Source organism: Pieris rapae, chromosome 8 (assembly GCF_905147795.1).
Source record: "Pieris rapae chromosome 8, ilPieRapa1.1, whole genome shotgun sequence".
In the NCBI taxonomy this organism is placed as follows: Eukaryota; Metazoa; Arthropoda; class Insecta; order Lepidoptera; family Pieridae; genus Pieris; species Pieris rapae.
This window is the reverse complement of record NC_059516.1, coordinates 8352389-8496567: the sequence shown is the minus strand read 5'-3', so window position 1 is coordinate 8496567 and position 144179 is coordinate 8352389. Positions and strand designations below refer to the sequence as shown.

General features: G+C 32.4%; 13 protein-coding genes across 14 annotated transcripts; 5 read left to right on the top strand and 8 right to left on the bottom strand.

Moving 5' to 3' along the window:
• Nucleotides 1–25109: 25109 nt before the first annotated feature.
• LOC110992223 lies at nucleotides 25110–28129 on the bottom strand. Its single transcript, XM_022257948.2, has 6 exons — nucleotides 27974–28129; nucleotides 27739–27801; nucleotides 26969–27046; nucleotides 26241–26346; nucleotides 25723–25763; nucleotides 25110–25164 (listed from the first exon to the last, which is right to left on the bottom strand). Exons 1-5 carry the CDS (start codon nucleotides 28068–28070, stop codon nucleotides 25730–25732), a joined length of 378 nt encoding a protein of 125 aa, XP_022113640.2. The 5' UTR covers nucleotides 28071–28129; the 3' UTR covers nucleotides 25110–25164; nucleotides 25723–25729.
• A 7016-nt stretch (nucleotides 28130–35145) lies between these two features.
• Nucleotides 35146–45784, bottom strand: LOC110992173 (tetraspanin-5). Of its 2 annotated transcripts, XM_022257884.2 has the most exons (9): nucleotides 45507–45784; nucleotides 44573–44693; nucleotides 43538–43611; nucleotides 43325–43399; nucleotides 41182–41280; nucleotides 40626–40805; nucleotides 39617–39730; nucleotides 38434–38550; nucleotides 35146–37971 (listed from the first exon to the last, which is right to left on the bottom strand). In XM_022257884.2, exons 1-9 carry the CDS (start codon nucleotides 45594–45596, stop codon nucleotides 37903–37905), a joined length of 939 nt encoding a protein of 312 aa, XP_022113576.1. In that variant the 5' UTR covers nucleotides 45597–45784; the 3' UTR covers nucleotides 35146–37902. The 2 variants fall into 2 exon arrangements, with proteins under 2 accessions (XP_022113576.1, XP_022113575.1); XM_022257883.2 differs by lacking the exon at nucleotides 39617–39730 and having other exon boundaries at nucleotides 45507–45781.
• Nucleotides 45785–46839: 1055 nt separating this feature from the next.
• Nucleotides 46840–53119, bottom strand: LOC110992137 (serine protease 42). The gene is made up of 11 exons (XM_022257829.2): nucleotides 52976–53119; nucleotides 52271–52476; nucleotides 51585–51787; nucleotides 51335–51401; nucleotides 50927–50971; nucleotides 49215–49386; nucleotides 48732–48940; nucleotides 48369–48562; nucleotides 47662–47719; nucleotides 47350–47394; nucleotides 46840–46959 (listed from the first exon to the last, which is right to left on the bottom strand). Exons 1-11 carry the CDS (start codon nucleotides 53056–53058, stop codon nucleotides 46883–46885), a joined length of 1359 nt encoding a protein of 452 aa, XP_022113521.2. The 5' UTR covers nucleotides 53059–53119; the 3' UTR covers nucleotides 46840–46882.
• Nucleotides 53120–56967: 3848 nt separating this feature from the next.
• Nucleotides 56968–61049, top strand: LOC110992134 ((11Z)-hexadec-11-enoyl-CoA conjugase-like). Its single transcript, XM_022257824.2, has 6 exons — nucleotides 56968–57205; nucleotides 58139–58269; nucleotides 58631–58836; nucleotides 59208–59390; nucleotides 60264–60459; nucleotides 60851–61049. The coding sequence occupies exons 1-6, from the start codon at nucleotides 57019–57021 to the stop codon at nucleotides 61025–61027; spliced, it is 1080 nt and encodes a 359-aa protein (XP_022113516.2). The 5' UTR covers nucleotides 56968–57018; the 3' UTR covers nucleotides 61028–61049.
• A 495-nt stretch (nucleotides 61050–61544) lies between these two features.
• Nucleotides 61545–69196, bottom strand: LOC110992191 (serine protease 53). The gene is made up of 12 exons (XM_022257907.2): nucleotides 69072–69196; nucleotides 68261–68366; nucleotides 66618–66780; nucleotides 66156–66361; nucleotides 65600–65805; nucleotides 65330–65387; nucleotides 64613–64728; nucleotides 64222–64285; nucleotides 63655–63826; nucleotides 63085–63290; nucleotides 62499–62698; nucleotides 61545–61741 (listed from the first exon to the last, which is right to left on the bottom strand). The coding sequence occupies exons 1-12, from the start codon at nucleotides 69120–69122 to the stop codon at nucleotides 61568–61570; spliced, it is 1722 nt and encodes a 573-aa protein (XP_022113599.2). The 5' UTR covers nucleotides 69123–69196; the 3' UTR covers nucleotides 61545–61567.
• A 1089-nt stretch (nucleotides 69197–70285) lies between these two features.
• On the bottom strand, nucleotides 70286–88149 carry LOC110992136 (transmembrane protease serine 9). The gene is made up of 14 exons (XM_022257828.2): nucleotides 87929–88149; nucleotides 84969–85080; nucleotides 83927–84089; nucleotides 79349–79554; nucleotides 78366–78571; nucleotides 77767–77836; nucleotides 77017–77135; nucleotides 74397–74537; nucleotides 73855–73933; nucleotides 73233–73395; nucleotides 72147–72352; nucleotides 71207–71418; nucleotides 70610–70667; nucleotides 70286–70541 (listed from the first exon to the last, which is right to left on the bottom strand). Exons 1-14 carry the CDS (start codon nucleotides 87977–87979, stop codon nucleotides 70420–70422), a joined length of 1908 nt encoding a protein of 635 aa, XP_022113520.2. The 5' UTR covers nucleotides 87980–88149; the 3' UTR covers nucleotides 70286–70419.
• Nucleotides 88150–90877: 2728 nt separating this feature from the next.
• Nucleotides 90878–102698, bottom strand: LOC110992135 (trypsin-1). Its single transcript, XM_022257825.2, has 8 exons — nucleotides 102448–102698; nucleotides 95449–95578; nucleotides 95007–95042; nucleotides 94082–94247; nucleotides 93320–93528; nucleotides 92711–92871; nucleotides 91869–91959; nucleotides 90878–91417 (listed from the first exon to the last, which is right to left on the bottom strand). The coding sequence occupies exons 1-8, from the start codon at nucleotides 102544–102546 to the stop codon at nucleotides 91296–91298; spliced, it is 1014 nt and encodes a 337-aa protein (XP_022113517.2). The 5' UTR covers nucleotides 102547–102698; the 3' UTR covers nucleotides 90878–91295.
• Nucleotides 99254–99568, top strand: LOC123689386. The gene has a single exon (XM_045629142.1). It carries the CDS (start codon nucleotides 99254–99256, stop codon nucleotides 99566–99568), a length of 315 nt encoding a protein of 104 aa, XP_045485098.1.
• A 4785-nt stretch (nucleotides 102699–107483) lies between the features above and the next one.
• On the bottom strand, nucleotides 107484–110224 carry LOC110992112 (heterogeneous nuclear ribonucleoprotein 87F). The gene is made up of 6 exons (XM_022257797.2): nucleotides 110069–110224; nucleotides 109604–109827; nucleotides 109108–109352; nucleotides 108738–108869; nucleotides 108346–108652; nucleotides 107484–108130 (listed from the first exon to the last, which is right to left on the bottom strand). The coding sequence occupies exons 1-5, from the start codon at nucleotides 110096–110098 to the stop codon at nucleotides 108348–108350; spliced, it is 936 nt and encodes a 311-aa protein (XP_022113489.1). The 5' UTR covers nucleotides 110099–110224; the 3' UTR covers nucleotides 107484–108130; nucleotides 108346–108347.
• Nucleotides 110225–111952: 1728 nt separating this feature from the next.
• LOC110992190 (heterogeneous nuclear ribonucleoprotein A1) lies at nucleotides 111953–117356 on the top strand. The gene is made up of 8 exons (XM_045629216.1): nucleotides 111953–112104; nucleotides 112263–112317; nucleotides 112669–112892; nucleotides 113238–113482; nucleotides 114126–114308; nucleotides 114788–114976; nucleotides 115906–115999; nucleotides 116841–117356. The coding sequence occupies exons 2-7, from the start codon at nucleotides 112288–112290 to the stop codon at nucleotides 115986–115988; spliced, it is 954 nt and encodes a 317-aa protein (XP_045485172.1). The 5' UTR covers nucleotides 111953–112104; nucleotides 112263–112287; the 3' UTR covers nucleotides 115989–115999; nucleotides 116841–117356.
• Nucleotides 117357–117660: 304 nt separating this feature from the next.
• LOC110992211 (homeobox protein rough-like) lies at nucleotides 117661–128690 on the bottom strand. Its single transcript, XM_022257931.2, has 4 exons — nucleotides 128362–128690; nucleotides 119363–119483; nucleotides 118647–118760; nucleotides 117661–118200 (listed from the first exon to the last, which is right to left on the bottom strand). The coding sequence occupies exons 1-4, from the start codon at nucleotides 128663–128665 to the stop codon at nucleotides 118089–118091; spliced, it is 651 nt and encodes a 216-aa protein (XP_022113623.2). The 5' UTR covers nucleotides 128666–128690; the 3' UTR covers nucleotides 117661–118088.
• Nucleotides 128691–129833: 1143 nt separating this feature from the next.
• LOC110992189 lies at nucleotides 129834–131879 on the top strand. Its single transcript, XM_022257904.2, has 2 exons — nucleotides 129834–129934; nucleotides 130190–131879. Exons 1-2 carry the CDS (start codon nucleotides 129853–129855, stop codon nucleotides 130702–130704), a joined length of 597 nt encoding a protein of 198 aa, XP_022113596.2. The 5' UTR covers nucleotides 129834–129852; the 3' UTR covers nucleotides 130705–131879.
• An 81-nt stretch (nucleotides 131880–131960) lies between these two features.
• LOC110992152 (mannose-6-phosphate isomerase) lies at nucleotides 131961–137116 on the top strand. Its single transcript, XM_022257852.2, has 6 exons — nucleotides 131961–132681; nucleotides 132773–132914; nucleotides 133604–133777; nucleotides 134582–134749; nucleotides 136357–136559; nucleotides 136803–137116. The coding sequence occupies exons 1-6, from the start codon at nucleotides 132364–132366 to the stop codon at nucleotides 137004–137006; spliced, it is 1209 nt and encodes a 402-aa protein (XP_022113544.2). The 5' UTR covers nucleotides 131961–132363; the 3' UTR covers nucleotides 137007–137116.
• The last annotated feature ends 7063 nt before the right edge of the window (nucleotides 137117–144179 follow it).

Below are 144179 nucleotides of genomic sequence, written 5' to 3'. Positions count from 1 at the left end.
TTATCATCTTTCCTTAAATATACTTTACCATACGAAGTCCAGCAATATTTATATGCCTTTGATCTCACCAACTCTTTTCCACGAAAAAGGAGTCTAGATGCTTTTGGCGTTAGATTTTCAGATATGTAAATTGGAGTATCTTCATTGATATGGAATCCTAGATGTTTAGCGCACAATTTAGACTTGTGTTTTATATTGAAAGCTTTACACATTTTTATGATGTCGTTCTTAAGCAACGTTGAAGTAGTCTCAACCAAGATAGTCGAGTTTTTAATACCTTCCTTCTTAGAGCGTTGCCTGTAAATATCTTTAATCTCGGTTTTGGGAAGAGGGCAGCCAATGTTTGAAGTCAGACACTTAACCATTTCGAGTAAGTCTTCTTTTGTTTCATTCATCTTTTTTGGGACATTTTTAATTTCAAAATTAGCCTTTCTCATGCCCTTATGCATTTCTTCAATTTTTTCCTCCAGGGTTGCTATATTTAACCGATCTTGCTGTGACTGTTGTTCCAATTTTTCAATTTTTTTCTTGTACTCATCATTTTGCGCCATGAGAAATGCAATTGAGTTTTCAATATTGTGGTTTGTATTTTTTATGTCTGCTAAAGTAGGATTGATTTTTTTTAGTTCCGCGCTATGCTCGTTAATCATGGTCGTCATGATATTTTTTATTTCCTCTTTAAAGTTTGTCAGTTCGGAAGATAGATCAATATCCTCTCTTTTTCTTTTTAGGCGAGTTGAGACAAACATGTGCCTCGTTGAAGTTGGCGTTGAGTATTCGGTACCACCAATTGTACTCATATCCGATTCCGAAAAAGATCTATTTATTTCAGTGACAGGCTTATTGTACTGTGTGCATGCACTCTTATCTTGAGACATATTAACAAAGGGATTTTTATCAACCAATGAACCCAAGCTACGTATGTTAATGACTTGTTCTATTTGTCGCAATTATAAGAGGGAGGAGCCTAGCGACCGGTTTTAGCCAGTGAGAGACAGAAAACTGACTGCGCGTGCGCAAGTTGAGACAGCAATATCCAGTTTTACTCACGTAACCGCTTGCACTTTATACTTCCCTAGTATTGCACTTTGAAATATCAGTTTATAGTTTCACAAATAAATAATTTAAAATACTTTCAAGCACACGTCTACACGGTTCAGTTATCCAAGAGGAAGAGGAGGAATGTATCCTTTCCTTTCTTTTTTTGCGACTGAGGCGCCAACTAGCTGCTGTGGTCTCTGGCAGAATGACCAGCGCTGTGGAACATTCTGCTCCTCAGCATAATGCTGAGCCAGGGCCATTTACAGCCACAGCACACATGCATTACACATTTGAAACGAAATGAATAGAAAAAGGATTTTTTAAATTTTTTTTTATATCTCTATTTTTTTTTCTTTGATTATTTTTATTTTGTATGGTTATGAGTGTGTGTTTTCTAACTATTGTTAAACGTTGTCCCATTTCATTTAATTACTTAAACACAATGAAATATTACATAAAGTAAAAAATATTAATAATATTTATGAAAGCAATAAACTTTCCGTCGTCTCACAGCATACATACAAATGCCGATAAGACAACCCATTGTCTTGAAGAGTCTTGGGGATGACAATAGCACAAAGACTCGCTGAAACATAATTCCTGCTTAATTATAAAACACTCCTATTTTGCCGAGGGCTATTGTAAATACGATATTAATGTTCTATAACAATACGTCATTGTATATTTTTTTCTATTTTTAAAACACACTAACAAGATGAATTCCTATGGATTCATTACAAATATGTATAAGTATATTGAAATTATATCTTAAATGTTGTCTTATTAATAGGCGTATTTAAAATTGAACGATCACTAATAATGTCAGCTTATAATAGACCTTATGACATTTATCCTAAAGAATTTGATCAATCAAATCAAACCATGTTTCGTAAGGGCTTTATGTCACAAATCTAATACTTTTTATCTTATAATATTTGCCGTATCGTATTAGCTATTTGAATTCTATAGTTCTGTACTTGAATTTATTTCTATAGTATTATACTTTCCACGTTATTTCCTTATAAAAAATATATGTATTGAAAATTTACAAATTCATTCTATAAATGTATTTTCATAATGGTCGAAATAAACTAAAATTTTTTAAATAAAAACATGAGTGAATAGGCTTTATGGAACTATTTGAGTTCTTGTTAGTTAAGTTGTTCTAGCATCCTTAGTTAATGTTAATATTGTAAAATTGTATGGAATCTTGTTAAATATTTATGATTATGATAATTAGCTATATGTTCAAATATAAAGCTCAATCTTATAAAAGGAAATTAAAAATATATATCAAAAGACGATTTTCTTTGACATTCAAAATAACAGATGAACAGGAAGTTACTTTAAGCGTTCCAAAAATAAACGTATCGAAAACAAAATGGAAACAAAAATCACAGAGAACATTCGTTACGATTGAAGGCCCTCCAGAGAGTACGAAAATAAAGGTAGAGAACAGTAACGCTATTAATGTAATATAGGGGTCGAATTTAAGTCGTATATTTAATATTGTTTGATTAGATTTATAAAACCACAAGAGATACTCACAGTAATAATTGAGCAGAAAGTATATATAAGGTATTCAGTAATAAAAATTCATAAGAGTTTCTGTGAAGGGAGTAACAATGTGTGCGGGTTTTTCCAGTCCAAATATGAACAGTGATGGTTGGTACACAATGTTATGTTGTAAAATATGGAACATCATTGTGTCTGTTTGATTGATAAGTAGTAAGTAAGAAGTAAGATAATCAGGCTTAAGTATCTACACAAAATAATAATTTTGGCACTGGCTAACAAACCCAGGAATAGTTTATACTTCATGGTATACCCCGCGTTCATATACGGTACGATACTACTTGTGATCTGCGATCGGATAAAATAAACTACTAGCTGAACATGAAATAATTTGAAAATGGTGTATTAAAGTCAAAATCCTTTCCAATAAATGTCCGTCCGACTGTAATTTTGACCGATATCTGTTCAACATACCTTGTGCATTTCCGGTGATGCCTCGTCAGATTACACATATACTGAAACCTCGAATACGCAATAAATTGTATCCAGATTAATAATTTTCTAGGTCACGGTTAACCTTTTTAACACTGATAAATAAGTCTGCAATCTGATATAATATACTACAAGCTACATACAAAATAATTTGGAAACGAATCTTAGACCTCTGTTAAAATTTGTCAAAATTTTACCGGCAGGAAAATGGTATATTAAATTCGTCAAAATCCCCTGCAATAAATGTCCGATCGAATCTGAAATAGTTGGACTAACATCTGTTCAACATACCTTGTGCATGTCCGGTGATGCCTCGTCAAATTGCACATGCTGAAATCCATGTTGGCAAACTAAGAAGATATTTCTACGAGAGCTTTAGTTATCTAAAGAAGGATTTAACAGAATCGGTTATTTATATGTTTAAAACATCGTTACATTAAAATAAAATCAAATAACTGAATGTATATGAATATTACTATCACTATTACGAACGTGGCAATTATTATATGTGGTACACACGTAAACAAACACTATATTGTTTAACAGTTCTATTAAAGTCTTCCCTTTGGCTATTCATGAATTAAATAATTTCAATAAATTCAATTCAGAATCTGGATCTTGACAAAATACTGAAAAAAAAGAAATTCATATAATAATAAAAGCTTTATTTATGACAAAGGGGTTGTGACAGAAATTATAAGTATAAGTAAATATATAATACGTAATAAAAAGTATGTGAATGGGTGTGTATGCGAATGTATTGAGAGTGTAGCTGAGTTGTTATGATCGTGCAGTGTGCCTATGTTAGTTTTTGAGGCCTTAGAGTCATACCAAGATACGTAGTCTATGCCTCTTTAGATTCGAAATCCAATTTGGCTAGTGTAATTTCTATGTGATTTACGAGCTTGTATCTGAATAGTTAGACTCTCAGAATCCATAGATTTGGAAAGTTTATTATAGAGGATGGAACCATAAATGCAAAGGAACGTTGGCCAAACTAATAAAATATTATATTTGTTTAAGTTAGTATTTGCATGACATGACCCGCACAGCTTAATCTAGCAAATCTTCAGTACTTCAAACTCAGAATGAAGTACTCGGTACAATGGTCAGACGCTGTGGGACGAACTTGAACAATTCAAGAACTTGGAAGACAAGTTCCGAATTGTTTTGGCAAAGATTCCGCAGTGATTGCTGGCCTACGCTAGGTCGCTTAAATTGCTTTTCAATTGAAGTTATTATATTTAGGTGAATACAATATAAAAATATTAACTTTGTATAAATGGTTTTCGGATGTATGCGCTTCGTCGCATTTTTCGTTTGTTAAGGTTCGTACATAATGGTACTACGTTCATTAGTATAAATGTTCCACTAACCTACATAGATTCCATTAAAGTTATAATCCTATTAGTGAATTTCGGTTGCAATAGCGATTGATGGTTCTACAGCGGTAGAACCATTAATTCAAAAGGAAAAAATATTTATAAAGACAAAAAACATGGATCTTTTACAACGTACTCCATCGTATAAGTGTGTAAGTATCTATTTAATATATTAACTATTTTGATGTAGATGCCATCAGTAAATAGAACCTTAACATAGCCTTGAGGGTTAAACAACGATCGACGACCAGTCAGCCAATCCCACCACTGATTGTATATGTAGATGTCACTAAAACACAATAATATATATAACATCTAACATTGCCTCAAATTTGTTAAGTTAATAATGCCGTTAAACCTCGTTTAAACAAAAATAAATTTGGCAATTTGAAAATAACTCATTTTGTTAACGCTTTTATGAACACACACGCCAATTTAAATTAATCATATTTAGCGAATAAAAATCGCACCGTCTAACCGAGTCCCGCATAAAACGCGAAACAATGCTTCTAAATGGCGAACGGAACTGGGTGGGAAACATTTATCTTCCGGCAAACAACATTAATAATTACTGTGTTTAAAAGACTTACTCGCAGCGGGCTTTTTAATTCTACGCTTTATGCCTTTTACATTACAGTAATTAGAGTTTTAAAAGAATGGACATTTAACTTGGAAAAGTACAAGTCTGTTATTATTACAAATGATTTGCCCCGGTTGCCGGTCTTTAAGATGGGAATGGTCAAAGAGAAAAAAAATGGCGAATTTATTTATATAAGTTCGAAGTTGTGTAAACAATTTAATAAATTTACGTTAGTTAAATAAGTTTTATTTATACGTGTACGGGCACATGTAGGTATGCCAAAGACAATATGGTCAAAGATGCGCGTTATCAGATAGATCTGTGGCCGGGATGCTAGGCTGCAGTGTCAAATTTGGAACAGTGGATATTTATTTGCCCAAGTTTAGGTATTTATGGGCGAGTTAGGCACAGATGTGTTCAAAATTGCCGCACTACTTTGTGAACCCAGCTGCACTCTGAAGTATTTCCGAACCAATTCGACGTAGGGTCCTTCAAGAAAAGAGCATACTAATTCTTAAAAGGCCGGCAACGTACTCGCGAGCCCTCTGACAATGAGAGTGTCCATGGGCGGCGGTATCACTTAATATCAGGTGAGCCGCCTGCCCGTTTGCCCCCTGTTCTATAAAAAAAATCTAAAAGTTTTTATTTTGTAGGCAATTATATGCTGCCTGACACGCATTGTCGTGTGTCAAAAACATGCCGCGCTTTACGACCATATGTTAATTGTTTGAGAAAGGAACCTATTGGTGCACAGTCGGGTTTTGAACCCACAAGCTGGATGTTTAATTATTTTTATAAATAAAAAAAATGTATTACTGTAACTTATTGTTACTAATGAACCGATTTTAAAATTATTTTACCATTAGAATGCTTCATTATGCAGAGATAATGGCACACAGGATATTTAAAAAATATTTAAATATTTTTTCTAAACCGTACTTGTTCCATTATTATTTTACCTAAGTAATAAAGTTTACTTAAAAATAATATCAATAAGCCGTAAGAAGTTGACGCGAAAGTATGATGTTATATGAAATAATTATGTAATTTAAATAATTTCAAAAATATTTAATTATATATTATTATATTTTGCACAAAATCCAAAGAGTACAAATTGGCAAAGTCTATGAACTCAAGTCGGAATACACATCAATTTGGTACATATAACATTATTACCATTTCAAATTTCCGTCCCCGCTTTGATGACATCTACGTCCAGAAACCCCAATTTAATGCCTCAAGTAACCAGGACAAAGTAAATGGAAAAAATTTACGGTCCAAAAATAAATGTTTAGCAAGATATCACTCAATTTTAACATTTATACTCAAATGTAAAACTATATGTTATACATATTTCAGTTACATAATTAGTAGAGATATATTATTTGTTTTGTCATGCTAAATCTCGAGAAAATCGGACCGAATTGAATAAATTTTTATATTGAAATATTTTTCAATGAAAACTGATACATACGTCATATTGATGCGGCCACAGATTAGCAAACATTTATAGTTCACAATTTTCGCGCCTTGTATTAAAAATGGTTATTAAGTAAATACATTAACGTCAGTTATTAAATTATGATATTATTTAAATAATTATATTTTATATATGATAAACCTGACTTGACAAATTCGCTGAATTGAGATGGATGTTGACAAAGCAGAGTCCGAATGAAATATTATATGAATATATGTTTATATCCAATTGAACATTGCCTGAAGGCATGTTTTTCTATCTTGATGGCGTTATCCTAACTAAATAGAATTTTTTGTAATGTTTTTTTACATATATATATTTGAAAAATACCTATGTTAAAGAAACAAAACTGCAGAGGAGAATAATACAATTCATGAACAAAATAAGGAAAGTTTTAATTAAAATAAAAACTAGTGATAGTCATATTTATTGTAAAATGAAGAACCAGGCGGGTATTATTTTGTTTTTGTTACTATTTACATACCTAATTTATTAATTGAATATTAATAAACATTGCAATTGTAAAAATCTACAATGAATGATAATGGCATTTTTGAAGTCGGTAGAAGGAAATATTCGTCTTGTTTCGTATTTCCGTCGAGTTTTTAAAAAATTCCTAAACATCCGAAATATAAACATAATGAAGTTTTACTATATTAAACCCAGTATATCTGCTTTATTATACTTTATGAACTAGTTTTAATAACAATATTGAATTTCATATGTTCTAAACAATTATTTAAACAGGTTCGATACAATAAAATTGAACAAAAAGTAACTTTAAATAGAGTCTCTTATTCTGTCATTGTTTGAACGCAACAGTCACATTCTGGTTCAGTCGAGAGGTCATACGAATTTTCATACCAATTCAAATGAACGAAATTTGATTACCGCTAAGGCTACGTGGGAACTTAAACCGCCTCATTTATTCAATGTCATGGTTTGAATAAGCTATTCATCAGTTGTAGGTTGTCAATAGGCTAGCAATAAGAGCTCATAATAGACCCCCTGTATTTTAGACGATTTGGGTTTAAGTTATACCGGTTTCCTTGCGACGTTAACCTTTAAGGCGAGTGTTAAGCAAGTTAATTTCTTTCCATTGATGCACAGCCTGGCGCTAACATAAAATGCATGTAAGTCGCATGCTAAAGCCAATAATGCTCAGGGAAAATACGAGATTTAGTAAATATAAAAAAAGTATTCAAGATTTAAGTGAGCAGTGTTGGCCTAGTGGCTTCAGCGTGCGACTCTCATACCGGAGGTCGTAGGTTCGATCCCCGGCTGTGCACCAATGGAGTTTCTTTTTATGTGCGCATTTAACATTTGCTCGAATGGTGAAGGAAAACACCGTGAGGAAACCGACATGTCTTACACACAAAAAGTTGACTGCGTGTGTCAGGCACTGGAGGCTGATCACCTACAGGCAAAGACCTAAAGAGGTTGTAGCGCCACTGATTTATTTTTATTCAAGATTAAAAGTTTATATTGATTTTATTTAGAATTGATACGATATTACATGCATGCATACAGGAATTTGCTGTTTGAAAACTGAAACATAACTGTAATAAAAGCTAAACTGAAATTGAAACTTCGGCGTGTATTTCAAAACTTTTCAGTAAAGGGAAAGTATTAAATTAAATTCCGTAGTCGGTTAGCGTCATCCGCGGGGATTTCACGGCCGCATCGTTGCTTACTTCCATACTATTCGTAAAATGCTGTTTTTATTTGATTATTGAATAAAAGTATTCTATTTTAGTACGGTTTTTTTAGATAAATATTAACAAATATATATTGTCTCTGTTTATGCAAGTTCTAGTTAAAATAGAATTTCTGTACCAGACACTTACATATAACATTTATTACGTACGAAACGCACACACAGAAGCACACAAAATAGAAATAATAAAAAAAGGAACTAGAAAATAACAAAAAATTCTTAAAAACAGTACATTAATTTGTTTTCAATTTTCAATTATAAAATTGTTGGTGTTGTGTAGAATTTATTGAGTCAACTAAAATAATTTAAATGTAAAATCGAAGGACCTGCTGCCCATAATATAATGAATCCTAGTGTACGACACGTTTTTGTGTTATGTGTAATAAAGTGCAAATTTCCTATTAGCAGATATTTTCTACAAACCGACATATAGTTATTATAACAAGTTTCTGGATGCACAGACTTCACAGGCATTGAACGCGAAAGCCATAGAGAGTAAAACGAAATAGCTTCACAAACCGTGGATAAAATTCCAAATTCAAAACATTCGTACATTGAAATCTGTCATAGCCATTTTCCAGCCCAATCTCACAATACGAGATCGAGATCAAAAGGCAAGCTACCTCTTACAGCATCCAGCTAAAGATGTAAATATACGAATGAATTCGCAGCCTTTTACTCCAAGTAGGTTCTTTGCAAGCACTTAAAGCTTTTCACAGAAATGTAACACTTTTAGAATTCACGTTGTTAGCGGAGATTTTAGAAGGATCTTATGCCGTCGCGGATTAACAGTCGCTGAGTTAACTTTGCGCTTTGAAATAAAGAATGTAGTTTTGCCAATCGCTAGAAAGGACGTTTCCGTTGGGATCTCGAATTTAAATTATAAAAGGCTCGTTATTATCTACGACGTGTAGATAATAACGAGAGTTACTATAATAAATAATATTTAATTATACAAAAAAATTGGTAATGTGAATATAATTACGTAATTTAATTACGGGCTATCTTATGAGTATCGCTAGTTTATAAACATTATAAGCATTCTAAAGCACGTAATTAAAGATTGTGCCATAGAGCTTCTTTTCGTTTCTTTAATTCTTGCTATTTCAGATCATTTGTGGAACACAAAATGGAATCTGGAAAAATAAAACGCATTCATATTAATCTCTGAATTCTCTTGTGCATTAAGCTAGTATTATATAAGGACGCAAAATTTCTCCATATTTCCCGTCCAACAATATTATGGCCATTTGAGAGTTTACTCGCAACGACTCTCTTGTCTTTTACAAGATATGATTTATTACCACATTAAGCGAACCGCGCACTAAAATGCATGAACACTTGAATCAAATTATGCTTTTACTTGTTTATTAAAAAAGATATTGCGTAATACAATTTCGCATATTAAAATAAGATTTTATTAATCTGAATTAAGGAAAACTACAACGACCTTTTTGTAACATTGGCCTCTGACCGTTTTAGTGACATATTTTCTGGTGCCTCTTACTTATTGGAGGTTTGCCGTCAGTTTCGTGCACCTATTCTTACTGCCTAAAATAATATTACGTACTGTGTAATTACAGTATTTTTGGGCTATAACTAACGCTAGATAATTTATAATCTTAGTTATTGCATTCTAAAATTTGTCAATTCATATTCTTGTTCCTAACGTAATTTTCTTTTTACGATTCGCATAAATTATTATAATATAATTGATAAAGTATATAGAACCAGTTGCGGCCCGGCTTATCGCTATCAGGTTGTTGGTAGAAAGAAGGGTGACAATGAAGGGTTACATATATTTTTTAAATCTAATAAAAATGGTTCAAATATAATTTATAGGACGGGTGAAGAAGCGGGGAGATATTACTTAGAATTTTTAATAGCTTACGGCCTGTTCCCAGACCTATCAAATATACACAAAGAAATTTATAACAGCGGGCAGAGCGCTTCGAAAGAGTTTGGTTACAAAGACAAAACGACAGTTTTATATTCATAGATATATCATCTGTACCATTACGGTGTTATTTACACATTTATCAAATATAAGTATTGCCACAACCTTTAGACAGTATTGAATAGTAGGTGAGTCTTCTGTGACTGACACTCGGGGTTGACATCTTGGGTCCAAAACATGCCAGTTTCCTCAGGATGTTTTCCTTTGCCGTTCGAGTGTGGAAATTTCATTGGGGCAGTCGGGATTTGAACCTGCGATCTCGGAATGAGAGTAACACACTGATTATTATTTCAACTACGAATTTTGTAAAAAGTTATGTACCTCTTTTATAAAATATACCTAAATTATATACTAACAAAGTCGTGTTTGAGAACTTAATGTTTATGTAGATAAACATAAATGGGTGACCTTTGTAAATCATTCTACATTCAAATGTACTCATTACTAAACTGCAGAGTGAAAAGTTAAGCCACAAATCAAGCAAGTTGTCAACAAAACTATTCAAACTCCAGCAGTTTATGCATGATCGGGTACATTATACGTTGCTGTAATTAAGACTGAACGTTTGAAGCCCTAGTATTTTTTTCATGTGCCGGCTTTACTTTGTCACTGTAAAATATAAAAATCCAATTAGTGGTAAAATGCTGAAAATGTTTTAGGAGAATTAATAGTAAGTAATCTTAAATCAAACAGACCGCGGAAGATCAAAGGACAAAGATAAGAAATATGATGCTGGAATATTGTTCTTTAATTAAAGATAAAATAAAATAGGACAAGATAAAATAGGAGATAAATGCCGGCCACATACATCTTATTAGAACTCAAAGACATTAATAATAGATTACGATTACTTACTTACTACGTCATATTATTATGTTTTATTCATATTACAGATATAATATCAGAATATTATAGAACAGAAAGTTGCGTACCAGATACGTCATATCCGCTTCCAACTTCTACAATAAATTATAATAGGTAAAATCTAAGGAATACGGTGTGTTAGTAGAAGGTTAGTAGAAGAGCGTAGGTACCAATTCTTAAAAGGCCGGCAACGCACTCGCGAGCCCTCTGGCATTTAGAGTGTCCATGGGCGGCGGTATCATTTAACATCAGGTGAGCCTCCTGGCCGTTTGCCCCCTGTTCCATAGAAAAAAAAATGTTCACAGCAATGTTTAAATGTAACAAACATTGTTTTATAAAATACGAAAAAATGATACTCTTATTATCTTTCGAAGCAGGAGAAGCGAAGGTCTCTGGGAATCATATTAACTTACTCATATTTAGTTAGAACTAATAATTGGGGATTCCGAAAACTACGTTCGGAACAGTAATTTTCAATGAATTCAGGATAATAGCCAAAAGTCATTAAAAACGAGCATTCGGTATTAAATTTTACAAAACGTATACGTAATACGTGTAATGAATAGTAATTGTATGATACATTTGGTTTTTTTTTTAAGCATATACCGATTATCCGTTAACATTGTAACGACCTTTAGTACAGAGACAGAATATGAAAATGTTCTTTTCAGACCCATTTTGTCCTAATTTTACACAGAAATGGTTAACAATAACACGCATTAATCACACTAATGCATTTAATATCCCAGTTCTTAGATGAAACGGCATATTGTTAAGTTATATTAATGGTAATGACGTCACAAAGTAAAATTAATGGCTACCTCGAAAGCCACACCATCTACCGTTAAAGCGACATATCACAACTGACATATTTAAACTTACGTACTGATAGATTTATAGGCAATTATTAAACTTTCTGTTAAAATTTCGGATTTAATTACAGAACAATTTTTATTAAAGGTCACATCTATAATAGGGTTGAATTAAAAACGTGTTTAAATCTAGTATCTGAATTAAAAGGCTATTATTATTATTAAATCTACTGTTAGTGTCTAAGCAAACATGGAGGAAATTAGCATAGCGGTCATCAGATACACATGTCTTCGCCAAGGATCGATCCTACTTTTACATTCACAGATGTCTCCACCATTCGTCCTTGATGTATGGTCCGTATGGGCTTTCATATGTATGAAGAGTGTTTACTCGTACTATACGTATGTGATTATACATAATTTGTATCAGTAGATCTTGTGTAAAACTATATTAATGATTAATTGATTTAAATCAATGCGTGTAATTTTAATCAAATAAAACTACGCGCAAAATGTTTTGTATTCACAACTGAATTGCATTAGTACTTTCCAGTATGTGGACATTTAACGGTTATTGGAAGGAATATTTTCGCATTTCAGACTTAAACCTATTTATTTATTTATTCGCACTTCGTTACAAAGAAACACAAATAACACAATACATCTAAATTACAGGCGGCCTCTTCCAGGCAACCCTACTAAGAATAGAAAATTATTAACCATTTTAATGTAGCTATTAACCCTATTTATTCGTATATTTTAACATTGTTCTATTTATATGTGAAAGACCCGACATATAACTTATAAGAAAACTTCCTAATGTGTACACGTAGTAAGAATGATTCATATGACGACCAATTCAAAATGCCGCTAATCTAAAACACTTTAGTAGAATAATGTCGCATTCCCATCATGCCAGTTAATGCCCCCAAAATTTATGTTAAAAGCCCAACTTCCTTATCGCTCAGAATTTGAGGTCGTTTGTTTTAGAATCGGCAAAATTCCGATCAGGGAACAAAAGGCATCAGTAATCGCTTATAAAAACTTCGGCTTTCCAATTACATTAAATGGAAATTATTCGCTAATCTTATCTTGCTTTTACAGTTTCCAGGCTGTGTATAAGTATTGAATATCTGGAAAAACAGCAAAAACAATTGACAGACTTGTGTTTATCTCGGGCTTGCGATATAATATTGTATGATTTTATTTTATGCACACAAGTCTGTACAAACTTATTAGTTTTGAGTGGAGTATTCTCCATTCTCATTTGGCACCAAGACAAACGAAGTAAATTTACATAAAAATAATAATTAGTGATTTTTATAAACTTCTACAACTTTTTTTCTTGTTTCCTTGAGTCCTCTCCATATTGATTTATTTATAATTAACCTTTTATGTGTGTATCTTGCCATATGGCCCCGCTCAATGCCACCTATAAATTTTTTAGTGACATCAAAAACATTATTTAAAAAAAAAAGTCTCGCAACGCATTTCTTCTACCGTAAGAAGTGGGATCCTTGTAACACCAAGTCGGTCAATTTATTCAGTCCCTACTTAAGTGACCTTCGGTCTTATGTTATCACGTAATTAGCTAACCCAACAACATCTTAAGGTAAATATAGCAAAATTTTATATGTTTTATTAAATCCATTAACTTAGCCATCGCACGGAAACATTATGTATCTCAAAGGTAATACATGTGATATCTTAGATCATATAACATTGTTCCCATAAATTCTGATTAATTCACACCTAACGAAGCTTCAAAGGACGTCTAATAGGTATTATCATAAAATTAGGACCATTGAATGTCTATAATTATGAGAATAAGGATCTAAATTACAGACTGTAAATTGCCACCATCCTCACGTCGCCACAAATTGATATACGCTACGTGATCCACTCAATTTGATGATGCCTATTTCAGTTCGATGCTTAAGGCTGTATTGATATTACTAGTTCCGGCGATGAGCGGCATACCAATGTGAGGCCTTAATTGAATTTGAGGCTGCTTTTTTTAAACCTTGCGATGTTTTATACCCACGCCTCTACTACCAATGGATTTTCATATAAAATGAATTGTTGCTTGTATGTTTAATTGAATACAGTTGAACTGTGGCTACTGGACTTCAACTATGAGGATACAGAACCATAGTAAAATAGTTGAGCATAAAGTTGTCACTAAATTTTATTTTATGTTTAGGTAATAATAATTTATAGTATAATAGTGTATAGTTTATTTGATTACCAATTACGTTATAATACATATACACACATCCACACATACACTCACTCACACACATACACATCATTATAATAATTATTGTTTATTTTTTCTAAATCAATATATACTTTTCAAGACTCTTTATAGAAGAAAGACAATTATTTATTTATAATAATAAATAACTGTAACTATGTTTGAATTTTTTGTGAGAAAAATAAATAAAGATTTTGTGAAATAGACAATACGTAGACGAGTTTTAGAATGTTAAGGATACATTTTTGTATGGAAATCCTAGAAGTGTTTTGTTATTTGAAACTGTTTCTGTCTAACATACTTAACTAGGTAACTACTTAAAGCAAAATTTTATGTTCCTCTCTGGCGGTGGCTTTGATTTTCGTTCCCTAGATAATTTAATTCTTGAAACTACTACTCATAAAACTGCGTTCTATCACTACTTTACATTGCCTATAACATAATGTTATAGGCAATGTAAAGTAGTGATATATACATATTAATGTAGCCTGCTTTTGAGATATGTATGTTTTTCTACAAGGTATAATAATAATATAATAATAATAGCCTTTATTAAGAAACATTTTTCATTATATATTTTATATACATTTAAACAAATTTCCATTTTAATCCAATTCTGGTGCATGTGTGCCCTTTTTGGCAAAGGCTTCCTCCAAATCCCGGCATTCCTCTCTGCACTGTCTACAAGGTAATAAAGTGTGAACTATGTGACATTAAAAGGAATCACGATAATTGAATGTAAGCTAATATACATATTTGATGAAACTATGGTTCATATGACCTCAATATTTGCACTTGCGTTTAATTAGTATAGTAAATTTTCAAATCAACATTGAATCCCATATTAACTTATTGCGTATGGAGCTCACGTTTGATTCAATAAACCCAAAATTAATACAGTGTACGTGACCTTTGCCCAGCGATGGCACTTTCTTGTTCTAATGAAGACGTGAAACTGAAACTAGGGATCTTGGCAGATAAGTTTGTTGATAAACTTGATGTGAAATTTATAAATAGCTACGAAACTTATATCATTAGTTAAGCTATTCTGAAGAACAGTGTAATAGAAGAGCCATATAATCAAGGAAGCGAACACTGTAAAATACACTCAGAACAGACAAAAGTTTCCGTACAAAGTACACATGTTACCAGTGTAAATTCTTTGTAAATTAATTATAACGTTGAAATCACCAGACCAATACAGCTCTCAAACAAATAAAGACGCTATTACACATCTAGAATATGAAGTTATAGACTAACCATTCACATAAACACTTACTATATCGGGTGGAAGTAAATTGATAAAGATGTATAATGTCAAAAAGACAACGTATGTAGGTCAATGGATCGTGCTTATTATAAATGTACCGTGTTCCACTGTTTTACTCGCCTTAATTTGGTCCTAGTGTCTTCGAAAAATTAAATCGAAATTATATAGAAAGCGATGTAAACAACACGATTTAATTTAGAACATACTAAACATTTGAATTCGACCAAATCTATGCTAAATTTGCAAGCCATTGCGACAGGCAGAATTTGCGAACAAAATAAATAAATTTAAAAAACCAACCGTTTCACCGAGATATACATACATGCAAGACAGGCAAGTCAAGGACATGCCCATGAATAAATAACTAAACATAGGTAACTCTTAACACAAAATCACATTAATTGAAACCTTAAAGTTTTATTGAAGTTGAAAAATTATGTAAAGTAGCTATAAATATACACTAATATATATAATATAACCACTTCAACCAAATCGTCAGGCAAACTCACCAAACACAAGCTGAGTTTCAGCTAACACCTACGAAACTAACATATAGTTAAGTAATTCTCTGTTTTCTATCATATTTCACAGTGCGATTTATAACTCTTGTTAAAGATCAAATAAAACAAATATTAATTAAAACCAATCATTAACAGTTTTGTATATATAAATATATAAGTATTTTTACGGCCCTTCAAAAAATATCAATTCTTGAAAGGTCTGCAACGCACTTGCGAGCCTAAAGAGTCCATGGCCGGCGGTATCACTTAATATCGTAGCCTCCTACCAGCTTGCCTCCTATTACATTAAAAAAATATATTTGATACATTGGTCAATAAATGTGTTCCAATTGTATTTTTACCATAGCAACTGTCTTAACAGAGACGATCCGATATGCCGCGAAAATTGCATCATTTTATAGATAAGTTACTGAACCTAAATGATTCTGACCCAGTTTGAAGAGTTTAGATCTGATTTCAGTTAGGAGTTTATAAGTTATTTCCGATATATTAATTTCAGGTTATATGACGCTACAACGGTATATATTATATGCTCTTAAGGTAATGTATAGATACCGGCAACAATCTTGAACAAATGTCCTTGCCTTCGGCGGGAGACAGACGTTTCGATCGCGTGATTGGTAAATCAGTTGACTTTTGTGTCCCGCGCTGCGATACGATGCGCAAACTTTTCTCCACTCTCTCTCGCTTTAGTTTAAAAGTTTGCCGATATGTACTTCTATGAGGTTCTTAACCTTCTATCGTAATTCGCATAATGTAATAATAATAATTAAGCCTCATTTATTCCCTTATATATTTATATTTGAAACATAAAAACACTAAAAATTTTATACAAAAATAATTAAATTTTTTCTGCAAGGATCCCTCCATCATGACCATTTTCCTCCCAATCTTTTTCGTCTATATTATTCAACTCAACAGCCTACAGACAACAGCCAAGAGGGCTCTTTCAATGTCAATATAATGTACGTAAAATAAAGAAATATGTTCGAAATCTAGTTGATATAATTCCGTTTAATTTAAATATCTTACTTATTTAAGATAACATTTTTTACATAACTCAATTAGATAATCGAATCTTGCAAACCTACTCACGTACCGGAGATATTAATATTCCGGAAAATTCAAATACGAGAAAATTAATTGTGTAGAGGAATTTGAATTCATAATACATTTTTGCGATATTAAAATTGTGATCTCGATGAGATATATATAGCAACCAATATTGAAAAAATATCCAGGATTTTTGATTGCTTTCTAGAAATTTAATAACAGTTATAAACATAAGTATCTGGCATAAAATAATTTTTATCTACAGCATCTATCTGTTGGCTTAGTGATTTCAGCGCGCCTATAATATCTAAAGTCGTGTGTTCTAATCACGACTGTGCACCAATGAAGTTTTCTGTCTATGTCTACATGTAATACTCGTTTGTACGAAGGCATCGTGAGCAAACCCGTAGAGGCATCTAAGCCGTGTATCAGGTTCAAAAGGCTACAAGAAAACTACTATTTTCTTATTTGAGGAAAGCAAATGGTCAAAACATATGTAGGAATATGAGACCAAGACTGACCTACTCAGAGTCAAAGTAAAAAAATCATTTATTCATATAGGTAACACAATGTACAATAATAAACAACAAAAAATTAAATGCATCTAATTTTACATTACTAAACTGTAAACGTAAATTTCTGGCAGTAGCCATTTCTGAAATCAAGGGCGTAGAACGGAAGAGAAGAACTGCCATTAAACTCTCCGACACTCTTTTTAATAGCCAAGTTTTTAGTTTGTTTTACACGTTTGTAAGGAGCTGCAATCATTACACCATTTTCCATTTGACATCTTAGGTAATAAATAATTATAAAATAAATTAAAATACAAAGATTTGTCTCAGATTGTCAAAAATCCTCTATCAGCAGGAGGCATAACGAAATAGGAGCACGCACTGACAGTCTAGTGGGAACCACACTCAAATACATAGTCGAAATAACTAACATCACCGCATACACGACAGTCACTACAAGTAGCACCCGTTCACGAGTATGACGCATGGCCAGCCATCGGCCCTCTCGCCATATTTTCGGGAGAGAGACAACCCGACGCATGGATGCCGCCACAAGCAATGACAAGCGAGCATGATTTGAATTTTAAATTAAAATAAATAATCAAAAAATTACCAATCTATTAAAACAGGCCATATAACTTTAAATTCATAATTAAAACAAAACGCTCTAACCAAAGAATAAAAAATGAACATGTAACCTAGGAAGACAATTTTGCCTTAATTAATTTATATATTCGTCCATTAACTTCTGATAACTTATCAAAGGGCAAATTAATTTAACATAGAAAGTGTAATTCAATAAAAATAAATTGGCCTCTTTTGTATTCTCTTAGGATGCTTAATAAACGCTCATTGTCCGCACAAAAGTTTTCACATTTCATTAGGTGACGGAAATGGAGCATCCGAAAGGGTAGGCGATTGTCCGTTGAACACATTTCGCCTTATCGAATATTTCCTTAAAGAAATCAAGACGAACCACTATAACGGCACGGATTCAAAATTACTAAATAAATATTCAATAGAACTATTATTGTTTTTGGTTTGGAGTTAAGAAGTTTCACAAATAGGCGAAGGCACCCAAACGTCTTCCTGAAGAAGAAATTCCAAGACAGAGCACTTTTTTCATTTTAGCACACCATTTTACGTAACCAGCTGCCATTCCTGGTATTCCCGATGCGTTAGGTAAGGTTAGGGTATTTCGAGGGAAGACGGCTGGCAACGCACTGCAAGCGAGCGGTGATAACTATATTTTAAGTGACCCAGCAGTGATAGGATCAGGCGCTCCTGTCTCATAAAAAAATAGGAAATGTTTCAATCAATTATGATATTGGAGATAAATATCATATTATAAAAACAATCAAAATGCCATTTCTTCGTGTATGTGAATATAAGTAAAAAAATAATGCTCCTAAATGTATGTTTACTGCCAGTTCACAAATTAAGGCTGAAGAACAAAAGAGAGGAACTGGTAATAAACTCTTCGCCACTCTTTAAGGTTTCAATCTTAAGTTTGTAACCGGCATTACATCATCTTCCTCATCACATGTTAAAGCACTTAATTATTACAATTATTGGTTTCATTTTGAACATTAATTGCGTCAGTGTATTTGATTAAAAAAAATCTTTTTGTGTCTGAATAAGGATTACTAAAGAATACAGTTTTAGTGTGAGGTCGTGTTTGGCAAACCAAAAATATTTGTAATGAATAAAGAAAAAGACACCACCACACACAACTTTACAGTCACATATTTTTTTTTAATACTTAAAGAATATATCTCCATTACCTTAAATCCTTGCATAGCAAGTTGCGGGTACATGATATCTCATAAAAATCTTAGAAGAATTTTTTCTGAAAATTTGAATTTATTTTAAAAGAGTTCTAACCGCATATGAGTATTTCATAGAAAACTTATATTGAAACCGATTATTTCCATGAATTAAAGTCGCTCTATTACACGTAATATACGATTTTATAATACATTTTACAAAGTTCCTTTCTTTGATTAGAAGAAAATACGGTTTCTTTGTAATCAAAGGATAAGGAGAAAACTATATATAATCGAGTTTAAATACATGACTCCATAATAAATTAGAATCTTTTTTATTATAGGTAAAATAGATTATAAAAAAATATAGTCCATAGCCCTAGTTCCCAAAAATGGATAATCTATATATCAGTAAAAATATACCTGCCAGTTAGACGATACCAAAGCCTATCCATATACCAACTACTAATAATAATTTTATATATATAAGGCGCACCTGATGATAAATGAACCCGCAATATCAGATAAGGGACGGGAGTGGCCAGCGTAGAACAACTGATGCGCTTGGCGAAGAATAAGAAGTATGACGAGCTGACCACCAACCTCCAGTAGGGGAGAGGCACTACAAGAAGTAGAAGAAGATATTTAGTGATACCTTTCCTATAGACAATCACACTGCCAGAGTATTTGTATGTTTCTTATTTGAGCGACTCTAAGATGAATTCGTTCGGAACTACATCGGTAGTTACAAATAGCGTTACAGCGTCGAGGTGAAACTCAACTCAAAATATATTTTTTTAGAGATATGATACTTCAACCTAACTAAATAAAACTGTAAAAATATTCATGTAGAACATTATAAATTAAAAACAGTAGCTTAGCAACGCACGTACACGGTTTCTTTAATAACAAACTTCAGACATTCGAAGTGCTAATTCTTGATAGTATGTTAATGAGTATGCCGGAAATTTGTTCAATTGTTTGGCGAGTATATTTCATAGCAAAACTATTATGTAGTATTGTACAGAAATCTACATATCTTACAGCAGTGAGTATGCTTGATGAAGCCTGTGAACTGCCCAGGAGACTTCTGTGCTCCTGGAAGGAGCTAGGCTGGCTTAGTTAACAAGAACTTAACGCACAATGGACCAAGTGAGAGTCTACTAACGTTTAACCTTTAATTACGTAGCATTAGAAACTTCGTCTTATAACTACAAAAAATACCAAAATTCATTAACAAAAGTAGTATACCTCTAATACAAAGATCCATTTTTTTTATTAAAACAACATATTAGTAAAACCATATTCCAACTCAAATCTTTTACAAAACCTTTGAAATCTCACTGGCATTGAATGAAATCGATTTGAGAAAGCGCAGAGAATCCCAGAGGGCAAAATTAGGGGTAACAGAAAGATTTCGAATATCGCTCTACTGATTACAATTTGGAGGCGAACAAATGATAGGAAAGCACTCCCCGTTGGTTATTTACGATTCTTGAAGTATTTTATTCGACTTATGTATTTGTTTGAAGCTATCTACGTGCCAAGTAAGAGGTAATGTATAGTTAAATAGATGTGCGTGCTAATGGATAATCTTTGACAAAAGGTAAAATAAATATGATATTTTATTAATAACTGACTACAGATCTTTGATGATGCTTGATCCAGAATGAAAATGACATTTTATACTTTGAATGGAAAATAACAATTTATAAATTTAAGAACCCGGCAAAACTCTACGCAAGATAGACGAGAAGACGCACCAAGCCTATAAACACGTGAACAAATGTTAACAAAATTCGATTCGTTTTATGATTACAAATAGTAATTTTTATACGTGAGACTTGACACTTTGTAAATTAATGATTATTTATATAAAGTTTTTTGACTCCATATTTTACATAGAATACTAGCAATAATACTTTATTTTTTATACCAGCTTATTGAAATATCTTGTCATAGATAATTTCTAATAATAATAAAAGTAATTTAACAGTAGCTCAAGTCCCGTCTTTGTAGACGAGGAATATATTTGTAAGTATGGTTATACATCAACGATTATTTAACGGAAACCGTATGAAGAGTTGCAGGAGTAAATACTTATACCGTATATATAATTCCTACAAGAAATATTTGATTTCCCTTTCCATTTTTGAAATAATTATGTAACCAAACCTTAAGAATGTAGAGCACTCCATATGAGATAATCTCATCCGGCAACGCACTCGCGAACCCTCTCTCAGGCATTGAGAGTGTCCATGGGCACTTAACATCAGGTGAGCCTCCTGCCCATTTGCCCCCTGTTCTATAAAAAAAAGATGTTAATGATAAACTTAACTATTATAAAATATAATCCAGAATATCAGATTTTTCAGTAATAAATAAGCTCTGTAGTTGTTCTTACATTCAGAAATTAAAACATAACATGTATAGGTCCTATATGTGTCATTCAATTTTAAGAACCAGTAAATATCTGAAGTTCCGGTTATTATAGTCCGTCAGCTTCGCAAATCGTTTGTTACTTACTACTTACTGCATCCCTCCAACAACCGCCATCAAACTAACGAAAACTTAATTTTCTTATCGCACACAAACGTACTTACTACTTACGTACGTACTACGTAACTACGAAGAACCGTGTTATAATTTACAAAATCCTTGAGCGTGTTTAAGCAGGTACATTCGGAAACAAAAGTCACTATACACGTTAAACTCGCCACTCTCTTATACATTCAGACTCAAGACAATGTTATAAACTTTACAGAGCTCGTTGTGCACTTTTGTAAAGTTAAACGGAATAAATGCGAACACTATTTGATTTGAGTCGAATTGAAAATTTTCTCCCCGTCTATACCGACACAGCACATTTTATACTTGGAAGAACTTGAGTGAATTTGCAATAGTAACGAACTAATGTATTCAGATGATAATTCTCTTAACCAATCATCCATCGTATGTCTTTAAGCTGGAGTCACTACCGAAAACAAATCGACAAATGATGGCTAAATGTAGGACGGGTTTTTTTCAGCAATTTAAGGTTGTAGGAAGCTAAATGAAGAGCATTTATTGATAATTTCTTAAGATTTGTTTATAAAAACTCTTACGTCTTAAAATATTAAGACCACCATTTTTATCGGTTTACTAGTACTCACTTTATTTCCGTGTAATTTGTGCGTTCGGAATTTACGCTTTTTCTTTGGAACTATCAATCATTGGAGGCTTGCGGTGGCGACAAAATAGGTTACGCTTTCCTCGTAAAAAGATTTAGCCTCCATTTTATTGGCAACAGACAGGAAGAAGTTACCAGCATTAAATGTTAATTTATAATAGCCGTATGAGTCTGCCGTATAAGTATAAGTCTATATAAAATTTACGTAGACAAAGTCTCGAAAATAGTATGTATTACGTATGAAGTATTGTATACAAACCGCTAGTATTCACTATGTACAAATAACAAAATTTATTGATTGCTAACACTTGAGGAAGCATTTGGAGAGCAAAGGTGAAACATACCAATCCTTTGAAGACACGGACAGAATTTTTATGTCCCTACATCCCGCTGCAAACATGACGTTGCGAAATCTGATTTTGGTATGTAAGGTCGTATAATCATTTTCGATATATTTACGTTGAAAAATATATTAATATGGCAAGACTTCTGCCTTCTTAAGTATTATTAAGCATTTATTAACAATTGACTCTACTAATGATTTGGATGCGCAATGGCTTAAAAGCGTCGCACAGTCGGCAACCGCTGTCCTTGTCTGACAAATGACGTACGCGCTAACTCTCTTTCAGTCTACCTCAAATATTTATGATCTTTAACCGCCAGCAACCCTCATTTGCGGCCAGATATAATTAGGCACCCTTATATGAAAATTAATAGAAAAAAATTAGCTTCAATTTCACATATAATTAATAGATATCCGTTATAAACGTATAAATATATCGGAATCATACCTGTTTACACTTGGCTGCAAAGAGGTGCGGCCATGTGCGCAACGGCAACCGTGATTTTTTAGAATCTTCATATTAATTACCGTGATGTAGACGTTATTTTATTTAAAAATTAAATGAACGTAATCTTTTACCAAAAATCAATTCAAAATAATTTAATTAAAAATATTGGCGGCCAAATTTTGATAGGCAACCTAGTAAATATATATTCTCCTAATTATAAATAAACATAAAAATTTGGTTTTAAACAAAAACTCGATGAACGCACCAATCCTGCAGTGGGATCTCGGACTATAAGTAATCCATATAACAATCGGATCATATTTCTTTATATGAATATTATTTGTATTAGTATAAGTTCTTCAAATTTTAATAACAAAATAAATCTAACTTGATTTAATTTTCAGGCGACGACACTCTTAATACTACGAGGTTTGAAAAATCTTTTACGTCGTAATAAATATATCACGAATTAGGCTATGGCGTTGAAACGGATAACATAGAAAGGTCAAACCTGCATTTTAAACACATCTCGACTTACAAAATGATCTTTTGTCGGGCAACCAATCATTTCAAGATTTTTCCCCCGATACGGTTCGCTTCAGCCATTATTCAGAAGAAAGTAGGACATCGCTAACAGAATCTTTTCGCTCAATATCTTTATGAATGCCGGTTTTTATCAGACGTCAATTTGAGGAGGTATAATTATTTCCTTTGAGAAAGGCTGCTTCAATATTTAACTGGGGCCGGAGTTTTCCCAAAACTTTATTAGTCGTGTAATCTCTAGCCGTCCGTTTAATTTATTTTTACTAGCTTCTGTCTGCAGTCTAACCCGAAATGCTTCTTTAAATGATATGGCTGTGTTTTTATTTTTCTGGTTAGTTCAATTGTTTAACTAACACAGTTTAAACATTATGGACCTAAAAAATTACCGAACGAATAATTATTTGCCAAATATAAACGAAAAATGTTTTATGGCAGCACACGAATTATGAGACAACAGAGTCACGAGTATGATCACGTGTTGACAAATATTATAGTAATATAAGTTAGGTACTTGCATAATACATATACGACCCAGTTTCACCGTGGGATTTTCATTACTTTCAAAATTAGGATAACTTCTTGCAAGGTAAAAAAATTAACTATGATGGGGCAGTCGAAACCAAAGATTTTATTTATCTTGTTCGACTGTTTTTGAAGTTATACTTCTTTTGGAGTGATGGAGAAAAATGATGAGAGTGAGTTTTTACGATGCGCGCGCCTAAAGTCGACATCGTAAAGTTAGGTCTAGGTGGCATGGAAATCGATAACTATGTTCAAGTTGTATATTCTAGTATATTTATATTTAGAACTAGTGTTTCGTAACAGTACAATTAAACAGTGTGAATAAATAAATATTATTTTGGTGTTTTTAAATCAATTTCATATAAGACGGTGATAGTATTTACTAATAATTTATTTATTTAAATAAAATCTTTTTTATTAATTTTAATATTTATCGTTAATCACTACTGCATTTTAGTTATTTTTTTCCTTTCGCCAAAGAAGTAAAACTTTTAACGCGTGTACATAAGTACACACACTCTTTTTTTTAGTAAAGTGATCAATAAACTACCTATAAGATGGCAAAAGTGCATAGATACAAACTTTGATTAATTAAAATTACATTTTTAAATTTTATGAAAATAAACTATTTGTTCCTCCCATAAAAAACGCCAATGTCATATGTAACGGACTAATATGTTTGTTAAAATTGTTTATACTTTTAGTTTGATGTCAAATAAAACTTCAAATCAACATTTTTCATAATTTATTATTATACATTAATTTAATCTTGCATACATTGCGTACATTATAATTTAATTTAATCTAACTAATAATGTTTCATATTTAGGTATCAACTAAAACGATTTAAGATATATATGACTTTTTTATTCAAATATGTTTCTGTATCATACTGAGGTAATCTTGAACTCTCCATGAATCTGTAAAGGAACACATGAAATTGCTTAATAAAATAAGATATGTAACGAAATCTAAAAGTTTGATCATTGAGATGAAATAAATGATGATATGATAGCACCAGCACATCAAAGTATTATTATCACCATTATTATATAAACTGAGTCTCGTGCAAGTGTTAACGTTCTTTTTATTCCAAACTGACCAGAAATTCCTTAAATTTTTTTGTGTTAATTACAATATTGTCCTTCGTGGACGATACGATAATAAAGTCTCTTACAAACACTAAAAACTCATAATGCAACACTGAAGAAATTTGGAACGCCAAAACGTTTTCTTAATTTGAAAACATTTTATTTAATACATAAATTCGTTTTTTTAATGTATAGAATTTTCAAAAATTGTATGTCAGCATTATAATATAACTACGGCCTGTGATAATCATATTCTCTATAGAGTAAACTATGTTCAAATTTTCTTTATCAGCTTCGAAATATATGCTTTCATTTTAATACGCCGTTTCCTAGAAGCAATGGTCATGTATGGAGTGTACTATAGTAATATTAAAATGAACTCTTTACCTTGCCTTTATTTTCCATAGAGACAATAATGGCTGTCTTCCCTGAAATATAAAATGTATTTATAATAGAATCTATATTCTAAAACCACTTCACTAGTTATAAATAAAAGAAAGAAAATCTCAAAACCAAACACGAAATAATAAATAGCATTAATAAAAATATTCTATTCACTATTTCTTAATTTAATCACAATTATTTTATCCAACGTACAACCTAATATTACTTTCTAATTGCAATCCTTAAAGCCGATAACATATTACTAAAGATTTTCAAATAGATATAATCGTAATAAAATGTAAGTTTGTAAGGAATATAATATAGTATTTGGAAAATTTGGAACCACATCCACACTATAGCTCGACGAATCTTACATAGTAATTTATTGATTTTATTAGATATTTATATATTTGGAATAAAACTATGAGGTTAGAATGTTTTATGAAACTGTGTGTGCGTGTCAATTAAGCAAAACGCATATTTTGTCTTTTGTTTTACGATCTCTCTAGCTAGTAACTTACGTGGGCTTTACATCTTGTTTGCTTTGCATTAGAAGCGAGAGGCCAGTTTTTGATGTTCTCTTGTCAGGAGTACCTGCGGGCCAGGCTTCTCTATTCAGCATATGATCTGTATAAAATAATTGATTAATCAAAGATTTTCTGTTCAACTGTTCCTGATATAGTAGTTTAGGAATTTGATGATTACATTCATAATTGACTCAATAGATGTCGCTGCAGGTATTTCAATAATCTAGTCAGTCTACAATTTAATCGTTTTCTAACGAAATGGGTGATTAACTTTACCGATACTACGATTTTTATTTTATTATTATATATTACTTGAGATGTCATGTGGAACATGGTGTAATAGTTGCAGCTCCAAACAAACATTGTGTTAAACAAAAAAACTTGGCGATTTAAATAATTTATTGCAACTTTTTCTCATCCGTTCCACGCCCTTGATTTAAAAATTGGCAGTAAACGAAAAAATTAGAAGTATTTAATGTAAGTATTTTTCTGTTTTGACGTTCATTAATGTGTTGTTGTGTGTGTAACATTGAGTTACTTATATGTAAATGATTTTGAATTCTTGAGTCTAAGACATCCCATTTTCGTCACGATGATTGCCTTTGTTTGTGTTTCCATTAGTGCATAGGATAGAAAGTAGATCACTTAAGTCTCAAGACTTTGGGCGTTGAAAATAAATAAGTAGATAATTATTTGTAATGTTATGTAACAATGTTACTTACTTTTAAAAAGATTTGCCGTTCCCTTTCCGTATTCTGGTATGGCTATCTCTGGATATGATAGAGGAATGCCAAAGTAGTCTGAATAAATGATTAATTTTATTAAATAATTAAAAAACAAGACAATAACGTATGTGTTCCCTGAAAATTAGAGTTGCTATAATTGCTAATATATGCACCAACTCCAAAGGGACAGAGTCACGTCTTTACGTATTGTACACTGATCTTTTTAAAGTAATTAGTTAATTTTATCGGTGGTAATCGATCTTAGGAGTTATCATATTGTTCATCATTGTTCTTCAGTCATATGCTCTTTTTTATTTATTTAAAGGTACTTAAGTGAAAGACTGTTCTTCATTTCTACTTAAAAAGAAAAATTGTCTTTGTAGTAACCTAATAACGTCGTAAATCTTATACATAAAATTCTCGTGTCGCGGTGTTTGTGGTTAAATTCCTCCGAATTGACCGATTCTCATAAAATTTTGTGTGCATATTGGGCATATCTGAGAATCGGACAACATCTATTTTTCATCCCCCTTAATGTTAAAGGTAAGTCCACCACTAAATATTTATTTTTAATTTTTAGATAAATTTTTATTTTTTTATCAACTGGATTAACAGCATTAAAACAACATACAACCCTAAATTTTCAACCTTTACAATCAACCCCTATTTTTTATTATAAATGATATACATGGCAAAACGACGTTTGCCATGTCAGCTAGTATTTAATATACAAAAAACTATCATTCTAGTCTATTTTGAAAACTTACACAAAAATGTCCGATCGTCATAAGGAGTTGGTGCTATATCATCTGACCTGCCGCGTAAATAATCTGTAATTTAAATTAATAAATTAAATATTATAATAATAAATTAAGTTTAAAAGGTTAACATTTCCTTTATAAATTGATCAGCAAATTGAATATTATTATATAATGGTTTTTATCCATAACATTTTAATTATTCTAAACGTTTGCTAAATTTATGATATATATGAAAACATACCTTTGTAGTAATTAAAACCATCTCTGCCCAAATCCGAAGCTTTCGCAGTGAGGAGTACAGCAAGGAATGCCATAATGGATACAAATGTGTGCCGCATTGTATGAAGACTGATGAGACTGGAACGCGTTTAACTGAAAGAAAAGACGTTCTGCCTTTTTTATAATAGCGGTGTCTTATAAGCTCTGTGGTATTGTCCAATGGTAAGTTTAGGTTCGATTTCCTATACGATGTTCAGATACTAATCACTGAGATAGTCCATCTAAAGTTAAAACCTGACAAAGTCTGTAATATAAATCAGACTCCATTTAAATGTTGTATTCAAAAATAAAATAACTATGCGCTACAACTTTTTTAGGTGTAGGCCTTAGATTTTTGTATCTATTTCATGATCATTTGCCAACTAGGTCGGCGATCAAGAAGACCAACAAAAGAGATCGGGGCAGTCCTGTCAAAAATTACTTACCCAAAATTTAGGACCACACACAAATAACAGAAAACTAATACTAAACAGTCACATGTTTTACATTAACTTAAAGTTGTTAATTAATAATATATCTTCATTATTACTTTTATATTTTTAATTTATGGTGTATGTCCAAAAGAATTAGTTTTCCTAGATGTACCTAGAACGCAAAAAGTTTGCGGAATAGTGGGTGATATAACTGATATATCACGGTTGTACCAAGAGCATTTAAAAAAAAAATAACGTGTTATGCTAAAATGTAGGTTTATATTTGGAAAACTGTATATACAATAAAATATATTATGTTTTAATAAGTGAAGCTACATTTTGCTGACAAAAATAAATTTCATATTAAATATTGTAAAATATATTTTCTCTGTAAAATATTGCAGGTAACCTGTCTGCGGGTGGTCGCATGCAAACGACATGGATAGCTGTGACCTGTATTGTAAAGGAATTGGAATAGTAAAATGTTGAATCTATTTTTCCCTCTTCACGTAATATTAATATCGAGATGTATTTCAGAATATGGATATTTCAATTTTCATAAAGATTTAATTCCCGGAAAAACATTTGTTTTAAGTACTCTTGCATGTCATACAGCTTGAATTTTAACAGGAAAGGGATTTCAGTCTCATTGGAACTTCACATAATTACAGCATCTTAATATAATATATAAATCTCCTGTCACGATGTTTGTCCGCGATGCACTCCTAAACTACAAACATAAATAATATACTACATATATAATATATATATATATATAATAAACACCACGTGCAGTTTGATCTAACTTAAAAGTTAGGATAGCTTACATCTCAATTTATACATGAAATATTATTTTATTGCAAATATTTGTTTATTATTTGATACATTTCTAACAGACGGCGCTGTGTTAAACGTACCAACCTTTCTACTCTATTCTAGTTTACTTCTATGTAATATAACAAAAACATTAGCTACAGCAACGCTTCGCCGAGTCTGCTAGTATATTATATGTAATAAAATAAATGACCTACATTTTACTACACAAATATATTTACATAACTAAATTTTATTCAAACGAAAATGCCGAGGTTAAGCAAAAGCATTATAATCACACAAATTCAGCTTTTGAAGAATTAGAACAAAGCGCTGGTTGAAGAACTCCCAACGAGAATCTTCAGAATTCTGGCGACACTTGACGCTTTCTACAAAATGAGCGTCACTTCCACAATGCACTGTTACTAGTGAAAAACATTTTCCCAAAACGTACTTTGAGAGCATTGAAATCTCTGTTTTAGGTTAAGTGGTAGGAAAAGAACTTCGTAATTATGGTGTTTGTTGCATACATTAACATTTTATTTCAATACTTTACAATTGTATTTTCTTCTTGACGTGAGTCTATAACTTTTAATGTCAAAGAAATATATATATCTATTGTGGAGGAATCTCTTTAGTTTAAGAGCCTAACTTCTTCTTCTTCTTCTTCTTATTCGGTACGCTCTTGACAGAGCGGTCGTGATTGCTATGTGGTAATAGAAGGCGCAGATGTTATGCGCTTCACGACGTTCCACCATCGTTGCCTATTGGAGGTCCTGCTGGACTAATTCAGTGATTCTCCTACGGCAGACTTAATCTGATCAGTCCAACATGCAGATGACCGTGTAATAGCCTAACTAGAGGTTGTTATATACATACTGTGTGCGATAGACTGCTCACACTCCAGTAAAAAGATGACCAATAACAGGTCAGGTGGAATAACTTAATGGTTCAAAATGATACGCTAGTGAAGCCACCGAACTAGAGTTTTATTTTAAAAGAACGTTCTTGTAACTACTTCTAGAGAATCCCGATACCTCTTATATTTCCCTTAAAGATAAACAACTCCGAATAATGACACCTTGGGCTACGAAGAATGAGACGGTAAGCCATCATGTTTTAATGAAGCATTGTTGCAATGACACCGGCGACCTCCGGCATGCTATCTCGCAGACGTCGCATGTTTAGTATATAAACAGAATCTCAACAAGGATTCATACACATGACCTAGCACTAAGCTCTAGCTATAATTTAATCTAGTCATTTTGTATATTATGATTATGTTTAAAGAACTTTATTTCTCATTACAAAAATTTATTTTATGTACATAAGACACTTAATGTGTATATTAGAGCGAGATACAAGGCTTTAATAAAGTTTTTTTTTATATTTCACTAGTTGAGATATTTTGACTCGACAAGTTTTATGTACAAGTTGACCTATCTGGTACTTGCAAGGTATGTAAGTCATAGTACTCTTCTGTGCTATTTCCACCTCAAAATAAAACAGTTTTTTTTAAATTAATCTAAACTAATTCATTCGACTATTGATTTGTACAAGATGCTTGCCGGATTATAGAATGATTTTAATAAAAATACGCTATTCAGGTGCTTAAGACATGTAAGTTACATCAAAACCAGCGCCTCTGCAGAGGTTAATAAAGATATTAATGTTTATTAAATATATCTGTTAACGACTAAAAAATTGTTCATAGATTTTACTAATTATGTCATAGTCAAAGTTAAAATAACATTATGGATATAGGTAAATAAGTTCACTTACGTCAGAAAAGAAGTAAAATTAATTTCAAATTTACATTTATTACCAGTTCGAAAGTCAAGGGCATAGAGCGGGCAAGAAGAACTGGCAAGAAACTTTCTGCCACTCTTTTTAAGCGTGTGGTTGTTACCGTTGGTGACGTCTTTTATATAGATGATATCGTATGAATTGCGACATTAGTAGTACAAAATTATATCAAAGATATTATTATCTAATTTATGTAAAATAAAAAAATAAATCAGTGGCGCAACAATCTTGTAGATCTGGACTTCAGTATATGTTTTAAGATAATTTGTGAAATATAGACAAGTAGGTCAGGCTCCTGTGCTTGACGCACGCTGTAGACTTTTTGAGTCTAAAGCAAGCCCGTTTCCTTACGACGTTTTCATTCGAGCGAAAGAAAGTCCTTTGTTGCACAGCCGGGGATCGAACCTACGACCTTATCTGCCTTAGAAATACTTACGCAATATGTACGTAATAGGATTTTACTTAAGCCCTCTTAAGACGATTAGATTTAGCAATGGATCTAATTGTCGTAGGCTATGGGTATCGATTTAAGCTTATGGTAATGTAGGTATTGTCCCATTAATAAGTATTATTTCGGTAGTTGTCTCGAAACCTTTTGTTCTACTGAGTTTGACACATAATTCTTCGAAAGAAATAAGTGCCAACATATTTTATTATCGCTTAACGGAACTGGCGTTAAAAGATACACATTTTAATGATATTAACACAAATTAATTACCTACTGTCTTAATTATTATAATAATAATTTCAAATATAATAATTTATATAATTAAAATAATAATAATTCCATGAAAGTATTTCCGAACCAATTCTCACACTAGTATAGATATAAATACTATCTTTGATTTTATATAAATTAACTATTCCTCATGCAAATTGCCCATCTGTTCATTGTCCATCAGTGTCGTCTGTTGCCAATTATAAAACAGCTAGCAATATTGAATTCTGCAGTATCTTCTTTATTGGCTTAATTATTAGAAGGACTGTTGAGAGTTACAGAGCAAGTCGCCATGAGGGGGAAGGTGGGGGCAGTTGCCCCCGCCCCCCTAAAGATCAAATGTAGCAAGCCTCAAAGTGACCAAAGTGCGAGCAATTGACTTCCTTACCTATTAATAAATACCACATCGTATGAGAAAACGTTAGTAAATTCACAAGGTTTACTTTATGTTGTAGAAAGTTATAAAATATAGAGAGTAACATTAAGATTTTGACATCCTTTAGAAAATCGCCGCCAATTTCATTACGCAAGGTAAACAGTAAATTATATAGTATGTATGTACATACATGAATTTATGTAGGAAGGAGATAGGTATGTTGTCAGGGCCTGATTAACCTTTAGGCTAATTAGGCTGCAGCCTAGGGCACGTCGATCTAGGGGGGCGCGCTGAAATCGCATATTCGCTAGATCCTATGCATCATCCCCTGCATATATATATTTTTATAGTTCAAATTTTTTATCCTCCATAATATTGCCCCATTGCCCTCCCCAGTCACTGAAGCTGGCGACACTCTTGTTACAGTGTACGTTAAGAGGTTTTACAGACGGGATTTAGAATTAGAGTTGAAACTTTCCCAGAAAAAACTTCCATATAATTATCATTATTACTAGAATTTCAGATACAGTCAAGTGTATATGCCCGTTTTTTATATTTTATATTTATAGCTCACCGATTAAGTCAGACTTACACTATATTAATTAACATATTAATTAAGAAAAATCATATTGGCGCTAAAATCTAGGTCTAGGCCTGAGATTTATGTATCTGTTTAGTCATTATGTTGTTGTTCTGATAGTACTTGATTTACCCCATCGGCTTTTTGGGTTTAGATTAAGGCATCCCGGTTTCCTCACGATGTTTTCAACCGTACGAGGGAATACTGAATGCGCACATAGATAGATAATCCATTAATGCTAAGCGATAAGTGTCGCTCGCCAAGATAGCTCGAAGTAAAATAATTATCTTAATGATATATTTTTCTTTCTCAATGTTGGGAATAGGTCAAAAATCTTAGTATATATGGTCATTTTCTTCTAAGAGTTACAATTGACCAAAACATTTTTAACAATATGGAGACAGAACTCCAGCATAATAGAAAAGTAGATCTTGTTGTAAATCACAATCAGCGTCGTGTGGACGTTTTGCTAACAGAAAGTAACGTAGCTACTTAGGTACCCTTTCTGTCGACATTATCACACTTTACGTGTTACCTACGTGACCCGTCGAACTGTTAAGACTCTAACTTACGATCGTATGACTCAGAAACATTTCCAACAACTTTCTTAGATTTTACTCGTTAGAGAACAAAGTCTTAGCCATTATGCTGCGTTTGATTCATATTTATTAATATGGTATTAGAGTTAGAGAAAATAAATAGACTTATAGGTAATAGATTTAATGCGAAACAGTCTCCTTGGAAAGAAAAAATAAATACTGGCAGGCCATATATTAATAATAATAAAAAAATGAACATTCTTTTGTATTTTAAAAAAAGAACTAATTTGTTTGGGTAGTGTCGAAACGTGGTTTAAAAATGAAAGAAACAGGTAGGGTATAATAATTAAAACAACATATTGAAATATAACTGTAATTATTAAAAATATTACTATTAATATATAATGTAACAATTATTATTAATTCTTAAAATACATCAGAATACTTGCATTAACAAAAATCAGATCCATCGTTACAATTTATAAACAATTCCATAATACGATCTACCTATATTTACTACGCAAGGAACAAATTTAAGGCAAAAGGAATAATTGGCATTATAATGCTTAAATGCAAGTTTCAGTAATAATAAACATCGACCTCAATAGCCTAGTTCTGTACTTTATGATGGGTTCACACTTACAAACCAGCGACAAAATTGTTATATAAATCAATAGTGGGTTGTTCTCTTATTTATATAGAACGGCTAGCCGTTTCGCTCATCTGATATTAAACTTCTAATGAATCACAATTCCAGAAGACGCGTCCTTTCAAGGAGTGATAAATATATGGAAAAAAATATTATGAACCTACACATAATTATTTTTGTAAAGGTTAATTCGCATCAGTGATGCAACGAATATATATTTCCCGAAGCTTTTATTGTCACCTGAGACATTATTGTTGACCAGTGGGAACGTTTGAACTTAAGAATATTGTGCTTTTGAACAAAAAATATCATTACTTAATTTGAATTGTTATATATTAGTAAAAAATAATAGTGTCTTAATTATTGCCATGTTGAATTAATCGTATTGACCGAATGGTAGGTTTGATATTGGTATCCGTTAAAGCAGTATTCGTTGCATCACAAGTTGTTAGCAATTTCCTATTGTAGTTTTAATTTATTGTTGCATTTACTATCCGTAATAATGACGCTGTACAAGGCCGATGTATCGCGTACATTTTAATGTAAGTACACAAAGGGCAGTGCCGTGTACTTCAATGATAGAGATCCGATTAAAATACCTAGATTATAGTTGTACTCTGTGGCTTGAAAGCTTTTGTGCTAATGAAAAAATCATATTGCGATTCGTGAATCGAAAATTTCACTTTCCTTATTTTATTGAACGCAAACGCTTCAACTACACAATAACCAGTCTGGCCAAAACAAATCAGATTTTATTTTAATTCTATAGAATAAGCCGCTAGATAGACATGGAATCGCTTCATAGGATTAGCCTGGTGGATTTAAAATTGTAATTTTATTTCTATTTATACTAAACCAAATACCGATAAAAAAACCCATATTAACTCTGATTTTTAAATCCGTAGAATTTTGTATTTTCATATGAGTTGCTATTTAAAAAGTTCTCCACCAAAGAAAGGACCTTTGTAGACAATAAACAATAAAATGCTACGTATTTTTCATGTCTTACCTACAAAAAGGTAAAAAAGTTTGTAATTTCTGACATGTCAAAAAATTATATCTGTCAGAATTTTACGGATTAAATCAGAGTACATATTATTTAAAAACTCAACTAAGACGCTTTAACTCTAAGCCCAAAAAACAACGCTAGCAACTTAATTGAATAACGATCTTTAATTAATTGTCTAGAGATTCAATTTACTCTTACTTTTTTAAATTCTGCTTTAAAGGGTCTTATTGAGAGTCTTTTATCGGTTAGGTTAAAAAATTTATGAAGATTAGACGAGTAGGGCAGGCCAGGCTGAACATGTGGCAATGACTCACGTTTACAATCTATTTCCAGTCTTAGTATAATCTCAATAAATTTTGTGCATTACCAATATTGTGATGTTCTTAGGAAGCTAAAGGGCGAAACAATAACAATATACATTTATAATACAATTTACCAATACGTAAATACATTGCTTAAAAAGAAAATTGTAAAGAAATAATTTATATAAAACTGTCGTAACAAAATTTCGTAGATTTTTAATAAAAATATAAGATCAAAGCAATACAAATTGTGCCAAGTCCCGGTATAACCTTAAAACTAATAATTAATACGTAAATTTTACAACACGTAGTCCATTCGAGATAGCAAGTCATTGTCAGTTTGATTTTTGTCAGGTTGATTTGACATAATTGACAATCGCTATCGCGCACGAAAATAAAATTGATGTGTCATCACAGATATTGGCAGATGACAGTTTCATATGTCAACTAACAATACTGACAAAAAATCTTTTGCCTTTCCCATTAGGGATAAATTTAAAAAAAATAATAATAATGACAATTTAACATCTCTTGTACGTCAACCTAAAACTACTTGCGATTGTCAATTCTCAATGCAGTGGCGTAGCGTAGTGGATTCGGGCAAAATATTCACAATAAACAATAAAAATATTTCAAAAATTTCATAATTGTATCGCAACTCCAAATTCGGACACATTGAAATGCACGCAATGTTTTATTGTTTTTTTGTGACAAACCCCCTTCTTTGAATGATATATTGTTGTGATTACTGGCAATACCGTCTATAGTTACTTGCGGAGATTCTCAGTATTTTATTTTGTGCTTGAATCGTTTAGTATCATGTTCAGAATTACTTGGACATTGATAAATTTCTTTAATATACATATATAATGTATTTACGTATTAATAAATTAAAGTTCATAAATAAAAGGACGGCAAATTTGATTTCCGCTCCGGACGGCCCAAACGCACGCTACGCCGCTGACTGAATCAATGCAATATACAATCGACAATGACTTCGTATGAGACCAGAAAATCAATAAAAATGAGTATTACTAATCTTAATTCTATGTAAATAATACTATATTAAAGGCTATTTATATTGTCAACCATTATTCTCCTGTCGCTCGGCGCGCGACCAACATTATACCGCCCATACTTATATACTCGAGTGTAAATATTTTCAGATTTTTTGAGTTATTATCATCATTATGATCGCAGTATTTGACTTTATTCTATGAGACTCAAAGTACATAAATGCCAGTCCTATAATTATAATATATAAATCTCCGCTAAATTCATCTCACAGCTCCTGTTAAGGCTAACTTGGACATTATTTGAACACATTGTTATACAATGAACTCATAATATACATTTTATTTTGACATTAATTTTGAAATTTTCCTTCATCGTAGTTAGTAACCAGAAGAGATTCAATTAGACTAATATTTTTTTAATTAATACGGGAATAACGTTGCACCTGTGCCAGTAATCTATAAATCTCAATAGCAATTCCATTAATGTTCATTTTACGTTCGTCTTGACAGAATTAAATAGCACCTCCGCTTACAATAATTATTGGAAACAGATGACACATACAAATAACGAGATTAAGATAAAATTGATATTGCGCCATCTATGCTACTAAAGTTTTTAGTTTACTGATACGAAATATAGATGGCGCTATTTCAATTATGTTTTCTATAGGCAAGTTCTTTCGCACAGAAGTGGTATTTAGTACATTTTTGGGTACAAATACAATCTGTTTCCGTACATTTAAAATGTATATTATGAGTCCTGTATATAAACTACACTTGAGAGCACAAACGAATTTTAAACAGGTAGCATATGTCCCTGATAAAAACATTTGCGCAAAGGAGGTACAATCGACTTACTCTGTACTCGTGTCTTACGTATACGCATACATGAATTTAAATTATGTAAATATGATATTGAACACTATTTTCTTATTTAGTGATTAAGTCAACAGTAATTATTGGCACATATGACACACACATTATCTATGCTTGAAAATGCATTATTGAGGATTCCTCCAAAAATTTAAATGTTTATATTATTTTTGTATATTTTATTTTTAAGAGCTTTCCTTACTTTCGTTGACAAGTGGGAGTGGGAGGGGCTTGCAATAAATCTGCTAACATAATGCTTAAACAGCCTCTTAGTATGGAAGCCACTTCATATGTATAGTTTTTTTAGATTTGTTAGGGCCCTTTTGTAACCAAAAGTAATGTCAGAAGTAAGTCGATTCAACCTTTACCACATTAATTCTAACATTGTTCATTGAGTTCTTAAATAGAAAAGGGTGAAGAATTCCAAGTCAAGCACACAGCAGCAAGACGAGATTAAAGACCAATTTTGAAGATTTTAAGGCTTTAACAATTAACAAGCTAAAAGGAAATACATAACTCTTAAAAGCTGTTCAACTATAACATTTTTAATCAGCATGCTCATCGATCAGCCATGCATATGTAAAATCCAATATGACTTTAACTGTGACCATGCGTAACTAACCGTGTTTTAATAAGTTAAGATATTTTCTTTTAAACGACAAAAATAATACGGAAAGATTGTTGAAGTTAGCGCCATCTATGGACGTGTCCAGGCATTAAGAGTGAGTGTAGAGCGGCAGATAGAGGTCGCGGGTGTTACGTCTGTGACGTCACACGGCGGCAGGAGAGGCTGATTGTCAGTGCCATTTTGACTTTTGCGCGAATATGTCAGCTCGGAGATTCTGTGCGAAACATATGCCAAGAATCTGAAAACATTATTAAAATTAAAATCTACATTAGAATAAATTATTTTAAATAACGATTCACTGTTATTTTTAAGGTACTTGCCTTTGAAATACCAACTAAAATAATGTTTCGTCGGGATTCGAATATAGGACATCGAGTTAATGGCTTATAGCTCAGAACTCTTCATTTGCGTATACCAATTAAGTAAAATGGCTACATTGATTAAAATAAAAATGCAAATTACATCTACTGTACATATATAATATCACTGGTAATTCTGACGGATTTTAGATTTTTGTAGACATCCATCAAATCCAATCTATAAACATATTATGGTCGTAAAAATTACCTGTGTTTTTTTAAAAATAAAAATATTAACATGCCATGCCCACGTTAAGTATGAGTTCTTGTCAGAACGTGACAAACGAGTCATACTTAGCGCAATCTCGCCCCTGAATCATAAAGCATGCTTCAATACTTACCTGTGCAAAAGCAGTGCAAACAGCGGAAGTAGCAACTACCAACAAATTGTGATCAAACCATTCTTCAGCTGCCTCTAAACATCCCTTTTCATATATTATCTTAGCTATATCATAATTCTATAACAAAGGAAAAAAACAAAAATCATAAACATACAATCATCCTTGCTATGTCATAAAAGAGTGATAAGGACAAAACAATATTATTTCGTGAAAAAATGAATAACAAATGTTTTTCAGGCAACAAAAGGAATCAAGCGATTTTATTAAATTAAACCTAAGAACATCACGCAAAATCAACGCAATACACGTTCTAATAACTAAAAACAAATGAATAAAAAACTGATCAGACGCAAACTTTATGGAACTATTTGAGTTCTTGTGGCATCCTTATTACATATTATTAGTGTTAATATTGTCATATTGTATTAGGTGGAATCTCCATCTCCCCTCTCTCTGTCTACAATGTTACTAATTGGTCAAATACTGTTTGTAGGAATGATTTGGTTGACCTGAACCTTTTTACGTGACAAAACATAGACAAGTGTCTTGATAAATAAATGCCGGATATTTATATATGATATATTTATATCCAGTCCTATATATTTTTTAATGGCTTTAGGTACTTCGCCCGTGTCGTGTAGATGGAGAAGGCACGAAGGAGATTGATCGGTAATCCAGTCCTATACTCTGATTTTTAATTCCGTAAAATTCTGACAGCTATCATTTTATGACATGTCAGAGATTACAAACATTTTTGGCCGGGCACATTTTAATATGAGTCCGAACATCTGACTCTATACATACATTTTATTAAGTGCGATATAACGCTATCGATTATATTTTTAGATTAGTGTTTAAATTGTTCCTTTACCATAATTCAATCGTTAACTAATAATTTCGTATCTATGGATAAAAACAATATCCAACTTTAGTACAACCCCTCATTCCCACTAGATACTCTATTTAATTCTTTACTTATATTTTAGTAACTACATTCTGTATATGTAGATTAAAATTCTGTTTAATTCACTCATCCCTTTTTTCCTGTACAAACTTTTATACCTTGTAGCTACAAGGTATAAATTAGTTAGTATAGATAATAAATTACACCGTATTGTTTTACGCGCGAAAGGAATCATAAAGTTTGCGTCTCCACACATTACACAAAATGTTTAGTGAGAACCTGCAACGCTAATGGTCCTAATACTGTAGCTGCAACGGGCGCAAAATGTCGTTGGAGCCAATCTTCACCCGCTACCAAACAACCTCGCTCGTGTATTACGTGTTCGCTTACTTGCTATGTAAAATATATTATTTATATTTAGGGTATGTTTCACAATGTACGGTTACTTTCCAAATAAGCTTTTTATTACTTATTGGTAGGATAAACAATATTGCTGCGTTTCACAACTGTTAGATAGCGCTATTCGTCATGAAACGCGAAGTTTCTTATTCGGAACTTTTATCTTCCGAATAATTTATGTGTTGCATAGCTTTTTGGTACTTTATCCATAAATTGTGAATCACAAAGTTTCCCAATTTATTTCACTGTGCGACTCTCATTCCTGAGGCCGTCGGTTGAAACCCAAAGACCAATGGACTTTCTATGTGCATTTAACATTCGCTCGAACCATGAAGGAAAACATCTTGAGGAAACCGACATTAGTACCAAAAAGTCAGGCATAGAAAATTCAAATGATCACGAAACAGATACAGAAGTCTGATGCTGAGATCTATAAAAACGCCACTTGTTTTTTATACATCACTGTTAACATTAAAAAAAATTGCTTATTAATCAGCAGCTATGACGTCACAATCTATTCTTATTTGAATATTTTTTGAGTAGGGAACCACCAATTCATTATAATTGTATTGTAAAAACAGTACTGCAGCAAATATTCATTGACTTCTTCCGTATCTTTAATAATGACAACATATGACAATGGACATATAAAGAAAAATATCAGATACACCTGGCTACTTATCACATTCAAATTCTTATTCATTTATCAATTTCTCAAATTAACATGTTAGTTTCCAAAGGCACTAGCAATAAAATCTCCACCATGGCAATATGGGAAAACTCCTAGTATCGATTACTCTTTCGTCTCTTTCTGTTAAATTGCGTTCACAATGTGTGGAAAAGAGACAAATATTTAGTTAAAACGCTTAAAATATTTTGTAAATCTTACATAAGTCGGCTTCCTGACGTCATAGCCGCACTGTTTGTTGCGTATAATATCTTGCGGTTTCGTGCGGCAACAGCTGAAAGGAACGCCGCAAGCCTCGCGCGAACCGACAACGCCGCTCGAACAATTGAAGTAGGCGTTCCTGTCCCAGTCACGAGGACCTTCTACCCCACAGCATTGTAACTGGAATATTTTATACTTTATGAATGATGTATATTATTTTTACTAAATTCAGAATTTGCCGCGATGCTCGGTTGAAAGTGAGCCTGTAGTGACTTAGACTAGACATTTCTTTCGCAGCGAAATCATTTTTTTTAATACGGAATTGAAAAGCACACAAAGGTTACGACAGATGACAAAGGCTGAGTTCGATTCCAGACGAAACATTATTCTGACAAAAAGTAAATCACCAACTAACTTGCCTTATAGAATACTCAACAAACGTATACGTGTTACGTATTTACAATACTCATGAATAATCATATGAATCATGGCAGCGGGTCTACGTTAATAAAATCCTAAAAAGCTAGTATAAAACTAGAAATGTTAAAATACAAACCCATTCTTCTTGAATCCAGTCAATTAAGTTTTGTTGGTCAGGATCCTCTCTGTAGTGAGTGATAAATGTTTGAAATCCAGTTGTGGCTTGGGTTTTAATCTACAATAAAAATATTAAATCATAAACAATATGGAGTTGGCAAAATTTTATTATGGTAGGGGAGCCCACGATGCTGAATGGGGATTTACTCGAGCGTCGTGGAGACCTATTGGGTTGCAAAGCTTAGATGATAAGAAGAAAAAAATGTTATATAATATATACCTTTTCATCGGTGGGGAAAGCGGCTATAGATGTTTAAATATGTAAAAAAAAACTGTTGCATGGACATACTCGAGCGCGTCAGATATTGATAGCATCAATGTCCTACGTATTTTTAATAATGTACGTATGTTAATCTGATCATTTGCATGATGGGGGTGGTTGACGTAAGGGTTAAAAATGAAAAAAAAAATTAATCGAGCGCGACAGGTTTTCTAAGGGGGTGTTAAGTGCACCAAAAAAAAAGCTCTCATTCAATCTGAAGATTTCGATCTGACGCAAACTCGCAGCCATTATTATAATGTGCAAAAAAAATTCGCCATTTTGAAATACTCGAGCGCGTCAGATTAAGATATATATGATTCAGATATCTAGAGGGATTTGCCTGATCTGACAAAAAAAATATTAGAAAAACGGTTCACCCTAAAGGCCATCCCTGCAATTCCATTCCTGGGCGCTTAAAATTGTACTTATGAGCTCGCTGAGTTCAAAGAAATAATATTTCTATGCGTTAGAGCTCTCCCAGCTCGAAAGTCTGATAGAAGTTTCTTAGAACACTATTTTTGAAATTTTCAAACCCCAATAACTTTTGAATGGATCAAGCAATTTTCCCGCGGTTGACGGCGATCGACGCATTTTTTAAGCTCTAAATATTTAATAACATCAAAAACGATAATCCGATATGAAATGTCGAAGTTATGTGATAGAAACACTTTTTTCGGTTTTCTTTCGTTCACGATATCTCTCGAACGAATCAACCGATTTTGACCAGTTTGGTGGCGATCGACGTCGTTTTTCAAGCTTAAAGGTGGATTAGTTTTTAGAAGTTGATGGATAAAGCCGTTTAAACGTTATTGCAAAAAAACACTTTCAAAAAAACAAATTGTTAATTTTTTAGATTTTTCAAAATTTCTCAAAATCTATCGGTCCGAATCGGTTCAAATTCACATGAAATCTAATTTTGAGGGAAACGCGGTGAAGGAAATGTAGGCATCACGCAGCTGCACGCGTTTATCGCACGAACTTTATCGACGAAATTTTGTTATTTCGGCTTGCGGAAATCGTCAGATTATATATTTTTCAATATTCTTGAATTATTTCAATCAAAATAAAAAAAAAATTAACTATGCTCGAGAATGTCAAGATGACGTTTTTTACAACTTTCTGCCCTCCCCTCTCTTTACGTCACTCTCAAATTGTCAGATTAGTGGAATATACACTTTTTAGGATGTGATTAACTCACACTACCTTAATCTGCCGCGCTTTAGTAAATCCCGAAATCCCCTCTTGGGCTCCCCTACTATTATTGATTCACATCAATTACTATAATTATTGCAGGTATTTTATTAACTAGTAAAGAAAGGTTGCCTTGGACTATTTCGAAATGGTAAATCCTAAATTGATAATACAGATATAACTTTGGTAGTATGCAATGAATATAAAAATAAGTACATTTGTAATTTAACCAAAGAGAAAAAATTATGTGTAGTAAATATTTTTTTTTATAATATCAGTCCTGAAATACTATATAATATAGTCACAAAACAGATAAATTTATGTAAACAAAGTATTTAAATCAACAGTATTATGTCATGCAGTTTCTTCCAGGAAATCCAGACATAAACAAATTATACATTTATAGCTTATTCCCAAAATTTAAAGTATTCTTACTATTAAAAATGTTTAGCTAAACGAAAACATCTTGAAGGAACCAGCATGCCTTAAACATTTTTTTATTTAAAACCAAAAAGTCAACAGTATGTGGCACATCACTTACCTGTCTATTAAGAAACCACAAAATAGATACTAAGGCCACATTTTTTTTAATTAATGTTAAAATTACAACGGTTGAGTGGTTTAGAATTATCTTAGTAGAAGAACTAACCCAATCTTTGAAGACGAAGAATAATATGCCAGCTGTCATTTCAGCAAGCAGCAATAAGGCAAGGAAAACGGCATACTGTAAATAAATACAAATAACCATTTATTTTAGCTTTTCGTGGTACCAGGATAATTATTTTTTTTTTAAACAAATATTTGTTAAAAACACATTATCTAACATTTAAATGAAAACAAAGTAATAGACAATCTAACTTACACAAGCTAGCAAACATGTGTTCTCACGCAACGCTCCAATGCAACCAGTAAACCCAATAATGAATGTAATTGTTCCTGAAAATTATAATTACTAGCTGTTATGGTCAGAAGAAGTAAAGTAACAATTTAAAAACCAGTAATAATAATAATAATACTTAATAATTATATGGCCTCAAGTTTGGTGAACATACAACTTTTTTTTTTAATTTCTCAGTCAAATATAAAATAAACACAAAAAAACTCTATAAAAGTATATAATATGTCTCGTAACAGTATTCCCTTCTAGTGTTAATTATATGAGAACCACATTCTCAAGGAACCCTCTTCATTATTCATTCATTGAAGACCACAAAAGAATGGATGTGATAATTTATAAGAATTATAATGTATTTCAATCTATATGTAAATTTGTATGTAAAAAACATTGTTTAAAGAATTTTAGGCCAGTAGTTCATACTACTTGTATTGTAATAGTGTCACAATTTACTTTGTTTTAATTGACATAGATACTTTCAATGGCTCATTTGTATTGTATGTTCAGAACTGACCTTACCTCAATAACAATTAGCAACAGATAGTTACGAAATTGAAGTATAAGTAGAATACTAATTTCATTCTAATTTAGAACAAATATAGGTCAGTTTGTGAATTATTTCACATAAATGACATTTTTAAGTTTATGTTAGAAAAATGTAATAACATTAAAACTTTTTTAACCTATTACATTGAAATAAACTTTTATCAAACAATACTAACTTTATATAAAAGCAATCAGTATGTAGGACCTTGATTATTTAACACATAATTAAAATAAATAGTATAATTTAAAGAGAATAATAAAATAAAGTTAATATAAGTTTGGATATACCATAGTGTTGGTTGTACATAAGTTAAAATTAAAATAAATGTTTATGTAAATAAAATATCTATCAAAAACTAAATCATTTTATCAGAGTTATGCTCTCCAAACACTTGGATTGGTTGTTGGAACACACGTTCTGAGACATTAAAACAGTTAAATCAAATTCTAACTTACCACAACATATAAATATAAAAGCAGGATCTAATGCAATATTTGTGAGCCTTGAAAGATTACTAAAAGTGTCCTTTTCACTCCATGCCCAAATACCCACCGCTAGTACAATAAGTCCAAGAAACTAAAAGAGAGAGTTTCAAATTAATTACTACCATAAAAAATACCTGAAACCAGACTGAAAGTAAATTTTTTTTAGAATTTAGTCAATATGTTGTGGCCTATGGGTTTTTAAGTTAAGTCAAAAAAGTTCAATAGAAATCAATTGTATAACAATATATCTTATAAATCTTCTTATGGTGTCTAGAACTAGAAGGTTTTTGAAATTCAAAGTAAGCACTGGTTTTAGTTAAACAAATAATATGACTTATAAAACAACTAAGAAAGCTAAATCAAATATGTAATGCAAAATAACAAAAAGTTAAATGAGATAATGGAAAAAGAAAATACTTATCCCATTTTTCAAGCAAGCAAGACATTTAAGTACATTGATATTCAACTATATTTTAATGTGATACCATTGTCTATGTTCCCAGTAATTCTCTAATTATATAAATTTTGTGTAACCCATGTCAAACAATTGTCTAGCAAGTGTTCACATGGCCACATGCTGTCTATTATTTCTCAAAATCAAACTTGTAATTAAAACCCCTTTGTAATTCATCTTCTTGGTGTCATTTAGAAATATGAAGTAGTAGTGTGTAGGACTTTGATTCTTTATTTGGCCTTAAGAGTGAGGTTTATATTTTATATTTTGTCTTTTTTAATTCTCAAGAGCTTTTAAAGCAGGATATCACTATCACATCTAGTCCAATTCAAGACTAGTGAATGGAGCCTTGAGTCACACAAAGAAACAAGCAATGTAAGATTACATTAGTCGTCGTAAATCGTAACTGCAACAGAATCTATATTATTACTTTTTTATTTCATTACTTACCCAAAAAAGGACATTCACTCCAAAAATAACATATTTAAGGCAACAGCTAACTTCGGTAGTGTCACGTCGATATTTTCTAATACTAGGCATTTTAAAGCATTACTTTCTCGTTAATAACTAGAAATAAACTTGAATAACGTTAAATCGTTAAGATAATACTTATGGTCTACATTTGTCTTATAATTTTACTTTGTTAAATGTAGGTCAAAAAATTAAATAAAAATAACGCGAACTTAGCGAAGTCAAAGAACGACCATTTCTAATTCAATACAATAACCAAAATCCAAACATATTTCTAAGGACAGTTCTAGTTGTCAGAAGTCACATATTACTTTCTAACCTGTAGTAAGTGTAACTCAGATGACAGCTGACACTTGACAGTGATTGTAGTTAGCGGGTAACGAAAACCACAGTGATATATCTAAGAACTAAAAGTAGAAATTATAGACATATTCGGCCCGCTATTTATTATTGACCATGATATGTCTCCTTCCTAATTTTAATAAACGTTTGTCGTACACCTTGATGGGTTATGCCATGCAATGCCTTGATGATTGATCATTTCATTATTTTATTTGTGATTGTGGTTTGGAAGATGGTACTACTGATTACTTTTTTATTTTTATTTATGGCAATAGTTTTAACTCTATGCCAGTTTCAATTAAAAGGTAGGGTAAAACTACATGCGAGACAAAATAAACAAAGACATACAAAGGAAACAAAGGGATAAGCTAGTAAAAACAAAATATATATACATAAACCTATTAAATCTTTACATTGATTATGAAAAAATATAATATAATAAAGGATTGAGCAAAAGGCAGAAGATTGATATAGTTATTGTAAGGAATTCAGAAAGGAGGTGCGGTTATATTAGGAATAAGAAAAGAAAATATGGTTGAGCTCTCCAATATCTTCTCCACACTCACAAATATTACTATCAACAATATGAAGCCTTGCTTGCTTGATCAGGTGTAAATGTCCTAAATCCATTCGGAAAATAAGACTGATTACTTATTACTACGTACTACCCTACACCGAAAAATATAATTAATAATTTAAATTTATTATTGGCGCTATTCGTATACGATAATTATTATATATTAATCTGTTAATAGTGAATGTGAAATACAAATATATATTTACACGGCAGATATCAAATTTTTTTGGTGCTTCAATTAATGCTACATTTAAAAGTTGTTTTAAATATGTCAGCTGCCAACTCGTGTGAAAGCTACGTTGAAATTGAAACTTGAAAATTTGTATACAAACAAGCAATCGTATTTATTTTAATAATCACAAGTGGTATAATTCAATTAATTAAAAAGAAACAATATAAATAATTCAAATACATGTAGCGGAAACACATAATTATTTTATTCGTCGCATGTCTCGCCACTGGAAGAATGTCGTTTGACCCAATCTATGTAGTTACTAACTTTTGTGTAAACGCCTGAAACAGAAAAATAAGAAAATCAATAAAGACCTACATCACGCTTATTAACTTTGTAAATGGTGTCTACAATAATAAAACGGTTATCTTGTCTAAGTATTTCAAGGTGAAACAAAAAGAATAATGGCCGAATATACCAATATTAACTAAGATATAATTCTTAAACATATAGGTAAAATTTACAAATTTTGTTTTTTTTTTAATTTCTCCTGCTAAATGAACAACCAATATCTACCCGTGTCTAAGTTACGTACAATCTTATTTCATCATATGATTATGAAAGTATGACCTTATAATGAAAGAAATACGTCGCAGTATTGAGTTTAGTTTGTAGTTTTTTTGCACACGTGATTTTGGCAATAGACAAATAATAAGAAATCGCTCACTTACCTGGATACCTTGAATCAGCACATCCGATACCCCATGATACTACTCCTAAAAAATAGTTGAAATGGTTATTTTTATTGAAATTAATTTATATTTGGATCTTTCTAATTATTGTTCTCGATTATTATTGGTTTATTGCTCTTGGAATTCTGTAATCAATTACATTTATGATCCCCACTTCAATCACAAAACTGGGTAAAATAAGCGCAAGTTGTTATCCGCCTATGTGCAGATAAAGAATCGTTATGGCTGAAACTGTATCATAATTTATTTAGTAAGTTAGTAGTAGTTACACGTTTCGTCGCAAATAAATACCTGCTTGAACGTAATGTCCATCTGGTTCAAACACCAATAGAGGGCCTCCACTATCACCCTGCAATCAAAATATAATGTGTCAGTAAAATTATTTAAAACCAACGTACATTTTTAGTTTTGGACAACATACGTTTGTAGTGACTATTCACTCATACATTAATATTGTACTGGTGTGTAGTAGTCATAACCGTTTGATTCGTTTGTAATATTTTTCATGTTCATTAGTCTAGATCCAACTATTGTACCTAGCGCTCGTAATAAATTAAATATATTCCTTTTTTTAACAGTAAGACAAAGGTAGGATAACTAACAATGATTTCATCCGTCCTACAAAGATCTTACACGTTCATTTAAAGATTGAGAGACAAACTCTACGTTAATCGGGATGGATCGGCGAAATTTATATCGCACTTAGTATTTGTTTTTAATCTGATCATGAATATACTTCTTAGCATAATAAATAAAACGTGGAAAAAAAAACATAATTTTTTCTACTTTTTTTCTTACAACAATATCACATAAACTAATTAAAAGTGTGTTCATTTCCATGCAAAATGGCGATAAGAAAAAAACGACATAAACAATCATTTAATTTAAATCAACAAGATTACACTGGGTTATAATAATAATTTCCAATTATTGCACATTGCATACTTGATCGTTGGCTCGGATTAAATAATAAACTGCTTAAAAATAACAGAAAATACCTGACAGCCATCTTTTCCCTTCGAGAATGCACACATCATGGTCGGCTTTAGATGCTGTGACAGTTTCGACTTGATGCACTCTTCATCTGTCAATATTCGTAGGCTCGCCTTTAAGAGAACCTTTGAAGAGGTCTTCTCAACGCCAACCCGACCCCAACCAACTATTGTGCCTACCCTATTGGAAAAATCTTGGCCTGGAAAAATTTATGACGGATTAAATCGGAGAAGTAACGCCAAATGATCGTTAAGTTTATGGTAAAAGAAAAGAAGACAATGTGGAAACGACACTACGTTGGATATAGTTCTTTAATTTTCTTCTAGAAGAGTTTTTTATTCAACATGGTTGGATTTAATCGCATTTACCTGGTTTCGGAAGGCATATAGGCACAATGTTATCACTAAAATCCACTGGTGTATTTAAAGTAGCAACAGCGATATCGTTTTCATCGCGAACCGCAGTGGACGTAAAACGCTCGTGTATTTTCACACTAGATATATTCCTTTTCTCCACCTCGGCTAAATAGTCCAAGTTATCCAGACCAATCAATGCCATCATATCTTGAATATTATCCCTAAAATTTCAAAGCGTACTTAAATTAAAACAAAAATTAATGTAAAAGAATTATGCAAGAATTAGTATTCTAGATTGCTCAATGTATTTCGGCGAAGGTTAAGGTTCACGTTCAAATAGAGAAATGCTATCGTATTTCTATTCATTTATATACCTGTACTATTTTAAGACTTATAAATAATGCGACAAAGTTTACTTAAATACTTGGTGTATATAATTAACAAGAAATTTAATGCTGCTTTTTACCGTAGCGTATAATAAGGTGATTTTCTTACCATTTAAAACAGTGTCCTGCACTCAGAATATGTCTGTCAGTTATCATCGCTCCACCGCAATGCATTCTCTCGTTTTTAAGGATCGCAACTGTCCATGGAAATGAATGTGGCTCTGCTCGTCTACCCCCAACAATCCTCATTGATACTATGGTATCCGATGGTCTCCCACAATCTAACAAATACTTTGAATCACACCTGGGCCTTTCGGCACAAAAATTGTAAAAGCCCCGTTATGTAAAAAATGAGAATGATTAGCTCAGCGTCATAAACAATTGAATGGCGTTAATGTGTCACGCATGACATGTACTGGCATGCCTTAAACCCGAATAGCTGACGGCCTGTCAGGCACAGGTTTTATATATTCTCATTTGTTTTTTTAATAGGCAAATAGCACGGTGGACATTTCAAAATTTCAGGCCACTAGTCTTTTTGTTTTATTAGATGTTAAATATATTAATTTAAATTCTCTCGAGTACGGCTGTTCGGTTGCGTCATGATAAGATATGATGTGCATTTAATATATAGATTCTTAGCTCAAGAAGACTATTTGTTGAACAGAAACCTTATTAATCTTAAATCTTAATTTTGTTAAACCTTATTACAGTACTTTAGTTAATTAGAACTAAGTTTGGTATTAACAAAACCTGACCTGTGTTTCCATATTTTAGTTGTAGATCCTATATGTCGCGTGTATGTCATATAAACTCTTTCATATAAATATATATATAAAATAAAATATAAAAATATGTATAACGTTAAAAAAATACTTTTGTCGATGTTACAGTTATTACATTTCTAAACTTACGACAATCCGAACCGATGATTTGCACCACCTAAACACAGGAAAATAAATTCCTGAATATAATTAAAAATCCAACAAATGATATAATTTGCGACTACAGACCTGAGCAATCACGAGGACAAAACACAACATTGTCTTATGTTAATAATGTTTTCTAATTGGTGACACAGCCAGTACTGATTTCTACTCACTAAACGCTTTAAACATAGAACGAGGAATTATGCACGCGATAATGTCCTTGTAGATTTAATACGCTGCGGTTTGTAAAATTTACTGCATATGTCTAAAACCTTTACTATGTAGGCAAGACATTTATAAAATTTGGTAATTATTACACATCTAAATCACTCGAATCAAACAACAACATTTTATGGCTTTTTATTCCAATTATATGCTTAACATAAAATATTCTACAATTTTCTTATCGTACTATTTCACGGTGCGCTACGAACAACGATTACAAAGATTCAAGTTAAATTTGCACAAATAAATATTATTCAAATTATAATGGAAGTTATCGAACTCTAGGTAATTAATGAAAATTAAATGGATTAACGAGAACGAATTACAATGAGCGTAAATCATCTGTTACAACCGAAACTTAACCGAATTGTATTGTTGATTAAAAGATATTGCTTCGACCCAGGAATTTATATATACCTATAATATGTATACATTAGGTGGTTTTTTTTAACTCATTCTAAAATCAATCTTCGATATCTTACGACAAATAACCAAATCTGAATAAGGTATTTAATTTTTTTTAAGTCTTCTTTTGTATAATTCGTCCATTAGGTTCATTGAAGTCTTGGCTTTATCAAATATTCTTACTGTAACTATATACAATAGGTCCCATTTTTAGTTTGTTGTCTTATCCATGACACGTATTTAGAGACGACAGTGTAAACACCTGGATAATCTTTCTTTGCGCAGTCGATTCCCCATGAAACTATACCTAAAATCATTGTTGATTAAGTTATGCAAAATTAAAAAAAAAATCAGTGGCGCTACAATCTATTAGGTTTTGGCCTCATATTTTTGAATCTGTTTCATGAACATTTTTAGATCTAATAGGCAAGTAGGTGATCAGCCTCCAGTGCCTGACACACGTCGTCGTCTTAAAAATGTCGGTTTCGTCACGATGTTTTCCTTCACCGTTCGAGCAAATGTTAAATGCGCACATAGAAAGAAAGTCCATTGGTGCACAGCCCGGGATCGAACCTACGACCTCAGGTATGTGAGTCGCACGCTGAAGCCACTAGGCGTGTTAGCTTTTTGCTCAACAAAATTCAAATAAAGCTTATTAATTATTACTTACCAACTTGGTACCACTTCTTGTTTCGGGTTTTATTGTGTGTTGCAAACAACGGGCCTCCGCTGTCTCCCTACAAAACATGAATCTCTCTTATGCCTAGTATTAAAAAAAATAGCTTTCAACACACATTTTTGTTATATTGTTCAGCTAAATGTAATGTCAGAACTGCCTTAACCCTGGTGGCGTTTCATGTTACAATTTTAATATAAATTTAGTACTTGTAATAGTTCTCGTATTTAGATATGATACTCACTTGGCATGCATCTTTTCCAATATTGTAAGCACAAACCATAGTGTCACTTACAAGATTATCTTTATAAATTGTTGCCTTACTACAAGTCCGCATATCCACTAACTTAACCCTGGTCTCCAATAAGTATCGGGAGGAAGTCAGGGCTCCTTGCCTAGTCTTTCCCCAGCCAGCTACAGTTAAAAACGTGTCTCGAAAATCCATATCTAAAAAAAATCTTTGTAATCGTAATTTGATTTATTTATTATTATTAAAACTTGCACCGTGTGTGTATCGCGTGTGTATATGATTTAGTCTGTTGATACTGTAAAATGCATTAAATAAAAAAGCTATTATTTTAAATATTATTATTATTAGTCTTACTTTTTGTTACTTAATTAACTTACACTTATTAATGTTTGATATTAAGGTGAAATACCATTAACACGGTACCATTATGCTTTGAAGTTGTTCATGAGGGTATATGATCGCTTACGAATTCCAGAATATGCATTATTTCAGTCAATTTATATAAAACCATAATGCTTTAAACTTTCTTCAAGATTTTCACATTTCCTTTTGGTGAATCGTACAAAATCTGTTAAGTTTATCTCCATATAAAAATAATTGTGCATTGATCTTTTCTACCCATCTACATCTTGTGTCTGTTGTTTTTAAGATTGTGTCCGTATTATATATTACCTACTTACTCTCATCGGGTAGACAGATGGGTCGTACTGTGTCGGAAAAGTTCAGTTTTCTATCCAAAGTCAGAACAGCAATATCGTTTATATCCCGAACGGCATTCGAAGTAAAGGCGTGGTGCTTCACCCCATGTTTTAGCCGCACCACAGTAAATGACGACCCTAAACGGTCATGCATACCAACGTTTACTGTCAGGTCTTTGAAGCTCACACTGTAAAATAACCGAGATGAGTGATAAGTGACGGCTAATTATTGAGTGAAATATTTTTCGCTATGTCACAAAGTCAGGCGTGGTTTCATGCACTTACTCAGTTGTAGGTTCAAACACTCACTAACTCTGGCGTACAGTCATTCACTTACTAACTCAGACGTTGATTCATGCTTGCATTAACTCAGATGTAGTTTCCCACACTGTGACATACAGTTATGCACGTACCGACATAACTGTATGTCAGAGTACCGACCGTACCGACTAAATCAGTCATAGGTTCATACACTCACTAACTCAAGCGTAGGTTTATGCGCTCACAAACTGAGGCATAAGTTTCTGCACTCACTTACTTCAGCGTAAGTTCATGCAGTCATTCCTGAGCCGAATGTGAGAAGGTGTTTTAGCAATATATTTAGAAACTTGTGTTTGAAAGGTAAAGACAAACACTATAAGTAAAGTGATTGTTTATTAAAACTAAGACAAGACGTGAAACACGTACCCAAATGTTATACAATGTCCAGCGGTCAGGATGTGCTGGTCTGTTATAATGGCTCCACCGCAATGAAGCTTTGGGCCAAGCATAAGTGACACCAGCCAAGGATACTGATGGGGCTGAACCGTCGTTCCGCCTACTATTCGACGATTTTTACCAGCAATCCCACATTCTATAATTTATAGTCAAGATTTTCAACCTACGAAATCTATAAGAATTTGCTTGTATGCACAGATTTTTTATAGGAACGTGTATAACTCACTTTCTATATACTTATCCGTACAAAATATTATATATCACATGTATATCGGTTTTTAAAAATAAATAGGACAATACAAGTCAAGTTACGTACTGTGTAAAAGCCAATAATGATTGGTTTATGATACCTACAGATTTTAAATCAATTAAAAAAATCATGGCTATTTATGCGTTCATACATATTGATGCCAAGAATTAGTAGGATGTTAACTAATAATAATATGGAAAATGTTTGTTATTACCACAAGAATGGTGATTCGTTTTTTTTGCTGTAATCTGAAAATAAATCGCTTTCGTTAATCAACTAGCTAGATAAAACAATTCACTGTGCCTGTATTTATCACGCTACTTACTATGTTAAGAAGCGAATAAATGTAGAAAATAATATAAAACCTCATTTTATACAAGTACAAAATATAAAATTTACGAAGTGTGGCGTAAACGTCATATTCATAAAATGAACTAGAGATTTTCTAGCAATAAAAAACTTTTTAATTAAAACCTAAATTAAATTTTATTGTATAATCACAGTTTTTTTACATTCTGGAATTATCCATTATTAAGTTACTTGTCTAAAATCTGAACATAAATTTTCTATTGAAATAGATTATTTTATTATTTTTTTCTAAAAAAATTTTGCAAAAATATCTTTGAAAACAATCTTTAGTTCCTTACGCCCAAACCCAGTATCATATCTCAATCCATCTGAGATAAACATCCTAATCCAAATATTGATAAAAATGTGCCAATAAACAATGGATGGATTGTGATAGCCATCTGTCGTTACAGCTAAATAATCAAGGCTGGTCAATCGCTCTAGGCCACTGCTGCTTCACGACAAAGCTAGAGCACACTCTATACAACAGACTGCTATCAATTTAGTGGAACTTTCATTGGAATGTCGAAAAATTTCACGGTAAACCCCGACCTTGCTCCAAAAAAATTTTTTTTTTCGAAATTTGAATTAATTTAAAGTAAAAAATTCTAAATTGATGGGGCAGTCGAAACTGACCTCAAAGATTTTACTAATTCCTGTCCTAGTGTTTATTCGTAAAGGGAGCAATGAAATACCAATAAGATGGCTATAATACATAAATAGTAATGGTTCATACTCAGATTAATTACATATAATTGAATATATTCCATTAAAAAATATAGTTTTGGTCCCACTTCTGCGCTAATTTCACATTGGTAGGGGAGCCCACGATGCTAAATGGGGATTTACTCGAGCGTCGTGGAGACCTATTGGGTTGCAAAGCTTAGATGATAAGAAGAAAAAAATGTTATATGATATATACCTTTTCATCGGTGGGGAGAGCGGCTATAGATAAATATGTAAAAAAAACTGTTGCATGGACATACTCGAGCGCGTCAGATATTGATAGCATCAATGTCCTACGTATTTTTAATAATGTACGTATGTTAATCTGATCATTTGCATGATGGGGGTGGTTGTACGTAAGGGTTAAAAATGAAAAAAAAAATTTAATCGAGCGCGTCAGGTTTTCTAAGGGGGTGTTAAGTGCACCAAAAAAAAAGCTCTCATTCAATAATCTGACGATTTCGATCTGACGCAAACTCGCAGCCATTATTATAATGTGCAAAAAAAAATCGCCATTTTGAAATACTCGAGCGCGTCAGATTAAGATATATATGGTTCAGATTTATATTCTAAACGTAAACCTTTAGGGTGAACCGTTTTTCTAATATTTTTTTTGTCAGATCAGGCAAATCCCTCTAGATAATCGTCAGATTATCTAGAGGGATTTGCCTGATCTGACAAAAAAAATATTAGAAAAACGGTTCACCCTAAAGGCCATCCCTGCAATTCCATTCCTGGGCGCTTAAAATTGTACTTATGAGCTCGCTGAGTTCAAAGAAATAATATTTCTATGCGTTTGAGTTCTCCCAGCTCGAAAGTCTGATAGAAGTTTCATAGAGCACTATTTTTGAAATTTTCAAACCCCAATAACTTTTGAATGGATCAAGCAATTTTCCCGCGGTTGACGGCGATCGACGCATTTTTAAGCTCTAATTATTTAATTTTATCAAAAACGATAATCCGATATGAAATGTCGAAGTTATGTGATAGAAACACTTTTTTCGGTTTTCTTTCGTTCACGATATCTCTCGAACGAATCAACCGATTATAACCAGTTTGGTGGCGATCGACGTCGTTTTTCAAGCTTAAAGATTGATTAGTTTTTTGAAGTCGATGGATAAAGCCGTTTAAAAGTTATTGCAAAAAAACACTTTCAAAAAAACAAATTGTTATTTTTTTAGATTTTTCAAAATTTCTCAAAATCTATCGGTCCCCATCGGTTCAAATTCACATGAAATCTAATTTTGAGGGAAACGCGGAGAAGGAAATGTAGGCATCACGCAGCTGCACGCGTTTATCGCACGAACTTTATCGACGAAATTTTGTTATTTCGGCTTGCGGAAATCGTCAGATTATATATTTTTCAATATTCTTGAATTATTTCAATCAAAATAAAAAAAAAATTAACTATGCTCGAGAATGTCAAGATGACGTTTTTTTACAACTTTCTGCCCTCCCCTCTCTTTACGTCACTCTCAAATTGTCAGATTAGTGGAATATACACTTTTTAGGATGTGATTAACTCACACTACCTTAATCTGACGCGCTCGAGAATGTCTGATGATCAATTTTTTTTACTAATCTGATCCTGTATCCTTCACGGGCGGCCTTATATATGGGCCTCATATTTGGTAGAGGTACTTAACCGGGTACAAGGTATCCCCCTGTATATTAATCTGCCGCGCTTGAGTAAATCCCGAAATCCCCTCTTGGGCTCCCCTACTACATGTAAGGACCTAATACAATGCGTCAACATTTGTATCACATGTTGACACTCATTAGCGTCAATACATAGTGCACAAAGAAATTTGCATACAATATAGTTCAAAAGTTACGCTTTGCTTCATAATATGTATTTTAATTGATTTTCATCTTTCATGTTACTGCTAAATAAGCAAACGTACGACTAATACAATATAGCCAGAACAATACAATCTTATTGGGATAAACCGCGATTGTATCCGAATGGAAGATGATGCTGGAAAAGTAGAAGCTTCGAAGCGGGTCAAACAGTACTGGTATACTATAGATGACAGATGGCCAAAAACAGTAGCCGAATGATCTGGTCCAAACGAACAAGGACAGACCAATAGAATAAAATTGGATGACGATGGCAAAAGTGTACTAAAATAGGTGGAAAATTGTTGAATGACGCCTTGCCGCGGAGAGGGGCCGCATTTAAGAGTGGTAAATTTACATCTATTTTTGTTAAATGTCTGTTTATAACACGTGGATAAAAAAACACTTTTATTATTATATTATTAGTAATATTCTTAAGTCAAATAAGACTGCTGAGTACCTCATTATACCATTAGACTTTTCTCTCTATGTGCGCATTAGCACTCGCTCGTAAGGTAGGGAAATACATTGTTGGCTTATCTTTTAATATAAAACGAGATCCTTTAAGAAAACAGTATACCAATACTTCTCAGATTTATAAATCTGAGGGTTGAAGGGTTGTACTTTTAAAGCGTTTCCAGAGAAGGTAGAACTTCGCTGGACTCTTTTCAGCGAGGTCACCACCTAAGCCATACCATATTTAGACATTTTTAACATTTACAAAATCTACATTTTATCTACAACCTATTGCGATATTCTTTTACTTATAATTGATCCAAAATTTATATTGGGATCGTTAATAGCCTGCTAACCACGGGAGTAACAAAATATTCTAATTACCGCGACCAAAATGGATGAAATTAATAATGTAAAAAATAAACAACTAATCACAAGCAAGGATATAGGGACGGATTTTTCGTATAAACACGAAATTGTCTGGAAGAATGTGGTTATTTTTGCTATTTTTCACTTTTTGGGGATATGGGGATTCAAATTATATTTGACTGGTGCTGTTACATGGAAAACATTTGTATGGGGTAAGTTTATGAATTCTCAAACTAACATAATTATACAAAAAAAATTAAACACAAAAATAAAATGTCACAAAACGATGTGATTATCTATGACGTCGTACTTTACCTAATCAAGTATTATTTTAATACTTTATTCATTAGCACAATGTAATGTTTAATGTTTTCAGCGTCTAAAGTAAAACTAAACTTTGCAAGTATGTAGTACCTATTTACAACTTAAAAATATTTGAATAATAAGTTTTATTTAGTACTTGTTCAAGTCAAGTTTTATTTACCTTTTTATTCCGGAAAAGCGATCTCTATGGGGTAGCGTAACAAAATGTTTCTCATGTTGGTAACTACTAAAAACGTAGCTAAAGTAAAATAATCATCTTAGGCGAAACAAATTTCGCTGGGGCAGCTAGTATATATGTCCCAACTAGCTTAAGAAGCCGTTCAAAACAGCCTATACGCTTAACTAAACATCTCCGTTTAATTAGCGGCCAAATGACAAATGCAAAGGCAAATGACGTTTCATTACTTGCCTAGCCTTGACTGTTAATAGAAATTTAGTTTCACTTTCTGCCACCCTCAAACTCGAAACGAAACTCTGAAAACCGTCAATATGGCGTCGGCAAACCAAAACTCTGATGGTGTTTTCCAATAGAAAACAACATGTACAATGGAAGAGTGTAATGACAATAATAATGTGAATAAAGCTGTGACTGACCTAAAATTTATTATTAAAAGAAATATTAGGTTAAGTAAGCAGTACTGTTTAACCAGTGGCCTGATTTAAGATAAGCTTTATTAAAAATCAACTTTATCTTTTTATTTTTATGACTGAAAAACTAAGCTAATATATTAGAACAATATTGTAACAATAATAACCATATGGTATGATTGTCTGTAGATAACAAAATTATTATTATTTCATTAATATTTTTTTCTTTTCAGTTACAGTTTTAATGTTCTGCCTCGGACAAGGTATAACATCTGGGGCTCACAGGCTCTTTGCCCACAGAAGTTATAAAGCAAAAACACCACTAAAACTATTTCTCATGCTAATGCAAACAGGTTCTGGACAGGTATGCTATGCTTTATTATAATTTAGAATAATCATTTCCTATGCCTAGTTTTTGTTTCCACCACACCACACTATGTAAATAATAATAAAAAATAATAATTGTACATGACATTGTAATAATACTAAAGCGGTATCTATCTTGGTCTTAGATATCTAAATCTTTCGTCAGCCTTGTGGTGCGTTGTACTTTTTTGTGTCATGACTACCATAAATGGATTCTTAATCTGATACTTTAAACATACACTAGGTTTTCCGCTCTTTTGCATTTGGGTAGAACAATTATTTATTGAGCACATAGGAAAATATCTGTTGAGACTTGCACTAAAATCCCGCTGTACATACAAATAATCATTACTTTCCAGAACTCAATATACATTTGGGTGCGTGATCACCGTCTTCACCATAGATATTCTGACACGGACGCAGACCCTCATAACGCCAGTAGGGGTTTCTTCTTCTCTCATGTTGGATGGCTAATGGCAAGAAAACATCCGTACGTTAAGGAATTCGGTAAAAATATCGACATGAGCGATCTAAAAGCTGACCCGATTGTTATGTTCCAGGAAAAGTTAGTATATTTAACATTCCCAGCTTCTTAATAATACACTCATTTTTTTACCATGTATCTTTCTGTCAATTAGAAAAATAGAACCTATTTTTGTTAAACGGTGGAATTAGAACAGTTATAATGCCAGAATACACCGATCGTGTATCAGTTAAAATAATTTACAATTCAAATTAAGATTAAGATTATTTTGAACTGTAATAAGCACTATTAACTAGTAAACAAATACTTTATTTATTTTTTATACGAAAGCGCTTTTAATTAGTATTTATATGAAAATGCTTAAAACTGAGCGTGAAAGGAAAATAAAACGGATTTTTCTCATATTTTACTTTATTTGATAACTGTCGTGGATAATATATCTTCTCTTTCAGGTATTATTATTATTTATATATTTTGATAGCGGTCTTTATACCAGTTATAGTACCGTGGTACATGGGGGAGACACTTAAAAACTCCCTACTGGTTTGCTATTTTGGTCGCTACGTTCTACAGCTGAATGGAACATGGCTTGTGAACAGTGCAGCACATTTGTATGGCACACGGCCGTATGACAAGTACTTATTTCTCGTAATAATACACTGAACATATTATATTCATACGTTTTTGTATGAAACTTAGTTTGTATATCGTTATTGTGTAGGCTGTAATTTACTTTTACATGACAGAGAAAAAAAAAGAAAAAAAATGTGAGCTGTCACGGGACGCCTGGCAGATGTGAAACATCGAAATTATTTTGTAAAAGTAATATGCAGAAAAGAACAGATTGTGATAGGAACTAAACATGTCATAATGATAAAATAAAATATTAAGACTTTTTCCAGATAACGATGACTATTTGTTGAATAAACATTATATTCATTAAATATTTTTAAATGTGAAATTTACTACTGCATTTAGACTGTATATCATATAGCGTGGCGATGCGTCGCCACGGCATGCGTCGCCACGTCAGAAATGGGTTTTACATGCGGCTATAGATGTTTCACATCAAACAGTTTCACTTGAAATAGTAACACAGAAAAGCTGTTAAAAGTAATCTAATAATATACAGCTACATTCAGATTGTTTAACCACGACCGATCGTTTTAAGTTCTATAACAAAAAGAAGACAATTGTGATGATGATGGATATTTTCTGAATTGCTTTATCTCTATACAACACGTGGGTTGTGATTACTATACAGTTAATTAGTTATTTATATTATTAATTCGTAAGTTACAATATTTTCATTCAAAACCATTTTTAAATATTTTCTGTTTTTATATTATACGAAAATAGGCAAAACGCTTTCTGTGGTTTACGACATACTTTTTATTACAATCATAAAAACACCGAGATCGGAATATATTGCGTTCAAAGGAAAAAGTAATCTAAACCAAATATTCCATTCGTGATGGTTTTAAAAATGTATAAACTCTTTCCATCAGAAATATTCAGCCTGTGGAGTCTTGGTTCGTGTCATTTCTCGCATTTGGTGAGGGCTGGCACAACTACCATCATAGCTTCCCTTGGGATTACAAAGCAGCTGAACTGACAAACTTCATCAACCTGTCAGCGAGATTTATTGAGATATGTGCCAAATGGGGCTTAGCTTATGACCTGAAGACGGCCTCACCTGAAATGGTAAGAAAATATTGTTCTTCTCTAGTAGTAGAATTATTATATATGTTAAAGTAGCTGACATCAGCATTGTAGTAGGTATATACAGTACGTAGTAAGTTCAAGAACACATTAAAAGTTTACTGTGTCTACGTGTCAGTTCCTTGACAGAAACGTAGTAAGCGGGAAAACTGAATTTATATAGTCGTAGCATCAATTTTGTTTTTTTCTTAAAAATATTAATTTGTTTGTTTAATATTTAATTTCAGTTTTCTTTTTTATATATATTTATGTACTGAATTAACTTATGTTTTGTTTAACAATCTATTTTGGATATGTATATTGTCTAAGTGTTTTATTTTATAAAATAGATGTGTAGCTATAAGATAATTAATAAACAGAGCCTTTCTTTCAGGTGACAAACCGTATACTAAAGGTTGGTGATGGTACTCACTACTACCTAGGTAACGATGAAGATAAGTTAGGTGTCACTGCAATAGGACCTCTTCATCCTCTAAATCCATCTTACAATGTTACGTATCCACCACCGAATACCACACTGTCTAAAGAAGGACTAATTTTTAATGAATAAACAACGATTGTTATCGAATAAACTTGCTCTGTAATTAACAAAATTCCTGTGTAAATAGTTACAATACGTAATAAATAAATAAATAGTGTGTTAAAATATCGGAGTTTTTAATTCAATTAGTGTTATTTTATTAATCAGTCGCTATTACGACCACAAGGTCAAGTAAATTCACAAATACATATTAATTATATAAATGACGTCTAATAATTATAATATCCCAATACGAAGTTTGGGAAGCGTTGCTATATTTAGCGTTTTATTAAAAGTTTCATGAGACGTAAGTAAGAGACAACCGAAAAAGAAGAGATAAAGTAATATCCGAAACAAGTGATGGCCAGAGGCATACGACCAGATGATGTTTACACCTTCCGCGAACCATTGTTCGTATATTGATTTCATACGATATAATTATATTCCCCTGAATCAATTCAAGAAAAGGGTAGTAGATCGAGTCAACACGTAAGCACTGAAAAATCAGCACAATCTGTCGTAGTGAAAACACGCATAAAAGACAAGATTAAAATATTCATATTTATTGGCTTAAAAGCATTGGCAATCCCGGCGAATATTCTCATTAATCCAAGGAAGATGATCTATTATTCTGGTGTAAAGCGGCGTTTGCTTTTCGTAACACGATGCTGATGATAACACTCCAATCAATCTGTATGGGCTTAAAGTGGTAAAACGCGTCATTACTGGTGCACCGACGTCAGTCTGCAATGAAAAAAAAGTTATAAGCCAAACGCGCCAGATGAAATTTAAATAGGACGTTTAACAGCAATAGAAACTTAACAAGTTGTCTATCCATCAAGCTAAAGCGTATTCTTAAACTTAGGTATATGTAATATAGACCCAAGTTATAAAAACTTGGTTCTAGTGGAAATTAAAGGAACCTGTTTTTTTTGTCCCGATAATTAAATCATTATGTTAAGGTAACAGAAAGTATTGACGATAAACTATTTATTAATACCAAATGAGTGCGAATCGTTGGAACGATGTATGATAGGGAAGAAAATAGAAAAATAACTAAGGTAACAGATGTTACAATAACAATAAATAAACTAAAGTGGAAATAAGCGGGGCATATGGCAAGAAGAACAGAAAAGTAGAGCTTAAAACTACTAAACTGGTCCCCAAGGTATAACAGAAAAGTAGAGCTTAAAACTACTAAACTGGTCCCCAAGGTATAACAGAAAAGAGGGAGACTACTTAGAAGGTGGATAGACCAAATAAAAGAAACAGCAGGTATATGGTAGAGAGTGGCACAGTGCAGAGAGGATGGCGGGATTTGGAGGAGGCCTTTGGCAAAAAGGGCACACAGATACACTAGAAGAAGATAAAAATAGAAATGTGTTTAAATGTAAATGACAAATGTAACTGAATAAAGGCTATTGCTACTATTATTATTAAATGAGTTCCACAACAAAAATAATTCTATAAAATTTAAATTGAATATTTTTATTAAACTTACCTGGCACAAAGTCCCAATAGCACCAACCGGACCCAGACACCCTTTATCTGGAGTTACAAATGAGGCATTGGTAGCAGATAAACATGATCTTTCGGATAATATTGGCAAGGATGCGATGCGAGCAGTACAATACGTAGATAACTTTTTCTCGTCAGTCGCTACTGAGGCTACTTCTGCTAACTGTTGTTTATCACCGATATCTACAACTCATAGAAATTCAAGATAAGGAATTTTTTTTTTATTTCAATACCTTCATATCTTAATCAAAGGATTATAATCCGTCAAAACTAGACAATTCGATCAAATAGAAAAAATAAAGGTTCTAATGCTGAACCATGATGCGTCACAACGATAGTAGACACTACTTTCTAAGTAATCGAGTCAAGCCCGTTTATCTTTATTTAAGAATGCATATATTTTTAAATAAAGATAAATCGTATTAAAAATGGTGCCGAAAAATTGTATGATCTTCGCTCTAGGCTATATTAATAATAAAATCCAGTTCTATCAAAAAAGCTTTTTCTGTGTTAGCCTACAAACTTTTCAGACCACCGATTATGTAAAAAATATTAAAAAGTTTATTCACCATATATGGGCATACAAATTGGAGAAATAACTTCAGTAAATAGAACTTCGTTGCGTAATTTTATCAACGCAATATCGTCGTTTTTTCTACTCCGTGAATATTTAGGATTTATTAATATTGCCTCAACACTTGCATTGATCGCTGATGACGCCTTATCACAGAGTCCATTAGATCCCAAAGTCACGGATACTTTTGATGGTAACATGCTTAAAAATTAATTAAATAATTTGTATAGCAATTAATAAAGAAGTTGATGAGAGGGTGCAAGAATTTGGTATTACGTCAAATATATCGTGTAAATGGCAATACAAAGTTGTTTTGTCTCTCAAATTGAATGTGCTAGTTTGCACCAAACATGCCGCTGAATTTTAGTTAACCAAATTTAGGCTTAAAGAAAGGCTTTTCTCTTTAAAATCATATATGTCACTTCATGAGAAAAAAATAATAATTAAATAATATAAAAAGTAAGATATTTCACGCCAACATTGTCCACCTACCAAAAAATTCGTAGTTGAATTCGTGGGATTGAAGTTAAATTATATATTATAAAAAAACATTCAAATTACTTACTCATAAACATTAGAGGCAGCTGTTATGACATGCCTGTTAGATATAAGAGTGCCGGTTACTGTTTTATTTGTGTGAATATAAACCAACCATGGCATTTGCAAAGGCTGAATCGTTTCTCCGCCAAGCATTCGACTATGTATTCCACTTTTAGGACCTTGTTTCACACCACATCCTGAAATAATGTTTAAAATTTACTATCTTTATTTTTCATAACAACATTAACTTACACGAGCAAATATATAATTAGTACAATAATACATTGCGCTTCATTATATGTATATTTCAATATTAAAAAAGTACAGTAGCAGGCAAAAAACAAAACTAATTAGATAGAATACAGCAATAACAATGGGTAACGTTTACACAGAACAAAAAGAAAAAAAGATAAAAGAATACAAAGAAACAACAACAACGAATAAAGATAGAAGTGATCTAACAATTAACACAGAAATTTAAAATGATACCCTGAAATAGTTTTTATACGTCAGTCCTACTAAAGAAATATGGCTTTTAGCTCTTTGATAGTGTATGTATTATGTAAAACTTAATAATAACAAACCAACTTACGGCACAAGCATAGGCGACGAAATCCCAAATAATATCCTAATAGATTACTTAAACTTTCACAGTTCTGCAAAAAAATAATTTACAAAAAATAATTTGCAATTTGTAAAAAAAAATAACAAAAAATGATATTCTCTTACCGAACGATGCATCAAATAACATAAAGACAACAACACTAAAATACGCATAATGTCTATGTGTCTGTCAAAAATCTACTGACGATTTGGCCAGCGAAGGCCATCTTAAATAAAGGTAACTAAGGCATTTGAACATAAAAAAATTGTTATATGCGGGCTCTTTAATTATGATAACGTCAATGATCATGTAAGATTGGATTTCTATTTAGCTATTGCAAAATGCTATACGGGTGCGGGAAAGGCGAGGAGTCTTAGTCTTTGCAGAAGCAGCCCTGGCGTGCGTGATGCTTAATCCAATACAAGTACTTTGTCACTCTGGTGTACACTCCGGGATAACCACGTCTGCCGCATCCAATACCCCAGGAGACGATGCCTGAAAATCAATAACAGTGAAGCCTCTTTGAAGAAAAGTCTAGATATTGAAGCAATTATTATAATTTGCCATCCACACTCTCCGGGAGGTGACACGTACCACTTGTTCCGCTTTGTGTCGGTTTTTTAGGCGCGAGTCAAAGAACGCAAACGGGCGAGGCGGGAGCGTCAACAAACTCTCGCGCTCACTCACTTTGTTATTACACACTATAAGGACGTGCGCCTCATCATGATGGAGTGGAGTTATAATTCGTGTATGGCTTTTATAGAATTTTATCAATGAACAAAATCGTCATTAATAAAACTTTAAAAATAAAATTTCAAAAAACCGGTCTTTACAGAACACTATGAAAAGAAAGGCTTAAATTAAATTATATTTATACCTGCATGATATGTAATTTTTTATTTGTATTTGTGATATAAACGTAAGGCAGTATAATATTGGTAGTCACATAAAGTAGCTAACACAGCCTCGTTTGTAGTAGATGTAGCGAGAGTGTGGATGGTTACTAATAGTGCAGCCTCGATTGGCCAATATTCGATCTACCTCTTCAACAGAGACTGAGTCGACATTAAAATTTGTTTAATAGGAATTTAGTTACCTAATAATTCGTATCGTTTATCCGTTCTCTCCGCTGACAATGGGCCGCCACTGTCTCCCTACAATATTACAGTAATGAGCATTAAGTAGATTGAAATCCCAACTGGAATCACTATTTTTACACTAGACACCCCATTATACTAGAAAAATAATTGGTTTATTGATTAGTTTATTACTCCAATTATTCAAATGATATGGGAGAAACACACAGCACAGTGGATGAATGTATAGATTTGTAATATTAAATCTAAGAATTTACTGTAACAAGTACCTGGCAAGTATCCCTATTCCCTTCCGCTGGATATCCAGCACACAGCATATTATCAGCAATCATAGCGGTTTCATATTTCGTATCCCTACACTCCTTGTTACTTATAACTGGCAATTCCACTTCTAATAGTTGGCAGGAGTGATTTTTTTGTTCGCCGATCGATCCCCAACCTGCAGCTATTGCTTTGACACCTATGTATTCATTATCTGGAATAGGTAGCCAAAAATATTTAGAGAATTTTCTAAAAAAAATTTTTTTTTTCTAGACAGTTAAAAAATATATATATAATAAATATATAACTTATGTCCTGTGATAAAGCCACCCTATTACCCCTTAAGTATGACATAGATGTTTCAATTAGATACTCCAAAAGATTCCAACAGATGTCGATACTTTTCGACTGGATAGAGTATGTAATCAATAGATGGCAGTGCAGTGGTAAACCGACAAACGTAGAAGGAGAAACGAAGTTCGCGGGGGCAGCTAGTTCTACTATATTAATGTTTTGTTTCTCAGCTGCAAATGTACTGTGTATTTTAATATAGGAAATACCCACCATCATTATGTGGTAAGCACACTGGTTTGACTGTATTTGTAATTTCCACCTTATCATTTAGCTTCAGCAGAGCTAAATCATTCCTAAAGTCTACATAGGTGAAGTTATGGGCCACGACGTTGACAACAAATCTAGTGGTTGGTCTATGTGTTTCATTACATCGGTTATGTTCACCCAGGGTCACCTTTATCATGAACCACATCAAACTAAAATACAAAATTGTATTATAGGAAATTATAATATAAGGACGGCTGTTTGACGTCAATAATATTGCAATGAAATTTTTAATAGGCGTCTGTAAATTTATCATAAATTGAATCGTTTAATATAAAAGAACTTTTAGAACACACAAAATAACAATTCTAATAATGTTAGAAATAAATTTTACTAAATACCGAAAACCTGAATGTGCTCAAAAAAGGCTCAAACACCGAACGAAAGTTTCCGTCCGTCAACCCTTACCCTTTGACGCAATGGGCAGCTGTCATCACATATCTGTCATTAATGAGCATGCCTCCACAATAGAATTTTTTAAAGTAAGTCAATCGCGCAACCCATGGGAACTCGTTTACCGCTGACTCCACTCCTCCAACTATACGCGATGCTTCGTTACGTTCTCCACAACCTATTAAGGAAGAACATTAGGTAGTAAAATGTAGTTAAGTAAGTCCTTTTAGGACAATGCTTAAAATATTAACATAGCTCCCGTTGACAAACTCTGTATAATTTTATGAACTAAAAAAGCAATTTTAGTAAAGTGCGGTAAAGTTCCTGGCCCAAGATACTGATTTAAACAAATTATTTTTTTTTAAAGACATATGATATTTTGACAAGTTGTCAAGTTCCCGGCTAAAATACATTTTGTTTAAATTTCGAATGTTTAATTTTATTCATTTTTAAATTTTACATTACTTTCAGAATATTATGAAATCTGATTACCTAAATCAGATTTCATAATATTCTGAAAGGTGTTACTAGTAAATACATTTCAGTACGTTTTATGTACAGAGCTATTTATTCCATATATATATAATTCAATAACTATTGTTTTCATAGAATTATTATTTTAGAATGATTACCTAAATCAGATTTCATAATATTCTGAAAGGTGTTACTAGTAAATACATTTCAGTACGTTTTATGTACAGAGCTATTTATTCCATATCTTAATATATATATTTCTTGTGTGCGTGTGTATGTGACTGAACTCCTCCTAAACGACTGGACCGATTTAGACGAAATTTTTTGTGTGTTCAAGGGGATCTGGGAATGGTTTAGATTCACAATTTTGTCCGCTGGACAATGTTTTTTTAATTAATTTTCAATTTATTAGTTGTTGTTGATTTTGGAATGTTTTACATTGGATCCGACAGACGGCGCTACCATCGCAGTGTCAAATTTTAAATAATATTCGAATTTTAATTTTAGTCTGTCCCGAAATTTAAAAAAGTTTTGTTATCATTGTGTTATATCGTGTGTGACCATGTGCTGGATCGTTAGATATTGTCATAACATTTGAATAATAATTTTCATCAAAATGGCTTATTAAAAATTGAAATTTTGAAATTAATGACGTGTAGACAGGACAACGTCTGTCGGATCCGCTAGTATATATATAATTCAATAACTATTGTTTTCATAGAAAGTATGTTACTAAAAAATAAATATGTATAAATTTTGTTCTAAAGTACAGGGGGCATACGGCAGGAGCCTCACCTGATGTTAAGTGATACCGCCCATGAACAGACTTAAGGCCAGAGGGCTCGCGAGTGCGCTGCCAGCCTTTTAAGAATAGATACGCACGAATAGATTTTCTTGAGGGGTGGGTAGCTAGTTCTACATAGTGTTGGTTTTCGGCAAAAATTGCCTTAAAAAATGCTCAGTTTGTGGAACGACGGACGTCGTATTTATAATCTACTATGGTACTTTCTACATGATTTTGTTATCGTAGTATCAGGAAGTATAGTGCAACTTTGAATATTGTTTGACTATTGTTATTACTATTGACTATTTGTTATACAAGTTTTGTCGATATATTTACGTATAGTATTTCTAAAATAACTAACTACCGAAAATCTACGCCATATTTAAAACTTAATACTTACGACAGTTACAAATCTTATTAGTCTCAAAGTCATCAAATGTGGATTCAGTACTTTCCTGTTTCGGTTTAGATGAAATGGCTTCATTTTTTGACTCTATTTCTCCTCCCTATACAATTATACTGATTATAAAAAGTCGATTGGAATAAATACCAAAATTATTATTGCAACAAACCTTTTTCTAATAACATCTTTTTAGTAAGGGCTTTTAGAATTTGGTTTTATTAATTACTGTACTGTCATTACACAAAAATATAAACAAACTGAATTGTTAATTCAAGAATTTTTTATGTAATGTAAATTGACGTCATAAATTAAGTCCTTTGATAATAAATCACCCAAAGAGTCGGTAAAGTAGCAATTTGGATAAAATTCATTGCCACCTTAAAATATTTATAACCTATGTAATCAAAATTGGGATATAATTATCGTTATTAACGATAAAATAAAAGTACTATGACAATCTTGTTCTGTGCCTTCCAAAATGGCTGAAAGTTTAAAGAGGCAAGTGCTCGGTGGTCTAATACGCTTGACCCGAGGACCAGACTTGGATAAAATGGGAAAAAATTTCATCGTGTTGTTTTGAAACTTTAATCGATGGTTGGTTATTTATGTAAAATAAAAAAAAACATTGTAAACTAAATATGAAAACAAAAACCAATTTTTATTAATTGAAAATGGAATCTTTAAGTGTTTACATAAATAATTAGATTTTAAATAAGTACCTATATTTTATTTAATTTGTCTTGACTTAGAATGTCATGCACGTATTAAAAAATAATCTAATAAATCTTAGGAATAATATTTTACTTACCAGAACACAAACACACGCAAACAATAAAAACACAACATTGATTGTCCACATTTTACGTTGTGATTCCTTTTAAAATCTATGGAAACACTACATAAAGTCCCTACTCTCGGAGGTTGCAAACTAGAATGAGGACATTGCTCCTGCAACCACATCTAAGAACGAGGTTCTCTATCTAATAATAGATCCATGACAACCTTCCGTTTGTTAAACCGGTGCATCTAATTGAATATTCTGAACTATAATATTACTATCTGGTCCGTCTAACTTCGTTCCGAATAACAGTCGAAACGAGTAAACTTAAGTTAAAATTAATTTCGGATTTAATTAAGGCAATAACATTAATACAACTTTTTTGCAGCACGGAAATATTTTATTGTTTGCCATTGCGAAAGAAGGATGGCAGTTTTACACATGAGGTCTCTTCAGTGCCAATATTGCGATACTGAATGTTTAAGCACTGTTCTAATATAAAACATTTTTTGATAAGGTAACACAAGTCTTCGATCAAAATCCTGGTAATGCATCTCCTCATTCATCTGAACATCGGAATTTCTTGGACTGACACGAATTCGATGTAAAATGATGAGTAGTTTTGTCAGACAGATGCTGTTTGCATCCGTAAAATTAATTAAGGTATTCATTGTTATCCGATATTTTATTAATTATTGTGTTATTTGGAGCGGAGATGAATCCACCAAAAAAGAGATAACAAGCATCAGGCCAGCTTCTTAAGTTAAAAGTGGTGTGTATGGCAAAACTACCACGAATTTGTTTTATATATTTAGATTAAAATATGTATCTAGACTAACAAAAAACGTTTCATTCGTTCGTTTTAAAGTTCAAAAGTCAAATGATGATAAACACGTTTAAATACAAGGTACGTGCTTTTACATGAATGACCTTTTACTATTTTATTTCTTTAGGCACAAGCAGGCTATCTATGACTTGGTCGTCGGAACGGTATTAATCGAAGTATTATATCAAATATTTATTCATTAAATAACTTCATACGACCCTGGTTATTCAGAAAATAATCGCATAGTACGTAAGAAGAGATATATAATCAAAAAAAAACTTGTGTACATTCCCATAAAGAAAAAAAAACTTTCAAAACCTTTATCGCAAAGGTCACACAAAACCCTAAATCAGTATGAAATATAGCACCCACCTTAAGTATATTTCAAACTTCATTAATGCGATAAAATAAAACCAGATAGGATTTAAAATTTATTGGCAACAAAGTTGAATTGAGTTTTATAAGCGAGGTAAATTAAGATTTGCTGGATCATTTTAAAGCAAATATATTTTAAGTGACTTTAGTATGTGTATAAAGATTTCTTTGTTTAAATCAGTTGTCACAGTAACAAGCATCGGCAGTGTTATCTCTTATCCAATCCAGGAACTTGGTAACTCTTGTATAGATGCCAGGAAATCCTTTTCTGGCACACCCGTAACCCCAGGATACAATACCTAAGATTAAAACGTTAACTTCAATATATGCAATCCTAAAATTTCTCAGAATTTTTCATTCAACATACCAATTAAATCATATGTGTGTTCACGGTTTTCAGCTATTAGCGGCCCACCACTGTCACCCTGTAATGTGAATTAGTTTATAAATCAAACAAAAAGACAAAGCCTTTTTTATACAACTAAATTAAAACAAATAAATCTCAAAACATCTTATCGTAATGGCTCCCTTAGAACCTTATTCAAAACTTCGTGCTACACTATTCCTAGAAATATTTTTATCCTCGTATGAGTATTGCACACTCCGCGACCTATATGTCGAAACAAATACTAAATAATAATGGTTTCCTAGTTAACAGAAAGCTATCATAAACTGACTAAATGCTCAAGGTAATTAGCATTTCCGGCACAAGTAAACAAGAAACAAAGCGAAAAGTGATAGACAGAATGTCATTATTTTTGTTACAACCTTGCACTGTTATGCACACACTTGACTGGATATGTCAACGCATCTAAAAAGCGAGCATCGTGAATAAACAATCATACTTTATAGATACAACGACCTTTCTAAACTGGCGAACTTTTTTATGTATTCGTTATACTTATAGTGCATTGTATCACCACGGAACTAATAAGTGGAATCTTAGTCCATAATACAAACTTACAGTGCAGGCGTCCTTATGGGCGGTGGCAGGAAATCCAGCGCAGAGCATCACGTCTCTAATCTTTGATTTATTATAACTGGTGCTCCAACATTCTTGTTCACTGAGCACTGGTAATTGTGCTTCTAGGAGCGAACAGGACCAATTCCCTGTTTCACCCATCGCACCCCATCCAGCTACTGTTGCAATTTCTCCAGCATATGTTTTTGTTTTACCTTGAGAAATGTACGATATTAATACATATAATAATACTCATAATCATATGCATACATATACAATACTACTACTACTATATGTAATAACCACAACCTGAGCCACAGCAACGCTTGGCCGAGTCTACTAGTGTTTTATAAAAAAAAGTTTTAAAAAAGAATAATAATAATAAGTATTTGGTTAAGTGCGGTACGAGCGTCGTAAACCACCTTAATTAAGGACAATTTTAATCTAAAATGTACCCTTGTTCTGGGTGATAAACACCTAATTTAATGTTTCATGTTCAGATAAGATAAGCCAACCGAATGCCATTTCATGTTAGTAAGTACATTTCCTACTATACGATTTTTGGGCCGCAAACAAACTAAAACTCAAAATAACTTTAATCAAATAATTAGGTAATGTCCTACTTATGCCAACAGAAAATAATAAAATTGATTCAAAATTTACATCTTCTAACAGTTCGCAAGTCAAGGGCGTAGAGCGGGCAAGAAACTCATAGCCACTCATTTTAATCACCAAGTTTTAAGTCATACAAAAATGTTTCTAAGGCAGAGCAGCGATAAAAAATTGAATTGAAGCAATACAATTCCAAGGATTAGAATCATTTAAATGATTTATAAAACGCTTTATCGATTAATTTAGAGAGATATGCAATAGAGAATATACATTTATTATACGTAACCACTTAATAGTAACTTTAAGATACAGTATTTTTATAAATACTCACTCTCCATAGGCGGTATGCAGACGGGTCGGATAGCATACGAGTAATCAACAGGTTTGTTCAGACGCAGTAATGTGATGTCATTCGTAAGCTCGGTCAGGGTGAAATTATGAGCGATTATCTTCACAATATAACGCATTTCCGGCATCGCCTTGCTATCACATCGATTGTGCTCGCCGAATTTTACACGGAACATGAACCACATAAACCTGTGAAATATCAGAAGGGGTTAATTGTTTTATGTAATTAACATTGTGTCAGCGATTGCCGGTGCCCTGTGTATATTGAGTGATGATGGAGCAATAGCTTAGGATATCTCTCTCTGAGGAACTCATTCACCATTACCAAGTATATACCTATATTATATTTGTAAGTATATACCTATATTTAATGTAACTGTCCTTCTGTGGCCGTCGAATATTTTTTTTTATGTAGTGGCGGTTCAACTCTCTGGAAATCATGGATGTTGGATTTGAAGAGGAGATGGCATCTCTTTCTTTCAACGTTTTATTTTATAGGCAAGCAGACTAAACTTTTGTGCTTAGTCCCCGTGAAATAAATGTTTTGTTACTTTTTTATGGTTGAGTTTTTGAGTTTATCGCGAACAGACGAATATATTGACGGATGATTTGTTTTTGTATGATAATCCGTAGCACGAAAGTCTTTTCATTTTTCGGGTTAATATGACAGCTAAAAGCTTACAGATAAAGATCATAACTCAGCAATAATAAATAGTATTCCATTAGTTATCCCGAGATTATCTCCTTCAATCTCACAACAGATGTATAAGGCATAAAACTATTACAAGGCAGTATACAAAAATGCAAAAATCTGTCTTTCATCACCTCATTTCATCACACAATCGCCTAACAAAACTTTTATTTACCTAGATGTTTTTACAAGAAGTTAAGTGTCGCTATAAGTTCCGTATTGAATTTTTTAAATGTTTATATTATATGATTGGGTTGTTTGGAAGAAACTGCTTTAAAAGTGAGACCGATCATTTACATCCTTAGTCTTCAATTGTTTAATATTCTTCTATTTTGTTTTATTGTGATGTATGTTTTTATTACATTTTAGGCAACTTACCCTTTGACACAATGTGCGGCAGACACCACATATCTATCATTTATAAGAGAAGCTCCACATCCAAAGGACTGGTGGTATATCAATCTAGCTATCCAGGGGAAGGCGTTCACACTGCTTCCGGTACCACCAACCACTCGAAGCTCTTCGTTTCGTTCACCACAACCTTTTATTGAATATAAAACACAATAAACATTACCTAAAATAGTGCTATAACGAATTCAATTTCGAATGAAAAGTTATAGCATAGGTACATCTGATTTTACTCGCTAACGTTCCTCTAAGTAAAGTTAATTATGATTAGACATTTAGTATATACATATCATTTGACCTGGCGATTTTGTACCCTCTTACAATCGATACATTTTAGGTAAACTCAAAAATTGCCTGTAATTTATTAGGATGCAGATAGGAGATCGATCGACTGTCACGGTCTGATTGAAAACAATCTGAGATTGTGGATTAATTATAGGGTTTGGGGCGTTACTGTGCTACGCTACGCTGTCGACTTTTCGGGCCTAAGTGTGTCTGGTTCCTCGCGAGATTTCATTGCTCAAGTATATATATTATAGTTATATAGTTAAGTGCTTGTTGGGCGAACACCCTTTTATAGGTAGGTACTTACTGCAATCTCTGCAGGGCGGTAGATGCTTCTCAGCTTGCCGGCCATATAAACTTGCATCATGGTTGAATCGGAATGCCTCCTACAAATTTGATAAAATCTCATATGATATTGATATTAAAACAAAATTAGTTTAAGTTTTGTTATTTAATATTATTAGTGTTGTTTGGGACAATTTATTAACTGATACATTGATTATAAGATGATTTTTTTCGGAGTCTTTTCAAAAAAATTTATAAAATCTCATATGATTGTGACATTGATATGTAATGTAATATTATAAGTGTTGTTAGAGACAATTAAATAACTATATTATATATTAATTATGAGATCGTATTATTTTAAAATTAAAACATTTAATTATATACTTACACAATTTTTATTTTATTCAAGATTTAATATTATTGCGCAATTTTCATATGATTATTTTATTAAATAAATTATAATTTGTCTCTTAATAATATTTAAAATTACGTAGTATTTATAAGTGATTCTAAATTATTTGAATTGAATAGAAAGTAATATAAATCAATTGAAAACAATACCTTACTAATACATCTTCCGCTATTAATAAATAGATATAAAACAAAACACAATCTCCACATTTTTAACACCATGCGAATAATGACGTCACGATTTAATTTCAAAATATAATTATGTGCTGTGAGTTCACGGTTTCGGTTACACTAACACGCTTCTCAATCTTCAATGTACTTATGGGTATTTGGCTACCTAAAATGTAGCTTTTTGATACTAAAACACGAAAATTATTACCACTTAAACGCATCGGACGAAATCTTTAGACCTTTTAAAACAGTTGAACATCGCCAGGTATTGTTATAGGATAAGGGGCAAGCGTAAGACGTTTTCGTACAATTAGAGTTCGGTACATACAACGCGTTAGTGTTAATAGTCTGAAGGTATATGACATGAGATACTCGTAGGGCGTCAAATTTATAGTATGGGTTTAGTAAATGCATTGTTCATTCCTATTTTACAGTCTTATCAATTTAACGTAAGTGCAAATGCTTTAAGTGTTTACATATAAATAGATTTAAATAAATTATACAATAATTTACAGCCGCTGCCAAAGAATTTTTGTCTTTTTAGTTCCTCGAACAAGTAAAAAGCTAGGGCGGCCGCAGAGCAGGCAGAAAATAATAAACGGCTCAAATATAAGAGTCCTTTCTCCAACTTCGTTTTGTTCCCTTTGAGTAGAGAATCTTTGCCCGTGTCCTTCAAGGGCACAGGTGCTAATTAAAGATTTAAGTTTACGCCTGGTAGATAGAACTAAACGAATAAGTATCGCAATACAGCGAGAAATTTCTGCACGGTGCACTGCAAAAGGGGTTAATCTTTTTACAGTTGTTTTAATTTATTTTTATTATATTTATACTTATATGCGTTACGTCACAACTTGAAACTGTGGAGTATTGTTATCGGGAGATACAGTCACTGACGGCGCCACCTGATGCCTTAAACCCGTTGTTAATTTGATAAATCATAATTATTATTTTACGGCCTGTTAAGGCATGAACAATATACATACATATTATTATTATGTATTAAGGTTTTGTTGTATACTAAACTTCACAACGTGACAAATAAAAAAAAATTGGGTGGAAAAGGTTAAACAACAATATAATTTAGGCGTTAATAAAATCGAAGAAAAATATTTTGTGTAAAATTTCAATTCGTCAAATACAGTAAATCAGCTGTATAACGAAATAAATAAAAAATAAATGTTATGTCTTATTTACGGAACCCTAAAAGTTCGCGTTGAAGAGATTAGAAGCGGGCTAAGCAACATTTTAGTCACCGAACGAAGGCTTTAGTAAGTTTATTCGACAACGACCGGTGTCATTAACCTCATGTATCAATACTAATATATTGCCGATTTAACGACCGTGACTCAGAATTTTATCCTTTGTTGATATATTGTCTAAGTATTTCTGTATTTAATTCATCATTACCGCTATGTTTAATTAATAATTATATATTTGAAGAAATCTTTCAAAAATCCTTAAGTAATTTTTATTTTAATCTTGGCTTTTACACGCACACTTTAAATACATTTTTATCAAATTAAAACATAATTTTACAATTATATCATGGCTACGGGTCGAAGGACAATGAAGCACAGCAACCATCGGGAAAATTCATTAATATTTATTTATATATTATCTATATCTTACCAAATACTGTAAATTTAAGATTTTTTTAAATCAGTTTAGTACAATAAGGTTATATTAGTTAAAAAAAAACAATGTTGGAGATCACTTCAAATTTATTTATAAAATAATTACAAAATCTTAATATATAGATATGGCAAATCAAAGCTTATCATCTATACATAAGTAATTCCAGTATATACAAATAATAAAATATTTTATAATCTTTATTAGTCTATATATATTTCTTGAAATTATCATGTTATATATCTTTAAGTGTAGCTTTTTTGATAGGGCATAGTAGCCTAATAGTAGGGGATCAGGCAGGAAAAGTTAGGCAACAGGGGAGTGTCAAACTGTCCCTGTTCCTAAAAAGGGACATTATTTGAAGGCTTGGCGACTCCCTCCGGACAACTTCGGAAACCTAAGAATAGCTTTACAACTGGTAATAAATACTAACTGTATAAATTTCAGAAGCGCCTAATTCATATATACCAGCAAAGTCTAGTAACACAAATATCTATATGAATCACTAAAATTTATAATGATTAACGAAAACGCTGATTATAATTGATGATTTATAATTCAAATATTCGTTTTATTAAAATTATTAATAGATGGCGTCAATTATAATTTCGATCTTCTTTTGTTTTACAATATAAAACTATCTGATATTAACGCGCTTGCAATATCCTATTGAAAAGGTGTTGGAGAACACAGTTTAATTATAAAGCCTGTGACCGGAGACAATTTGTCTCTGCCCTTAGCCAAATCTTCATAAATGTGCCCCTCGTGTATTAAATGTGTGAATACAATTAATTATTTAACAGTGACAATAAATAAATACTTATAAAAACTAAATCAGTCTTATTTAATTTTTATAATGTAAGCGATGTTCTGGCTTAGCTTAAACATAATTTGGCAGTGAAGACTGATTTGCTTTTTGAAGAAAAATTACAATACATTTATTATACAATATGTTTGATATTAATTAATCGGAGCAGTAGCATCCATCCTGAGTATTCTCCTTTATCCAGGGCAGATATTTTGTTACGCGAGTGTACACTCCGGGATAACCGATGCGTGCGCAGCCGTTGCCCCAGGAAACGACACCTAAATGAAAACATTTATTTAGACCAATACAAAACGGGTCACATTATGAACTTCTCAAAGTACACCACATCATATATAATACATTTCTACATGTTTCATATGAACATAAATTTTATAAAAATTAACAAAAATATACATATATACAAATATAATATATAAAAATTTGCTTAACAGGATTGGGTACTTGACATAAGCGCGTCTTTTTAAATTGATCAACCCACTACCAAGTACTGAAAATGTAGAGTTTACTTTGTTATATTTGAGAAGAACCACTTCATACGGAATGAGAGGTGCCCGAAGTTCCAGGTTCGTTTTAACAGATGGAATTTAAAAATTCTGCTGTGAGCCTTTGGAATTAATAAGGGACGACATTATGATCGCTCGTTGCCTTTCTTATCATTTAAGATCTGTTAATGTAAAACAAAACTATTGAGTGCACCGTTCGTTTGTTATTGGTGAACATCTGTAGTAACGATCACAAAATTTATAATGTAAAATGTATAAATTGAAGGAAACAACATAAATAAATATATAAATTAGAAAAGTTGTTGTTGTTAACGGTGTTCCCGCGTATCGTAATTATTTCTCTCTATTACAAATGATCGTTTCTCATACTAAAAATGATACTTACCAATGAGTTCATATCGCTTGTCTCTCCTACTGTCTTTGCTAATTGCAATGAGTGGACCTCCACTATCGCCCTGAAATTTAATTGAATATTAAGAAAACTAAATGGTATAATATATTTATTTTAATTTTTGCGACGTGTAATTGTTTTTTGTACTACTTTATCAAGTTCTTACTATGAAACTATAACATTAAAGTTAAGTTTTTTAACGTTCAATAGACCTTAAGCTTTCTGTAAATATAAGTCTTAAATTAAAGATCAGTAACTATCAGTGAATTTTTTCCCTTGTTTTTTTATAGTCTGTGCTTCTGCCAACGGGTGAGATGGATAATATTTTTGTTAGTAACATATATTATAATTTGAGTGTAGCGATATAAAATTAATTAAAGCATCTTAATTATTATTACATAAGTCAGTACAATACGTACCTTCATATTGACTTTCATAAGTGTACCTACTAATTTGTTGTTGTGGCTTATTATTTACAAGGTCACCTAATAAAACCCTATTTGTTTTGTAATGAATAACCAGAGATAAAATATGCGTAAAATAGTAAACCTTTTTCAGATTTTAGAAAGTAAAACTACCGGAGCCATATTTACCTGGCAAGAATCTTTTTGTCCTGTCTTCGGATACCCGGCGCACATCATGTTATCCGTGATCATGGACGAAGAATATTTTGTGTTCTTGCACTCTTGGTTACTGATTACTGGAACTTCTACCTCCTGGAGAGTGCAGGACACCTTGCCCTCTTCAGTAAGAGTTCCCCAACCTGATGCAACGGCTAATACACCGACGAATGTACTCGCTGAAAGTAATTAAAATTATGTGTAGACGTTTCAAATGCATAATATATAAAATCGATATAAAAATTCAAATGTAATAAAAAACATTATTATCACAATTTAATGGCCAGGCAAAATGTAGGGGAACGAATTAAAGCGAAGTCCGATAGAAAATATTATTTCGAATTAAAAGACCAAGTTAAAATGTTTTATTTGGATTAAGTTATATTTATAACTAACTAGCGGACCCGACAGATGTCCTGTATTATATTTCAAGCAATTTGGATATTAATCAACCCGATATTTAGTTGAAGTGTAAAGAAATAGCCTAGATACTGACTGCAGCGCCATCTGCCGGCCTGATATTTGAATCTAAACCATCTAGGGCGCCACCCAAACGCATACAAAATGTTCATTACATACACACGTTCAGTAGAATTATATATAACGATGTAATAATATATTCAATAAAGTTATAAAAGACACTATGAATTCGCTATCGAAAGGATTACTTAATATGGTGGTTAATTTTAACTCTTTTTTTACAGAACAGGGGCCAACTGGGGGAGGCTCATCTGTGTGTTCAGCCGGAAGCGTTGCCAACCTCTTAAGAATTGGTATACTCTTTTTTTTAATTTATCCGGAAATACTTCAGGACAGCTTGTTCCACATAGTGGTGGTTTTCCTAATACTTACTTGCTAAATGCGTTTTACCATACAGAGCGCCAAGTATAGATACTAAATCGTGAAGTTATATTTAAAGTATTGAAAGAATCTGTCTTTGCTCCTACTTTACTTACATGGATCTGTTGGAAGACAAATCGGCTTGATGGCAGCAGACATCGGGATCCTGTCATTGAGGCGAAGTAATGCAATGTCATTGTCAAAATTGGTGAGGCTGAACTTGTTGGCGATTACGCGAATGACAAATCTCGTTTCCGGTCGTGTGGTCGCGTTGCAGCGGTTATGCTCCCCAAACGTCACTTTGATCATGAACCACATAAATCTGAAATAAGATTTTAAGCGATTAGGATATTAAACAATGTACGAACGTACGGAATGCAGCGCCATATGCTAGTAGTAGATAGACCAAGCACGGCTCTACTAATATAAAAAAAATATTACCACGAAGAGGTCACATACCTATAAAGGAATTTCTTAATAAAATTAATAAAATTTAATCATAATATGTATAGTAAGTAATATAATAGTTAATACATCGTAATTAATTTTAGCAGGAAATAAATAGTTTTTTTTATTAATTATGACCATGTCCTTATTGGTCCCCTAAAATTTCTAGGATTATGGATATTTTTTTTTTAATTGGCAACACCGCATTTACGATGTAGCATAGATTAAAGCTAATAAGTAATTTAAATCTAACCGAATTTACAAATATAGATACTTAAATCAGAAATTGTCCAATAATAAATGTTTCTAAAGAAATAATTCGTTAAAAATATGTATGTACAAATTTCTTAATAATTCTGAATGATAGCTCATTTAGTAAATTTGGGACCGCGGTCTCTGTAATATCTTTAAAATAATTTCATGTTATGACAATTTGGGTAAAGTTTGGTAAAAAATTAAGTCATACATAATTAATATGTACAGCAGTCATCGAGATCATTCGACATGGAATACGGTAAAACTTCTGGAAAGTACCGACTGACATGGCATTATCACTAATGTACGTGCCTGAACTTTATCATTTCGGAAGCATCATTATACCAGTAACTCATTATGTCATTACTAACCAAATTAGTGACGACGCAGAGGGAAAGTGACACGAAATATTTTCCGTTAAACATTTACTTGGGCACTATTAAAGTCCTCTTTTACGCTTTCTCTTATTGTATTCAGCGTCTTCATAGTTTTTGCTCATTATTTTGTTTCTGGCAAATGTATCACTTTTTACGTATTTACTTTTACTTAATTTTTATTACTCGTTATTTTTTTGCTTCTTATCTACAGTTTGTGCTATAAGAGAAGCCATTCACTAGTAATTTCAAAATTATATTATTTTCCCATGTCAATTCAGTGGTGTTCGGTCCTTTAGAATGATCACGCCGTGTTACCCGGCATATTATTATTTTGCTCAAGATCTACATGAATTATAGCTAGTATTCGAATCCAAAAGAGCACAGAGGATTTATGTCCCATAAATGTTTTATTAAAACAAGTTTTATACAGAATTATTAGTACCTATTGCAATTAGATTCTTCGAAGAATCTTTGGTCCTGTTTGCGACGACGGTATTTGGCGTATTCGCTACATTAAAGAACTTTATCTATATTTACGATATCGACCAATTCATAAAGTGCAATAGACTCAAGATACTGGGAAATGTGCACCGCATGGCGAACGACAGAACTCCTAGATCCTAACTGAACTCACAACCCCATGGCAAGAGAAACCCCGGTAGACCGAGTGTTGTAGTTGTAGTTGTCAAGGACCTAGAAATAATAGTGGGCAATTGAAAGCGGGAGGCACTGAATAGATTGCGATAGCGAAGTGTATTTGAGGAGGCCCACAAGGGGCTGTATCATTGATGATGATCAGAAATATGATATCTTTAGCAATGAATTTATTAAAATAGTTACGGATCCTATACATTTACGTAGTTAACGATGGCAACTATTTTTATATCAGATACACCAGGTGTGATCCCGTAATGCAGACACATATCTAGATCTATTGCAATTATATATTTTGGACAGATAAGCTGAAAAGATAAAGGACATCCATATGATATCAATTTTTTAATATCATAGTTGTAAGACATGTTTTCCTCCGGTTTTCTCTTAATATCTTCCTTCAATATATAGCCAATTAACTACGCACTTGGGGTTCGAGTTCTGGTCATGTTAATTTCAAACTAGCCACGCATTCATTGACGTCATTATTCACATTTTGTAACAAGTGCCGCTAATGATTACGCGTGATCAAATTAAACAATGTGGGAGTGACAAAAAATGAAGTGGCTCCACAAATATTATCAAGTGGACATTTCTAGAGGATATTGAACTCTAAGTTAAGAGCCAACCTCTTAGCCGGTTTAAGGTGAACGCACTATACTATAATATTGGAATTCACAAAATTCGGACCAAGATTATTGCGGTCTTGTTTTGCGATTCTCAGGTTATCGGACTCGTATTTTAATGATTTATGATTTCATCTGTAATTTAGACGTACATTAAGAATATATTGATATGAAATCGATCCATTCGATTTTATCGAATAAAATTATTGAATATGTTTAAAAGGTTAGTTAGTCATTGGTGTGATCCCTGTCAATTGCACATTTGGTTGATTTATTTAACACTTATGGGAAAAACAGTACAAATTATAGTAAATAATGAAGAGGGCAACGGGCTTTTGTCCTTCGAGCGATCTCTTCCAGGTTTACAATTTCAACCAAAACCTATGTTCTTATATAGTATATATAGTAGTTATAAACAGAATATAGAATAACATTCTATATCCTGTTTATACAAAACTTTCAACAGATTTTGTACTAGTGATATAGATGGCATGTGTATGCAGACGATATCCAACTTTCATAATTATTTTAGTAACTTATAGAGTATGAGGGTTTCTGGGTTTGATAAGTATAGGTTGTGAGAGCCTATTTATCGTAATAGATTTGAGGCACACATAGAAATGTGCCTTACAAATTTCGTCATATATAAAGTACTAAATATAATTAATACTAAATCAATAAATGTTAGATCATTAACCCAAAAATTATATACCTAAATTTGTCATCTACAATTAGCCTTAATTATATATATATATTTTCCATTGAGGTCAGTCATCTAACATATTTTTTTTATATAAAAAAAACATACAGTAAAATATGGTACTAATTAAATGAACGCGCTAAACTCAAAACAATTTATGCACAGCTTTCACCAATAGAGAGTGTAAGTTTCCTGAACAAGGTGGTACAGTTCATAATGTTTTACGTAAATTGACTGAAATTAAATTATTGTTGAAAGAATCCTGTGAACCTCACGAAATCGGTGTGTGGTGATAATTATTAATACTAATTAAAACTTTTCTCAAAACGAAAGTACACTTTATTTTACATGATCCGGCCAATGCAATCAAGGAAAAAAATGCAATTATTCGAATTTTATTACGCGTCTTAGTATGTCATCAAATTATCTTGGAATATTTATTTCGAGAACACACTTTGTTTTGACTTTTTGAACACAGGTAAACATTACTCATAAACTGGTTTTCCCAAAACCATGGTATTTAGCAATGTTTTGTTTTTCTTTGTCCTTGTTTAAAACAACAATTTTATAAATAGCTATAAAAGTTGAGTCTTACAAATGACATCAAAGTTACAATTTAATCAGTGGCATTCTTTACAAAAATCAATACTTTATTGAAAATCGTGAATTACCGCGAAACTTTTGTCAAAAACATATCACAGACTATCTAAATTACATATATACATAATATATATATATAAATTACATATACACACTAGATAAATCTATGTACGATAGATTTATATTAGACGAATTTAGCCATTAGACCACCTATTTTCTAATCAATTACCTAAATGTAATTGCCTATATTTCAGGATTCAAGCGTATCATTGTCATTTTATCAATATTTTTGGATTTGGATCTGATTGATTGAACATTTAACATCCTAGACTACGCCAACATCGTCCAATTCATAAAGTGCAACAGGCTCAAATGGGACATGTGCACCGAATGGCGAACGACAGAACCCCAAGGTCCTTACTAAAAAACCCGGTGGCAAAAGATAACCCGGTATACCGGGGCTGCGTTTGTGGGATGGAGTTGTCAAGGACCTCGAAATAATAGGGCTTCACAATTGGACACGGGAAGCACTAGATAGATTGCGATGGCGAAGTGTAATTCTAGGCTACACAAGGGGCTGTATTGATGATGATGAATCTGATTGATACAATATTTAAACAGTTTTATCTATAGTTATATATAGTATAGTATAGTTTTCCTTTTAGCCCGCTTCTCTTCTTTAATTTTCAAACATTTTTAGTACAGTCAGTATAGTTTTAAAAACACGCCACATGACGCTTTTTGGAATAATAATATAACAGCGTTTCGTATTTTGTTTCATAATCTGAGTTTAGAATCAGAACTTAGCGCTAAGTCTTACTCCCGTACGCAAAAATTTATAGAATTTTGAAAAACGGGATTCATAGTACTGTCGCCCAGGACCTTCCGGAAGCATGAAAAATAATAACAATCGAAACAAAATACAAATTAAAATTTTGACGGACATAATTATGGCACATAGGATATTTTAAAGCCAGTTTGTTAATTTTTGTGTATAATGATAATGCCGTGTAACTTTTTGAGAAAATAACTTACCCTTTAACACAATGCGCTGCTGTAACCACATATCGGTCATTAATAACGGTACCACCACAGTAGAATCGCTTGAAATATGATAGTTTGACTATCCAGGGAAACTCATTGATTGCAGCATCAGTTCCGCCTACGATACGGGATACGTCATTCCTTTCGCCACATTCTGTAAATATCAGAGGGTACAATTAGAGAAGATACAAATCATAATGATAAATAGAAGAGGTATATTATTTAATATTAAACAGTAATGTTTTGTTCTTAAAAGACCGGCAACGTACTTGCGAGCCTTTTGGAAGGGTGTGCCTCGTCCCCATATAAGTCCTGTTCTATAAAAACAAGTCGATACTTATGTTACGTTATTATTATTTTTTTATTAAAAAGGTAAAATAGTGCAGAATTATTTGAGGGAGTGTGGGGCACAGCGTTGTCTAAAATTGTATAAAAACACTTTCTATTTTTGTATAAACTAGTATAGTTTAACTGGATATAAAACTGGACGTTCGTGTTTCTGGCATTGTCTTATCCGAAGACTTGACAAGTACACCAAGCGTTTTTTGTGGACTGTACTGTACTTTGTACTTTTGTATTTATTGTACAAGAAACGTAACGGCACCCTTACTATGTAACTGCCAACAAAAAGTAAGTTCGATGTAGTTATGTCAATATCCACATTAATAGGTTACATTTGTTCCTTGTAGGATTGGGGGTAATCCTCTGGGTCGCCCAAAAATCATCGCACCCCACGGACACCCATTTAGTGGGTCTAACGGCCTTTGAGGCACGAGTATGCCATTATTTTTTCAAAGTAAAAGAAGACATTGTGTCGATGAAGTTTAGGACAGTATGATAGCTATAGACTACTTGCCCATATAGTAACAACAAAGTAAAACAATCAAGGTATAGATACAAAAGTCAAGGATATAAGATTTTCGCGGGTTTTTTTAAGTTCATTCCAATATTATAGTTTTGAGCCGTCGTCGTTTTTATTGTTGCTTATTTACCTTTTATTTATAGTATTAAAAAATCGTCAAAATATATTTACTGCAATTACAAGAAGTCCTGGCCTGGTTTCGTTCCAACAGCGGTGGACGATTACCCCAAACACCTCCAAAGAAATTCTTCGAATGTATTCCTCGCGTCTGACGTTGTAAGTCCTATAAACATAAAATAATCAACAACTTTTAGATGGCTAGTTTTGGTTGTAGATCATATACTCGATATCATCAATAGGCCAACAGTTTCATTACTGAAATGAACACAGAACTGGCAGTAAATGTAAAATTAGAAGCATTATAATATATTTCTTTTTTGACGTTCATAAGTGTACATTATGTTACCTACATGAATAAATGATTTTTGAATTTGAATTTAAATTAAATTATTTCAAGCCAAACTGTTTATTTAATAACTATACTTTGGTTTGAAATTATGTATTGAATCATTGACATTTATAACAAACTAGCTGACCTGGCGAACTTTGTTCCGCCTTAATGGCAATAAATAAGCAGTTTGGGTTTTTTTATTGGAAAAAATACAAAAAAATTAAATACCTACATTAATCATTCATTATTATTTCTGTATTTTAGTACATAGGTTGCTCTTCCCTTAAGTACCTTGTGATACACATTTTTTCATTTTTTGTTTTATTATCAGGCGCAAAAACAAACAACGCTGATGGTCTTCGGACCCGTGAACATGCCACGTATAATTGACCATGGGAAAAACATGAATGTTCTAGATTTAAACCACAAACTTTTAAGGATTGGCCTTGTGATTTGTTGATGGTCATGGCAAATGCAAGACGTATCGGATTTTAAATTCAAACGGCATATCGGTTGGGATCATCGGGATCCTCGGAATAAGAACTTCCTCACCTTTGAATTTTCCTATCATTATCGTAGCGTAAATTACATTGTTCTTCAATTTTCTAACCACCAAACGCATACCATTATGTAGTTCAGGTCATCTACATCTTTATTCTTTTTCTTCTTTTTTATCAGTAAGCAATGTAACTCTCATGTTTGTTGTCAGCTGCAGTTTCGTCACATAGCGCCATAGATTTGACGATTTGAGGCAAGCGTTTATTTCGTCGACAGCCGTAGATCTTGGAATTACTGGCAGTATTTGGCGGAAATCGCCAGACAGTAAAATCATTGCTCCTCCAAAACATCTCGATTCATTGCGTAAATCTTTTAATGTTCGGTTAAGTGCTTCCAATGCACGTTTATGCGCCATTGTGCATTCGTCCCAGATGATGATTTTCGATGCCGCTAAAACTTTGGCCATTGCTGAGTGTTTTGCAATATTACACGTTGGTTCTCCAATAGTTTGAAGATTTAACGGTAATTTTAATTCTGAATGAGCCGTACGGCATCCTTCTAACAATGTGGCTGCTATTTCAGAAGAAGCAACTGCAACCGCTATGTTGGATCTCGCCCGAACAGTTGCTAAAACTAATGACATGAGGAATGTCTTGCCAGTTCCACCAAGGGCATCTAGGAAATATAAACCACCATTTTCATCATCGTTTGCCTTCATTAAAGTATCATAAACTTCCTTTTGTTGGTATTTCAACAGGGGTACATTCGTTTGAACTACTAAATTTAATTCCTGGTGATCATATTCACGTTCCCGTTCCAATACTCGATTAAATGCGTCATTCGACAACAACAACAAATAGAAACATTCATCATTCTTTGGATGAACTGTATACATACGACAATACCGAGTTTTATAGTTCTCTTCACTGTTTATACGAATGGGCAATAGCACTATCATTATAATTAAATTGTAAATTGTAAAAATAATTAAACGTATTTATTTAATAGAAATATTTTGAATATTGATTTCTTACAAATATCAAATTGTCATATATACGTCATTACATAGCTGTCATTATACGTCAATTACATAGCTATCATTTGCGTTTTATTATTCCAAGTCTGATTCTTATTTGTTATACCACTTTTTATAGTGACTGACGTTTCATGTCAAGTCCCACGGGAACGCTGTCGAACGGGATAAAAAGTATCCTATGTCCGTCTCCTGGCTCTAAGCTACCTCCATACCAATTTTCACTCAAATCTGTTCTTTCGTTCTTGAGTTATAAGTGGTGTAACTAACACGACTTTCTTTTATATATATAGATTTAATTTCATCGTTTAAATTCTCTATAGTCTATAAAGCGTTTTGTTATCTCTGGAATTGGAATAATTTTTAAAATTTTATAATAAGCTTCTGTCAGAATCGCCTCTTGTAGGTGTGATAGCAAATAAACCTTAAACACGCTTCTTATGCAGCTATTAGTATAGAAATAATAAATATACAAGCGAAGGACATAAGACTACCTCTCACATAATGTAAATTAGACAAAAAAGCTAAAGTTTTGTGACCCGTCTAACTCCAGTCTTGAAAGTCGAATCTTTTTTAATAATATTGTGATGATTTGTTTGTGACCCAAAGTTATTGTAAAATTACAAAGTTTCATCCCCACCTTGAAACATCCCCAGTTGTCATGTACACGCCTAGTCAAATGACAAATTTAAACTAGTACTGGCTTTTCTCATCAGAATTGAATTCAGGACCACAAACTTGAAAAACCAATCATTTCAGGTATGCTTAAGGAGTCAACGGGTTTTTTAAGACAAATTCACGTTTAATATGAGCTATATATCAATTTATATAAAGATTAATGGTTTCCATTATAAATCAGTTTATTAAAACATCTTAAAACTAGATTTTCTTGTATCAAATGCCAAAAGAGTCTGACGGAAGAAATTTATCCTCTGTTATAAAAGTAATAAGACTTCAATTTGTTTATATAGAAATATTAATGTAAAATTTTTATCAATTCTTAAAAAGTATTTAATTATTTACTACTTCTATTTTATAAGTATAATATCAAGAGATAGAACTGTTTATCTATGATATTTTTTTAATACGATAGCAGACCTTTTCGTCTGATTGATTATTAGTGAATCATAAACAAACGAAAGTACTCACCTCTGTGCAAGTGAAAGTCACCAGAAGCAATAAAATAAAACACTTCTCCATCCTGACGTTCTATTCATGGATAATAGAAAATAATAAAAAGGAAAACACCAAATATTCAAATTTAGAATTTCGCGCAAGTTCTGCGCATCATTTAAACTTGTCGCGCGCTCTCAGAACGGGCACACACTGAATTACCACCACGAATATATTCGTTCGAATTTCGAACGGACGTGATTTGGGTACAAGACACCCCACTTGCCTATCATTAAAATAGAAACACATAGAAAACATACGTGAAATTTTAATATATTTGTAAACAGTCTTAAATATTTTATATCTATTGGCTTATCTTAATGGACGTTAAATGGATACTTGGCTTTAAAACAACGCATATTTAATTTAAACGGAGTAGGCCTGTTTTAAAGTCCAATCTTAGGATTCATTGTGATTTAAACAGGATTTTTAATCCGATTTATTAATATTGCAGTTTCTGATCGAATGTTGGTTGAAAAAGAGAATAGACTAAATATTGTTTATTTTTTAACTTCTTTCTTCTCTTTATTCGACATCGTTATTTCGTTAATTCGAATTTTGATAACGCTCAACAATTATGACTATCAGAAAAGCCGTACTTCTAACATACACAAAATCATGAATTATTTTATTTTATTTATTTATTTACACTTCGTTGCTAGAAAGAAACACAAATAACACAATTTATATAAATAACAAGGGATGCAACGGGCGGCCTTATCGCTAACAAGCGATCTCTTCCAGGCAACCCTAGTAAGAAAAGAAAACAATAAATAAAAAAATCTCTAATCTCTAATTAATTGACATCATTAATAAAGAAAATGATACTATGCGAATTTGCTATGAAGTCTTTATTTAAACTACAACTACGATTCAACAAGTTTTTTTTAAATATCTAAACTTAAACCGCTAACTTGGCTCGAGTTTATCTTAATATAAAGTGTATGAACCAGACTTTCATATTCAGTTATCTTAATGTCCACAATTCACACCTTTACCAATAAAGCAGAAATTATAAAATAAACATGTATTGTGCTTCCTTACATCCTGAGCGTGGCATTGAGAGGCGGCGAAAGTGACACTTTCCACGCATACAGCCTCTACTTAACAAATCGCACGGGTCACGCTGACAGCAGATGTTTATGTGATCTCCCTACAAATTAACGCAGATTCATATAATCTTGTTTTCAGTTGTCACGCCATATCCAGCACTTTTATGGACTCTATGGACTACTCAACTACTTATATAAGAATAAAATCAGTATGAACTTCAATTATAAAATCGTAGATTTTATGCAGTCCATCACAGAGTCTTTTTATAGGTTTTCTCACATATACTTAGTGAATGGAGATGCTATTAAATATCGAAAAGTAAGATAGCTCCTTGATAATTATAAGCAAGAATAAAAAACTATAAAATTCAGTACAATAAACCGTCTGATGGAGGAGTAAATGGCGCCAACAGCTGCTGCTGCTACAGATAAATGAAATTTGCCACAGAGTTGGTCGATGCTTAGGTTCTCTATTGCCTTGTCAATAGACACAGACTAGAAAACAAAGATGGAAGTTCCATGAAAACTTTTTGTAAGTAGAATAGAATTTTTTAAACTATTTACAGTACGTCGATCTCTAGTAAATGAATATGTTAAAGGAAAAGATATATAAAATATTTGAATTATTTATTGAAATTTTATTTATGAAGAGTACAAAAGTTAAAAACTTAACTAAAACATAAATTAATTACATAAAAAAAACTTAAAATTAATAGCACAATATAAATTTTATCGTGACATAGATCACAGGTACAGCCTAAAGAGCGATATATTTTATTTAAAACTTGACTTAAATATGTACACGGCCTTAATAAACACGTTAAGTTTAATAAAATGGAACTGTTGTTAGAATAAAAGTTACACTAGTCACATTGTAGGTACATTATCTGTACTGTGAGAAGTGTGTTAAAGTGCTAAGAATGTTAAAGTTTTTACCAAAAAAGGATCAAACTGAAAATTGAGACTTAACTTTACCAAGATTATACTCATGATTCCTCGGGATTTTATAACTAGTAATCAGACCAGACCATTTTTCCTGATTCAAATGAAAATCCTTTCTTATATCTTCCATAACAACAAATTGTTTCCCGATTATTATTAAACATTAACAAACATAATTCAATATTATTTATTAAGTGTAATTAATTATTAATAACAAAATATTTTAAAAGTAATATTAAACTTAATGAACACGTAGGTAGTTCTACTTTTCGTCTTATAATATATTGGTAATCTGCACCACCGGCCTGAACCTTAACAACTAATATAAATAATCAAAATCAGGTTTCATCTTTCGGTTTCCATGCCAAATGGATTATATTTGTACAAGAGAAATACTACAAATCAAATATGTCAAAGTAGGACAAAACATAAGTTTTTGTCTCTACATGCGTATCCATATTCTGTTTGACACCAATGTTTGGTGGCAGGCAAACTGGCTTATGAAGTAAAATTCGTTCATAAACACTATGGTATCTTATTATACTTTACATATTTAAGTCGTTTATTTATTAATAAAATCTAGAAATAATTTGGTACACAAAACGTTATACCACAGAAATCGAAAGCTGGAACCCATATTTTTTATTGACTTATATTTAAATTAAACCAACATTTTTATTTAAGAAATACAAATTATCTTACGATTTATTCCTGGGCTTATAGTTAAGTTATTACAACCATAGATTTACTGCAATAAATAGTTTAATGAGCATCTATATACAAGAACAAAGGTATTTAAATTTAGAATTACTTAAAAATGTACCCGACTCTGACAATTAGAAAACAATTAAACAGCTTAACTTATAAACTAATCAATATTTACTTTTATTTTTATATATTTTGAAAATATTATTTTTTATAACTACAAAATGATATTTTCAAAATAAAATAATTAAAAATCTGGAACAATGGTTAATCTCCTCCTAATAAATATAAAAACCTATTTTGCTTTTATTTAAAATACAATTCTTTAATTCAGCGAGAAAATTTTACGCACTCCACATTATGTACCTTGAGAAAGTTTAACATGACGTTTTGCCAAAACAACAAAAGGAAATTAGTTTCTTGAAAAAAATTGTTATTATTATTTTTGGAATATTGTATTAAGCTTGAAGTATAAAAGTTTTTACTGATCTAGAAAACCTATTTTAGTTACACATTTGACAAAGTTTAATCCTATTTTTGTCTAATGCCATTCTACCTGTATGCCTTCTGAATACAAAAATAAAACAAAAACAAACTAATAATAAAAACAAATTCGTTAAACAATTTTGAAATCTAATCTTATATTAATTACCGCATAGACAGGTATCTCTTAAATTAGCGCGAAGCCAGGGCAGATATCGTGTGATACGTGTGTAGACACCGGGATATCCCGGCCGACCACAACCAACACCCCACGATACTATACCTAGAAAATAAATAAATATTACTAGTCTTGTAGTCAGTAAATCGAGACTAAATACTTCTCTGTATATGTCAAAACTCTATATGGATTTGACGTTTGTCATCAATCACGCTAAAGTTTAACTCTGTATCATTCTAGGTGAATGAACATTTTGGATTTTCACTGGAGACCATAAATCCTTTTGGTTTTCGGCCTTAATCTGGTCGTTTAATACTTTTTAGGCGCGTACCACGATGGTTATTCTCATCTCTGAGCAAGCGATATTTTCCTTTACATATAAAAATATGTTATTAAATATGTTATATTAATATTTTCTATCTTTCCGTAAAACATTTAGTAAAAGTAAGGTTTTCACACTACCCGGTATAAATAATGCCTTTTTTGTAAAAAATATATTTTTGGTATATATTTTTTACATAGAAATCTTCTAAAACTAAATAGAATATGAACTTACCAACGATCTGGTATCTGTCCCCTTGCTGTACCAACAAGGGGCCGCCACTGTCGCCTTGGCATGAGTCTGTTGATGCTCGACCCGCGCAAAGCTGGAAATTATATATTTAAATTATATATTAAATAATGTGATTGTGTCTGAGCAAGTAATTCGTATCTAATGGATTAGTAGCGGACATAGCGCGTTTATACATAATGCAATGTAAATAATGTGTTTACAAAAATTTACGTATTATGTGGTATATAAAGAATAATTATTGATTATTATCTATTAATGAAAAGTTGAACAAAAGTTAATAATACAGAAAAAGATACGATGGTTCGTTTAAAAATATCTTAATATCAATGACAGTGAAACAATTTTATAATTCAGTTAGATCGAACCTTCAATCTAAAGACAGATTTTTCTTACGGCCGAGGAACAACAGCGCCTTCCTTCACATTGTAAAGATGTACATAAATTATATATATATTTAAACTAACCGGTAAAATTTTATGTTTACATACTTATTAGAGAGACACTCAACATTTTGTATTAAAAACGAAGTGTTTTGTTAAAAAAAATACATTCATTTAGAAATATTTTAAAGAAAACATTTTAGTTTTGTACCGAGAGCGTATCCAATAAACTTACTGATAAAATAAAATAAACCATGTGAAACATATAATTTATCATTAAAGCCTATATTTTTAAGTTAAAGTTGACATAGTTGCAAATGTTTAAGTACTTATTTAATTGTAGGGTTGTAGACATTTGAAAGACGCTCAAACAATATAATTTTGTATCGTCTCATATTTGAATAAATAAGGCTATTCTGTAATCTTTATTTTAAATGAACTAACCATGTTATTCGTGATGCGTGAAGCTCTGTACTTCAATCCACGGCATTGCTGCAAAGACAAGATTGGGACCCGGACTTCCTGAACTATGGCGGGTAGCTGACCACCCTCTGATGTACGACCCCAACCCACCACTATACCTTCTTTGCCTGCTGGATCTACACCTGGAAATACAGGTAATACAAATTAACATTTAAGTGTTACATGTATATATTACGGAAACTCTAATTAAAGTTATAAACTAGGAAAAAACACACCTACAATTTTTTTCGCTATTAAATAGTACATAGCCCCCAACTAAAACCAAACTAAACTAAACTTTAAGACAAAAGTCTGAAAAGAATCATAATTCTCTGTATTGATATTTCGGAAAGGAATCGTAATACTTATAAACGAATCATACTCATGAGACTTCAAGAAAATATCTTAATTTAAAATACACTCTGGCAGTGAGTTTACTTAACATTTTTTTTATAGAACACGGGTCAAACGGGCAGGAGGCTCACCTGATGTTAAGTGATACCGCCGCCCATGGGCACTAACATCCTGGTTAGGTGACGCTTCTGCCCGTTTGCCACAGCTTTATAATAAAAAATATTACTAAGAACTTACTTGCGGGAGGCAAGCATACAGGTTTGATGATCTTCGAAAAGGTGACTGGTTTTCGTAGCTTCAGCAGGGCTATATCGTTGTTGTATGAGTCCGCGTCGAAGCTGCGATGTCGTATAATTGACGTGACAGCACGCATTATAGCCGCGCTCTCCGTGGTCAATGTCTGGTCATGATCGCCCAGTATTATTCTAATTTTCGATCGTTTTAATCTGCAAAGATATTTTTTGTATGAAATAATGTTAAGGGCAAATATTATATACGTTTAATTTACTGTTCATTTGTATATTAAGTTAGTTGAATTTTGTATTCTTAGTATAAATATAATATATCACAGTATGTTACATAAGACAACCGCTGTGGTTTGTTTTAATGTAACCTTAGTATGGTCTTGTTTAGGAGCGCGACAAATGCATATAAAAGTAGTTTTGTAATTTAGAGTTAATGTTGGTCAGTGTTAAGCTGTCTAATATCTGCTTGGGTAGACTATTTATTAGCCGCGGTAGCAAATACCGCAACGGTCTCTCGCCATATAAGTTGTTTGCTCTCGATGTACAAAGGCGAACTTGCGTAATCTCGAAAAAAGTGCTGGAGTAGAAGACATTACATTCAATAAAAAAGAAATTTAGTAATAAAGCCTCCATCTCATGTAATATTATCCTGAATATTAAATATGTATATTTATTAATTTACGTAGCATTACAATGAAAATGCGCATACTAAGATGCGACTTTTATCTTTAATCTCCAATATATGATAACTTACTTTCTGACACAATGTGCGGCGGTGACGACATACTCCTTAGTAACAAGGGACCCTCCACAATGAAACTGACCATCATAGACCAGCCTCACCATCCACGGATACCGGTTGAGCCCAGCCGGAAACCCGCCGACTATGCGGTTTTCCTGGTTTGGCCCACCTTCGCAATCTGTCAAGTGAAAGTTACTGGTTCCAGTTCTCATTAATGGTCATTGGCTTTAGATGTATTGACACCCAAGGCTTCATTGCCTTCAGAGAACGTCTCGGTTATGATCGATGTATATTAACAAATAACTTAAACTATAAATAAGACAATTAATGTACTCTTATCTAGTACCTAATCCGCATTGTTCAGCAAACAATTTCTAGTAAATACTTAAGTTGGAAGTTTTTTTTTTTTTTTTTAATTATTGTTATTTTTTGTAAACTTTATGTTCGCCGTAATTGTCATGTATTTTAGAATAGAGCTAGCTAGTAATATATACAGTAGAAATTCATATAAATTTGAGTCTTGATATATTATATATTTTGAATTTTCAAATCATTTTTGTATGAAATCGATAATATATTAAATTGCTCAAAGATTCTTCAAAAAAAGCAATTAAGAAATTTGTAAATTGTTGTTTTTTGCGTTTTACATATCTTGATAATAAGACATTTTTTAAATTACAATTTATCCTCTGATCACCAAATTCAAATCATTTATTTGCTAGAATTAGTCTTACAATTAGTTACATAAATTACAAAAATCCATTAACGCTTTTTTATGCGGTATGGATTTTTAAACAAAAAATTGCATCAGTTTTCCCAGCAGCATTAAAATCTACTAATCTGTTTAGATTAGTAGATTTCAATGCAAGATCCGATGACGGAATCCGTGATCATATTAAAATAACAAATGTATAATTATATGAAATGGATAACTTACCGATCTTCTTAGGAAGTGGATTTGCCCTGCCGCATTCTAGAAAGTAAACGTGAAAGAAAATAATTACAAGAAAGTGCATCCGAAAGTAAACTACATAACAACCAAAGTGTGCTTAAATGCGATACACAATACCTTATAAACCACTTGATATACAGTCCATGGTCAAGCAAATACCATTGCTTAAGGAATATGAATTCCCTAAAAATGTTTTCAAATGACCCTACTACGGATTCAAGAATGAGAGAAAAAAACTTCAGTGCCAAAGCATAAATCTTTAGTGAAAATAATAAAGTTCTTATTACTATATTTACGTGTTTAATTATGACTAACCACACCACAGAAATCGTCTTTTCGGAAATATTGAATTTTATGAGAGTGATTCAAAATACTAATGTGCCATAGTATAGGAAGTGAATAGTCGAATGAGAACACCACTACGTACCACACGAACAGTTCCTGACCTGGGTTGTATCTTCTTCATCATCTTCCACACTTTGCTCGTCCAAAAGAGGAACTTCAAGACCGAATATTGAATCGAAAAGGAACCTTTGTGTTCTATTTCCTGACGTTACCTGTAATAAATAAAATTATCATTGGATATATTGTGTGATATCTTTAAGTAAATATTTAATTAGTTACTCCTGTGTTAAATCAAATATTATTTTAAATATATAAGAGGGAAAATCAGGAAACCATGAAATTAAACTATAATTTGTATTTTCATTTCAATAAAATATTGTTACAATCTCAATTTTTTTAGATATATTATATTTATTTCCATTAAGGTGAGAGGGATATATAAATCATGGATGTACTTGTTCGTGCCCTATATGAACAATCTGAAAATCAGGCATAAACTGAATCGGTTTAAACAATAGTCTGGAGGAAAAAACATCCTTGCAAAGTATTTATTAGCTATGTTTCAATTAGACTAGTTTCAAGTACTCCTGTCGGACAAGGCAGTAATTGATCACTCGTTGGTGAATTGTGATAATTCTAAAGTACAGTGAATGTATAAGTACAATTTAATAGGTTTAACCATTATTCAAAATTTAGGTAAATGATTAATTGCGTCATGGTATGTTCCGTCGGAAGCGTTTACAGCTTACATAAGTTTTGTTTAGCACACATAACTATGAGAATTTACTTTCACGGCTGGCTGCAGTGCGCACGCGACGATCTCGATTGCGCAATGAACTCATACTTAATTGGCAGGCTAATGTCAATGTTGCTTTCTCAATGTTGGTAATAGCAGTGTTCCGGTGTTTGTGTTTTTTTGCTCTTGAAATGCTTTCTTTTGTTTTCAATTTGCCATTAATGACATGAGAGATTGTAAGTAGATTGTCTCATATTATATGTAAAAGATCTATTGTGATGGCAATGCAGAAAATAATAAATTTAGCTATTAAATAGGGGAATTATAACGTTTTCTTAAAATGACGATAGGTAATCTTTACAAGGGCTTATATCCTATCCGCGACGCCGAAAAAAAGTAATATAATGAATTCATTAAAGTTTATTTAAATATATGAATACGAATTAGCAGCTTACACCGGTATATGCATTGTAATTAAAATATAAAAATCTGGTAGCACTTACTGCCACAGGGATCTGAATTTTTGAATTTTTCTATTTATCCTTGCTTGTATTACTAAATACTTTATAGCAACAGATAAATATAAAAAATGACCCTACTACTATAATACTGTATGATACATGGATTCTTTTTTTATATTACAAGTGACAGACGGGCAGGAGGCTCACCTGATGTTAATCGACACCGCAGACCATAGTTACACTGCCAGAAGACTTGCAGTAAAAAGGAAAGGGTAAAATAAGGCTTTTATGGGAAATAAAGATTACAATGCGGCAATGAAATTTGAGGCAAGCGCTTTCTCTTCGATTACGTAACAATCATGACGAAAGCAAAAGTCGTCGGTTAGGTAATGTGTTATGTGACATTACTAATGAGGCTAAGGTTGATACTGTTTATGCATCGATAGGATGCGATAATGCACGCCCTAGTTATGCGACTTGAAATAGAACATTGTATCTTGTTTATGGTTCAGAGTATGCAATTATATAAAAACGTTTTGAGCTTTTGAAACTTTTTATTTTAATTTTGTAATTTTCTTAGTACTCAACTGTCTTTTAAAATGCCTGTCATAAGCTTTAAAAAGACAACGTTCCACCACGAAGAATGAATTATTCAATTCATTTGAAGAGGTCAAGTTTATATTACAAGGTTGATTTTTAACACTATTCATGATGATTTTCATTTTGCATTTGACATGTAACTGAGAATTCTCATAGTGAGTAGCCATTTGCAAACGTCATGCGCATTTACTATTCGATAACTGTCATATAATATGATGTCGGAAACAAAGACTGCACATGCGGGAGGGAAAGGTTTAACGGCTTGAAATACGGCTGTTTTCAAATACCTTCAATTTAATTTTCTTAATATTTTTTTTTATTTTTGGCCTAATTTGCACGCAAATACACAAATGAAGCAGTTACTGAAAGAATTTTGACCATGTACCAGAATAACGGCGAAATTCTGCTTTCAGTTTCAGTCAATGTCGGTGGCCGAGGTTAGACCTAGTTCTCAAACTTTAATTTAATTTAAACTTATTACAAAACAGGCCTTGATTCTATTTATGTTCAATGCAATCTGAAGTTCAATGTTTCTCTGAAAACTAGATCGTTGTTAACATTTTGATTGCATAATTTATAAAATATTATTTTAGAATATAAATTTCTATGTTGTTTCTTCTTTAGGATACTACATTTCAGTGTTGACATTTATTTGTTGGAGAGAAATAAATAAGTTCAAAAACATGTATATGATGCTTAATCCAATCGTAAATTAAGATTAACTAAAAGTCCTTTACATATTCTAACGTACTTTCTAACGTTTCTAACGACATAATAAGTATTTTTAAGTATGAATAAAAAGCCACCGCACTTTCTTTTAAATGAGTTTTGGTAAACTCGCAAAATAATTAGTTGCACATATACTAACAAAACAATAAACATTTTATGAAGTTCATTATTGCATGCTTTATAAAAATTCATATTACAATCGATATTTCATTTTATTTAGAGGTTTATTTAAAATTAAAATATTTAATTTTAATTACGGCCCCAGAAGACATAAAAATTATTATGTGTACACGCTTTAAATAAACTTAACTTAGAGGTTTCATAATCAGCGTATTATAATTGTTCAAGATCATATTTCCCGATTAGAGTTCTCTGTCTTTTCCTTTATCTAACAAGGGTTAATTGGGCCTATATGTATAAAGAAAGGCTTTTGATTTATGCAAACTATTCATAGAACACATCAATCATCCATAGAGTAAATGAGCAACGAAAAAAGTATTCGCTTTCTATAAAAGAAATTAGTACATTTTTTATTCGCTATGTACCTGTAATGGCTCCGAATTCGTGAGGTCGCTAATCTACTTTTCTTTGCCTTTCACGAGGTAATTGTGTTATTCTTGTTTTTTATTATACGGCTTATCAAAAGAAAGTGAATTTGATTGACATCGATTAAATATATTTTAACGATTTTCCTCCTTATGTTTGCCACTGTTAAAAGAGCTATTAAGTGTCACAGTGATTTTTCTTTACATTTCAGTGAAATCTATTAAGTTTACGATAAGCTAGACAAAATATTCAAACTTAAATTTTAGTATAATCAACGATACTGTCTATGGCAAATTAATTTGTATCAAAATCTCTGATAGCTACTACGTAGGCACTGACTCTTTAAATAAAAATACTGTTACACGTGTAGTTAGCTTTTAACACTTTATCATAGTTATATTAGAGGGACAGCTCTGAGTATTTTAATAACTAACCTGGAAGAGATAATGCCCGTTATTTTTTCGCTGATAATTTCGATTATTATGTAGAAACAGGCTATTTTAAATTACGAACAATTCTGCTCGAATCTGCATCTATATTGATTGCGTTTACGGTAAGCTTGCCAAATCAAACATACATTTAAAATTATGTAGTAAAAGAAATTGATACCTATAAGTAATTAATATCTAAGTGATTAATATATTAAGGCAGTGGTTTGCGTGTGAAGTCGTTAACAAATAAATCTAGAACAATCCGTCGGAACCGGATATTGGAATTATATAAAGTTGTATACTAAATATTTTTACATTCTTAATCGACGTTACGCAACTGTAGCCCATGAAGAAGAAGCATTTGAGAAGTGGTGCTATCGTCGCATGCTTCGTATAAGCTGGATCCAAAAGGTCTCTAACGAGAAATTTCCGAAACGAGTTGGAATGATGAAAAAACTTATGCAGAACATTAAACAGCCGAAAGTTGAGTGCCTGGGCCACGTGTTGCGCCATGACCGCTACCACCTCCTTCAACTAATTATAATGGGTAAAATCCAGGGTAAACGGCATGTTGGTCGAAGGAAGAAGTCATGGCTTCGCAACGTAAGGGAGTGGACGGGTATTACAACTGCGGAAGAGTTGCTGCATCTGGCGCAGGACGAGACGCGTTTCAGGAAACTGACGGCCAACCTCCAGTAATGGAGAAGCACTTGAAGAAGAAGAACTGTAGCCCATACCGTATTTGTTAAGAAATGTTAGCTTATGATAACCTACGAACCCGTTAAATTGATTTCAATATTAGAAACACAGATTTAGAAAAACAAATTCCTCGTAAAACGAAATTGTACTAATTATTTTAGTATAGAGTATACAATACATATTATTTGCAGATAAATATGCTGTTACTGGCCAAAATACTTTTAAAAGTAATAAAACGTTTATAAAACTTCCGAAACTAAGATCGAGAACATAAAACACTTAATACGAACTAGACAAATGACAAAAATCTCTTTAAAAAATATATATCCGTTTAAAAAAACTGTTACAACCAATGCCTTATAAATTATGAATCTAAAAAAAAATTTCCATAAATAGTAAGTAACATACTGTCCCTTCTACTTTTCATTACAAAAACTTTTCTTGAAATATTAAAACAATTCCTATTTGTATGATCGTGTACCCAATTAAAATACACTTCCCAAAGGCTTTGTGAATCAATAAATCCGTTACGGCTTGCTAGCTAATGTTTAACGTAAATAAATACATTGCGATAAAATATGCCTGATATATTTGTTCTTCGTTCTATTACAGTTCGTAACATTTATTATACTGTTATACATTTGCTTGCATTATAAATACATTTAAAATAAAATATATTATAAAGTACTGACTTAATTAGGTAAAAATGTTGATTTGTATTTTATTAGCTGGCGAGCTGTGTTTGTATAAAAATAGATTTTATGAAAGTTTTAGTCAGAATTTTTATATCACGACGATAAGTAAAACTTTAGAATCATTGCGAAGAGATTTTGTAGCTACTTTAATTTCAACAAATAAATTAGTCAGAAACACTAGGTCAGAAATCGTTTATTAGGTTTTTCCACCAAAAATTATATGCACGAACTTTCCCCAAAACGCTACATTTGGCCAAATTACGTGCTGCGACTTATACTGTATTATCACACCGGCTCGCAACAACTGAATAATCTGCGAAGCAATAAATTTAACAATGTAACAAGGAATAGATAATAGGAGACATTTGAATTAAACTTCCATTGCCGGTATTGTCTCTATCCATAAACATTGATTGCATTGTAAATATTTTATGTTCTAACTAGTACAGCCGACTTGTCAGAACTTTGGTATTTTTCATATTTTTGTACGGATCAGAGACCCGGTCAATTTGTACAGCGAAAAAAGATAGAGCCATTCAAGATGTGGTGGTGTTGAAGCGAATATCATGGACTGTAAAAAGAACTAATAAGTCCATTCTCAACCAACTAGAACTTACCACAAGACGGAGACTATCAATTACAAACGGGTGCTTAACTACTTCGGCCATATTACCATGTAACTAAGGAGTGATAGCAGAAGAAGTTGGTGTCGCCTACCCGTTGGTCTGACCAAATGAAGATCGGTTAATACAGGCACGACCTTCAATGAGTAATTACGTTTACCAAGAAAAGCAAAAGATTTTTTAAAAATTGTTTCGTCTGTATTTAAATGTAAAGTTCGAATTTAGTTTCTACCAACAAAACCTCACATCATAAGCGTTTGTTTTGTCAAACCTGACTATAAGAGGTTCCCATACGAAATACGCTGATTTATACGTAACAGCTAACTAATGTAAAAATGTGATCTAAACAGAAAAATAGACGACAAATTACTAGGGTAGTGGGCAGACCGCCCTTTTTATAGATGTGCCTTACAGCGAAAGAAATAGTATTATACTATCCTAGTAGATGGAAGAGCAATCAACGAGTAGATATACACGTCAAGATCACTGACAGAATCCAGCGACGGCCCCAGCTTCCGGAAGGAGATCAGCTTTAAGTAGCCACATCTTTCACAGAAAATTAAATCCTATTTTCTTATTGCATATAGGCTAATCATCATTATTTAATGAATAATAAGACGTCTGTATCTGAGATACCTTTTAAGATTATTATCAATAAACCGTTTAAAGTTAAATGAAAAAAAGAAACGCAAGTAAGAATGATAAAATAAAAGCGAAAGTAGAACACGTCCGCTTTTATTGAGCTTGCAATTAACAATATGTTGTATAATCAAAATCACATCATCATCAATGAAATGAAACAGAGCTATAAACACTTAGCTATCTAAAACTATATATGAATGTAACGTGTAAGTTTCTGGTAGAATTTATATTATTTTAGTTACGCAAATACAAAAACTACCGAATTAAAAAACCTTAAATATTCAATTTGAATTTCGAATTGTAAATTGTTCTGACATTTCGCGTGCTTTACAGTATGCATGGTCGCCGATTGACTGAATAATGGTTTGGCATTATTGCCTGACTTCCCCAAATTGGTAATGTTTAGAATATGTAATGTTTAGAGTATGCCGATTGTGTTTCGTTTCTTTTTACATTGTATTGCTAGAATACTCACATAACATCAACATGAGTGATTATAGCCTATTAATTATCTTCATTAATTTCGATTTTATTAATGATGTCTTAATAATTTATGTCTCACGTTCTCAAATATACGCTTCTTAAAACACACCAAATCAGTGTTAAACCTTGAACTGCATAAATATCAATTAAATTTAAATAATATAACTGCGCAAATTAAACCCAGCTCTACCGCCAAAGTCAAGGATTTACAATTATTTTATTAGTATGGAGCTGATGTTATTTTTTTATTTCATAAATATAAAGGCTATTAAATAAGATATAAAAACAAATGTTCTCATAGGCAAATCCTGACAAAAACAATATTTATGTTAAACAAGTTTCAATATCAAACAGTATCGGTTGAGAAGTGAATGCGCTCAGTGGAAAGTAAAAGTGCAGTGCAATGCACCTACTGCAACAACCGATAAATACTCACGTGGTTATCGAGGGGGTTATCCGATGGATTTATTTCCCTTGCCCGGATCGAGCAAACAAGGAGCACGTGAATGAAAACCACCAAACGCCATTCGCACATTGTCGTTGGATGTCGGTCGCGATAATTTTGGCACTATTTATTTGTGCGACATCTCTAGTCACTGCCGAAATTGTATGGCATTATTTCGCAAACTGGCCGACTGTCGCCGTCGGCCGCGGCCGCGGAATCCGCTAAGGCCTGGAGCCACCAACCCACCACTTCGCGACTTTCTCTTCACACCAAAACACTGTGGAGGTACAACCCCACCTTAGCGGCGATGAAGGCGTAAGGGAAGTGCGTAAACATATTATATATATTTGTTACTTTAGTAAACAATCGTTTAATACTATAGATAAACTTAATAGAAACATACATTTTATTTTGTGGAACTTTTTTCAAACTACATATATCAACCAGCGCAGTTTTTAGTCATTATTTCATAATCAAAACTATTTTCTAAGTTGCTATGTCTTTATTGACTTCTTTTATGAGGCAATTATCTTAGCATTGACCTTAGCGTTCACAAAAATGCGTTTAAACGTTACTTACGTTTCTACGAAATGTGATCCCAGAACACATATTTCTGCGGTAATTTGCAATCAGGCTATGAGCGAATTTGTTCCGTGGTACTATCATGTGGAGTAACTTCCCATTGGAAGCATCTACTCATCTTCTGCCTAGAGCTACTGCCAACCTTCTAGCTCTAGAATATGGTGACGTTTTAGCCGACTCACATACTGTCTAATGGTAAGTTGGCGAGCAAGTTCGATCGGATGACAGCTTAACCGCTCTTTGTATTTAGCTGCCAGTCTCAGGATTTCCTCTTTAATAGTTCTCATTTGTAGGAGAACATATTATATACACTTATTTTGAGACGTATACCTATATAGATTTATTAGACGTATGTTGGCATTATGTTGCTTATCGAAAATCGAAACATAGTATGCATATCATGCATATTATGTTTCGATACTTAGATAGATTGAATATGGCAAAAATTCATTAGAGGAATTTGGGGAGCAAACTATCTTAAAAGTTGTGTACCTTTGTTTAAGAAGCTTTGGTTATGCAAGAAATTACGACGATTTGTCATGCCAAAAATTAATCTGGAATTGTATAGGAAAAACACTTCTTATATTTTGGCAATCAAGGTTTACGACTCAAATACTACTTTTGGAAATATTTGAGTTATAATAAATAGTAATTTGATTATGTTAATTAGTAATGTGATGACTTGGTGATAAAATAATATTATATTTTACTTTGATATTATTACATAATAATTTAAAAAATAATCTACTATGTTAAACCTGTTAATTATGTCAGTCAAACATGCACGCCAGTATATACAAATTTAGATTGTATCATCGTAATGTTTTTGTACCATATTCTTGAAAATGAATTAAGTATATATTATTTTTTGACACTATTGTTGGTAATACTTAATTCTTGTAGATACTGTATGCACTTATATATCCCCGTCCATGAATACAACATCAGCGAAATAATTGTATGACACGATTAGTACAATAAAATAATACAAGAATGGCACCAGTAAAAACAGCAACTAAAATGAACATCGCGCATATGATTTTTGTTTTGATACCATCCGTAATAAATCCATGATTACCGTAGACACAGCACCCACTGCTTATATTTAAAGGTTGCCGAAATCTCGTCCAGTAACAAACAAATATAATTATACTGCACTCAGCACTAGGGAATGCAAGATTACACATTAGCTTTAAATATTTTTGCTAACTCCTGTTATAATATCTTAGGCAACTACATAAGTACGCGTCAATAATTTAAGCTTTGTTCTATTACTTAAAGCAAAAATTGTGTAAAGCGATATCGATGTGTTATCTTTGTCCCTATTATATTTAGGTAGTAGATGTCTTATAGATAGTGTTTGTACATGTGTATAAAAAGGGAGATATTACCGACGTAAAAATATCGTCCTATTTGTGTTTAATCTAGTTTTTCCAAGCTCTCATAAAGAAGTGACGGCTGTACGTAAGACTAAAACATTTTTGTATAACGTTCTAGTACGCAGACACTGTACGATTCGGTTCGTTCTTATATATTGCTAAATGGTATAATACAGAGCAGTAACCTTCATCTTACAGGACATTAACATTGACGTCCTTCACTCGTTCCTAAGGTTGCCTTACTCATGATACGGCAGAATTTTCCAAATTTCCTCTACAAAATTTAAACTTGGCAGTTGGAGTTCAATAACTCCTTGAAATTCTTCGCAATTATAACGGATTGAACAGTTGGTCCGAGATCCCACTGCAGGATTGGTGCGTTCATCGAGTTTTTGTTTAAAACCAAATTTTTATGTTTATTTATAATTAGGAGAATATTATATTTACTAGGTTGCCTATCAAAATTTGGCCGCCAATATTTTTAATTAAATTATTTTGAATTGATTTTTGGTAAAAGATTACGTTCATTTAATTTTTAAATAAAATAACGTCTACATCACGGTAATTAATATGAAGATTCTTAAAAATCACGGTAATTAAAAATATTGGCGGCCAAATTTTGATAGGCAACCTGGTAAATATATATTCTCCTAATTATAAATAAACATAAAAATTTGGTTTTAAACAAAAACTCGATGAACGCACCAATCCTGCAGTGGGATCTCGGACTAAGTACTTATCCAAAGCTAGATAAATTCGGTAGTAGGCTGATCAATAAGATAGTTTTGTTAAATGCCAATATTTTATTTAACATTAATGTTTACCAAAATTTGTATATATTTTAGAAAAAAGACCTAGTAGGTAACATATATCGTTAATGTAGCAAATGTCTGATGCACATTTTATAATGTGGTAAACTCGCACAAAATAAATTTTGAATAAGCTTTGTGGAACCAGCTGCCCACTGAAGTATTTCCAAACTAATTCGACTTAGGGACCTTCTAGAAAAGAACGTACCAATTCTTAAAAGGCCGGTAACGAATTCGCACTACGCACTTACGAGCACTCTGGCATTGAGTGTCCATGGGCGGCGGTAACATCAGGTGAGCCTCCTGCCCGTTTGCCGCCTTCTATAAAAAACTACCATCTTGCTTGCAAGCTTTACAACTCATGGGCACAAGTGTGAATTATGACAACAGAATTATAGAAAAGGTATGTACCTACATTATAAAATTTGTTTTTTTCTTGGGTTGTGTACTTTAAAATTGAACTTGAAAAACGCTGGTTTTCAAATCAGCTTTGTTACTATAATGGTGTTATCATACCCTATAACTTTTCTAATAGGTTTGACTTGATTTATTTTAAAGCTATCCCCTTAAATTACAAGACTTAATGTACAAAATGCTGTGACTATGTCATGAATTTATCCGACTTTATATTTAAACCACGGATATGTATAGTACATTGATTATGATATAAATGTTAATTAAAGAGTAATTATACCAGATTTGGCTTACGATAGCACATAATTTGTAAATAGTCCGTAAGACATAAATAAAACATCATGTATTTTAAAAATATATTTATTTTAAATAAAAAGGAGTCACAATATAATGAAAAACACTTACCGAAGTCGCATATCCACTCGAGAATGATGCCCAGATTTCCCGTAGTATTCATGGAAATAAACAAATTAAATATGTACATAAACGTGGAAATAAAAAGAAACATTAGCCACCTACTGTTGATGACGTGTTTGACTGCAGGTGTGATAGAAACCTATATAATCTAATATAAATATTAGATCTCTGAAAGACGTGTCGTACAAGGGCGGATTCAGCTTTGGCGCCAGGAGGCGGTCACATAGTCGTGGTCAAGTCTAGAACTTATACATTTGCCATCATACAAAGTAGTATGTATGTAGTTAAATAAAATCTGTATGGTGACAAAATATTAAAATAAAATCCTTTTGTTAAACCAGAACCAGAAAAGTTGAAAAAACCGTTGGTGTCGTATCAGAAGGTTTTATATGAACGACTGATTATGGATAACATGTTTTTACCTTAGTACGTACCTACCTATGAACAGCGCTTCTAGAAATATCTATGGAATAATCGAAGTGGGCCCGAACTATGTGTTGGATGGAAGGCACAATCATACGAGCTGTGCTTCTACAGTAAGGAATTTAGTGAACGTGTGAACGTGCTGTTATTATTCACTGGGAGTGCTTGTGTAAATATTTGATAATGTACGTTCCGTTACGTACGTACTCAAGTACTACCCAGTTCCTATTACGCGTCGAGGCACTTAATGTAAATTAATGAATTCTTTTTGAAGTCATAGATTAAGTTTTACGTTCCTCGCGTATAAATGACTTAGTTGGTTTTCCGAATGTCAAGGTAAATCCAATAAATACACCTAAATAAACACATTAAGAGGTTAACCAATTACGTGACGATAATATTAATGAGGAATAGAGGGCATTTGAATCTGTATGCAATTGCTACTAATAGAATGAGAAAAAACTATTTAGATAGGTACCATCTTACACATATTCGAAAATAAAATACCATAACCACAAATATCATTATGATAAAAAATCTTCACTTTGCTAAACGATTTTTTGTAAGACATTACGGAGCAAGGCATTTGAGGCAAAACCTCAGACTATTTTTCTATCACGCATGGTAGGTGCTGAGTAAAAGCAATAAAGGCTTAGATTTCAGTGAAAACACTGTTGTATAATATAATAGCTCTACGTAAATTTGACAGATGGAGATTTTATTTTACTTAAATATCATCTCCAAATGCCTGTACCTACCAAATTACTACCTAGGTATATATAATATATGTTGGTGTAGAACCAAACAAGTCATGAAATATTAGAAATAACCCTTGACTATAAGAAATTACTTTATTTAAGAATATGATAAAAAAAATGTTACGTTCCAACATAAAAAGCGGAGTACGTACAGGCTAGCATCAAATTTTTAATACATACAGATGAAATTACAGTTTTAGAAATTGAGAATTTTCCAATTTTAGGGGAAATGACTAACAACAAAAGAAAATGACTGATTTATTAAAACATCTAATTATCAGTACACCTATCAGTTTTTTAATTATTTGTCATCAGTAAGTACTAGATGGTTTAGAGCTAGAATATATTCCCCTTTTATTTTTTCCTATGCCACTTCAGCATTGAAACCTTCTAGTGCCTAAAAATTCTAACTTAGAACTAACAATGGTAAAGAAAAGGACTATTTACAGATCTAAATAAACAACCCTACAAATATTAATTTTATTTTATTAACATAGCTTTATCCTAAGTCAATTTTATACCTAAACATTCATTTGAGAACTTAATACTGGATGTAGTGAGAAAATGTAAGTCAACTACACAGCTAGGTAACTAGCTTCTACATTACAAATCATCCTAATTGTACTTAGTCGTAAAAATATTTAATCACAAACTATCCTCTAATCTTAAAATTATGTCACGTCAGATACCTAAATACGATAATAAATAAGAGTTACATATCAGTACAATCAATTGATTTCTATCAATTGCTATGTTCTATCTAAATGTCTAAAATTTTCCTGACGCCTTCTCCTAGGTGGTCTCGATGTAGACCATGATGAGTAACTATGAGCTCCGGAGCGCCTACACTAGCACGATATACTCTGCACTACTAGTGTACTTAGCACGTAACCTAGAGATTGAAAAAAACCTTTAATAAAAATACATGAAAATACTAAATGCATATTAATTAACTACCCAATCGGAGCTATCTCACCCTAATGTTTTTTTATGTTAATCCTAAATCTATGTACCTAAAGGTGATAGAATAACTACCTTTGCGGCTCATAAGGCAAGTGTCATGATAAGATTTGTCTTTTAATGTTTGATGTGAAGTGACATACATACATTTAGAATCTCCCTCCTCTTCCTTGGCCACCTCCTCCATAGTTTCCACCACCATATCCACCACCACCACCCCCTTGATTCATGTTGTATGGAGCTGCTCTATTATTGCCACCATACTGTTGACTCCTAGTTGGTCCCCCGCTGTACCCCTGGTTACCATAGTTACCAAAATCTTGGTTACCCCAACCTCCTCTTTGGTTACCACCTCCTCCATAACCACCCCCTTGGTTGCCACCTCCCCAACCTCCCTGGTTATTTTCCCATGGGTTTGAATTATTCCATCCACCTTGATTGTTTCCATAACCACCTAAAATCACATTGAATTTCATAATCTTGTTTCAGATATTTGTTTTTAATCTTCTAATTCAAAATATACATAACATTCAACATACCTCCACCATTGCCCCAGTTGTCATTTCTGCTAGGACCACCACCTTGTCTTCCACCTCTAGAATCTGAACCATCTTTTGGCAATGCTTTTTTCACATCCAATTGTTTACCATTCACTTTGTGTGGAGCATTTACTAAAATGAAACAGCAACACATTACTTAGATATGTTAATAAATTTGTAAGGTGATAAATAATATACAAAAATAGTCATGTTTGTTGATTTGCGTACCCAATCTACCCTAGCTGATAGTTGGGTATAGCTAAAATCAAAAGTTTAATTTCCACAGACAGAGGAAGCCAGTTTGGACACATCACTTCCATTCTGGGGCAAGACTGTGGGTCAATAAAAGAAAAATCATTTAAATACTTACAGCAAATTTTATCAACTGGGTCATAGTCTTCAAATTCAACGAAACCGAAACCTCGTTTCTTTCCTGTTGTTTTATCAGTAACAATACTGACATTTTTAACTTCACCGAAATTTGAGAAATATTCTTTCAGTTGCTCCTCATCATGGTCATCTTTAATTCCACCAATAAATAATTTCTTTACTGTAGCACCAGCTTCAGGATTTTTAATGTCTTGTCGAGCAACTGCTCTTTTAGTTTCAACAAAACTAAAAAAAGAAAGTGCTATAGGAGGCAGTACGTAATTCTAGGTCAGTGATGGACAATTGACTCTTAGAATGAAGGTTGTTGACCTCACTGAAAATGCCACGCGTATAAAATCGTGTGACATTCACCAAGTGCAGTCGTATAATATTTGCAGTATAAAACGATATGAAAGCAACTAATATGCTTTTATATAGCTGGACTGCAGTTACAAAAGTAGCTAAATAGCTAAGTAAGGTGTGTAAAGCTAACTTACCGTCCATCGATACGATGTGGCCTGTTATTTTGAGCATCGTCCACCATATGCGCTTTAGAGTATGTGATGAAGCCAAACCCACGCGACCTTTTCGTTTTGGGGTCTTTCATGACCACTACATCAACAATTTCACCCCATTTTTCGAAATGAGACTTGAGAGATTCGTCTGTAGTTCGATAATTCAAGCCTCCGATGAAGATTTTACGATGTACTTCAGGTTCATCCTGAAAATATGCCACGATACATTACCAATATCAACAACAAAATGGCGGACGGTTATGGCGTGATTTTGAATCACCAAGGCGTCCAAAGTGTTAATTGCAAAGTCGCAGCATATAAGCGCAGCTCAGTCACATATCCAATTAAATGGAAAATCACTTAATATGTCGACTAAAATTAAAACACTTGTTTCAAATCAATACAAATGAAACATTAATATAAAACCATAAAAAGACAAATACTTACATAACCATCATCTCCATTTTGCGGCCTCATTTTAAATAATTTTAGTTAATTAATATTTTAATAAAACTTTTGCACAAAAACCACTACGTTATGAACACGTCAACACGGTACCGACGCTTAGCCAAAAAGAAATGAAAAATTGGAGCGAATAGTGAGTAAAGCATCAAGCCGCAGTGTTGCCATTCGACGGTAATGTTTTTTAAGTTACCAAGTCTGTGGTGACGGGTTGTTAGACATATTATTAATATGTGTTTTAAATATCAAAACTTTAACTAAGCGTTTAAATTATTACTTAAGTAAATGTCGATTTAATTAATTACGTATGAATCGGGGTTAAACATTTAAAAGAGTTATTGCAACCTAATGCCAATAAGTGCATAGTACTGTATGATAGTACTTTAAGATTAGGCAAACTATCGTCCATCCTAAACAGAATTTCAAAAGTCGAATTTTGAGGTTTTATACCAGTTGTGAGGGTGGTTAAAAATATCTTGTGTTAAAAAAAACATATGTGCAATTCACACATGGTAGAAGTGAAACCTTCAAAAACATTTTTTTTATTATTAATCATATATAAATTAATCATTTTCCATTATCTAAATGTGTGTGTTCTTTTAAAACAGTATATTTTAATGATAAATTTTAATTTATAAGTTTAATATAAATTTTTAATTTGGGAAAAACTAAAACATCGAAAGTTTGAAATTCGATCAAATGAAAAAGCGGCAGTAAAGAGAGGCTGTATAATGCCTGCTATCTCATTTTCTCCCACGTTAAATCATATGATGAATTGATGTTTCTGTCTCTCTTTACCGCTGCATCCGGTTTGAAATCACGACGATTCGAAAGAAGTTTATCTATCTCATTTTCTCCCACGTTAAATCATATGAATTAATGTTTCTGTCTCTTTTTACTGTCGCTTTTTCGTTGCATCCGGTTTGAAATCACAACGATTCTAAAGAAGTTTCACTTCAAAAATTTATAGCTAGGAGAAACCAAATGCTCCAAAAAGCATGTAACAATTTGTGCCTTGAATTACATTTAAAAGATGAAGGGACATTCAAAAATATGTTTCCAGTTACGAAAGCCCAAATTTCATATTTACTTCAAGAAATTGGATCGTCTAAAAAATAAAGATACAAATATACGTCAAGCTACAGCTTGAACTAAATTAATAAATAAGTTATTAACATATTATTTATTAAAATTTTCAAACTTCTGCAATTTTTGAGATTTTAGGTATATTTGGTTGTGATAAATAAAACTCCCTAATAACTTGTAAAGAAGAGGTGAGGATGGTACTGAATGTATAATGAATGAATGAATATTTTACATAACTGCGTACATTTGTATATAAAACTTAACCTTAAACTTTTAAGCATTAAAAGTAGTAATAACATGTTGTCTTAAAACGTTCAGCCAATACGCGCGGGGTGTGTACAAAGGGATCTTTCGCTACCTGACTCGTGTTTCAACAAAAGCGAGGCGTGGCATAAATTTGACCCTGGCTGAGCTGTAAAGGCCCTTAAGGCCAACAGCGAGATTCAGTGGTATATCTACCACGAAGAGTATATTTATTTTTCGAGTTAATTTATTGGCCTGTGACACATAAAAATATGGTGGCATTCTATTGGTGAAAATCGGTTAGGTACGTAGATTCAAGGATACAGTATCCCCTACAACCTCACAAATATTTTTATAATATATTAGTAAAGATAAGGCTTAAGAATATTATATATTATTAATTTAAGCTTCTTAGTTCTTACCACGGGAACTCTTTATTGGCAACTGTGTCACTTTTGTAGTTTTGTCTTCTGTTTACAGTTTACAGTGACATGAATAATTTGGGATTTTGTGTATTGTTCTTGTGTGTTCTGCTATACCAGTTATTCCTGTGGTTTGTAGTTGAAACTTAAGAGTCTGTGTGGGAAGCTAGTCTGTAGATGGTGATTTATGGTTCGCAGCTTGCATCGCTAGTCGGCATTTATTTCTAAATTTTCATTGCGGTTTGAGATTTTGCTTAATAATATAAACAGGTACTTGCTAGTACTTTTTTTACTATTTGTTTTTTATACTGCCGAGAAGGCATAGTTTAGAATACATCACTGTATATCAATATAATTTCGATACAACAAATTTTCTCGTTGCTACGTAAACTGTATTCCTATACAATAATTTTTAATATCTTTTACAGATAAGAAAATCGACACCTAGTTAAAATGAAACCTCGCGGCGGTGGTGATGATTTCGTAAGTATCGAATTAGTAACAAAAAAATCTTGCATTATATAAATTTTTAGTTACGTATAATTAATATCACCATATGATTCTCTATATCCACTGAATTATCGATTTTGTTTTTATTATACAAAATGGTCCGCTCTTCGGATACTCCAAGAAAAAAAATATGTGAGTCATAAATACTATTTACTTATGCTAATATCATAAGTTATACTCATTTTACATTTATATATTAAAGAATCATTAGTCAGATATTTTTTATATATGGCAATTGGCAACCTACCTAAAGTAATGGATAAATGTTTTTTATTATTAGCCACAGCTTAGTATCATTAATAACTAAATTAAAATATTTTTTAGGAAGAGCCAGAGCATACAAGGAAACTTTTTATTGGAGGTTTAGATTATCGAACAACTGATACTTCACTAAAAGAATTCTATGAACAATGGGGGGAAATTGTTGATGTTGTTGTTATGAAAGATCCCCAAACAAAACGGTCAAGGGGTTTTGGTTTTATCACATATTCCCAAGCTCACATGGTAGATGATGCTCAGAAAAACAGACCCCATAAAATTGATGGCAGGTAAGTGTAATGGCAATCAAACCAAAATTTTACTTAGATTTGATACAAAATTATATAAAACTCCTATGATTTCTTATCACAGACCATACATTGACCCTCTTCATAACTGTATCTGTTTTTTCTGAGCCAGGATTTGAATGCACAACCTTAGGGTTGAGAGCCAAATAAATAATTTATTAGGCAACATATTCTAATTCATATCTCAAATCACAATATCAGTTTGAGGACTGTAAAATATGCCAACTTTTATGTAAAAAGAATTATAGTTTCAAGAGCTCTTAAAAATCAGCTTACATTGACTTTCCACAATTTGTACCTTAATACATATAATTGGTTTTCTTTCAGAGTTGTAGAACCCAAACGTGCAGTTCCCAGAGAAGAAATTGCTAGGCCCGATGCTAGTGCTACAGTAAAAAAACTTTTTGTAGGAGGTCTAAGGCAAGATATAGAGGAAGAAGATTTGAAGGAGTACTTTAGCTCATTTGGAGAAGTTCAATCTGTTATTCTTGTGACAGAGAAAGAAACTGGAAAGAAACGAGGATTTGGTTTTGTGGAGTTTGATGATTATGACCCTGTTGATAGAGTGTGCTGTAAGAAAGACTTTTAACATATCTTTAATAGGAAAATTATAATCTAAATATTATTGTTTATGTAGTGCAACTTTTTTGTTAAGAAATGTGTTGTTCTGTCTGGTTTCTTTGTTATGGCACAGGATGTTTAAGCCAGAAAGGTAATGTAACATAGCTAGTAAAACAAAAATTGATGTTTCCTATCAAGTTTTTCCACCTTGCAATTAAATCTTGATCTATGCAATGCCTTTGACATCTGCATGCATATTAAGACTTTTAAAACAAGTTAATCTATATTTACAATTACATTTTTGCCAGATTAGTTAATGTTTGTCATTATAATTTTCTTGAATGATATATTAATTATGAAGAAGATAATTATAAAGGTTAATAATTACTATTGCAAAATTTAATGAACTTCCCAATAATAAGCTTATTATTTCATGGAACTTAGATATTCCTTACAAAATATTTCTTATTTCCACAAAGCTATTAATGAATGAAATTAATTGAATTCTCTTACAAATGTAGTAGCAGACATTACAGGACATAAATAGATCTTTTTTTTTAAGTAGAGTTCAACCTGGAACAATTATTACATTTGCGTGCAATATAAATGTAGGCCTACAGGCCAAATACACCTATATAATGCATTTTTTTACAGTACAACAGAACCACAAGGTTAAGGGGCACAGATTAGATGTGAAGAAAGCCCTATCGAAGTCTGAGATTGGGGGGGGCGGTGGAGGCGGTGGGGGTGGGGGGAGTAGGCGCGGAGGTCGCGGCGGTGGCTGGGGGGGACGGCAGGGGGGACAGGACTGGAACTCTGGTGAGGATGTTGAATATGGTAAATATATTGACATTATATTATAGGGTTAAGATTATGTATATCAGATGGGCTACCTTACTTGAGAGGAAATAATATCTAACGAAAAATGGGGAGTCTTTTTCCATTTTGCCTCTTGGGCTTACTTATTACATAAATTATAATTGTTACAAGTTTTAAATTTTCTATTGTAAATGCATTTGACAGGATTCTCTTCTATTATGGGAGTTAACGCAGTGTTGTAGTAAGGAACATAGTAATGTCTTACATATTATCTATTGTTTAAAATTATTTATTTATGATCATCTTTTCAATCAAGTTAGCTGCACTGCATTATAGCAAAGAATTCAAAATACAGTAATTATAATTTGCTGCTCACACAAATACAATAAAATATAATGAAGGTCATCATCAGCTGCCATCCAATCCAAAATATTTTAGTCAGCTAAAGCTAAAATTTTAGAATTAAACATCACTTTGGAAAAAAATTAATATTTCAGGTTATAACCAAGGCGGCTGGAATAACCAGAATCCTTGGGATAACTCAGGTGGTGGATGGAGCCAGGGTTACGAAAACCAGGGTTGGGGCCAAGGTCCTGATAACTTCGGAAGTGGTTATCAACAGAACTTTGGAGGTGGACCGATGAGGCCCAACTTCAATGCACAGAGGCAACAGCCATATGGCGGTGGTAACTATTATTTTTCAGTATTTAATATGATTGTCAAATTGTCAAAGCCTTTTACATAGGCGGTCCCAAAGTTCTGTCATAAATGGATAAAATGATAAAAACAAAAGGACTGATCAGTTTTTGAGTGATATATCAACATATAGTACATTAATTAAGGAATAGAAATGGAAAATTATTCGAAATGCCATCTATCGCAGCACGCACTATATTCGTGACGATTTCAGTGACTGCTTTTTTTAAAGGGTTTACCTTCAGACCACAGACCTTCCTCTCTAAGACCTGCTAAATTTTATAGTCTAAAGGATTAAGGTCCGGACTGGAGGAAAGCCAATCCTCATGACTAACTAAGTCGATGTTTTGACGCTCAAACCATTTGATTACTGTTGGTATTCTAGCGGAGCGTCGCCAGACAGTTATTTTCTTGTCCTCAACACGGGAGACTTCATTGTATCCTACTCAAACCTAAGCGTTACATTAAAATTTTTGAGCAATTTGAAAATGCAGAGTACCCACAACAGTTCAGCGCTTTCACTCTTGTCCACTCCATCGTGAAAAATTACGAAAAGTAATTGTTTATTAATAGTCAAACATTCAAAAATAGAATGCAATATTTTTTGGTTTAAAATCATGTTCGAAATTTAAAAATTGCCAGTAAGAGATCCTTGGGACCAACTACATTTTTTTTTTCTTCAAATTAAATTAAGAATTTTTTTCCAAGTATCTATATACAGCTCCGCATAGTAGAGTCCACAGAATGAAAACTAGTTATGGATATAACTACTGTCCAACTATAATCATGAAAAAAAGTATGTAAATGGCTATGATATGACGTGAGGCCTACAGGAGAAAGTATTTTCTCAAATTCTAAAACTTATGTTTTCAGACTTGTTGTTTGTATCTACAACTACTAATTTATACAATTTTTATAGGTGGTTATAGCACAGGTGGTGGCGGCGGTGGCGGTGGTAACTTCAGTAATGCCTCAAGTGGTGGTAATCAACGGCGGTTCTAATCCAATCTCTTGTAAGTATTCTTAGCCAATGCTATCTATATAGACAGATATATGAGATGACCAGATTATACGTCGATAGTATTTAGGATTTTTTAACTAGACAGGCGGTTACTTGTAATATCGTAAAATCTGGACAATTTGATGTGGCGTAACTAACGGATGTCTGTAGGTTACATTTTCGATTTTGCAGTTTTTTTATAGTTAGTATTTCGTTCCTAATAATACAATAATGCAATTAATTCAACGGTCAATAAATAAATCCAGCTTTACAATTGCCAGCGTTGTTATTGGAGGTTTTAAATATAAGAAGAGATTTACGTACACTGCCTAGGTTTAAAACAAAATACTTTACAACTTAATTTCTTCCCGTGTGTTTGTTACCTAAATTTTTATAATACTGCACAGTGTGTGTCACTAGTCACTGATATTCTTTAGACTTTGTAGAAAATAAGCCGGTGATAACATGGTAATTAATAATAACATTTCAATTTTATTTATGACATTACAATCATACACAAAGTTAATTCTAAACAGACATGTTATGTGTCAACTGTCATGTCGACAACCATGTGCCAATGGTGCAATACGCGAAGTGTCAACAACCTAAACAGTGACAATCGCAAATGAGTTTTTTCTTGGCGCATAAGATGAAGTTATTTTCAGACATTCGTTAGTTGACTTTAGAAATAAATTAGATAGCTAATTGATTTAATTTTATGTTATTTAATAAAATATATAAGCAGCACATTACGTAGGTTATTTTTTATAACTAGGATTTATTACATTCATCATTGATATCAATGTTCTATTTGCTAGGTGTTCAAATATTTATAAGAGATTTCTAATACTTAGGTACCAAGTTGCGCTTAGATGAGACTAGGCAGGAGGTTAGAGTAGGACAGCACTAGTGAGGGCCGAGAGGAAACCACTACATAGGTTAGGTTACACAATTACCCTAAGGTAATGTGAGGAATCCTATTTCTGATCACAGTTTTTACTTATATTCACAGAACACTGTCCAATTATTATTAAGTTTGACATGAAGTCGTTATTTTCTTTGTGAAAACTGTGCATATGTTCCTAGGTAGTAAGAAAATGATATTTATACACTTTTACATAGTTACTCCGACATTCCAGATTGGTTCAACTTATATTTTGATCTTAGCTTATGTACATCAAATGAATTTGTAATTGTTACGCGGTCATGTCAAATTTTATTTTTCGTTAAGGCTATGTATATTTCTAATTGTTTGGTGTTGTGTGCAATATTTAAAATAACACTATGTTCCATGGACTCTTCTACGCCTGAGCCATCGTTCGTGGAAAAGGCCATGGTAAGTTTTGATGGAAATAAACTTATGAAATAAATGTGACTTTTAATTTAACCTAATTCCAAATTTAAAAACAAAGTACAGTTAAAATCTTTATGTACAGAAATACAGTTTTTATAAATATTATGTACACCATATGTTTTATTTAAATAACTTAATGTGTTAAGTACACACAAAGACTTTATTAACAAAAATTAAGAAAGCTTAAAGGAATTAATCTATGCAAATAGTCTAAATGAATGTCTATACTTAATATTATTGTCTATTGTTTAGATAGATATTTAATATACAATAGTTTGTCGCAAAGCATATAACAAATAAATTAATGTAAATATAAACAACTATCATTGCATCAACTTTAAATACTTTTAAGATTCGATCAATATTAAATCCTACTTTAAAAAGAACCCTCTTGAAAAATATCCGTAAGAAATATAACTAAACAAATTAACACGCATAATATACAAAATGATCCTTCTACCCTAATTTACATACAACAGTATCAATCAAAAGCATTTAAAAAAAACTTAGGTCTAGAATCATAAAATGTTTTGCCTGAGGAAACCGGAGTACAAATTATATTGCTTCACAATATGGCATTTGGGTGGAGTTAATGACCCCTAATATGTCCTTGAACTTTCTCATACGGTCATTAGAAATTAAGGTTAAAATTAAAGTATCCCTTTTTTAAGTTTTTCAACCCTACGATCACTATTAAATAACAGAATAGCGGATTAACGTACTATTCAGAAGATTTTGTTGTGCGTGTTTATTTATCATTGGCCAAGGACGAAGGTTGTATTGGTAAGCAGGGACAGGGTGGCGCGTTGTATGACGGCGGTAACATGGTCGGAAAGAAACCGGATGCCGCCGCTAATTGTCTGAAAATTGAAATTAACTCAACATTAACGGAAATGTCTTTTAGTAATTGCTGTAATGTTTTGTTTATAACACATACTGTTTATTAAAAACGTTATCTAGCTATATGCTTTGAAGCACGCTAGTTAATAAATATGTAAAACCATAACTGCTCCTAAGCCACGTTGGATAAGCGGCATGTTCCGCTGTAGGTCACACGGTCTCGGGTTCGAATCCCGGGAGGGAATAAATGACAACGAAGGGCTGTACGTTTTTTTTAATACTATAGAAATAAATATAAGATTATAATAGTGAAACAAAAATTTCATTTGTAGAAGTTGAAATCCATTTCGGTAGTTTTGGAGTGTAGTAAAAAAATACAAATCGTTCATCTTTTTAATATTCGTCAGATTCTATATCTAGACATAAACATTAGAGTTACTAGTGTAACTGTGTTTTCACTACGTACCTGTATTGTTGGTCCAAATGCGCTTTCTCAATTCTTTTGTCTTTTGCCCTTCTGTTTTGAAACCAGATTTTAACTTGTGTTTCGCTAAGTGATAAGGCGGACGCTAATTCACATCTGCAAAAAATAAAATTGTTTTAAGGAACACCTCTAGTCTATGTGTACAAACAAGTGTTCATGAAATTGATTATAAGGAAAGTATTAATTAGTAGGCTTAAGACCGACCGCGACGATCTTACTATGGACGCCATCTGCCCCATCTAGGGATTATAGGACATTGAGTCATAAGGAAACTGTAGTGAGGAAATCGGCATGTCTTGACGTAAATCAGCAACGCATGTCACAGAGAACGGATTTACTTTGAAAATTAAAATAAAAAGGGTAAAAATGTGTTCTACCACACTATGCTTCATTGCGGAATTAAGTCTAGCTGAGAAAATATTTCGGTTTAAAGTTTTTAATGCTCCATTTGGTACACAAATTTTGCTTGTAGGCTTTGATCGTTGCATACAAATTGGAAAGCCCTAATCGGTACGCACCTAATACTACTCGAGTCAGCACCAACTCTGGTCTATCCTCCGCTCTCCAAACCGCCGTTGAGAGCGACGTGACCCATAATTCTCTGGATTTGGTCAATCTAATACTCGACCCCGACTTCTCTCCAGTACTCCCACTCCATACTCCCACTCCATCAAATAAATATGAAGTATGCTACTCACCTTCTAGCACGTGCAACGTACTCTCCTCTTGCGTATTCAAGCTCCAAGCGAAGTGTCTGATGGGCAGAGAATGTGGTACGTTGTCGTCGCGGCCGGCTCTCTTTGCGTCTTCTTCGGGCTACTGTTAAAACATTTTGCAAGTCAATAAGGGCTATCGAAACACCTATTTATAACACAAGAGTAGGTACCTCACAAACCAAAGTTTGGGATATGATAATATACTAGAAATTTTTTCATAAATATATGTAGGTCACTATGTTTTACCAAAGATTTTGGTAGTAAGAAGTTTGAAAAATTTACTTTGGTTATTCCAATATCAAAAATCGAACCGGGAGATATATTTTCACCTTCGAGCAGTGTTGGCAGCGACTCTCATGCTTGTGGTTGTACGAGCCCCGGCTGTGACTTGTCTGTCTATTAAGGCATTGAACGTACTTACGTACGTAGCGTAAAGAAAAATTGTGAGGAACCCGCCAAGTCTTAGACCCAAAATCAGAAGTCTGATCACCTCCTTGCCTGTTACCTAATGACCATGAAACAAATCCAAAAATAAGTGCCGTAACAAATTGAGTATAAAAAAGATTTGAGTTCCTTCGTTTTTAAATAATTTGCAGTCGTAAGTTTATTCACGCTTTTTTGTGTTTTTAAGTTACCTTAAAAACGTTGCCTAAGCGGAAATCAAATCTCATTTCTGTTCTACTATGTTCTTGTGATTTTAATATTGATACACAACTAGTGTTTAATCTAATTATTTAAATTAATTCTTACGTAAGTACTTACTTATTTTTAAAACATGATATCTCAAAAATGGTTCATTTTTGCATAATGCATATGTTAAAAATTATCGCAAAACGTCACTTCCATCACCCTGTCACTTTCTAACGGAATACGACAAATTACCAAAAACTCAGTAGGTGTATAAAACTGCCATGATATTAAAAAAAACTTTTTCTTTCATTTTTATCAAGTACAATAAAGCGCGATTAAAATAGTATAAGTATATTAAGGTACAATATATCCAATATTGCTTCTCCGAAAGCATCTCTAAATTCGAGAAAACTAGTAAAGCTACTAACTAGTAAACACAAAAACGACGCCTTTTTTCAACATTTATTGGTATTTGAGAAAAAATTTAACGTTAAAAATTTTGTTTCGGAAAGATACACGAGAATAATGATATAAGTATCTTTAATAACAACATGTGTTGTGTCCGTTACAGTTTAAAAGCTTACCGGCACTAAATAAGGTTTCTCTGGTTCCTGCAATCAGCGGAAAGTGATTTTCTAATAAAAAATTACTTGTAAGAGCTCATTCCGCACCATATTGTCCCGGAAATTGACCCTAAGTGAATCACGGATATAATCGATATCTATTGAAATCTGATACCTCTTTATTTACGCCATGTTGAGCAATATCAACGTAGAATCCTCTATAACACCCAAAGAAAGAGTCATAGTTTAGCAGCTCTAGCGTAATTTTGGTAGGTATAGGTATATAGCTGCGTCTAAAAGTTTTAGTTTCTCTAGTGGTGACTGTTACTGAAGCAGGGATGTGGTTTTTACTATTTTACTATTCTACGAATAAACACCTCTTTGTCAAATATATTATATTAAATTGTAATGTCATTATTTTACCAGTATCACACATGTAAAAAACTTACAGTAAAACGCATTTGATTATCACAATTTTTCCATGATAATTGTCTTAAATTAAAAGTCCAATCCTAAACCTATGTTTTTGCTTGGTTGACCGTTTCGAGTTTGTTGTGTCTGCCTGCATTTTTGTTACTGTATTTGTTTTGTGAATTTTTGTATAGGTACCTTCTGTGCGTTCTAGTAATAATTATTTAGTCTTGTAATGTTTTTCTCAGTAAGCGAATTTTTTTAAATTCATATGAGAAATAAAGTTATTCTAACCGTAAATAATTAACTGTATGAATAAGCGCATTTAAATCCACAAAACTTCAATACCTTTTGGTTAAATATTATGTTGGTAAAAATAATAAATAAATCAATTATTAATCACAGGACCTACGGAAATCTCTATTAAACAACTGTCGTTACTGGTGTCAAACAGAAATGAAGCCATATTGTACGTCCGAGCTGATTCATTTGTTAATTTACGATTGAACGCACTTAATTGTCATAAAATATTATCAACGCTCGCAATTGTGGTAAATTAAAAAGTCACTTATGTTATTTCATATGATGTTAATTTAATTATCATGCTATTAACAAAAATCTGAATTCAATAATTTTTCAATATTTATGTAATATTGTTTTTTTGAATATTGAGTTGTTAAAATTTCTATCTTAACTAGCTAGGGGCTTAGTCAAGAATCAAGATGCCCTAACAGTTGCCTACATACTATTGACATTAACGAATTTCAATACTTATGGTTTAGGCTTATAATGTCGTTTACAAATAATGTAAATGTTAATAGATAACACCAATATATATACTGAACTAAGTAATTGAATTGAACATTCCTTTCATAGATAGATGCCAATAACAATCGGCGAAACGAAAGACACGAAAATTCTTTATTAAAAACAAGTCTTTTATAAGATTATTTTATAGCTTGTCGTTGTAACATGGATATAAATTGATTGTAATAACGATTATGAAATATACTTACTAAAACTTGCTATCACATAAACTGAGACATTTACTATTTTTTACGAAGAAGACATTATATGTACATAATACTTAGAACAAGACTACTATTTCGACAAAAAGTACAAATTCGCATGTTTTGTATCGTTAGTTCGGTAAAGTGCGTGATGCTCGTTTACGTTTATTGTCTAAATGCCACTCCCCGGATATAATATAGCAATAACAAACAAAAGGCAGCTTGAGGGAGATTACACTAACAATATTGAGTTGTACAGAACAATTCAGGCCTTCAAATTATTTATTTTTCCAAACTATTTCTAACCTTATTACCGTATTACCATGCAAGTGTTGACACCTTGCGAATAATCAGAATCTTCATGTGCGGTTTTCGTACTCACAATATTTTATGATTCTTAGTAAGTACGTCTTATGAAGCGTACAATCGTTTTGTCATGATATGCCGATCTCGTTTATTTTTATAGTTAGATTTCGAAGAAGTCATTAGTGCGTAATAAGTAATGAGTAAACATTGTATGTCCCATGACGCATTGTCTAACAACCACTGATTATGGGAATGTCTTTACACCAAACGTAAGCCGGCCCGCTATATATAAAAAAATACATTCGAGTTCTAAAATAAATCCTTAGTACTTTAATAATATGTTTATTTAAATTTAACTATTTAAGGTGAGAGCCGTCAGCTGTGTCCCCTCACCACTTGTGTGTAATTGAGCCACAATGGGGTTATAATCTGACTGAGTGTTGTCACTTTAAATCATCGCGCATTCAACTAGCATTATTGCCGTGATTAACGCGAAAACCTACTACGTATAACTTAACTATGTAATTATGATGAAAAAAAAAACATTTCTACCTAAAGTAATAAGCGTATTGGTGCCTCTAAAAATATTACTGAAAATATTTTGGTCACTATTTTTTTTATTTAACAGACTAATATCACAAGTTCATACAGACATACCGCTAAGCAATGGTTGTTAGTAAATCAAAGATAATTCTAATAGACTTTTATTGTCTACGGTAAAATATAATCGGCTCGTAAAATTCTCCAAATTAAACTTGTAAGAAAATCTCTTCGAATTCGTTCGAATAAAAATTACAAGATTTAGTTTTCAAATCGCTTAAGTATTACGAATATCTATTATTTTACCCCTCTAATGTTGTTCCGCCATTTAAAAAGACTGATTAATCAACAATACTAACAATAAGCATAGATTGGGGTTGCTCCCTTAAATATTCATTACTGATCCCCTAATTACAAATTTATTCGACCATCACATCGAGATTAAAGAACACCTGATTTCTTTTAAATACCTTTTATTTTCATTTCGCAAAGTTATTGCCAGGCGCGCTTGCTTCATTGGCTTTCTATTGAAACTGATATGCATCGAGAGATAGCTTCTATTTGAATTAATCTTCATAGATACCTAGTCTTAGTACAATTCTATCTACGTGTCGATTTAGGAAAGCTTTAACCGATAAATAAGAATATTATTAAACTCGGGGGCAGATTGCTTCAAATTGTTCTTCTTATCTCATACTTAAATAATATTTCTAAACTAATTTTATAGCTACTTTTTTTATTTCTTTTACATATATATAAACCTTGTTTAACAGAAGGTGACCATTTTATGTCTTAGGCGATAATGGTCCACGTCTCTCACAAGCAATTGGCAGTTACGTCATACATCGTTGATTTCTCGTTCAAGTTGCAGTGGTGTAAAGCAGGAGTCTAGCAAAATCTTAATACGTGCGACATGAGGTTTGAAATCGACGGCTAACTAGACATAAAATATGTTTACGTAAAAATGTGATACAAATTGTGGCTAAGCTAATACAAATCACAATGTTATGTTTCCAAAACAGTGGACAGCGCACGTGCTAGCTCTCACGGGGTGTCACGTCTCACAGACTACGCACAATTAACAATTATAGCAATCTTTTTTATTGTCCAACGATTGGTTGAGTAAATAATGAGGTTTGTAATCTTATTATTTAGAAAACATTTTAATACTGTGACTATATATGATATTATATCCAGAATGTGTTTTTTAGCCATATTTTTATTGCCTTATCTATATTCCCGTGTAGGTTTTTTACAATTATGTTTCAATATTTTATCAAAAGTACAATATGCACAAAAAAATTTAAATGAACGGGTAAAGCTGTTTAAATACATATAATCATAGGAACGAAGGATATTTTTATAGAATTTCAAAGAAAAAATCGGTGATCATACTAAATTATTTAGTTAAAAATATTACGTTTATTTTCCCGAGTTTGAAACCAAATCTCGAACGAACAGTAAATAAACCAGTTTGATATTAATTGCGTCGCAAGGGCTTTGAAGAGAAAAACTAACACTAATACTAAAAAGATATATGATTTTATAGAGTAGATTATTATGTAAGTGAATCAATTAAAAAATACTATCCCTAAGAAACAGATTATATTTATTTCAAAATAAAAATACCCATCAGTGCCTTCGGGACAGGCCGTTATAGCCAAACAGTTTCCTTTATATAATCATTACACGAAAACCAAACATCTGTTTTCATAATTTTCGCCAGAAGTAATTTTCATTATTCAGTTTCACGGACCGCTGTTCCGTAATAGTTATAAGACTTGAACAATGGATTTTACCGCGGTGTAGCAAAATTGCCGGCAATTTTCACACAACAGTGAAACAGAATGGGATACACCGCCAGCATTGCGGGCATTCAGTCGTGGTGTGGTAATCGCATCACTCCGCCTTCCGCCTCCGCAGACACGAGCCTCGAGACACTTATAAACGACGCGACAAACCATTATGATTCTATTTTCAGGCAAAAGGATTCTATCGACTTGTCGCGCTAATAAGATTGTGTTTGAGACATGACGCAAAAGTACGAACTCATATTAGTACTCAAATTTGATGCAACAAACGATATATTTCGGGTGAATTTCTTATGAATATATATAAGTAGGTATATACGAACCAAGATCGGGTTACAAATTATAAAATTAACAAATGTCGTAATAAAATGACATGTGATATGTTTTAGAGACTGACATCGCTGAGGTCGTAGGTTCGATCCCGGCTGTGCCGTGTGTGTGCTGGATAGACTTGCTATGTGCGTACTAAACATATGCTCGAACGGTCGACGGCGTGTGACAGGCACAGGAGGCTGATCACCTATGTGCCTATTAGATTTGAAGACAAATAATTATGAAACAGCTATTGAAATCTGAGGCCCAGACTTAAAAAGGTTGTAGCGCCACTGATTCATTTATTTTTAAATGATATATTTATTTCACATACAAGATTCAAATAATATTGAATATATACAATAAATTTTGAAAAAACGTGGTGCAATTATGCGATCTATTCCTCATTAAAGAAAAGTAAAGAAGTGTAAAAGTTCCGAACTTCATAATACATAATAATTATAGTCATAAAATTCGATGATAATTTATTATTAATAAAGACAATAAATTTAAATTTACTTAAAGAGAGAGAAAATACGTTCCATTACGCTTATTTTATTGTTTGGTATGTAATTAATATTTTTTAAGTTACCCTTTGCGTAAAATTAATCACAATCTCCAAATGAAGGTTATCAAAGTACTTATAACATAGGATAAAATTTTCCTCAAATATTCATAAAGACCGTCCAAAGAGTTGAGTGAGAAGGGATTAAATATGAAGAAGGTTTTGTCCATTATATTTATTCAAAGTATTTTTCTAGTGATATTTTATTTTCGAGCCTTTTATGTCTTTGTGGATCGGATGTCCAGAATTCTTAAGAGTTCCTTATCTCATTTTTATTCAACGTTAGAATGAAGAATATAAATAGTTTTTCCTTCAAATGTTTTATTAATCTAGTTACGTAACACGGTGAGATATATTTTGTACACTTATTATATTGATTTAAGTAAAATCGCAATGAAAAAGATGAAAACGAATGCGTTATTTGTTTTTTAAGTGGTCCGTCCTATCCTATTTATTTTTCTCTTCTTTTCAAGTATTTTATTAAATATAATAATAACGATGGCGTAAATTGCGATTACAAATAAGTATATGTCCGTTGCTCTCAGTATCACCGCCTATTTTTAGGCTAGTATTTACTATCTGATTTAGTATTATTGTGTCAACAAAGTGTTTTATACCCACCCTGAACCTTGTTTATTATTAGGCTAAAAGTACGTCGAAAAGATGGCATCGAATAAATGTTGTTTTTTTTTCAATCATGTTAATTTCTGTTGGTCCTGATATCGCTTTGTAGCGGTAAGATGGTAAGATCAACTTGCATTACCTACCTGTATTTACACTTTTAATGTGCCTATAATCTACGGCTACAATCACTTTGATGACGTCATATTCTGAATCGCGCTAACGAAGTTATTCCGGCCGCTAATGATGGTTATATATGCAACATCTAGACCTAAGACACTGGTGCCTTCGAGTCACCTGGACTGGTCGAGTATTCTCCCCTTGAGTTGAAGAAACTCAGTTTACAACCCTTCCTCCATGGTAACATTATTGTTAAGTGTAATTCAATGATTTATATATGCGTATATGTATATATCTTTTTTACGTACGAATAGAGAGTAATAAAAATACACAAGTAGGTTCAACCTACTTGCTATTGATATCGAATCACGTTTCCATACAAAGTAAATGCAGCAATCTCAGTATTTGTAAAATATATCAAATTAAATAACAAAAGTAAGGTACATAGCAACACTCGCTGAATGTCCTTAACCTATTTATTCGAATCTTGTTAATCGTAAAAGTTCTTTTAAAATGTTTCGATTGCTCTACGAAATACGAAATCGGTGATCACAAAATATTCTGAAAGTTAACAGCCATCTAAACGTAACTAAATTATTAATTTAAGTAAATGGAAAAAATAGATCATGGCTTACTTGAATAAATAATTTAACTTACATCTCATATATAAAAATATATCTTTAATGAAACTAGTATTGTTTCCTATGTTGCAATACCTCATAAAAAAGCCTTTCTCGATTTAGTTTACGAGAAAGTTGTGGATACAGATTCTTTCCAAGTCAGTATCACTGAAAGTCAGGCGTGACAGCAACTTAAATCTGTTTGGCACATTTTTAATAAAAGCGACTGTCTTTGTATTTAATTTTTATTGCAGGTATAGGTACTTACTTTAATGAAATAAATGTTTAGAAGCCTATCATAAGCCTAAGATCACCATAGACATTTCTTTCATATAAGAAGGGGTAAACGGGCTCCTGCCAGCCTGAGCTTCCTGAGTCTCATCTGATGTCAAGTTTTTTTTAATGTAATAAAAAGTTGGAGGCTCACCTGTACGCTCGTATAAAAGGATCGAAATCGAATTAGAATGTATAAAATATTTATATACATTACTTACGAATTACAAAACAGATCCTTTACCTCACTTTTATGTAATAATTTTCAATATATTTATGAAAATATTATGTACTTATTCAAAAATAATGATAAGTTTACTCGAATAGAACATACGCATAATGTTTTCGCGTACTAGACTATCTAAAGTTAGTAATTCTTTTTTGGGGAAAGGGATACTTTTCTTTAATAAAATCCCAGAGGCTCTTTAACCTTGGATTTATAAATTTAAGAAATATATAAAAGTAAAGCCGTGTAAAAAGTCTTACTATAAAGTTAACGATTATCTAGTTGATAAAAGGGCCTGGGATTGGTTCTAGACAGGCTACTTCTAATAAATTTGCGATATTTGTTTTACAATAAGTGTTGTTTGCCATTTTGAAAGATAATTTTAATATATTCTTATTATTTAATTCCTAAACTCTATTTTGAATATTATAGTTTTTGTATTAAGTATATATTTTTCCTGTCTAGTATATTTCTTTGTAAATTAAGGGAAAAGATTATTGAAGTCACCACTAATTAATTAAATTATCTTTAAATTAATATTAAGTAGGATAGGATGAGCTGTGAACTATGGCTCCGATATTATATCAAAGACCAAAACGTTTTTGATATACATATTCCGCATAATATAGTCGTACGTCTCTGAATCTTAAACTTGATGAATCGCCATTCAGGTTACAATTCAGTTGGGAACTTCGATTAAACTTGGATTGTATAACTTTACTAACCGTTTATTCGGAATTAATAACTTGTTAAATTAAATTAATAAAATGTACGATTTTAAACTTTTAAGTTTATTTTTTCCATATTTTTATGACATTAAAACACAGCTAAAAATTAAATAAATACATAAAAAGTTGGTATTTTAAATACAATACCTACATATTTTTATAAACTACCTATTTTTTTAAGTTTTATGGAATTACATTAGCATATCTTCATACTATTTCCAAAAACTACATAGCTAAGTACTTACGGAACGCAGCGAGACCAGCACCGAAGGCAAGCTGATGATGAGGCATCAGTATAGGACGAGGACACAAAGGTAAGGGAACTTGGGGCCACTGCGGTCTTTGAGTATCCACTTCCCCTATTTCCAAATCCGAGGATGATCCACTTTCATGTGATTCAGTTCTTTGTGGTCGATTTCGATCATTATCTGTGGAATTATCCTCTAGATGACCATAAATACGCGCGAAAAATTTTCTTGGTGACGACGGTCTCGGTGCTTTTATGGTTGTGTCTGTTGGAACGTCGGGTTTTTCGGGTACTTTTTCCATTATAATTTTTTTGTTATGACACTGTTATTAAAATATAATTACTGCATTTTTTTATACGCGGTGTTGGACGTACTTTTTATGCGTGTATATTTCTTATGCGTGTTATCCCGACGCAGAGAGCACGTGCATTAAAGTATGTCAGGTGCGCCATCCCTTAGGAGCCTAACTCCGCCCTCTGCACCCCTTACGGAAATGGGAACGTGGAAAGGGTGAAAATCCACCAATGAGAGGGCCTTTTAGCGTCGTGCTCCATCCCATTAGGCGTGATTTTTTATACATCTTTGTTGTGAGATAAGTTTATTTTTCACAAGTATAAACTTATTTTACACGTTGAAAATTTCAAAGATTTTAAAATGAAATAGAATAAATGGTGATAATAAAATTTAGATAATGGGTGGGATTAGAGATGTTATGGATGTGATATTTCGGATCTGGATACCGATATCGATATAGGAATAAAATTATTACGGATATGTAATTATTTCGGTTTATTCGTTAGTTTAGGATAGTTTCGGTTACGGTTATTAGATTGAAGTAAAATATAAACACAAGCAGTATGTAATAATTTAGTTCATATAGGTAAGTAATTATTATAAACGTCCTCAGTTTTATATATTAAAATAAAAGTGCTATAAATTTGATTGCTTTGCAAAAACATTTAGCTTTTCACATATTAACTTATAACCTATGTACCTATAACAAATTAAATGTTTTCTTTTTAATTCTTTTTGTGAGTAATGAAACTTATTTACAAAAACCTATTGTTTCGGCTACGGTTACGGAGCTCCATAACATCCCTGGGTGGGAACCTTATCGGTTAAACAAAATATGCACTTTAAATAAAATATTTTATTTAAAGGTATTTATATAATAAGGTATTTTTGTTAATGTATTTATTAAAATAAAATGTAATTACACAAATACAATATAAGTGTGATTATATTAAGGTAACTTTTCAACATTTACGTGACGTAGGTAGATACATATTTAAATTTTAGTTAGTGTCAGTTTTTTGAGTTTATCTCAATATTAATCTGTGGGTTATATTTTGATTAAAAAAATATTTGACATGAATTTATATTGACATATATAGTACTCTCGAGGCATTTCATAAAATTTTCAATATTAAATCGAAGTCTATAAATTGGGATACAAATAAAAATATGTCTGGATCTGCACTGAGTTGGATGATGGTGCTTTTACTTTTTCATTTAGCAATCAGTCATAATATGCCCTTAAATAGATATTTTTATCACAATAACAAAAATGGTAATCATCAAACCTATTAAATAACGATTTTAATTTATCTAGTTAGATACGTATATGTATATTACCACATTATATATACATACATACATAGATACATGCTATGCAACACGTAAAAAGGGTTAGCGCTGAATTTTACCTTCAGTGGCGAAGTTTGGGGCTTAGTGCGATTTTGAATCTTACGCTGGGATTACACTTGCCTCCCTTACTTATAGGTTGTTTTTATTAATCATAACTATTTATAGTTTCTCGTTCCAGGAAGTAGTAACATACGCGTATGCAAAGGTAGTTTAATTGAAAGAACCAAGAAAATGGCAGCCAACCTAGAAAGTGCAATTAGAAAAATAAAAGATACAACCCAAGAGTTCGGTAAAAATATTTCAGCCAGATGCTTCTTAAATGACGAAGATCGTAAGCAATATGAACAATTAGTTATCAGGAAAAAGTATCCATACTTGGACTTTAAGGACTTGGAAATGAAATTAAACCCTACGAATAAACACGTTAGGCATAATGAAGCTGTTCACGAAATATCTTCTTTTAATGAGGCGAACGCTTGTGAAGCGAATGACGAATCCATCAGTGTTGAAATATTCAACAGAGGGCTTTCTGGAGTCTCCATACCCAATAAAAACACGGGACCTTTCGAATTTTCTATTAAAAACGTAAAGGAAGTAGAAAATCTAAGCGAAAAAACCTCCGAGTCTGTTTTAGATACCTTGAAAATAGATATTGATGAATATTTAAAACGTAAAGGATTTGATCTTACTTAGGGCATAAAGCTAAAAAGTTAAAAAAAATAATTTGTTTTGAATTCTTAGGTGTGATAAGTATCTGTATTTATAGTCACTATGGAGAAGCATATTTTTTTTATTATCCTACCTATAATTGCATAAAAGTACAAAACGGGCTACCGTCTAGGTGAAGACGCAACATGTGGCCCACGTAAGTACTTCTGTTTCAGGTGTTTCATGTTCTACATATGTTTTTTCAATATACCTACTCTATTAAGAACTTTATTGTTGAGATCTTCTGGATCGAGTCTATTGAAGCATGCGATGATAACACCACATTTGAAATTCTTTTATGCGCCGGGGGGTATTTTTCTTTCATTATTCCAGCTTCACACCCGTACAGTGTTTCTTTAATAAGTTCTCGGTTATTAATACTTTAACTTTCTTCATTTTGTTGATAGATCATCGGGCAACTCCTATTCGGGGCCTAATTTCCTGATAAGGATTTCACTCGTTTGTTACCTAAGTTCCTAAATACTTGTATTGTCATACTTGTTTCAGCATCTTTACAACAACAGATAGATTAGGCCTTAAGATGTCGTTTCGAGAAATGACCATCACCTGCGTCTCTACTGCTTTAATAGAGAGACCGTCTCCTTCACTAGTTTCATGAAAACTATAATTTTAAATTTGGGAATCGTCCATTGATAGGCTATTAAAACAGTGTGTTGTCTGCATAACGAATGTTGTTAGTGATATTTCCGTTAACTTTAACTCCAACCTCTCAACCCTCAATGACTGGTGATATTTGCTTCGGAATATACATTAAATAGCAACGGAGACAATATAAAACAACCACAGAACACCACGGTAAATACTGATCTCATAGGTTTTCTTGTGATGTAATCAAGCTTACAGTTTTGGTCTTTGTATAGTGTAATGCACAGTACGTTTATATTGTATTGCCCCATAGTGTGATGTGTTGGTCGTAGCAGTGGTTTCTATTTTCTAGTGTTATAGGTATAAGTGCTTGTGTATAAAACCATTTCCAGTATTACACGTTATCATATCTACAAACAATAATAGTGTAAGCTTAGTCAATATCGATAACACATTTTATTGTGAAATTCCTATAAGCTGGAGTAGGCATTTATCGTAAATATGATTTAGAACTAGACATATTGCTGACTGCTGTCATTTTGACTTAACCGTTAGCAGTCAATGTTAATACTTCACACTTCGAAAGCCGTTAGCCGACAGACTTGACAATAAAAAAAAATAATTCGAGCTCTCTACGCTACTGAGTACTGACTACTCGGTCTCAGTAAAAAATTTAAATATTATGTAGTCAAAGATATGTTCAATGTAAAATATAGCTTAATGCCACTTACTTAAAATTCAAATAGCAAAGACATACATTGGTGATAAAAGGCAAGATAATAGAGAATCAATTTATACAATTAGGGTCATTCAAGAAATATCAGTGGTTAGTACATGGCGTGACTATTATATTAATAGCTCAAGATCTTACATATCGTTCTTGAAATATTTTTAGTAAGTACGTATTTCGTAGTATTCGTACCATTAGAATCGCCAGGAATAATATTTGAATTGCATGCTGCTGAAAGGACTTCTATGTTTTTAAAGGTTTTCTGATACCTACCCTATTTAAAAAAATATACAGTTCAGTTTGTAATAATGGAACTACAATGCAAAGTTCAAAATTATGAATGGGGGAAGCTGGGACAGAATAGTACAGTAGCAAGGCTAGTTGCAAGTGCTGATTCTTCGGTTTCTATTGATAATGGGAAACCCTATGCTGAGTTATGGATGGGTACACATCCAAATGGACCATCAATTATTATAGAAAGAGACATACCTTTGTCAGAGTATTTGAAGACCAATTTAGATGCTGTTGGTCCAGATGTAAGAAAAAAGTTTAATGTTTTGGTGCCTTTTCTGCTGAAAGTTCTATCAGTAAGAAAGGCATTGTCTATCCAAGCACATCCTACAAAGGTGAGCTTTCATTTTGAATCTAAATGTATATGTATAAAATTGTTTAACTACTACATTACATGTTAACTGTTTTTATATTCTATTGATTCAGGAACATGCGGAAGAACTGCACAAAACCTTTCCAGATTTGTATAAAGATCCCAATCACAAACCTGAACTGGCTATTGCACTAACACCATTTGAGGGTTTATGCGGTTTCAGACCTATTTCAGAGATCAAGAATTTTATTATTAGTAAGTTAATGTGAAGACATGCTCTATTAGCTAACTCCACTCTCTCCACTTGAACTCTTATATTAATATAAGAGTTAATGCTTAAGCCATTTAGTAAAGATTTTTTTATTTGACCATACATTTAATAAGAAGCTAAAAAGACCTTTCACTGGCCTATTTAAAAGAGTACGAGAGTTTTTAAGTTGGATTTTTCTCTCTGCCTACACCCTCTGTCTTCTTTGCCAATGAGTAGGAATGCCTACATGTTCGAATTTTATGACATTGAATAAGTGATACCTTGATGATCTTATGTTCCGAAATAAACATATTTTTATTCTTCTTAAATTTATTGTTCATTATGCAGTAAACATCATAGCTGAGTTGGCATTCTAAAGATATACAGTCAAAATCTGTTTTAATAGCATCAAAGGGACTACTTATATTTGGTTATAAAAACGTATAGTTGTAACAGCTGATGATGTTGTTGAAGTACCTAATACTATAGAAGAACATGCATGTACTAAACAAAGTAGTTGTTAACGGTTTTGACTGTAAAATGAAAATTATTTATCTACTTCTAATGGCTCCTCATGGTATTGGGTCTAATAGCAAACTGAATGTAATTGCAATATATCATTAATGGCATTCCACTTTACATGTGATCAAAGGTTTTTTTGGTATATTAAAGTGTTGTTTTTACTATATTACAGATTTGCCAGAACTACAACAAATTTTATCTGAAGATGTTGTGAACCCAATACTTAACAGTGGAGATGGTGACTGTACAAAGTTGCTTAAAGATGCCTTCCATTCTTTAATGTCATGTGATAAGAACAAAATAGTAAATGGTCTTGAGTCTCTGCTGAATAGACTGCAAACTGAAGGCAAGTTGAACAATGTTGCAAGTGCAACTTTCTTTTTTTGTAAATGAAACAAAGAAACTTGTATGTGATAAGTAAAATAAGATAATATTAAGAAATTAGGTAATTTGCTCTGACCTTAGAAATTTACATTATACATTTATTGTATTCACTTATATGTATGTTGTCTGTGTATGCTACATTGTAAAATATATATTTTGTAAGTTGCTAATATTAAAGTAAATTTTATTTAATATATATAACATTTAGTTGTATATTTAATACATATATATATATATATTTTAGAAGTGATTAAAAAATTGTATTAAAAATAAATTTATCATAATATGTAGAAGATGTGACCATTGCATTGTCCTCGCCATTATGCGAACCTAATAATACCTTAAGTAAATGAATTAACCATTGTAATTGATGAGCTATATCGTAGAACAAACAATTTAAATCTTTATTGAGGCCTATGTTTTGCAATAAAGTACCATATGCAACCAGAGACAGTCATATTTCTTCGTTTGCAACACTGATTGTTTCCTTCATATGCAAACAACATTCAACACCTTGTTGTTTATTTACCTTCTTATTTATTTTTATTCAAAGGTGCATGGATCACAGTCTTAATCGACTGTCACCTGTCTCTCACTCTCACAGCTAGTCAGAAGTTATTATATTAATGGTTTAATATAGTATAATAATGATATAAGATTTTAGAAGATATGTCTTACATAAGTAGTAAAATAATCTACCCACATTAATATCTGTTCCGTCATATATAATTAACATAAAACTAATCTAACTTAAAAAAATTTACAGAACTATCAACTCAGTCATCACTTCTTTATCCGTTACTAAATCGGCTGCATTCAGATTATCCTGGAGATGTGGGATGTTGGGCTCCGTATTTCATGAACTATATGCAACTGAGGCCTGGCCAAGCAATATTTTTGAAACCCAACTTGCCCCATGCATATCTCAGTGGTGGTAAGTATTTTATAATTTAATTCAACACAAAATTGCTGCGGCACTCTTACAAAAAAAGGTTTAACTTATTACAACTTTGACTAAATTTGACTAGGGTATGCTGTTCAAGGCGATGTTTATCTGTTTTACATGTTAATTTTTATTTAAGCTGATACCTAACTACATAGTCATAGCTCGATATATGAGTGTTTTGAGATACAGGGAATCGCATACTACAATTGGTTAAGTGGTGGCCTGGAAGAGATCGGTTGATAAGGCCCTTAAGTTGCCCTTTTCATTTAATTATGTTCAATGTTTATATTGTAATGTAACGAAGTGTTAATAAAAAATAAATAAATAAATACATTAACAGTTTATCCCACCTCAGAATAGACGTCAGTGTACTTGGTTGTTTCCCGCGTTTTCGAAGCCTTGTTTTTGAAAACGCAAGCGCACTTTGCGTGTTCACGTGATGATTGAATCGTCATTTGTTAATGACTTTTTTAATACAGTTGCTCAAAAAGTGACATATTGCAGGGAGGTATAGCGTTCGGAAAGTGGGCTATTACACACTCGTGCTTTTTCTTTGCCATTCCCGCACTCGTGCGTTTTCTTTGCCAACTGTCAAAACAATGTGTATTAAAAAGAAAAAACCAACCACGAAGGTTTTATTAAAAAGATTCATAGAAGTTTTTATGATATATGATTTCTAAATATTATAATAATTGGATTCAATAAGTTCGGTTAGGTTTCTTTTCATTTCATATCAATTAAAAAAATATTAAAAAGAATTTTATAAAATCTGCAAATACGTATTTAAATTAAAAAGTTTACTAATAATTGGATTCAATAAGTTAGGTTAGGTTTATTATATTTCATATCAATAAAAAAATATTAAAAAGAAAAAACTAACCATTAAGTTTTTACTAAAAAAAATCACAGAAGTTTTTATGATTCATGCAAATATTTTAAAAAGAAGCTACTATTTGTTTCAATATCAGATTTAATGATTGGACTCAATGAGTTAGATTTGGTTTTCTTTCAATAAAAATAGTCTACTGAAGAATTGGCTGTATGGGCCAAGTTCCCTTTGCCTACCCAAAATGGGTGAAGAAAAGAAAAAACAAGCTTTGCTCATATTCTTTGCGGTTGGCGCCATTTTCCAAAAATGTTCTTTCGAGTTGAGTTATTTGTTGCACAAAATGAGTAATTTCGACGATATTTTATTTGAATGAATACCACCCGAACGCAGTATAATTGCATAAAATGCTTCGGAGAACAATTTACCGGAAACATATAAGTCGCTACATATCTACGTGCAACGAATTTATTCCGTAGAGAGAATAGAAAAAAAGCAAATAGTTTAATTAAATTGCTTTATTTTTTCGCAACTGTATTAAAAATAGTCGTTCAGTACACGTGCGGTACCGTCATGGCAACTCGTCCCGACTGTCAACCCTCACCTTCGGCTGCGCCTCGGCTCGGGTAGACATTCGTCGGAACTCGTTGCAATGACAGGCTTTCCGCACTTGTAATGAAATATACTATATAATGACTTACTTTCTATTTCAAAGAAACCCCAGAATGAAGAAAAATGGGTCTGATCAGCTTCATACCTCTTTTTTCAGATTGCATAGAATGCATGGCTTGCTCAGACAATGTGGTTCGAGCTGGTCTCACCCCAAAGCACATTGATGTGGCAACACTAGTTGATATGTTGGACTACAACAGTTACCACCCGAGTGAAATGTTGTTCAATCCACAAATAGAAGACCCAAATAGTTGTATTTGGAGACCACCTGTTCCAGATTTTGCTGTTGTTAAAATCAGGGTTAACAAACTATTTATTATATCTAGTTTTTTCTTTAGTTCCTTAATAATGTTCACGGTAGAGCCTTAATGATAAGAAACTGTTTTAATTCCTTAAAAAGGCTCTACCATTGTCCTAATGATTTTGTATGCAAAAATGCCCAATATTAAAGGTTTAATATATCAGCAAAATATAACAAATAATATATATGTAGAGGTAAAGCTTTTATTAATGATAATATGATCATTGTTCTATAAATTTTAGGTGGAACCCGGCGATTCCTACAACACAATAGTGCGACCTAGCCCTAGTATCATGATAATAATATCTGGGTCAGGGGAAGCCTGTGATACGGAACCAATATTAATTCGCCCTGGCGTCGTTATATTCTTGAAGGCGAGCCGGCAGCTGACTTTGACTTCCACCGAAAGCTATATTGAGGCATATCAAGCAATTTGCAATGTTTGACAAAATTGTTCTTAATTTAAATTTGTTTTGTTTTTTATGTAGTTTTTAGTCACACAGATATTATATTCGATTTTTAAACTGTGGATAATAATATATTTTTTGAAAGATTAGACAAACTAATCTATTTTGCCCACGTTAAAGTGTAATTAAAAAATTTTTTAGCATTTTTTATACGGAATTGATAAGTATAGTTGGAAGGGCTTTTTGTCGATATTTTACAGTCACCCAAGTTAAATTTATGAAGATGCTTAATGATAACGGCTCAGTTGCATTACCCTTCCATCCCTACTTAAAGAATCCGTGAGTAATATATTATGTTTAATTGTAAGTAAAACAAGTTGGCTGTGAAAACGAAGCCTTCACAATGTAGGACACAGTAGGTAGGTATTAAATAATAATTTAAATTTACATATAAATAACTGAAATATTTTTGATTTACTCATAATACCTGAGTTCTTCAAATATTTTCTAGCTGCCCCTGCGAACTTTGTTTCTCCTTAATGTGATTTTTTCCTACCTATTTAGTACAGACTACATAATACATGGAACATTTTATTATGCTGCCCCGAGTGAACAAAAAAACGGGGGTTAATCGTAGATGGATGAAAATTAAGCGTTGTATGTATTTTCACGAAACACAAAATTTCACGAAAGTCGGTCGAGCCATTTCGAAGTAGTTTTATGACAAACACGAGAATTTTATTAGATTTGACCTAGATATACTATGGCGTTTAATAGTGTTTCAAGATTCACCGTAAAATGCGATTATAATCTTAAAACAATAATCAAGTTTCTCTTATAATACATTTTTATGAATTTTATTATTTTACTATAAGATGGCCTTTTATTGTGATAGGAGACGGAAAGGTTCTAGATTGTTCAATCTAGAACATTACTAGGTAGATTTTTATTCCTATAATTTTTTAAGCCTTAAAAATGTAGTATATGTTAAATAAAACGGAACGTATTTAAAATCCTAGATAGTATTATTAGTAGATTAGTATTATTGTTATTCTGTTCCTATAATGTTTATTATAATGTAATTTCATTATTTTAATAAAAGTATTTACTTTGAAATAGTTGTTTTATCTTGTAGTGAATATAACAGTTACCACTGTTGATAGAGGACAAATCTTTGTTTTAAAAATATTTTATTATTCGTATATTAGGTTGCAGCTCCTTACAAACATTGTGAAAAAGAAAAAACTTGGCGATTAAAAAGAGTGGCGGAGAGTTTATTGCCAGTTCTTCTTTTCCGTTCTACGACCTTGATTTGAGAACTGGCAGTTAATGTAAATTTACAATTAATTTAATTTTTTTTACCAAGTATTTTCAAATTCATACTATTTACACAGAAATTTGGAGTGACCTTATAAAAAGTGCTTCTAATCCAGCTTGTGAAGTCTTACCAATTGACTCCATATTCCGTCTGCCTATCGCTAACGGTGATACATTGCACGTTTCCAAGTGGTTTTTCATTGCATGGTGGTAATACAGTGTTGCGACATAGCAGTTTGATTTTGTATGTTGAAAAAAATTTAGATTCATAAAACCTTTGCTACTCGGCGTGTCAAAACTATTTCGATTACGCTATTTTGAGCAAGAGTTGTGGTTGTAATTAATATTGAAAGATATTACTTACGTGTAAGCGCCAGAAAAGTTGTCAGTTAACAATGTTCTGAACCACACGATTGCGAAATATAATCAATTAAAACCTAGAATAGAACTTAAGCAAGACTTTAACGCAAGTCCTAGGGCTCAATAACGATTAGACTATTTCAAATACATTGTTTGGTATATCGACGTATCTCAACCAAATATATAAACTCCAAATGCGAATCCTCAAACACGTCGTATCTAGAAATGTGCTCGACTCATATAAAAATGAAGAAAGAGGACTTTTTAAACGCTGCAAAATACTGCCGATAACAGAAAAAGTTAAAAAATGTCTTCTAGTCGAGCACTTTTTAGAGATGAGATAAAAAAACGTGTGGAGCATGACGTACAGACTCGAGTGGTAACGCAAGTTCGGCTCTGTACATCGAGAGCATACAACGTATATGGCGATAGAACGTTGCGGTATTTGCTTTTGCCGCGGCTAATAAATAGTCTACCCAATCACATAACAGATAGCCTAACACTAACTAACATAAATTCTAAATTAAAAAACTACTTTTACATGCATTTGTCGCGCTCCTAAACAAGACTGCTATGGTATAATAATACAAACCACAGCGGTTTTCTAATGTTATATATTGTAATATACTATATTATTTTGTAAAAGAAAGAGAAAAAGAAGAAAAAAAATATAATTTGAATCTTAGCACCTATTTCGTTTGTTAATGTGTTTTATATTTTTGGGTTTGTCATTAATCTCTACCAATTAGTTATACATATTTTTAACTCTAGTAGGTAATCTATCAAATTTCAATCAACTTTTTTTTCTTCTCAACTCAACTTCTTAATTAGGTATTGTTAGATACACACTAAACAGTATTATAATTTCATATGTAAATAATTCCTATCTTTGTTCACGGAAACCGGCCCATCGCACTCTTAAGTTTTAGTAAGAGATTATAGAGACTAGCCGTTGTTCACTTTATCAAAGCCAAGGTGAGTAAGCACAAGTTACAGCAAGCAAAAAAACTTCAGATATAATATACTATACGTTTAAGTTAGTTAATCATGTAGGTACGTGTTTTACATCAACATGAATTACCTATAAGTGTGATTATTTAAGATGTCAACGATTTAGTTTAAGTAAACAAAATTTATCTTACACATATTTAACTTGTAAACATGTAAATCACTATTTTCCAAAGAAGTTAAACAAGAAAATTTAATATATTCGAATTGCCGCGAGGCAAGTAGTCTATTTGTCATTAAGGTGCAACGAGTTTTCTCATATTTTGGCCTTATAAAATAGCCAATGTACTTTTAAGGACGTTTATTGAGTCATGAGTGTGGTGGTAAATTATGTGAAAATTATCATCAATATTTTACAAGAAATATCTTCCTAAGTATCGATATTATTTTTAAGAATTTATCATGAACAGTAGATGTTTATTATTCCTAGTATAGGTGCAAGCAAGCTTTTATTAAGGAAATCTACTCTACTATCTCTGCCAACGATCAATTTGTTTAACATTTGTAGTGACAGTTACAATCTGTGGCTACAATTAGTACGTTGACATGATACATACCTGCCCTGTATTGAAGTGTTACTAAGCGCTAAAAATACATCTCAACATCAACCACGAAGGCCTTCGGGTCGGTCAGGCCGGACTGGTCGATGATTCCCTTTAGATTGGTGTAATACAATAATGTACAATTAAATGGACATAGTACAACTTTCTAGATACATGTTTAAAAAAACTGTAGCTTCTTTGCTTGACCTTTTAGACTACGTGCGATCATCATGGGTATTGAGCAATTTAAGTAAAATAGTTTTTGAAAATTTAACTAGGTGGCAACACTTTATATGAATTGTATTGTAACTGAGTGTTCTTGCTGTCATTCATCTTCTTACCAAATAAAAGTTATTTTTGTGCTAATTACTATCGTTTATTTGATAAACGACCCATAATCCTTCAGGTTATGGGCCCAGTAGATTCTGCAATTGAAAGTTTTAAGAAAAATAGCAAAGAAAAAGTTACAATCGTATTGTGAAGAAATTGACAAAATAACCTCAAAATGGATTCAATGCGGTCAATAAACTTAGAAAAATTTGATGGAAATAACTTTAGGCAATGGAAATTCCAGATAAAGTGTGCCCTAAAAGCAAAAGGGTTTGATATTTCAGTGCCTAAACCGGCTGGAAATAATGTTGAATGGACAAAGAATGATGGCATGGCCATGTTTATTATAACATCTTCGATGGACTTTAAACAAATAACTTTAATAGAAAATTGTGAAACTGCTAAGGAAATAATGACAAAACTTGAATCAATATACGAACAGAAGAGTGAATTATGTAAAATGTTGATCCATGAAAAGTTTTACCAGTATAAAATGTCTACAAATGACAGTGTAGCTCAACACATTTCTAAAGTGGAATCATTGGCCAAGCAGTTAAAAGAAAGTGGCGAAAGTATTAGTGAAATGGCTGTGATAACAAAAATACTTGGAACACTGCCTCATAAGTATAGATCACTCCGTCAAGCGTGGATGTCTTTGGATCCAGAGCAACAGACTCTTGTCAATCTCACTGCTCGTTTGTTAGATGAAGAAGCTAGTTTACAGTGTGAAGAAGAACAAGAAACCGCTCTTCTTGTGGCTAAGAAAGGATGTAAAAATAGCCCAAAACAAAGTGAGCTGAATAGAAATGCTAGTAATTCAAATCAAAATAAAAACAGTAAACACAGATTTGAATGTTATAATTGTGGGAAACGAGGACATTTTTCTCGAGAATGTCGTGCTCCAAAGAAATCCAATTATAGAAAACCTCAACAGGAAGGTGCAGACTTGTTAGCGTTTAATGTAGAAACCAAATTCCATGAAGCTGAAGACAATGTGTGGATTTTAGACAGTGGTGCCTCTGCACATATGACCTATAGAAAGGAGTTCTTTGTAGAACTATTGGAATGTAACCAGAAATCATTGACATTAGGAAACAAACAATCAGTGGAAGTGGCTGGCATTGGCAAGGTGTTAATAAAGAGATGTGTCAATGGACAGTGGGAGAACAGTGAACTACATGATGTATTGTATGTTCCGAATTTGCGACGAAATCTGTTCTCAGAAGGTGTGATAATGCGTAAATCATATATCATTATCAAGAAAGACTCTGGTGCATTCATTTACAAAGGAAATGACTTGGTAATGTGTGCAACAATAACAGAAAATAATTTATACGAATTGAAAATTAAAGCTGTGGTCTCAGATACATGTAACTTAGTTCAAAGTGATCAAAATAACATTAAAATGTGGCATGAAAGACTGGGACATGTTAACCTAAAACAAATCAAGAGTATGAGTGCTGATAATGTGGTAGAAGGCTTGAAACTGAATAACAGTGATAAAACTGATTTTGTTTGTGAAGCATGTGCATATGGAAAGCAGTGCAGATTTCCATTTCACAAATCTATACGAGGAGAACTACAGCCAGGTGACCTTGTATATAGTGATGTCTGTGGACCTATGAGTCATACATCTATCCAAGGTATGAGATACTTTATATTATTTAAGGATGCTGCTACAAGTTACAGGCATGTATATTTTGTCAAACATAAAAGTGATGTGATGGACATATTCATGAAATACAATGCTTTGATCAAAAATAAGTACATGCATAGTGTCAGAATATTGCATACTGATAATGGAAGAGAGTATGTGAATAAAACCTTCAATGACTATCTCAGCAAAGAAGGTATAATTCATGAGTGTACTGCGCCATATACACCAGAACAAAATGGGCGTGCTGAAAGAGAGAACCGTACCATTGTGGAGAGTGCACGTTCAATGTTGTACGCAAGGGATGTGTCACTGGAATTATGGGCTGAGGCTGTGAATTGTGCAGTATATTTATTAAACCGGACTTCCTCCAGCCAAACTCCTAAGAAAACACCATTTGAATTATGGAACGGCATCAAACCTCATATAGGCCATGTGAAGGTGTTTGGAAGTATTGGATATGTCCATATTCCTAATCAGCTAAGAACTAAACTTGACAAAAAGAGTGAGAAAATGATACTAATTGGGTATGATAATAACAATTACAGGATGTTCAATCCAGAAACCAAAAAGGTTAAAATATCAAGAAATGTAATTTTTGAAGAACATAATGTTCCAGAGATAAGGAAGAATATTACACAAATATACATTGACGATGAAGTGAAGACATTACGACAACAAAATCAAATGCAAGAAACAAATGTAGAGGATACTCTTGTGGAAACTTCATCATCAGAGAATGAAGATACCATGTTGAGTTGTAATAGTAATGACCCTACATATGAACCTTCTCAAGAATTAGATGATGATTTAATTCAAAGCAGCATAAATTTGAGACCAAGGATTAATAGACGTTTTGAAACAAACCTAATTGAACTGTCACTGCCACAAACGTATGCTGAAGCAATGAAAAGTCCACAAAGAAACGACTGGTTGAAAGCTATTGATGAAGAATTGCTTGCACATGAAGAGAATAATACTTGGACTCCAGTAGAGAGGTCTGGTCAACGTACGCTTACTACAAAGTGGGTTTTTGCTATAAAAAAGGATGAAAATGATCAGGTAAAACGGTTTAAAGCTCGTTTATGTGCACGCGGATTTAATCAAATAAAAGATATTGACTATCAAGAAATATTCTCTCCAACAACGAGATATGACTCTATAAGAATTATCCTTTCTATTGCAGCTAAATATAATTTAGAAATTCAACAGTTTGATGTAAAGACTGCTTTTTTGAACGGGTATTTGGAAGAGAATATTTTTATAGAAGTACCAGAAGGAATTTCATTTAAAAATGATTGTATCCTAAAACTTAATAAATCACTGTATGGACTTAAACAGGCGTCTCGTTGTTGGAATAGAAGATTCACTGAGTTTTTAATAAAATATGGTTTTGTGCAATCTCAGGCTGACAGTTGTGTAATTATGTAGGTATTTTCAATGGGGTGAAAGTATTCATAATAATTTATGTTGATGATGCACTTGTAGTCTCTTCCAGTTCCTCAATGATTAAAAGAGTTATAGAATATTTGAAACAAACATTTAAAATAAAAGAATTAAAATTGAAATATTTTGTGGGAATGGAAATAGAGAGAGTAAATAATTGTATCTGTATTTATCAAAGAGATTACATTGAAAAATTAATAGAGAAGTTTTGTATGAGTGATTCAAATCCTGCCAGTACCCCTGCAGATGTAAATGTTGTTATTTCAAAGAAAATGGATGAAAATATTATTAATTTTCCATACAGAGAAGCTATAGGGTCCTTGTTATTTTTGAGCTCTGTTTCAAGGCCTGACATTTCTTTTGCTGTAAATGTTTTGAGTAGATATGTAAACGATCCAAGTCAACAACATGTAAATGCCATTAAACGTGTTATTAGATACCTAATAAATACTAAAGATTTATGTATATGTTATGGAGAAAGTAGTGATCTCACTGGCTATTCGGATTCAGATTTTGCAGGTGATGTAGATACGCGTAAGTCTACTACAGGTTATA

Excerpts from the sequence above, each read along its gene's own strand:
- LOC110992223 (XM_022257948.2), bottom strand. The coding sequence starts at position 28,070 with ATGCGGCACACATTTGTATCCATTATGGCATTCCTTGCTGTACTCCTC. Across the intron at positions 27,802-27,973 it reads TGGTTTTAATTACTACAAAG|ATTATTTACGCGGCAGGTCA; the intron begins GTATGTTTTCAT and ends TTTAAATTACAG. Across the intron at positions 25,764-26,240 it reads AAACAAGATGTAAAGCCCAC|GGAAGACAGCCATTATTGTC; the intron begins GTAAGTTACTAG and ends TTTATATTTCAG.
- LOC110992173 (XM_022257884.2), bottom strand. The coding sequence starts at position 45,596 with ATGCCTAGTATTAGAAAATATCGACGTGACACTACCGAAGTTAGCTGT. Across the intron at positions 43,400-43,537 it reads ACACATGTTTGCTAGCTTGT|TATGCCGTTTTCCTTGCCTT; the intron begins GTAAGTTAGATT and ends ATTTATTTACAG. Across the intron at positions 40,806-41,181 it reads ACTGGATTCAAGAAGAATGG|TTACAATGCTGTGGGGTAGA; the intron begins GTTTGTATTTTA and ends AAAATATTCCAG.
- LOC110992137 (XM_022257829.2), bottom strand. The coding sequence starts at position 53,058 with ATGCTTGGCCCAAAGCTTCATTGCGGTGGAGCCATTATAACAGACCAG. Across the intron at positions 51,788-52,270 it reads CATCTGTCTACCCGATGAGA|ATATGGATTTTCGAGACACG; the intron begins GTAAGTAGGTAA and ends GATTTTTTTTAG. Across the intron at positions 47,395-47,661 it reads TGGACATTACGTTCAAGCAG|GAGTAGTATCATGGGGTATC; the intron begins GTATTTATTTGC and ends ACTATTTTTTAG.
- LOC110992134 (XM_022257824.2), top strand. The coding sequence starts at position 57,019 with ATGGATGAAATTAATAATGTAAAAAATAAACAACTAATCACAAGCAAG. Across the intron at positions 57,206-58,138 it reads ATGGAAAACATTTGTATGGG|TTACAGTTTTAATGTTCTGC; the intron begins GTAAGTTTATGA and ends TTTTCTTTTCAG. Across the intron at positions 58,837-59,207 it reads ATTGTTATGTTCCAGGAAAA|GTATTATTATTATTTATATA; the intron begins GTTAGTATATTT and ends CTTCTCTTTCAG.
- LOC110992191 (XM_022257907.2), bottom strand. The coding sequence starts at position 69,122 with ATGTGGACAATCAATGTTGTGTTTTTATTGTTTGCGTGTGTTTGTGTT. Across the intron at positions 66,781-68,260 it reads TAATAAGATTTGTAACTGTC|GTTGTGGAGAACGTAACGAA; the intron begins GTAAGTATTAAG and ends CTTCCTTAATAG. Across the intron at positions 63,291-63,654 it reads GCTGCCTCTAATGTTTATGA|CATGTTACCATCAAAAGTAT; the intron begins GTAAGTAATTTG and ends TTAATTTTTAAG.
- LOC110992136 (XM_022257828.2), bottom strand. The coding sequence starts at position 87,979 with ATGGAGAAGTGTTTTATTTTATTGCTTCTGGTGACTTTCACTTGCACA. Across the intron at positions 71,419-72,146 it reads CTGCATACCGCCTATGGAGA|GTAAAACAAAAACATATGCT; the intron begins GTGAGTATTTAT and ends ACATTTCTCAAG. Across the intron at positions 70,542-70,609 it reads ACACACATATGATTTAATTG|GTATTGTATCCTGGGGTTAC; the intron begins GTATGTTGAATG and ends TTTTAATCTTAG.
- LOC123689386 (XM_045629142.1), top strand. The coding sequence starts at position 99,254 with ATGCTTCGTATAAGCTGGATCCAAAAGGTCTCTAACGAGAAATTTCCG.
- LOC110992135 (XM_022257825.2), bottom strand. The coding sequence starts at position 102,546 with ATGTGCGAATGGCGTTTGGTGGTTTTCATTCACGTGCTCCTTGTTTGC. Across the intron at positions 95,043-95,448 it reads GGTCAGGAACTGTTCGTGTG|AATGCGGCAGGGCAAATCCA; the intron begins GTACGTAGTGGT and ends TTTACTTTCTAG. Across the intron at positions 93,529-94,081 it reads GCCGCACATTGTGTCAGAAA|ATTAAAACGATCGAAAATTA; the intron begins GTAAGTTATCAT and ends ATATCTTTGCAG.
- LOC110992112 (XM_022257797.2), bottom strand. The coding sequence starts at position 110,098 with ATGAGGCCGCAAAATGGAGATGATGGTTAT. Across the intron at positions 109,828-110,068 it reads AAAATGGAGATGATGGTTAT|GATGAACCTGAAGTACATCG; the intron begins GTAAGTATTTGT and ends GCATATTTTCAG. Across the intron at positions 108,870-109,107 it reads CCCAGTTGATAAAATTTGCT|TAAATGCTCCACACAAAGTG; the intron begins GTAAGTATTTAA and ends GTTTCATTTTAG.
- LOC110992190 (XM_045629216.1), top strand. The coding sequence starts at position 112,288 with ATGAAACCTCGCGGCGGTGGTGATGATTTC. Across the intron at positions 114,309-114,787 it reads TGGTGAGGATGTTGAATATG|GTTATAACCAAGGCGGCTGG; the intron begins GTAAATATATTG and ends TTAATATTTCAG. Across the intron at positions 114,977-115,905 it reads GCAACAGCCATATGGCGGTG|GTGGTTATAGCACAGGTGGT; the intron begins GTAACTATTATT and ends CAATTTTTATAG.
- LOC110992211 (XM_022257931.2), bottom strand. The coding sequence starts at position 128,665 with ATGGAAAAAGTACCCGAAAAACCCGACGTTCCAACAGACACAACCATA. Across the intron at positions 118,761-119,362 it reads TACGTTGCACGTGCTAGAAG|ATGTGAATTAGCGTCCGCCT; the intron begins GTGAGTAGCATA and ends TATTTTTTGCAG. Across the intron at positions 118,201-118,646 it reads CATTTGGACCAACAATACAG|ACAATTAGCGGCGGCATCCG; the intron begins GTACGTAGTGAA and ends TTCAATTTTCAG.
- LOC110992189 (XM_022257904.2), top strand. The coding sequence starts at position 129,853 with ATGATGGTGCTTTTACTTTTTCATTTAGCAATCAGTCATAATATGCCC. Across the intron at positions 129,935-130,189 it reads TTATCACAATAACAAAAATG|GAAGTAGTAACATACGCGTA; the intron begins GTAATCATCAAA and ends TTCTCGTTCCAG.
- LOC110992152 (XM_022257852.2), top strand. The coding sequence starts at position 132,364 with ATGGAACTACAATGCAAAGTTCAAAATTATGAATGGGGGAAGCTGGGA. Across the intron at positions 133,778-134,581 it reads GAATAGACTGCAAACTGAAG|AACTATCAACTCAGTCATCA; the intron begins GCAAGTTGAACA and ends AAAAATTTACAG. Across the intron at positions 136,560-136,802 it reads TTGCTGTTGTTAAAATCAGG|GTGGAACCCGGCGATTCCTA; the intron begins GTTAACAAACTA and ends TATAAATTTTAG.